At 45.6% G+C, this 144,179-nt stretch overlaps 3 protein-coding genes across 3 annotated transcripts; all 3 read right to left on the reverse strand.

Annotated features, from left to right (window-relative positions):
• Nucleotides 1–16,929: 16,929 nt before the first annotated feature.
• On the reverse strand, nt 16,930–38,520 carry CALHM1 (calcium homeostasis modulator 1). Its single transcript, XM_029610737.1, has 2 exons — nt 37,969–38,520; nt 16,930–17,394 (listed from the first exon to the last, which is right to left on the reverse strand). The coding sequence occupies exons 1-2, from the start codon at nt 38,518–38,520 to the stop codon at nt 16,930–16,932; spliced, it is 1,017 nt and encodes a 338-aa protein (XP_029466597.1).
• A 217-nt stretch (nt 38,521–38,737) lies between these two features.
• On the reverse strand, nt 38,738–109,238 carry CALHM3 (calcium homeostasis modulator 3). The gene is made up of 4 exons (XM_029610738.1): nt 108,952–109,238; nt 98,320–98,575; nt 96,187–96,565; nt 38,738–39,030 (listed from the first exon to the last, which is right to left on the reverse strand). Exons 1-4 carry the CDS (start codon nt 109,236–109,238, stop codon nt 38,738–38,740), a joined length of 1,215 nt encoding a protein of 404 aa, XP_029466598.1.
• Nucleotides 109,239–111,937: 2,699 nt separating this feature from the next.
• LOC115096230 (calcium homeostasis modulator protein 3-like) lies at nt 111,938–118,105 on the reverse strand. The gene is made up of 2 exons (XM_029610739.1): nt 117,854–118,105; nt 111,938–112,420 (listed from the first exon to the last, which is right to left on the reverse strand). The coding sequence occupies exons 1-2, from the start codon at nt 118,103–118,105 to the stop codon at nt 112,040–112,042; spliced, it is 633 nt and encodes a 210-aa protein (XP_029466599.1). The 3' UTR covers nt 111,938–112,039.
• Between the last annotated feature and the right edge of the window lie 26,074 nt (nt 118,106–144,179).

A 144,179-nucleotide genomic window follows, 5' to 3' on the forward strand; every position in this document is an offset into this window, starting at 1 on the left:
GTTGAGAAAACAGATGCTTGATACGAGGATCCATTTTCTCCCACTAACAGCACAATATACACGCACAAGATACACAGCCTGGACCTTGTGCATTTATATTGGGCACCCAGAGTTTTGGTTTGTTTTTTTTTACCCAGGACTTTTTTTTACCGGAATCTGATTTCTGTGATTCTTCCTACTTAGTATCGCGACAATATTAATAGGAGGAATCACAGAAAGCAGGATTTTTTGTTATCGATGAGCCATTGACTGCGGCAGCCCTTTACACTAGTCCCAGGCCGGCATAAAATTTGCCGCATTGCAATAGGCGCATTGGCCGCACAGGAATTTTTTAGCATCGCAGATATTAGCTAATAGCCTCATCTACATGGAATTTACATGCGATGAGCGCTATTAGCTACGCGGCGGTTTGGACATGTGTTTTGGACGTGCTAATCCTCATAATGCATCGGGGGTTATGGACGCCGTACGCTAACCACAGTGCATGTTATTGCATCGGCCCCTTAAATTGTAAGTCCTCTGGGGATAGGGAAAATACTTATAGTGCGCGAATGTAATCTGCTTTGAAGTGCCTGAAAAGCAGAATATAAATAAGTATTTTCTCATTCTGCAAAGTCAAATCAGATTCTGTCTAGATTAGAGGATATTTATCTCTGGCCCATGGAAATTTATGCCTGAATATTTTTTTTTGAACAGAATCAAAGTCAATAAGCAGAAGATGCACAGAGTTTCTGTTTCAATTTGCACGCCATCTCCTAAAGTTAGGCTCACTGCAAAATCAGCATCTGGACACCTGAGAACCCAGTATAAAATCCCTGCCTCTTTAAAGCAGGCTGGAAGGGTATGGCTTGCAATTGTTATATTGGACTAAGAATGAAAAAGAATTCCTTTACCTATCAGTTTTACAAACCAGTCAAAGCCAAGAGCTTCCCTTCCCCCTATTCTTTTAAAACTTTTAATTAAAAATGCTGCAAATAAAACCTACCTTAGTGTGCAGAGCACATAGAGCCGTAGAGCTGCAGAGCTGCACGCTGGGTGATTCTTAGCCTGCAGCAGAAGGGTTGGGTCAGCCTTAGCATGTTTGCATTTTTTTTACATCCATGGATCAATCATTCTTGAGCAGATGGCTTAGGAAGGAATGCAGGTGTGCTTGGAGATCAAAGAATCAATGGGGCAGCTTCATCCGTGAGACTATTGTCTAATAAATATGTGTGTACATGGGTGTTATTGTCAAGGGGCATTCAGTACAGTCCCTTGCCTGTGCATTACTAATGCAGGTTACCTCTGCAGGCTAGTGCACTCCAGCTGATTACTGCAGGAGGCTGATTGTCTCCTCGGGCACTTACAGGCTTAGGCGGGAGGCCTGATATATAGAGAGGGTTGCTGAACTCAAAGCACTTTTGAAGAAGCAGTGGATGATGACGTTAACATTGTAAAATGATATTCTGCGGAAGTTCTTACAAGCAAAGAAAAATTACTGCATAATTAATGCAGGGGTAGGCAATCTCCAGTCTGTTCCTGTGCCCACCAATCCACTCCAGTTTTTAGGATATCCCTAATGAACATGCATGAGATAGATCTGCACGCACACTGCTTGGTGTGCATGCAAATTTGTCTTTTGCATATTCATGAAAGATATCCTGAAAACCTGAGTGGGTTGATGTCTACGCGGACTGGAGGTTGCCTATCCCTGAATTAATGACAACCATACATCTTTTTTTGTTCCATTCAATACATGTTAGTTATAATTTTCTAATAGGAAGTGGAGATGATGAGAGGTTAAACACAAGTGGTATAAACCACAATAGCAAATGGTAGAGCGCTAAAGAAGTTCGCGGAACCTGGTACTGGATTACTCAAAAGATGAAGCGTAGAAAGAAATTAGATTAGATTCAGCATTTCCAAATGGTACCATTTGGTACCATGCTGCAACAAACGGAGGAGTCTCTCACTTCCACAGGGCTGGAATTGTCTTCTGGTCCCACAATGTAATCTGCTTTGCATATTAGAATTTATATATTGCTTTTCCGGTCCCTGAAAAGACTGCCCAATGCACTTTACAACAAAGAAAAATGTAAAAATATGTCCGTTGTATGAATATTCCTTTCCTGCACCATTTAACTCTCATTGTTTTGGAATCAAAGGGAACATAAAAATCTGGAAACAGCTTGGCTGAGATGGCTCTCCAAGCTTTTAACTACTTTCATTTTGAAGGGGTGTTGCGGATTTACTTTCTCTCTCTCTTTTTTTTTATTTAAAACTTTGCTACCACCACCTTTTTTAAACTACAAATCAACTTTACGCCATCAAAATGAAAGTTCTTATTTTACCTTAGATTTTCTTTTCTTTGGTGTTCATATATTCAGACAAAAATGTATTTAATTGGCTAAAGATAACTCATTCCTGCTTGGGGGCTTGTGTGGGGGAGGGGAGATGAAAGGGGGAGATCTGATGCAACAGTTTCTTATTTTCAAAATGAAAGTGTCTGTGAGGCACAGGGCCGGTGCAAGGGGATTAGGTGCCCTAGGCACCTTCTGTGTTGCGCCCCCCCTCCCCCCCCATATCTCGGCCCCGATTGCGCTGGGCCGCGAGCAGCTGAAACTCTACTCCTCCTCCTTGCCGCCGCTCGCAGCCGGCGGCCCCACAAGGCTTGCGCCCCTAATGCTCATCATCCTAGGCACAGGCCTGGTTTGCCTAGTGGTTCCGCCGGCCCTGGTGAGGATGACCGAGCAAATCCTCTGGGCTGGAGCAGAAAACCACACTGACTCCAGCCTTTTCTAATGCAATTTCAAGTTTTATTACTGTACACAGCACTTTAACATAATAGTAGACTGCCCTACCTCAGGACGGTGTACTCATAAACCTTCAGAGAGAGTCAGGAGTTCCTTGCTCCTGGAGACGTGGGGACCTCCTGATACCAGCTAGGCTCACATTCTTATCATCCCGGCAGGGTCCCACCCACAGAGCTCTTCCTGCCCAGCAGGGTCATGCCCATAGAGCTCTCTTCCTCTATGGGATTTAAGGTGGACCCTGCTAAATGCCTGGTCCCACAAAGGTTTTAAGGGGGAAAATAGTGTCACTCCATCACAGTGTGACATCATTGTATGGGGGGGGGGGGGGGGGGAAAGTCAGTAAATACATATAGTGAGAAAATATGATTTAGAGGAAGGTAGGCTTTGCCACACTAGCATCATACCACACTTAGGACAACTTAATCACAGATAGAGACACTTGGAAAGGAAAAAGTGCATGTAAATGTTACATACTATCGTAGCAATTTTCAAAAGCCCATTTACCCAGGTTAAGTGCATTTAATGCGGATAAAATCTATTCAAAATTCAATAGCATATATTGTAGTAATTTTCAAAGGCTTTTCGAAATTGCTACAATATGTGATATTGAAGAAAATTGCTACAAGATTTGAGTGTAATTTTCATGGCATATATGGATGACTTTCAGATGGTCTTCCAGGTTAAAAGGGATGTAGGTGAGGTCTTTTCAATACAAACTGTACTGAAAAAAGTGAAAGACTGGATGCAGCAGAACTGAATGTCTCTAAAACTGAGGTCCTCCACATTTCTCGGAACACTGTTAATAGTTTTAGAGGATCAGGCCCTTCCCATTACATTTAGGATGAAGAATTTGGGAGTATTGGTAGACAATGAGTTCTCTTTTCAAGAACAACTGTAGGCAGTTGTGCTTGCTGGCTTTTATAAACTTCGGAAACTGCGTCGGTTAAAGTATGTTTTAGATGAGAATGATTTTAGGGTGGTGATAAAGCATTTGTTTTTTCGACCTTGGACTATTGCAATGCCCTTTATGCCCTCTCTGTAAACTCATCTTCAGCATGGACCTCGTATTCTACATCTACGCCGACGACGTCCAAATCCTTCTCCCCGTCAAAGAAAGCATATCTAACACCATCGCATTCTGGAACTCCCTCTCCATCCAAATATCAAATCTCCTCACGCAAGATATCCCTCATCCTCAACCACAAAAAAACCGAAATCCTTCACATATCAAACAAAACCACAACCAAAACCAGCAAAGACAGCACTTCCAATCAACCACACCACCGTTCTCACCAAAGAGGTTAGAGACCTCGGCATCCACCCTTGACTCAGACCTCAACATGAAAAAACACATCAACATGACAATCAAAGAAGGCTTTTACAAACTAAAAGTTCTCAAAAAACTCAAACCTCTACTATTCCACCATGATTACCGCACAGTACTCCAATCCCTCATACTATCCAAGCTGGACTACTGTAACTCCCTCCTCCTCGGACTGCCCGCCTCCACCACAAAACCTCTTCAGCTACTGCAAAACGCTGCAGCCAGATCCCTCACAAACACCAATCACTCCTCACACATCACCCCAATTCTAAAAGAACTACACTGGCTTCCCATAACACACAGATCACAATACAAAATTCTCACCATACTTCACAAAACCATCTACAACCAAAAAATCAAATGAACCAAAGACCCTCCCCAACCATACCACAGCCAGAAAAACCTGCGATCCCAAAACACAGGCTTCCTTATCATACCCCATACAAAACTAGTGCACCTTACCTCCACCAGACAATGTACCTTCTCTGTAGCTGGCCCCACCCTCTGGAACAAACTACCTTCCCAACTCAGACTGGAACCCTCCACCCAATCTTTCAAAAAGCAATTGAAAACATGGCTTTTCCAAAAAGCCTACCAACACCCTACCTAACCACTCCCCCCCTTGCTCTACCTCCCCCCCTACCTCCCCTTCCCCTCCCCCCATATCTCCCTCTCCCATATACTCTATCCTCCCATCTAAATCTGGTTCATGTCACCCCGTACATACTCCTTCTGCCGCTTCTACATTATAAATTTTGCATGTTCTGACTCAGGTTATCCCCATCATAACCTTTCCACCTATCCTTTCTACCTACCTTATTCTTGCTTAACTTGCTTAACTTATTTAACTGTTTCTATCACTAAGGTTTTTTGCCAAATGTTATAAAGTTTGTTATAATGTTCCCCTCTTAAAGTTAATGTTACAATGTATAAAATAGTACGACATCCAGTCATACTATTCCTCTGTTGTAATGTGAACCGATGTGATGTACGCCAACAAATGTCGGTATATAAAAGCAAATAAATAAATAAATGTGGGTTTACCATGTTGTCATCTTAGAGCATTGCAATTAGTATTAAATGCTGCCGAATGATTTCTGACGGGGGTTCCCTTAAGAAGCCATATCTCCCCGGGGCTGAAATCTTTGCACTGGCTTCCAATTAATCAGAGAATTAAATTTAAAATGCCATTGTGGTTGATACTTTTGCCTCTCTTTTGGTACCTTGGGATGTTCTTACCATTGTTGATGCTGCTTTGCCCCCATCCCACAGTGACTTGAAGTGTTCATGTGTGCGTTTAGGCTGCTTTACCTCATCACAGTGTCTTGCTTGTATTCGTAAGCCAACGACCAAATTCCTACAGCCTTTCATTCCTTTATGTCCCTCATATGTACAGGATTCAGGCCATTTCATTTCCATTCTGCAGCAGATCAGTTTTCCCTCTGTTCTTTTTTTCCTGGTAACCATGGGTATCTTTATTCAAATGTACCCCAAGAAGAAGCGATTTCCATTGTAATTCCACCTTAAATCAACCATCAAGTGAGCCCCGGGTCCCCACTTGATGTCACTGACCTGTCTCGCCTTCACTAGGAATTTCTTCGGTTTCCAAGACTGTCTTTTCCAACAGGTTAAAGGGACCACAATGGGGGCCACTGTGGCCCCCGACATTGCTTGCCTGAGCATAGCACATTTTGAGTCAGTGGATATACACTCCCCTTTTTACCAATTCATTTACCTTTGGCTACTTACATAGATGATGTCTTTATGATATGGTCAGGTACAGAGAGGCAGTATTTTTTGTTTTATGACTGGTTCAATCAATGCAACCCTAACTTTCAGTTTGATTTTTCTTTACACTACACTCACATTTCTTTTCTAGATGCCTTGATTATTGTTAAAGAAGACCACTTTGAAACATCGCTATTTAGGAAACCTACTGAGCATAACACTTTACTACATTATTATCCGTGCCCTGAGAGACAACATCACCACAGGCCAGTTTTTTAGATTAAGGCCGCCAAGCTCCTCATGGATGGGTTTTATACAAAAGGCTTATCTTTTGTTTTCACGGTTTTTAGCAAGAGGCTATCCCACCTCTGTCGTGAAATGTGCCTTTAAATGTGCATTCTTCGTGAATCGCAACCTCCTGTTTCTGTCACAATCCAAGCGATACATCAGATCACCTGACCTGTGTTCTTCCTTATTCCACAAGGATAAACCATATATACAATATTATAAAACGACATTGGAGCATCCTGTCTCATCCCCCCCTTACTGAACCTATCCTTAACCTCCTCTCCCTATCCCCACAAGTCGCTCTCTGAACAAACCCTCTGTAAATACTGTAATTCAAGCTCACGTTAATCGCCTTAAGCTGTTTATGTGTTCGCATTTATTATCTGTATAAGTTATTTATTTATTTAGGATTTTTATATACCGACCTTCTTAATACAAGTATCAAATCAGGTCGGTTTCCAAAGAACAAACTGTCGCGGTTAAGGCGTTACAATAAACAGAGTTTCTGAACATAGGAACATCAATAAATATTACATAGGCAACAGTAACTCGACAAAGTAACGTGGATAAATATGGGTACTAACTAAATAGGGGTAGTGTAACTTGGGATATACATTTAATAGAATAATGTGTAGATGGGCGCAAACATGAGTAGTGCAAGAGCTCGACGAACTAATGCATCAACAGAAGAGTGTATTCAATACAGGTGGACTGTCCAGATCGTGGGTGGTCAAGGAGCTTGTGGTGGACTATTTTGTTCTTTGACCGGTGTCAGAATGTTCTTGTGATTCTGGATAGGCTTGCCGGAAGAGCCATGTTTTTAGGTTTTTCTTAAAAGTTAGATGGCAAGTCTCTTGGCGTAGATCCGGCGGTAATGAGTTCCAGAGGGTGGGTCCGGCTGTGGAGAGTGCTCGTTTTGTAAGTGAAGTTTTCATCGGGGGAGCATATAAGGAACCTTTGTAGTTGTATCTGATGGGTCTTTGTGATGTATGAGGGCGGAGTTGCGTGTTTAGATTTAGATGGGCGATGCCCATAATATCCTTGTGAATCATTGATAGTGTCTTGAAGGTAATTCTGGCTTTTATAGGAAGCCAGTGAAGGCTGTGAAGAATAGGTGTGATGTGGGCTCTTTTGTTTGTGTTGGTGAGTAGCCTTGCTGCAGCGTTCTGCACCATCTATAAGGGTTTTGTAGATAAGAGCGGGAGACCTAGCAGTAAAGAGTTGCAGTAGTCTAACTTAGACAAAATTATAGATTGGAGTACTAGACGGAAGTCATTAAAGTGGAGGAGTGGTTTCAGATTTTTTAGCACTTGCAATTTGAAATAACATTCTTTAGTTGTGTTGGTAATGAAGGATTTAAGGTTGAATTTGTTGTCGAGACGCACCCCTAGGTCTCTGACGGAGACCTAGGGGTGCGTCTCGACAACATTTTAAAAAACATATAACAACATATAACATATAAAAAGTTATATGTTTATATAACATATAAATAACATATAACATATATATATAACATATATATAACATATATATAACATATATATAACATATAACATATAAAAAGTTACCTGTTATATGACCAGTTCCCTGTAAAGCACTACCATGCCAAGTTCATGTTTCATGTAAACCGATGTGATGCTCAGAGTGTATGTCGGTATATAAAAACTTCCAAATAAATAAATATGGATTTTTAGGACTTTCTCTGCTTTGCCTTTCATCATGGGAGAAACATTTGGGACTCCCTAGTGTCCTCCATGTTGGACTCAGGCCACACACAAAACGCTACTCATACCAGCCGTTCTCCTTGTGGCCAATGCTCAGCCTGTGCGCACTCATTATCCCTTATGTCATCTATGCATACAGTCACACAGAAACAATACAATTTACGGCATTCATCCTCTAGTTTATCTAAGGGAGTGGTTTATGTTATTATCTCCTTACCCATTTCTCTATGCTGGGAAAACTTCCAGATCACTAAAGACCAGAATCTTTGAACATCTATCTAGTGACCGGCCAACTTGGATGGAAGCTCCACTGGTCTCACATTGGCAGGAGCTTTCACACACTCTCACTGACCACACACTGCTGTAGATGTGGTGACACCACCTAAAAGGGTCAGCGATTTCTCACAGGTTTTAATTTGATGTGAACAAAAGTGGATCTACAGACTCCAATCCCTCTCTCCTGGCAGTGTGAACTGTGAAACTGAGTGGTCATCATTCTTTTGCATAGCTTGCTTTCCACTATCTTGGGCTTGGTGCCTGACGCTCACTCCTTCAATTTTTCTGACATTTCACACGCCCACTAACCTCTGTTTGGCTAGTCCATCTTGGCGTGCTTTGACGTATGACACACCCACCACCATCTGATCGGTTGAACCTTTTGGCACGCTGTGCTTCTCTCAGCTGTTCCTTTAAATTTCTGTACTCATCCTGTAAGTGAAGGCTTCCAACTCACAGTTTGTCTCAAAAAAAAAAAAAAAGGTATGTAACTTTTGTTTGGTATGTCTGCAATGCAATTAAACCTTTAACTTATCATTGGGTAAAATCTGCTGCTGGGAGATAACTCTGGTGACACAGAAAGAAATGCCTGTAATGTGTTCTTTGCTGTAACCTTATATTTTGTCCAAACAGAAGGGCATGTTTGCAGTATACATTTTGTTTATGCCATACACATTGAGCCCTTTACCTTTATTTATACAATTAGCTACATTTCAACTGACGCATCTGTGTTCTTCGCTGTAGCACCTTATGCTGTCCTTATGACTGCTATTTGTTTCTTTCTAGGTTTGAGGGGTTTATCATCCTTTCTTGTCCCTCCTGACGCAACGCCTCCAGTGACACACGGACCATGTTGCGGGACTGACTGTTTTATTAGCGATACTATCTTGGGAAGCCTCTAATAATAAACATTTGCTCCTGAATTTATGAAAATTTTGCTTGGCTCTCCCTTCTCCTGATGCCTTCCTGCAGGTTTCACTACAGCTGAGTAGAAATCCCAATTTTAGAACCCAAAATAGGATGCATTGCTTCACCCATTGGCTTGAATGGAAAACGAATGACCAAATGATATGAACAAACAAATAATTGTTTTGGTTCCAAAGGAAAATGAAATGAATCACTGAACCAAATGAATGAACCACACTGAATTCTTTTTACACACACTGAATTCTTTTTACACAATTCTTTTAAAGTTCAGACCTAGTTTTCCAAGTTCATGTCATGCCAGCCTTCTATGAATGAGTCACATCTCATTCAGGGTTGTTGCATTAAATCACCTGAAATGACATTTTGCATGAGACATCAAAACTGAAGGTCAGTATGATGTTGTAGATCCTCTGAAGCTGGAAGATGTTCAGACTTCCTATGGCTGTGCCAATAAAAATCTTACTTGTGCTGAAATCAGCCTCGGCCTGGAGAAGCTCCAGTGTGATGACATACATAGCTTTAGCACACCTGTCTGGGTCTATCGAGGTATTTGCCTATTTACATATAGCTTTCTCAGAAGCATGCCAGTCAGGAGCTATGGGAATCCAAATGATTCTCTAAGATATGGTAAGTTATACAATCTTCAAAGTCTGGAAACATAGGAAGTGTCAGCAGAAAAGGACCACTTGGTTCACCCAGTCTGCCCATTCGTACCTGCCTACCGTGTTGCCGCAGGTCCTACTGGATCTGCGGGTTTCTCCCTTCCTCTGCCACTAATGTCCCTTTGTGTCCGTCCCGTGCATGCTTGAAGTCTGACGCCAGTTTGAGTCATGTTCCAGGTGCGCATTGAAAACGTATTTTCTCACATGATGATCCCTGTTCCTTGTATGCAGAAATATAGATGTTTGGGCTTTGTTCTTAGCAGTGGACTTGCACGGTTCAGACTCCTGAAATTTGCAGATTTGCCTTCCAGGAAACAGCCTTAGTTAGATGGGAGTCAAGTAACAGATTCCCTTCCCCCCAACCGACACTACGACTAACACCACCATTACTACTGCTTATTTCTAAAGCACTACTAGATATAAGCAGCGTTGTACAGTTACCTACAGCTCTTAACCTGGCTGTATTCCCTGAAACCAAATAACACTTGCTGTCTTTTTTTGTTGACGTTTGGGGGCAAGGAAACGCTTTATCCGGGCAGATACTGCAAGTGACATGATCTCTCTCCATCTTAGATGAAGACTGAGATCATTTAGGGGTGTTAATAATCCAGACTGAAAAGGCCACAGAGTATTTTTTAAGGGAAATGCAAACTATTTCTGTGGTACAACCATATTTTGGTAGAAGGACCGCCAGAGGCGCATGAATTCTAGTAATTAGAGCAGATAGATCGTAAACGTGCAGAAGTCAGTATGATTCCCCCTACCAACCACTTCAGCAAGCCTGTTAACCTCCCTGGGTTCAAACTTCAGAGCAGGGACATTGTAATCATGTGAATTATGTACTGCCCTGTGTATGCTGATGGTGGCTGTATGAATACTGCACAACAAATAAATCTCTAGCGCCACGAGCTTTGTAGTAAAAGCAGCAGTCACAGCCAGGTGTGCAAGACTGAAAAGGAAACATGTCCACCATGCGGAGAATTGTTAGCCTCTGAAAGACATTAAAATAAACCCCAGCAAACATATCTTTCAGTGCTTATGAAGGGTGCCAGGTTGCCCCAGCACTGGAAACTAAAGTCCACCACTTATCCACAGAATAGGTCCAACTCATGAATCAGCAATGCAAACGTCCCCACAACTAACTGCTGGCAATATTAAGACACACAAAAATATTTTCTTAAGAATAAACAATTTTTTTTCTAAACATTCATTTCTTGTGGATAAATTCTACTTGTTAATTTTTACATTAGGAAAAAAAAAAAAGAGAATTTCACACTATCAAAATAGCTCTATTCTATATTTCTATAGGACAGTTGTGAGCGCTATCTCTGCAGCACCCTCGGATCCTACAGGCACAAAAAGCAGAGATCTGGTCCAGGAATTGAACCCAAGACCTTTGCAGCACTTGTACTGGCCAGCCCTAAGCTTATAATTTCTATTAATTGGTTTGTCAAAATCCTATCTATTACCAAAAGCATTCTGTCTTGTTTTTATTTTCTTTTTTATAAACCACAAAAAGTGGATTTCAGAATAACATGCCAAGAAAACATAAAAAGGCATTACAAACAAATTCATTTCAGATATATTTTTAAAAACTGCATTCCCGTACACTTTCCCATTCACAGCGTAGTGCAGGAGGAAAGGGAAAAAAAGAATATATCCATGTCAATAAAGGTATATTACTTCTATTACAGTATATGAAAATATAATCTGTTCTATCACAAGCCATTTTCTAGACATTTAAGGCATGCCATAAGTGACAGCCATTATTTCTAACCTCTTAAGGTACTTAAAAAATAACAGCATCAAATATCTCTCACGATATTTCCATCAACGTGCCTCCAGCCATGCAGGGGGATGACCTCCAAGGGCAAGAGAGTTGTATAGTCTCCATGCCTATACAGTAGTCGGCCACTCTGCTGAGGCTGTCGGTTGTTGGTGTCAATTAGAGGCAAATTGTAATACAGAATTTTTTTTTTTTTATTTTTTTTTTGCGATATGGATGCCTGGTCACTGGCAACTGGACTGAAACCACCAACTCGTTCACATGGCTGTCACTACTGACCCAAGCTGGATTTCAACTGGTGATCTAAAGGCGAAAGATTTTGAGACCTTCTGCTAACTGAGTCATCCAACCCCTGACAAAAAAACCCCCCAAAACCCTAAAAAAATGTTTTCACGCTAAAATGTACAGTGACAGTAGGTGACACCTGTTTGATTTCTAGTGCAGACTCCGGCTCTTTGAAGGAGCCCAGCTAAGAAAGCACTGCTGACATCCACAGCATGAGATAGAGAACTGAACATAAGAATTGCCACACTGGGCCACAGCACAGGCTATTTAATCTACTTCTCCCTCTCTCTCTTTCTCTCTCTCTCACAGTGGTAGAGTGACACCTGCTGGCCACCTGTATGTTAGCATCCAGAAACATTAGCAGGGCACTATAGTTCTTATTTTCAGTGCAAAATTGACAAAAAGGCAAAAAACAGATAATCGGAAGTCCACTTTTAAGGTTTCCATTCCTTTTAGATCAGGGCTTCTCAAACTTATAACCAATGTGCTCCCCATTTTAATACCATAAGAAGTTGCCATACTGGGTCAGATGGCGGATCCATCAAGCCCAGCATCTTGCATCTAACAGTGGCCAATCCAGGATACAAATATCTGGTAAGTACCCAAACATTAAATAGATCCCATGCTACTATTGCCAGTAATAAGCAATGGTTATTTCCTGTCAGCTTTACTAACAGCAGTTTATGGACTTCTCCATGAATTTGTCAAAACCTTTTTTTAAACCCAGATAATCTAACTTCCTTAAGCACATTCTCTGGCAATGAATTCCAGAGCCTAATTATGCGTTGGGTGAAAAAAACGTTTTCTTCGATTTGTTTTAAATGTGCTACTTTCTAACTTCACGGCGTGCCCCCTGGTCCCTGTATTAATTATAGGAAAGAGTAAACAACTGATTTACATTAACCCATTCTAGTTCTCATGATTTTATAGACCTCCATCATACCCCCCTTATCTACCTCTTCTCAAAATTCATATGACTCCAGAGGGTGACCAAAACAAATCAGCAGGGGTGTGGTTCACCTCCAACAATCACTCCTCACCCTCCCTGCACTCCTGCTTATTCCCTCATTTAATATCCATTCTCATCAGATGATCTTTTCTCTCAACCTCCATCACCTCCTCCCCTCCAGTGCACTCCCCTCTCCCAACCTCCACTCCTCTCACCTCGCAAGCCCAACCCCTCGCTCACCACCTCCAGCTCTTTTTACATCCCCCCGGCCGATCCTCTCATCCCCAAACCCTTCTTATAACCCCAACCGATCCTCTGTCATTCCCCCTTCACCCTCCGCAGTCAGTCAGGCTCCACCTTCTCCAGCCCCCAAACTCCTCCTCCCTGACATCCCTCCCTTCACATGCCCTTGCCTTCAAGCATCCCCATAGCCAGGGTCAGAGGCAACATTTTTCTTTGGGCCCTGAGCCAAAGGTAGATGACAACTGGTGGGAAGAGAGGGCAGGCCGATGACAGTGGCAGGTTCAGAGGTGGGTGGGGGGAGAGGGGCAGTGGTCATCTCCCTCCCCTTGTGATCTGCAAGTGGCAGCAGCATTACTACTAATGAAAGCTCGTACAGGTTTCTGTGGCCTAGTGGAAGTGCACAAGCCTTGCAGTGGCCTTGATCTGTTCTTGTGCAGGGCTTCCCGTTACCGCAGAAATTCATGCAAGGGTGGTGCCACCGCAAGGCATAGGAACGCCTGCTGCTGGCTCAGAGGCCTCACGCCGACTTCCAATACTAGTGCTGCTAGTGCTGGCGCCTGAAAAGTGCTGCCATCTGAGGGGGACCCCAGCTGAAGGTTCTGTAACCACGTAGGGGCCCAACCCATAGTTTGGGAAGCCCTGTCTTAGATGTAGGAATTTGCCAGATTTGCCTGCTTGCGAGTATTTGCCTATTTGTCACAAAAAAAAAAAAAAAAAGATGCCATGGGGCATATCGAGCTCACAAACGCCATGGAAAGAAAAGGGTTAAACCTCTGTCTTTACCTGAGTCCAGGAAGTGTTCTGCAGCTGCAGACACTGCTGCCCCCCAGGCCCGGTGCAGAAAGGTGCGTTCAGCCCAATGCACAGCTTTGCTCTCACTTGAACGCTCATTTTGTGTGCAAAAGCCTTATCACTGCTGCAGTGAGGAGTTTCACGCTCACAAAATGTGCATTCAAAAATGTGAGTCCTGCTTAGCGTCCCTGCAAGGAAATACCATGCTGTGTGCCCTGGCAATAACCCAGCTTTTCCCTACGCTGGAAGGTTTACTCCCGGTCACAGACGGAGTTAAGTTTCCAACGCCAGTGCACTGGCACTGAAACCCCGTTAAAACACACAAAAGAAATGCGCAAAAAAAAAAAAAAAAAAAGTCAGAATTTATCGGGCTAACCGCTGCCACTTAGTAGGTTAATTCGATCTTTATCTGGTTATGTGTGTGACAGGGACCTCAGTCCCACACCACTAATAAGACCTGGGTGAGCCTTACGTTTAGCTATAGAGAGAGAAGGTTAGAGTAGTGGGAGGTCCCCTTCAAATGCAGCCCCTCTCTCTTGTGGAGCCTGGATTGGCCGTCCTCCTGAGTGATTATTTAGGAGCTCTCCTCAGTGAGCTCGGGAGGCAGTCCCTTTAGGTTTTCAAAGAGTGCAGGGGTGCAGAGAAGTTTCACTTTTGTTGCTTTTGCAGGCCCAGTCAGTAAAAGCAGGCTGGATCCCGGCCAGGGCCGGGAGGGTATTCTCCTTCCGGTACACAACTTATCTGGTGGATTTTTTTTTTCCCCTCTGGGTCTACTTTAAAGGCCTTTTGAGACCTTTGTTAGGAGCCTCTCCAGGACACCTGGGCCTGTCTTGCAGGCGGGGATTGGGGAACCTCGTGTGAGGGCGACCCAGGGATAGAGAAGATACACTCCCGAAGTGGCGGGGGCCTGCTGTGAGGAGGGGACTCCGCTCTTTTGATTCTGTTCCTTTTGGGGATAAGAACACTTTTTGTTAGAAGATCCAGGAGGAAGTTTGGCTGCCCCCCTTCCTACCTGTTTGAAGCAAGAGAAACTTCTTGTTTCCGAGAGAATCCTCATCACCAAGGATCCTGCGGAGAGTACGAAAGAGAGTGTGTATAAACTAAAAGAAGCTACGGAAGATCTCCTATCCATGAGTAACAACCTCGTTGGAAGCACTTGAGCGCTTTTCTAGGCCGTTTCCTGCCAGTGGTGACTCCGCCCAATTCCTGACGTCAGACGCCGCGCCCTTGATAAGCCGGCCGTGAATACTCAGTCTTTGCCTTGCAGCGGGTTTACCTACCTGATCCCTGTTGCTTCGTGCCCCGGAGAGAGCTGCCTTGGAACTCGCTCCGTTCCTGCTTGCCTGCTACAGTATCTGCTTGGTTCCTGCTTGCCTGCTATAGTTCCTGCCTGGTTCCAGTACCTGAGTCCTGCTACAGTTCCTGCCTGGTTCCAGTACCCGAGTCTTGCTACAGTTCCTGCCTGGTTCCTGCCTGCTTGCCACAGTTCCTGCCTGGTTCCAGTACCTGAGTCCTGCTACAGTTCCTGCCTGGTTCCAGTACCTGAGTCCTGCTACAGTTCCTGTCTGGTCCAGTACCCGAGTCTTGCTGTAGTTCCTGCCTGGTTCCAGTACCCGAGCCTTGCTACAGTTCCTGCCTGGTTCCAGTTCCCGAGTCTTGCTACAGTTCCTGTCTGGTTCCAGTACCCGAGCCTTGCTACAGTTCCTGCCTGGTTCCAGTTCCCGAGTCTTGCTACAGTTCCTGCCTGGTTCCAGTTCCCGAGTCTTGCTACAGTTCCTGTCTGGTTCCAGTACCCGAGCCTTGCTATAGTTCCTGCCTGGTTCCAGTACCCGAGCCTTGCTACAGTTCCTTCTACTGTTCTAGTCTGGTTCCAGTTCCCAGTCCTGCTCATCAGCCTGCCTGCTTCAGTTTCAAGATCATCAACCCGCCTAAGTCCCAGCGGCCGGGCCCCTACGGGCTCCTCCCGGGGGGGCTTCGGCTTCCAAGGGTGAAGCCACCTATGTCCCAGCGGTTGGGCTCCTACGGGCTCCTCCCGGGGGAGTACCAGCTTCCAGGGTGAAGACCACCTCTACGTCCTGCCTGAACATCTGCCTCCCGGCCTCTGGTATACTAAAGACTTTTGAATACCTTTCCCAGTCTCCTGCAGGTCGGCCCAAGGGTCCACTAAACTGAGACTCCATAACACTTTGTTTCATAAACTCAGTATTATTACATCTCAGTTAAATAATTCCATCTGTGTATTTCTGCCTTTTCTCTAAGAACCCAATGGATTGAAAATGAGAGAAAATCTATACTCTTATAGAGGTATAAAAGGAAATTATATATTTTGAGCTGATTTACTAATAATATACCCAGTTCAGCTGGCCTGTGTAAAAGGGATGGATATGAGAGATTATAAATCCGTAGTGCCCCTTCTTTCCAGCGGTAGGAGGAGCATGACAACTTGCTGATCAACTATTCCAGTTATTACTTGGGCATGCAAAATGAAGGGCAGCATCATAAAACAGGTTTTTTCCATGTCATGAATTTGGAAAATGAATTGCAAATTGGGATGCCAAAATGTAATTCCAAGCCCCCAAGGTTTTGCAACATTTTTATTTGTAAGTATCCACAATTATGGATCCATTGTCATAGATCGTAGCTTTCCTAATTCTAGAGAAACATTGCTGTCCATAATGTTCCAAAGTTCAAAGTACTTTAATAACAAGTATATCATGGGTTAACGATAAGCAATTATCCCAAGGAGATTATCTGTGAAATAACCACCATCCGTTATTAACAGAGTAAACAGATGAAAGGTCTCTGATAGGAAAGAACTAAGTGTGCACAATTTCAAATACGAACTAGTTTTGCTGGGCTTCTTTGAGGCTTTGGTGTAGCTGAAGGTGCTAAGATGATCTTACAACACTTAGGCTCTTTCACGTACCAGCAAGTCAACACACAGGCGGCCTGGGATATGTCTTTCGGTAAAGGATACCTCTGCACAAAAGTCTTTGTAATACTGCTTGTGTACAATGCCCATTCCCAATCATCTCACTAAATCCTTAACCACCGCCACTCTTTTCCAAGATGGGACAGCATAGGCAAAAGGCAAATGCATCCAAGGGCATTCTCAGTCTTCTGGTTTCCTATGTTCTAGACGATGACAGCAGATCAAACTTTGCTGTAGTAAGTTGCCATCTCCTTCTTGGGCACGTTGAAGTTATTGAGTTCGTGGCTTTCTAGGATGCACCCATTCCCATTCTGGTGCACCTCTTGATTCAGACTGAGAGGCGGCTTGCACCTGTGCCAGTTCTTCAGCAGCTTGTTCATGGTTCCCTGGTCCGTAATCCCCAAAAGCTTTTCCGTCTCTTCGCTTTCCGGTGCTTTCTCTTCCTGGAGGTGGTGAGGTGCCATTTTCATGTCTTTGTTCATGGTCTCAAAGAACTGCTGAATGCAGACTTTGGCGAAGCTCTTGGCATGCTCCGTACAGGTCTCGTCAAAAAGCTTGCGTTCAATATCGATGTAATGGGACCAGTATTTGCTTTTGAGGAACGCTGCTTGGGTGAAACATGGACGGATGGATCTCGCCAAAAAAGCCAGTATGGTCATTAGCAACACAAAAGACCAACCCAGAGCCTGGAGGATTGAAAAGATAAAAACAAAACATTGTGAGACGTAATTCATTATAAAGTCATGAACAGTGGTCAATTAAACTGATCTGCATTTTGCTCTTTCCAAAGTACTTCTGTCACGAGGTCAGGTGCAAATGGCATTTTCCCCACAGACATAGAAACCCCTTAGTGCCCCTGGCCCACAAGGCTCGGGCACCTCTTCTTTGTCTTTCAAACAAATGGATCAAGTTCTTTCTAAAAACGAAAACTTGTCCTCCAAATGCTAGGAAAGCGGGTCAGTCAGTATTTACAGGAGCACCACAAATGTGGCTCTTACTGGCAGACTAATGTGAAAACTTTTCGAGGATCTTGTTATTGGGGAAAGAAATTAGCACGAGCATAAGAAATGTCATGCTGGGTCATGTCAGTGGTCATTGCAAGCCCAGCATCCTTAAACCTCTTTTCCTGGAGAAATATTACCATGTTTTGGAAAGAAACACTAGAAAATTAGCTAAAATGGAAATCTGAAAATCTTTACAGGATGAATCTAGTTATCTCGGTGCTATTTCTTGCCACTTGTATTTCTTATATTTTGACATTTTTAAAAATACATTTTCAATGAGAATATGAACATTTTAGGATCACTGCGTGTCATTCTGCAAAGGCTAAGGTTTGTGTACAGCCATGGTGCAGCATCAAAGATCTAAAAACTGGAAAAAACAAGAGACTCGCAAGAGAAAGCAAAACAGGTTGCATCATACCTCGTCAGAAGTTAGCTCAGGGAACATTTCAAGACGTCCACCTTGGCACAAAGGCAGCACGTAACATTTTACCCATGGGCTTTACGTCAATTTTCAAAGCAACAGTAGGCCATGTGTCCTTTCCCTTCTCTTGAATGCCTCCTCTCATGATGACTAACATGTGGAAGAACGTGAAGACATTTAGCAGAATTGCGGGAAGACAATTTTCAATGGCCGATTAATTTGGGTAAGACACTTGTTACCTGCAGAGATTGCTTTGAAAATTGTCCTCTGTGTGTTTTGGTCTGGAAGGTTTTTTTCTGCTCATGGTCCTTCATCAAAGGTAACAAAACTTGTATATTGATCTGCTATAAAGTCAACTTCATTACTTTACACATAAACCATAATATTCATAACCCTTTCTTGATATGAAAAGTTGCCCTCCTGACATCACCAACATTTGGAATTCAGTAGAGGAAGTGCAATGAGCATGGTCCCACCATAATGGGCAAAAATGAAAATTTCAGACCTATTAGTAAAAATTTGTAACCCGTCATTAAAATCATCCATTGTACCTGAAGACTGGAGGTGGCCAATGTAACCCCTATATTTAAAAAGGGCTCCAGGGGCGATCTGGGAAACTATAGACCAGTGAGCCTGACTTCAGTGCCAGGAAAAATTGTGGAAACTGTTATAAAGAATAAAATCTCAAAACATTTAGATAGACATGGTTTGATGGGATACAGCCAGCATGGATTTACCCAAGGGACGTCTTGCCTCACAAATCGCCTACATGTGGACAAAGGTGAACCAATAGATGTGGTGTATTTGGGTTTTCAGAAGGTGCTTTTTAATATAGTTATAAATGATCTGGAAAGGGGTACAACAAATGAGGTGATCAAATTTGCGGATGACACAAAATTATGCAGAGTAGTTAAATTTCAAGCAGAGTGTGATGAATTGCAGGAGGATCTTGCAAGACTGGAAGACTGGGCTTCCAAATGGCAGATGAAATTTAAAGTGGACAAGTGCAAAGTGATGCATATAGAGAAAAATAACCCTTGCTGTTGTTACACAATCGGGCTGATACAGTAAAATGCGTGGGACAGCCAGCACTCCCAGGTGAGCGCCTGCTCTCCCAATGTGCACCCAGGCCACTCTCCTGGGCGCGTGATTCTCTATGCTAATGAGGGCCCACAGTAAGAAGGAGGCCGTAGGGACACTAGCGCATCCCTAGCGCCTCCTTATTGGCAGAAGCGGTGGCTGTCAGCGGGTTTGACAGCTTAATTTTACAGCTTAATGCTTAATTTTACCGGTGTCTGTTGTCGAACCCGCTGACAGCCATGGGTTCGGAAAACGGACGCTGGCAAAATTGAGCGTCCGTCTTCCAACCCGCGAGCCACGGGCTGATTTTTTTAACGATTTTTTATTTTTTTTTATTTTTGGGGCCTCCGACTTAATATTGCTATGATATTAAGTCGGAGGGTGTACAGAAAAGTTGTTTTTTTTTGCCTTTCTGTACACTTTCCCGGTGCTGGTCGAAATTAACTGCCTTTGGGCAGGCGTTAATTTCTGAGAGTAAAATGTGCTGCTTGGCTGCACATTTTACTCTCTGGATCACGTGGGACTAACTAATAGGCTCATCAGCATGCATTTGCACTAGTTTCAGGGGAGGTTGGCCGCATGTTTTCCACGCGCTATTTTTACCCCTTATTATATAAGGGGTAAAAATAGCGCGTCGAAAATGCACGTCCAAACGGGGGCTAACGGTGCGCTCAGTCGAGCGCACCATACTGCATCGGCCCGAATGTTAGATTCTATCTTAGGAGTTACCAACCCAGGAAAGAGATCGAGGTGTCATAGTGGATAATACATTGAAATTGTTGGCCCAGTGTGCTGTGGTAATCAAAAAAGCAAACAGAATGTTAGGAATTATTAAGAAGGGTATGGAAAATAAAACGGAGGATGTCTTAATGCCTCTGTGTCGCTCCATGGTGAGACCGCACCTTGAATACTGTGTACAATTCTGGTCACTACATCTCAAAAAGGATAGAGCTGTACTGGAGAAAGTGCAGAGAAGGGCGACCAAAATGATAAGGGGCATGGAACAGCTGCCCAATTTATTTTTATTTATTTATTAAAGGCTTTTATATACCGACTTTCTTGATACAGATCAAATCAATTCGGTTTACAATGAACTAAGCAGAATATACAGTTAACCAATCAACAAGAGATACGGAGCATACAGTTACATTATAACAAGGAAGCCTTAACTTGGAGTAGGAAAATAAAGAAGGGGTGAACGGAGCAATAAATATATAAATAAAATGAAATAAAATAGAATAAATACTATATACAGAAGAGGGGGCAAGGGGCCAACCTCTCTTTAATGGATATTATGCATGAAAAATTTGGAGAGTTTTGTTTACAGAGATGTGTGGTGTACAATGAGGAAAGGCTAAAGAAATTAGGGCTGTTCAGTTTGGAGAAGAGATGACTGAGGGGGGATATGATAGAAGTCTACAAAATCATGAAAGGACTCAAACAAGTTAATGTAAATCGGTTATTTATTCTCTCAGGGGGTACTCCATGAAGTTAGCAAGTAGCTCATTTAAAACATTCTTTTTCACTCAGCGCATAGTTAAGCTCTGGAATTCATTGCCAGAGGATGTGGTTACAGCAGTTAGTGTAACTGGGTTTAAAAAAGGTTTGGATACGTTCCTAGAGGAAAAATCCATAAACTGCTATTAATTAATAAGGAACAGTAGCTTGAGATTTATTTAATGTTTGCGTACTTGCCAGGAACTTGTGACTTGGATTGGCCTCTGTTGGAAACAGGGTGCTGGGCTTGATGGACCCTTGGTCTGACACAGTATGGCATGTTCTTATGTTCTTATGTTCTTTGACTACACTTCCATCTCTACTATTTCAATATAGTCAAAAATACTTAGGTACCCCTATTCCATAGGAAGCAATGGAGGAAAAAAGATCATTTAAAATTAGAAATCATTCCTTTCAGATACAAAAAAGTTTATAATTAGAACTAACAAATAATGTTGTACAGGACTTAGGGAAGGCTGACATATATGTACAAGCAACATAGAAAACAAGAGTCTATATTCAAAGGCATTTAGTCGAATGACGTACAAGTTATCCAGCTAAATGCTGAGGGCCAGATCTTAGTAAGTATGAGTGGGTGTAGATTTTATAACACGCACGCGTGCAACCGCGCGCGTGTTATAAAATCCAGGGTCAGTGCGCATGGGGTGCACAATTGTGCACCTTGCGAGCGCCGAGCCTTAGGGGAGCCCCGATGGCTTTCCCCGTTCCCTCTGCCCCCTACCTAACCCACCCCCCAGCCCCATCTAAACCCACCCCCGACCTTTGTTGACAAAGTTGCGCCTGCCGGCCGAATGTCAGCACACAATCACCCGGAACAGCCGCTGTGCCGGAGGCCTGGGTCCCACCTCTGCCCCGCCCACTCCCCGCCCCTTTTTTCAAGCCCCGGGGCTTGTGCGCGTCGCCGGGCCTATGCAAAATAGGCTTGGTGCGCGCAGGAGCGGGTTTTCGGGGTTAAAATCCGCCCCTGAGGTTTTAATATTGCTAACACTTATCTAGCTAACTTGGAACCAGATAAGTCATTAATTATCTGGCTGAAAATTAGCCAAATAAATAATGGGTGTTTGTAAGCATTGGGAAGATAAGTTAGCCAGGAAACTAACTTATACACTGGGCATTAGCCAAACCTCGTTTTTCAGCTAACTCTAGCCGTCCCCAGGAGCAGGTCTAAAGTTATCCGGGAATGTGCAGGAGTAGCTCCTACAGTAATGCTGGTATCTTGCACAACCAGCGCTGCTGTCAAGGCAACCACTGACAAGACTGGGAGCTTGAACTGCCCTCCTGGTGGCATTTGGGAGTACTGACAGCAGAGGTATGAGTGGGGTGGAAGGGGGACTGACAATAGAGGCAGGAGTGGGGTGGGAGGGGGACTGACAGCAGAGGCATGAGTGGGGTGGGAGGGGGACTGACAATAGAGGCAGGAGTGGGGTGGGAGGGAGACTGACAGCAGAGGTATGAGTGGGGTGGGAGGGGGACTGACAATAGAGGCAGGAGTGGGGTGGGAGGGGGACTGACAGCAGAGGTATGAATGGGGTGGGAGGGGGACTGACAGCAGAGGCATGAGTGGGGTGGGAGGGGGACTGACAATAGAGGCAGGAGTGGGGTGGGAGGGGGACTGACAGCAGAGGTATGAATGGGGTGGGAGGGGGACTGACAGCAGAGGCATGAGTGGGGTGGGAGGGGGACTGACAATAGAGGCAGGAGTGGGGTGGGAGGGGGACTGACAGCAGAGGTATGAGTGGGGTGGGAGGGGGACTGACAGCAGAGGCAGGAGTGGGATGGGAGGGACGCCCTCATGTATCATGATTTCTATTGCCAATGGAGGGAGGGAGCAGCTCCACCTCCTCCGGCTTTGCCGGCCACCCCTTGATGTCTTAATTTTGGGGAGGGCACAGGCCCACTGGCATGAATATCAATACCACTTGGGGGTGGGTGGATGGAGACCCTGGGCACCAGCTCAGGCTTTTTTTCTAAATGCCATCGACGCTTAACCAGCTCCATTCATTTGATGTATCTGGTTAAGCCTATTTGGAAACATATAACTGGATAACTAAAGCTAACCGGTGATATTCAAAGAGAGCCGATCAGGTTTAAAGTCATCCGGCTAAGGGTAGCCAAGTAACTTTATTCAGGTATATTCCTCAGGATATTTATCCTGCTAAATGTCCCTGATAACTTATCCAGCTAACCTTAGGTGGATAAATGATCTGTTATATGTTCTTTGGAAAACTGACTTCAAAGGGTTTTCTACACATTGCATATCTTGCTTAGCTCTACATTTCTTAGCTGCAGCTTCGTACACTAAGGATGACCATTTCCAGCGCGTCGGCTGAGGGGGGATATGATAGAGATGTTTAAAATCATGAGAGGTCTAGAACGGGTAGATGTGAATCGGTTATTTACTCTTTCAGATAATAGAAAGACTAGGGGGTACTCCATGAAGTTAGCGTGTGGCACATTTAAAACTAATCAGAGAAAGTTCTTTTTTACTCAACGCACAATTAAACTCTAGAATTTGTTGCCAGAGGATGTGGTTAGTGCAGTTAGTATAGCTGTGTTTAAAAAAGGATTGGATAAGTTGGATAAGTTCTTAGAGGAGAAGTCCATTACCTACTATTAAGTTCACTTAGAGAATAGCCACTGCCATTAGCAATGGTAACATGGAATAGACTTAGTTTTTGGGTACTTGCCAGGTTCTTATGGCCTGGATTGGCCACTGTTGGAAACAGGATGCTGGGCTTGATGGACCCTTGGTCTGACCCAGTATGGCATGTTCTTAAGGCTTTCTTCTGCACTCCTCCACTCCTCCTAGCATGGCAGGTACATTATTGCATAATACCAACTAGCTATCCAAAATAGGGGTTTTGTTGACCAGGGATAATGGATTTTGAACAGTTACCATCTTAGCTTGACAATCATAGAGATTGTCAAGCTAACTTCTCATTGATCAAATCACCTGCCTCATGGAAGCAATGTGACGTCTCTTCTCTTTCATGTACAGCACAGACATACTGGATGGGGGGGAGCAGGAGGAGAGAGAAGAAGCTAAGGGGATGTTGAGACTGTAGGGGTAGAGAAAGAGAAGGAAAGCTGGGGGTATGAAGGGGAATGAGATAGGAAGGGAGAGATAAAGCCTGAATAGGATTTTAAGCCGAAGTGTGTGTGTGTTTAGTGGGGGAAGAGAGAGAAAGCTGGAGAAAATCAGGCCTGTGGAGTGAAAGAGCTGGGAAGGGTCAAGCCTGGATGAGGACAGAGAGAGAGAGCGAGCTGGCGGATTAAGCCTAGCAGGGAAATAAAAGGCAGGTTTGGAATGGGTGTCAGGCCTGGGACGTGGAGTAGCCAGGCCTTCTGATAGAGAAATTCTGCTGAAAAAGATAAACAAATTCTGCTTCTTTCAGTAATAACTTTTTTTCTGTATTACGTTGTAAATTAAATTATTACTCAAAGACAGTGATGAGATTGCGTTATTTGGACAAACAAAGAGCCCTGCTTTCCGAGCGTGTTTCCTATAGACATAGGATGGGGGAAAGATTTTAGTAAAGAAGGCCCGGTGTATGCAGAACTCTGCTGAATTTTAAAATATTGTTTGCAGAATAGAAGGCCCCTGTGCTTCAGGTGAAGGCTGTGCTGCCAATACTGTGGTGAACTACATTGCAAAATAACAGAAAGATTTTATGCAAACTACAACGAGAAGTTAAATTGCACCCTAACTTCCAGGAAGATGTCTTCTTCTCTACTTATTTGAAGAAGAAAATGAAGTGAAAGTCTGAAAGCAGTTGTTTGACTAGGAAATGCAAATCAGGATATAATTGCCACTTGAAAAAGCTCCAGTTAGCCCAGATCAATGTTGTGTACATTTACATTGCAAATAAGAAGAGCAGGCCTGACATCCTATCTGTGTAGGTGTAGACTTGTTCTATTTGATTTGAGAAGCGGAAGGGATTTTCATGGATAGAAACAGGGCCCGGTGTAAGCTGCAGTACCTTGGGTTGGACCAGTGAGAAAATTACCCACAGACGATCAATGTGAGCTTTTGGGACGAGAGCTCAAAGGTCCCTTCTTCAGAGGTCATTGAAGGGGAGATCTGTGGTTGTCACTGTCGGGCTACGAGCCCTATAACTGAATCAAAGAATCTCTCACAAAAACCCTCAAATACTGGGAAAACTGCCTTCAAGAGATCAACGGACTCCTCGCAAACCTAAATCTGATTCTAAACTCGGCCAAAACGGAACTCCTCCTCATCACATCCGAAAACAGCAACTCCCCTCAAATTGCTCCAATTAACACCATTGTTACACAAGCAAGAGACCTAGGGGTAGTAATAGGCAAACATTTGAATCTAAAAACATTTATTAACAATACAACCAAGAACTGCTTCTACAAGCTGCAGGTAATCAAAAGAATGAAACCACTCCTACACTTTCATGACTTCAGAACAGTCCTACAATCAGTAATATTCTCCAAGATAGATTATTGCAACTCTATTTTACTAGGCCTCCCGTCCTCATCCATCAAACCACTTCAGATGCTCCAGAATGCGGCAGCCAGAATCTTGACCAATTCCAGAAGAAGAGACCACATCTCTCCCATTCTAATAAATCTACACTGGCTGCCAATACACTACAGAATCCTACACAAGTCCTTCACCATTATCCATAAATCCATCCACTCCCTAGCCCCCCTCAACCTCCAAATCCCCCTCAGACTTCATTCGTCATCAAGACCCATCAGAGAAGCATATAAAGGATCACTGACTGTTCCCCCAATTAAATCTACACACCATATTACACTCAGAGACCGGGCCTTCCCTACAGCGGGCCCCGCTCTTTGGAATTCCTTACCACTTGATCTCAGACTTGAACCTTGCCTGCTAACTTTCAGAAAAAGGCTTAAGACTTGGCTATTTAAACAAGCCTTTCCCGAATCTAATATCCAAGGAGAAACCCTATGGCAAGCGAGCCCTACAGAATCCACCATCCACTGAGAGACCTTCGGTACTATGTAAATAATTACCACAAAGAGACATTACTGCAAAATGTAAATAATCTACCTCTGTAAAGTATATATTTATTCCTTTCTATTCTTGTCTCCTTCATCTCCCAGTTTCAACGACCTTGTTATATTGTAACTTTTTCCTCTTCTGCACTGGTTAAAAAGAACAAAGTTATTACACACCCCTGTTGTTTGTAAACCGGCATGATATGATTGTATCATGAATGCCGGTATAGAAAAGTCTTAAATAATAAATAATAATAATAATAATAATAATTGGGATGACCACCAAGCTTCCTGTTCAGGTGGACAGGCTGAACCAGTCCTGGTTGCATTGCATTGCCTCCCCCTATATCAACTCGTAACGTGGAAACTCGTGGCAGGGTATTTTCCTTCATAGGGATCACAGTGGTGGAATGCATTGCCTCGTTGTCTGAGATTGATCTGAGATGTTAAAATTTTCCACAGACAATTAAAAGCTTATTAGCTTTTGCTAATTGTTAATTTTATAATTACTTGACATTTAGCTGTTTTATCTGTTTTTAGGTACATGCTAAGGTCTTAAGTTGTTTTTTTAATTTTTATTATTGTTAATTGCTTTATTGATGATCTATGCTATTTTATATACTGCTTAAGCTCTTTTTTAGTTGTTATATGCGTATTAAATGTTTTTTAATCTGCATATAACAGAATTTCATTTCCATGCATGCAGTGACATAAATCCAGGACTGGCTCAGCTTGTCTCCTTGGACACTGAGATATATGGGCAGTCTTTAAGGACACATTTTTAAAACCTGGTCAAGGGAGACTGTCTTGAAGATTGCCTTTGATGTAACTCGTTACATACTTTTGGAAAAAACTTTGTAACCTAATGGGACTCCATATTTTGTTCTTTTTTTTTTTTTTTTTGCTTTTTTGGACTATAAACTTAGTTGTTTCTAATCCAACATGCTTGGGTATTTGGCATCTTCAAAATTTGGCACATTAGGCAGTTGTCTGTGCCTAAATCCAAGTCTACCCTACCCAGTTCAGCCTTCAAACTGGGGCTCCCTATGGAACTGGTACATGTCCTGAGCCTGGCCATTCGGTGTCACTATTGTTCAATGGCTGGGATACCATCTTTCCTTCCCAGAGTGAATGGTGTTCCAAGTGGGGAAGGGCAGGGAGGTGGCCAAGACCTCCAGGTGCTTGGCTGTAGGGGGCGCTGATGGTCGATCAGAAGTGTGCATACCTAGAAAGATCAGGGAGCTAATCCTCCCCCCTCCCCAGCCGCCCTGTGGCTGGCATTTCAGATTGTCCTCTACAGCTGCTGATTGCAGCCAATGACATGGGGCAGGAGGCAGGGCAACGGTGCTGACTGAGCAGGCCTAGAAAGCTACATCTGCACAGTAGCAGGGACTGGGAAAGTTGCATAGGGCAGGTCCGTGCGCATCGTCCCCTAATGTGCCATTGCTGCCTGCCTGCCTACCTGGGAGAAGGAGGAGGCGGCAATCCAAGCCAAGCTCAAGGCACTGAGTTCATGTACAGTGAGAAACAGTAAGTCCACCTCTCGAGCGAGCGCAGCCTCTGCCAGGGAGGAAGAGGAGGAAGGAAGAGACCAGACATTTGCTGCTGCTGCAGAGGCCTGCAGTGTGAGTAATTTTTCTTTTTCAGAGAGCCCAGACAGAAGGGGAGACTGGTGCTGAGCTTGGTGGGGAGAGAGAGGGAGGGGGTCTGGGGGCAGGGGAGACTGGTGCTGAGCTTGGTGGGGAGAGAGAGGGAGGGGGTCTGGGGGCAGGGGAGACTGGTGCTGAGCTTGGGATGTGTGAGAGAGAGAGGGGGGGGGGGGGGGGTTCGGGGGCAGGGGAAACTGGTGCTGAGCTTGGTGGGGAGAGAGAGGGAGGGGGTCTGGGGGCAGGGGAGACTGGTGCTGAGCTTGGGATGTGTGAGAGAGAGAGGGGGGGGGAGGGGTTCGGGGGCAGGGGAAACTGGTGCTAAGCTTGGTGGGGAGAGAGAGGGAGGGGGTCTGGGGGCAGGGGAGACTGGTGCTGAGCTTGGGATGTGTGAGAGAGAGAGGGGGGGAGGGGTTCGGGGGCAGGGGAAACTGGTGCTAGGCTTGAAAGGGAGAGAGAGAGGGAAGGGTTCAGGGCCAGGGGAGACTGGTGCTGGGAGTCTCTACACCAGTAAGGATTAACGAGCCACAAAACCAATGACATTATGTTCAGGTTTTCTTTAGCACAGCACAAACGCAACTTTCCGAGTTTTAATTTCAGAAAACATCTCTTTAACCTGCATATTAGCAAACTGCATGCTGAGTTTCCCCTTGTTACATCAGGCCCTCTGAGAGTAACAAGAAATACATCTACTTTAGGGATCTGCCAGGAATTTGTAACCCAGGCTAGACCCTGTTGAATTGCCCACCCTCGAGCATTCTACCCTGCTCTACCTCACTCTTTTTTCAGCATTTACCTCCCTTCCCATAAATCACTCCCAGCATCCTGGGGTGGTGCTAGATTCATATTTAGTGCGCCTTTATTCACCTAACGTTTGAAGAGTAAAGGGTAGATTTTAAATGCCCTGCGCCGGTGGCCTATTTTGTATAGGCCACCGGCACGTGCAAAGCCCCGGGATGCGCGTAAGTCCCGGGGCTTTGCTTGGGGGGCGTGTCGGGGGCGTGTTGGAGGCAACGCGGCATTCGGGCGGGTCCGGGGGCGGGGTTCCAGCCCAGGGGCATTCCGGGGGGCGTGGCCGAGGCAGGCGTAACTCGCGGAATAAAGGTGGAGGGGTTTAGATAGGGCTGGGGGGGGGGGGTGGGTTAGGTAGGGGAAGGGAGGGAAAGGTGGGGGAGGACAAAAAAAAGTTCCCTCCGAGGCCGTTCCGATTTTGGAGCTGCCTCGGAGGGAACGGAGCCAGGCTGTGTGGCTCGGCGCGCACAGGCTGCCGATTTTGCGCAGCCTTGCACGCGCCAACCCCGGATTTTAACAGATACACGCGGCTACGCGTACTTTTTTAAAATCAGCCTCTAAAGTTTTATTTTGGACACTAACCCAGTGCGTTCTGCATGGTTTTTGGCACATAGCAGGCAGTGAAGAGATAACCCCTCTCCCAGGGAAACTTCAATAAGGAGGAAGTCACCTCTGCACTGGGCCCTGCAAAAAAGATCCACACCCTGGGGAAAGGGGCACAAAGAAGAGCTAGCCAGGGTTCCTGCCCCAAAGAGCTACAAATAAGTTTATGGCCCCACCCATGCAGGGAGAGTCAGGTAACAGAAGGAAGATCAGAAGTCATTTTTTAAAGAAGCTTTGATTCCACCTCATTTGGGGAAGGCAGAGTTTGCGCGTCCCTGCTTGAGGAAGGGAATATCAGGTCTTTCACCTGCCCAAGATTATTTTTGCTTCTGGAGAGGAACAGTGGAGGATTGGGGAATGGACATATTTGGAGACATCTGGAGGCCATGGGCTGCTGGAGGAAAAACAAAGAGGCCACGGGCCACTACCAGAGCCCAGGTTGGCGGTGGCTGCAGAAAGGGAAGAGAGACCACAGGCCACTGGTGGCCAAGGAAGAAAAAAAGAGGGCATGGGCCACAGCTGGAGCCCAGGCAGGTAGCAGTTAAGGAAGGAAAAGAGGCTGTGGGCCTCCACTGGGGCACAGGCTGGGAGTGGCTGAAGAATGAGTAAAGGCCCACTTTGTATGAGTATGTGTCTCTCTCCGAGGCAGCCAGCTTGTGTATATATGATTGTGAGAGAAGCAGCCAGTTTGTTTGTGTGTGTGTGAGAGAGGCAGCCTGCTTGTGTATGTGGTGTGAGAGAAGCAGCCAGTTTGTGTGTGTATGAGAGAAGCAGCCAGTTTGTTTGTGTGTGTGTGAGAGAGGCAGCCTGCTTGTGTATGTGGTGTGAGAGAAGCAGCCAGTTTGTGTGTGTGTGAGAGAAGCAGCCAGTTTGTTTGTGTGTGAGAGAAGCAGCCAGTTTGTTTGTGTGTGTGTGAGAGAGGCAGCCTGCTTGTGTATGTGGTGTGAGAGAAGCAGCCAGTTTGTGTGTGTGTGAGAGAAGCAGCCAGTTTGTTTGTGTGTGTGTGAGAGAGGCAGCCTGCTTGTGTGTATGTGTGAAAGAGAAGGAGCCTGTGTTGTGTGAGTGAGAGTAGAAGAAGGGAGAACATTTGTGTATCCTCTCTCTTCAGCTAATCCACAACTATTTTAGAATGACTGGAAATAAAACGTTCCTAGTTATGGAGAGTAGGAATGTTTTAAATCTGTACTCATTTTTAATATTGGATGTTTTTTGATGTGTCTCCTAAACACCCAAAAAACATTTTAAAACATTAAATTAAAAATAAAATTAATGAGTTTTTATTTATTGCATATTCTATTCATCTGCTATTTTTAAGTATTTGAGTTTTTATTTCGTATGGTTTTACTATTATGTTTTATATTTCTTGGTTTTATAGTTTAATGTATATTTTTGTAAACCGTTATGATGGCTCTACCGAATGACGGTATATAAAACTCAACAAATAAATAAATAAATAAATAATGTTTTATGAAGCATAGTAAAGCTTCTGTTTTTTTGTATATAGTGACTGGCTTATTGTGATTTCTAGTTCAGTTTTGTTTATACATTTCTATTTATACTTGAAGGTATATTTATTCTGTATTTGTCTATATTGTTCTGCCTGTGTCAGACCAAGGGGAGTATTCTGTTAGGGTATACTTTCTATATAAGAATATATATATATATATATATATATATATCAATTTGGCTTGTTGTGTTTTCCTAATAGAAGGTATATTGATGTTGTAGGGCTTGGTGATATATTTTCAGTGTTGCCTTTTCATGAGTAGAGTTGTTACTGTTTGAGTGCTGGCAGTTAATGCTGTTTTGGTATGGGAGGTTTACTATATTGTAATTGAAATTTAGCTTATTCGTAGCTTCTGAGGGCCAAGCCCACACCCGACACATGTTACAATAGGCTTAATACCATATGAGTTCCAATCTTTTTTTTTACTTTCTTGCAGGGTTTGCTGGTTGGCACCGCAGTAGTGCATGTAAAGATAGTATACCTGTGATATATTTACTTCATAAGACTGCACTTTGAATGTCCTTTTTCATGCAAAATCTTATTACAAATGCATAATTTTTAATTGTGTGTGGGGAGGGGGGATGGGGAGGGTAGGACAGGGAGATGCGAGGCTGTGAGGTTTGCCTAGAATACCTGATACCCTTGCACCAGCCCTGGCTCCATGTGGGAAAGCAGAATTCCATCTGAGCTGTGCTGTCATGGGCCAGGCTCTCCCCAGTCTCAGCTGCAGCAGTGGTGCATATAGTCCAGGGCATATGATTGCCATGGATGAGCAGGGGCCGCTCATCCAGGGCAATCATTTTCCTGATGTACCACAATACTACTTCCGATGCTGCCTGCTTCTTGCCAAAGCACAGTGATACTGAATAGCACCCTATTTCTTCTATGGTGGGTTGCTGCTGCAGATGCAAAGCAGGGGGCTGCTGGCCTGTTACCTGACTGGTGAAAGGGGCCTTGGGATCAGCTTGGAGAAGAGTTTTCCCCTTTTCAACTCTTTCTTATGTCTTTTGCTTGAGTGGCAGAGAGGGTGCTAAGGCTCATACTGTCACTCTCCTCTGATGCCAGTGCTAGTGGGTGCTGCTTCTGCAGGTGATGCTGCACACCATCATTTGCCAAATACCCAGTACCTTCTCTTGAGTGCTGGTCTTACTGCTTGAATATATAGAGCAAAACACAGGTCACGATCACTTTAAAATGATTCCAGACCAGAGATATCTTACGCAATCTCTTCTTTACATCCCTGGGGGTTGATGCTGGATTGGAGTTGAGGTTGAGAGTGGACCATAAGGAAAAAAAGCCAGAAGCATCACTCATGTTCTCTAGCTGCACTGCCTGCTCTTCTTGGTGGTTGCTCTCACTACCATCATTATCATCTCTCTCCCCCATCACCTCACTGGAGGCTAAGATGTTATTGACTAGACCTTCCAAATTTTCTTTAGCTACTAGTTCTTCAATAGCTTCTAATTCAGGGAATCCCAGGCAAGATTTTTCCTCGGAATCTGTTGTTGAAAATGCTGCCTCTATTACCTCAGAAGCAGGAATCATGGGTTTGGGTATTGCAGTTCTGCTGCCCCTGTCCTTGCCCCTGCCCTGCTAATACCAGCCTCGAACATCTCTCCTGCCTTTTGTCACTGCTTTAAAACAAGAGAGAGAGAGGAACAGTCAGTGTTGGCATATTCTTTCCCAATTTCAATTTTTTATGGCTTGACCTGATTCCACTCCTGGCCTTCTGCAGCTAAAATGTTTTTTTTAAATTTAGGGATAGGAATCCCTTTTTTATTGCTGCTACTAGTACTACCTGTACTTCTCACTGGCTGTGCTGGTTCCGCAGCAACAACCAATCTTCTACTCCTGCCATTCCCTTCTCTGCCTTTTCCTCACAGTGGCATGATGGAATTTGAAATGCTTACTGAGGATTTTGATATCATAATAGAATTTATTAATGTGTGTAACTGACTCCTTTTGCACACACAAAAAAACCTGTTAGAAACAGAACCAACAAGGCTGGCAAGGCCATGCTTCTTTTCACTTCAGTCTGCAGATAAACTGAGTGTGCTGTGTCAGACAGAGAGACACAAAATTCAGTCATCACTAGCATTGCTTCAGTCTCAACTCCACTCCTACCTTGCTCCCAATGAATACAGAAAGAAGTGCCCCTGCCTCTTTCTTTCTGTCACAGTGAGTGAGAGACCACTAAGTGCAGCAGAGAATATCAGAAAAAGTCCTTTGCCATTGCTTACTTTATTAAGCTTTTCTTTAACTCTCAGAGAGCTTCTGAAAAAGAGATGCTTTTCTGCAAAATCCAACAGAGCAAATGAAGTTTCTTTGCACATGCTCAAATCATTCAGTGGGAGGACGTTAGCATCACTTGATCCAGATAGCAGATATAGGCTAGTTAAAAGAATGCTTCACCATGATTTGTTCTCTGTCCAGTCTCCTTGCCAATTTTCCTGCCTTGGCTCTGATAAGACTGCTATGTAAAACAGGCAAGAGTTAGTTGCTATAGTTGTCAGTCCTTGCCTGCACCTGCTGTTTGCTCACTACAGTCATAGAATTAAATGGGCCATAGACATGAATGGAAAACATAAACAAAAGAAATCAAATTTTGTGTTATATTTGTGGGCACCCTCTGTACATTTTGGGGGTCCATGAATGAAACCAAGATGGTTTCATTCATGGACCAAGATGGTTTCATTTGTTGTATTTTACCCATTTGTTTCAAACAAATGCACATCCTTAGAGGACAGAAGAAAAGAGGAAGATGGAGAAGAGAGCAAAAGGGAGAGAATACAGTTGAGAGAAGAGAGTATATATGAGGAAAATGGAGATAGAGAGAGGAAATGGGGAAGGGGAGAGCTGAAAGCAGAGGAGAGAGGCGGGGAAGGGAGAAATAAGTGGGTGGCCGCATGATCACACACCCTAAAAGCCGGCCCTGAGTATGACTACTAGAAGTCTGAGCACCAAACATGCCCAAGAGCAACAAACAGAGAGAGAAGATCTTCAAGTACCCAATGATGTAGTCAGAGACCAAGAAAATGTGGCAGAAAGATACAGAAATAGTCCCAATCCTGGGTGTAGCGTCCAAAGTGCACAGTGGTGCACAGGCTCCAGCAACTTTGAAATGGGATGTGCTGTGCACCACCAACTGCATGCACAACAGGAGAGCGGCGGCACAAAGAGGAAGAGGCCCAGGAGGCCACCAGCAGACCTCATCTTGCTAGTGATTGAGAAGAGAAAGAGGCCCGTGAGTCCACTGGCAGATCTCATCTTGCCAGTGGCCAAGAAGAGGAAAGGCCTGGGATGCTGCCAGTGAACCCCATTTCACCAGTGGCTGAAGAAAGAAGAAGTCCGGGAGGCCACTGGCAGCCAAGAAGAGTAGCAGGCCGGGAAGCTGCTGGCGGCTGAGAAAAAGAGGAAGCCTGTTCTCTCGTTTCCTGTGTGCTGGCTTTCAAACCTCGTGTGGCCAGTATGTACACTGTGCTGAACTCATACATCGCAAGATCAGCAGAGAGGAAGTGCTAGCCCTATGAGCTTTGAATAGCATGGGGCAGGCACGCGAGGAGCAGAGGGAGAACGGGTACCTTCCTTTTCTCAGCCGCCGGCTGCCTTCCAGGCCTGCTACTCTTCTCAACTACCAGCAGCCTTCTGGGCCAATAGGGAGCCTGCCTGTGAATGGTAAGCTGCTTGGGTGTGGATATATATGTAGTGTGAATGGAAACCTACCTGGGTATATGTGTTTGCAAAAGGGAGCCTACCTGGGTTGCTTGGTGGTGTTTGTGGTGAGGGGGAATGTGAATGGGAGCCTGTCTGAGTGTGTGTGTGTGTGTGAGAGAGAGAGAGAGAGCATGTGGGTATGAGAGCCTGTGTGTGGGTGTGAATGATTGTATGGGTGTGTGGGAGTGGGAGTCTGTGCATGAGAATGAGAGGCTGTGTGTGTGTGTGTGTGTGTGTGTGTGTACATATGCATGGGAGTGGGAGCCTGCATGTGAGAAAGAGCATGTGAGAGCTTGTGTGTTTGTGTGGCAATATGAAGCTCTGTGAGAGAGAATGTATGTGTCTATGGGGGAATGGGAGCTTGCATGTGAGAGATAGCATGTAAGAGTGAGAGCCTGTGTATCTCAGGGGGAATGTGAACCTGTGTGTGTGTTTGTGAGAATAGGAAAATGCGTGTAAGAGCATGTGAGTGTGAGAGCCTGTGTGTAGGTATGTGTGTGTGCGAGTGTGTGTGTGTGGGAATGGGAGCTTGAGTGTGAGACAGAGCATGTGAGAGTGAGAGCGTTCATGTGAGAGAGAGCATATGAGAGTGGGAGTCTGTACGTGAGAGAGAGCAAAACTGAGATTCTGTGTGAGAGCAAGCTTGTGTGTGAGAGCATGCATGTGAGAGAGAGCCTGTGTGTGTGTTTATGGAGGAAGGAAAGAAGACAGGAGGAGAGAGAAGAAACAGAAAGAATAAAAGAGACCCTGAAAAAGGAATAAAAAAAAGTCAGACAAGGGGAAAAAAAGAGACTGGGACCAAAAATAAAATTGGACAACAAAGGTAAAAAAAAAAAGATTTTGTCTTTCAGCAATTGGAATATGCCATCTTTGGGAATGTGCGTTTCTTATATATTTACTTTTTGCTTTTTCTTCAGTATTCCAGAGTTCACAGAGTCTGGTTTTGCCTGCATATTTTTGTTTCTAATTTGTATGTGTGACACAGGTACAGTATTTTGACTAGCGTGTAGTTTCTTTGTAGCAGTCTGGCTTGTTCTGTTTGCCCAGTAGGTGGTGTATTTGTGTTCTAGGGCCTGGTATGTCACACACAGGCTCCCACAGGCATGTGTGGGAGAGAGAACATGTGTGTGTAAGAGAGAGGAAATGTATGTGAGAGCTTTGGCATATATATGAGAGAGGGAATGTGTGAAAGAATTAATGTGTTAGCATGTGTGGGTGAAAGAGAAAGAAAAGAGATAATTTGTGTGGTCCTATCTCCCCAATCTATGATAATCTCAGAGTGAGTGGAAATTCAAAGGTCCCAGGTGTGGAGAGCAGGAAATTTTTAAATCCTTATTATTTTTAATTATTTGGTGTAATTCAATGTTTCTATTGTTTTGAAACATTTTATTGTTTTTTGGGAAATATTAGAACATTTTTTAATTATTGGATGTTTTATTCATCAGATGCTTTGAAATATTTTATTGATGTTTCAGAAATATTAGAACAAATTTATGCAAGTTTTTTAAAATTATTGGCTGTTCATCAGCTGTGTTGACATTTATTATTTTTATTATCATGGTTTTAATATTATGAATGATATATATCTCTTGATTTTATTGCTTGATGTTTTGTAAGGAATAATAATACAGTGGGCTTCTGTTTTTCAGTACAGTTTTTTGCTGGCATATTTTTATTTTGTATTTGGTGAGGGTTTGTATGGATTTTAAAGTTTCAATTCTTGTGTAACTTGAATTTTTGCTGTGAAAATTATGGTACTTATCACTGGCTTTTATGGCATTATTGCCCTTTCTTTCTCATTTTTATTTTAAACAGAAGTTTTCTCTTTATTAATTTCATTTGCATGGAGAAAAATGGTTTTGAATGTTCTTGGAAAAAATATTTTTTTTCATTCACATATTTTATTGTAACTAATGTTAGTAGACTAGGCGATTATTTTAATGGATGGCTTTAGCTAATTTTCCCTCTAACTTTTTGCATTACGGAAAGTAGTACTCATAAGGTAGTGTAGGAAGGTGGATTATGTTCTAGGGCACCTGATAGCAGCAAATTGTATGGTGCACCATGAACATAAGGGAAGGGGCGGGGCTACGTCAGAGGAGGAAAAGGATATTGGATGATTGCATTTTCAGGTAACTGTGCTCGCTTTCCAGTGCCTGCTTTGCGTCTGCTTCCGTGCAGGTGCAACGTGCACAGGTACAGAAGTGCCTGCATCGTATGCTTCCCCCCACATTTTCAAAGGGGGATTCTCTGCAGGGCATTTTTCTTGAAAATGAGGATTAGAGGTACCTTGGGCAGTTTCAAAATCGCCCTTTGCTTAGGATGGTAAGTGACAGCAAAAAAAAAGACCTTCCAAGCACATCTATTCTGTCCGGTTCTCCTGCCCACACTGCTAAGAACTGGAAATAGCTTGTTCCTTGTGACATGGACTTGTTGGCAGATGGTGAAAAGATGTAAATCAATTTACTAATTCTTGTACATCTGAAATAGATTGAGAAATATATTTGTGGGGAGGACAATTGGAAGGGGAAGAGAGGAGTAAAGAGGGTAAGGAGGTTTTGTTTTTTTTAAATGTTGTTTTAATTAGGGAAGTTATTTTCAGTATTTTTGATAGGTGATTTTTCTTGTAACCCGCGTTGGGATTTTCAGATATGTGGCAGGAAATCAAATTTGAATTACAAATAAATCAACGAATCAAGTTTGAATTACAAATAAATCAACGAACAAGGTAAAGCGAGGATTTATGGCCGGAAATCGCCCTCCCTCGACAATAGCTAAAAGTGCCCACGCTGTCGTGCGAGCTCGTACTTCAAGGCGCGTTTAGGCGGAGGCGTTGCCAGGAGACCTGTTTGGGTCGAGGGAGGGAGAAAATGTGCCCAGATCGCATTTTCAGCTCGACGCGTGTTCTTTTCCCCGGGGATTTTGTACCTGCGGCGAGCTTCACGGGGTGAAGATGCTCATACCCGGTTTTTAAAAAAATCGGTGCAAAATTCTAGCTTGGAAACAACGCACGGGGGGGGGGGGGGCCTTTGAAAACGGGAGACCCACGCGTACTTCTCCTCCCCTGACCTGATCCCACCCATCCTCCCTTTTTTTATTGTGGGTTCGCAGTTTTTACCTGTCGAAATGGCTTTGATTGTGGCTTTCCCTGTGATTTAAAAAACATAAAAACAACTTATTGTTCTTGTATGTTCGTCCTCTACTGCTTATTAGGTAACATTATTTGAATTAGTGTGAGACTGATGCAAAGCAAAAAACAAAGCCTTCTGTTACATGAAAACGGATTGGTGACGACGTTTTAAAATGTAAAAAAATGTAAATTTAAATTGGACCCATATATTAGGAATTGGGTTGAAAAGATGTCCCCCATGCCTTATTCTTTGGGTTTTATGTTGTTATAATTGCAATCTCCCATATGACCTTTTTTTTTTCCAAAAAAGTACTTATTCAAGTATTAAATAGACAAGTTGAGGCCAGTGGTGCTCTTAGCCTCCTTCCTTTTCCCCTTTGTGGCTGGAGTAGAAGGCAGAGACTGTGACCAGATACCCTTTTGTTTTAGGAAATTGCCAGTGGTTGAGACCGAATAATTGTAAGCGCAAGTATTGATCGTAAATCGGTTTAACTAATAGCCGTGAACACCGTGCATTGTCCGCTGCTGCCAAAAGACTTCGCTGGAGGTGTCCTTGGCCTGCGGAGTGCAGGCGAACATGGAAGCAGAGACGGTGACGGCAGAGAAGGCCCGGTAGGCCCTTCGTCCCATCTACTGCGACAGTGGACACCTCACTTGCTCTCCATCTTCACCCTCCCCTCCCTGCCACTAAGGGCTCCTCCATGCCTGTCCCATGCTTTCTTGAATTCAGTTACCATTCTCACCCCCGCTCCCTCCACCGGGAGGCAGATCCATGCCTCCAGTGCCGTTTCTGCCAGCGCCGTGCGCGGTGGGGCGCGTGCAGTGTCCACACCCTCCCCCCCCCCCTTACCTGGGAGATACAGCGCAGGTATCTTGTTGCCACTTCCCTAGGAATGATCTCATGCCCTTCGTAGATGTCCTTGCATGGGATCCTGGCCAGCAGCCTCTTCATCTCTTTCTCCGACAGGTCTACCACGTTGGTCATGTTGCCCAGCTTTTCCACTGGCACCGAGGTGCTGAAAGCGCAGATGAAGCACTTGCCGTCCAGTAGCGTCACAGAGATCCAGACGGCCGGCGCGATCAGCGCCCTTTGCGTCATGGAGCAGAACATGTAGCGCAAGACGGCGGGATCCTTCTGCCTCATCCCGGTGGGCCTCTTCCACTCCTCCGCCAGCATGGACACGTTATTGTTCATGACGAACCCCAACAGAAATAACACGATGGGCGGCACGCAGAGGATGCCCATGCCGTAGGGCATATTGTAACTTGGCAGGCAGGGGCAGTTGAAATCAAAGGCCGAATACATATGGGCACTAGCGAGAGCCATGATCCCACAGATGCCATTCATGAAAGATTCCTGGTTAGACTGGAGGAACTGGAAGATCATACGGAACTTATCCATCTTGCTGTGGGTTTTTTTTTTCTCTCTCCTTAAGATTAGCTTGGGTGTCCGAATCTTCCTGCCCCTCTCAGCGCTCTCCCTGAGGATATGGTAGGATCTGAAACTGATGCTGCAGTCCTTTGAGATATCGTCAGGGTTTTTTTTCTTTTAAAATTTCCACAGCATCAAAGACAAACTTATCATTTTCTTAGTCCACAGAATTTTCCTTCTCTCAGTTTCAGCTGTTGGATTGCTCCTTGCTCCTTGCGCACGTCTCATGCTCCGCTCTTCCCTGGGAAACCACTCCTGCTTCCTTTTCCTGTCGCTCTCGGGCACTTTTCGCCCAGGTTTTCCCAACTTTGCTGCTGACTTGGTTTTCACGTACTAGTGATTTCACCGAGGGCAATCTCTGTTCCTCACCGCTCTCTCTCTCAGAAGCAAACCTGTTTGCAAATACCTGGGCGAGTGGATCCTCCTCCCACACCACCTTCAGCAAACAGGAGCATGAGAGCCCCACCTCCTGGGCTTCACCTGCAGCCCAGAAAGCAAAACTGTTATGCAAAAAAAAAAGCCAGGTGAACCCATTTGTTTTTGGTTTATTTTTTAGGGGGTGGGGGAGAGTAATGGTAATAGTAGGTTTAGGAGCTTAAAGTAATGTATCAAATGCACTGGTTCCTTGTGTGTCCTTTGTCATAAACGTCAGTAATTCAGGAAGGTTTAGGAATCGAGCCCCAGCTGCACTGAATGGTATGAGGGAACTTCAGAGCCAGGCAGGGGACGGAACCGATCATTACCTTGCACCTGACTGAGCGACGCACGGTCACTCTTAGCTAAAACTGGTTTTGTAATCCGCCTTCAGGCCACCCGTGGAAAAAGGTGGAATATCAAATGTCTGTCTATAAATAAATCATATTCGGCGTCTCCAGCGAAATCTAATCACCTCTCCTGTATAATGGGAATCTAACAGCCCTCTCTGACCTCACCCATCTTTCAGATCTATTTTGGCATCCTAAAAATTCAGTCATTTTGAAACCTGGTATTCAATTCTTTCTACCTCTCTGTAATTTATTTTTTTGTGGCATGGGGTGGGGCTGGTAGTTTCTTCTTGCTCCTTTGGGCTTCCAGTTCGGTTGGGACCGGTCTTTGCTGGGACTATGGTTCCATGAACCTTCATTCTCAGCTACCTGCGGCTTTTCCTCATTTCTAGCTCTCTCTCTCTCCCCTCCCTCACGCCCAGCCCAGGCCATCCTTGCGCTGGGTCCTCAGCCAGGGACCCATTGGCTGTGCTTTCCATCGCATGTTCTTGGGACCCTCTGAGGTCCATGTGGTGGAAAATAAAAGTGAGAAAACACGGGTCACTGCCATAAGTGCCTTCCCTTGTAATTCCTTTGGGCATTCCTTGCTGATATGTGGGCAGCTTTCATAGGATTTAGTTATTTATTAATTTAAAAAGACTTATCAGCCGCTTCCCCAATCCTTGACTAGCACCATCCAAAATGGTGCACAAAGCATCTAAAGAATACGCCACATCAAAGCAAACAAATAAACACATAATAACAATCAACAAAACCCACATCTCATATCAGATCTGCAAGCCATAGGAGATCTTTCTTTGTCTGTCTTTATGGATTTTAGTTCTTTACATTCTCTATGTGTTCTCTTGGTGCCATTTGGAGTCATATTATTTGGCCTCACAGTAAATAACATAGGCTGCTGTGACTACCCAGCTCCTCCCCCCTTCCGCTCTACAAATGCCCATGCAATAAAGAGTCCAAGAGTTAACATATTGGCATGTCGCTGGGTCCCTGTTTGGGCGATTAGCTACAACCAGGGGTACCATGGGTCTGGGCCAAGTCCAGATGGGGAGAAAGAATTATTTCTGGGACCTCTGGCACAGTCCGTCACATTAGCATTTACAGGCTCACACTCTAGCTGGAAAATCTCCACAAGATGCAGAAAGGTCCAATATAGGAGCAAGGAAGCCAAGATGAGTAAAATGGGTAGAAAACAGGATTCAAACCAGCACCCATCCATTCAGCCAGAGCGCTGCGTATAAAAGGAAAAACATCAAGTGGAGTCCAAGAGTGATGTACTGCAGCTTAAAGAAATGTATCGAAGCCAAAATCACAAAAATTAAAACCAGCATCAAATAAAATTACCACAATGAAAAATACGGTTTCCTTGTCCATTCTAGATCTTCTCATCTCTCTTCCATTGCTTGCACCGTCATCCATAGTAAACATATCCTCACCAATGGGAGTGAGATAACCAGAGTGCAGCTCCAGCATAAACTGGTCAGGTGGAAACGTCCCCAAGCACAAAAAAGGTAAACTGGGTTTCAAACAAGTCCAAAAATCGACAGTACAAATTCTCAAAAGTCTTCAAGTATCTTGAGTTCTCTTCTCAAAAGCCTTAATCCTTCTCTTCACCCATGCTGTTAACTGGTTGCCTGGGCTTAAAGATCTTTGACCCAATCTTTTGATATTCTGAGGGTATGCCCTTCCCTCTGGATTGGCAAACCTTCAGCCAAAAAGTACTATAAAGAATTGCTTGAGATCCTGGGGGAATCTCTAGCTGCTCTCCTAACTCTTCTGTATCTCCACACCCACTCTCCAGTCTCCTTCCCACTACTCTCTCATGAAACCCAGGGATGGTTTCAAGCTCCTCTCTCTTCTATTGCCTTCCCTCCGAATCACTGGGCATGCTCCAGGGGTCTTTCTACTCCTCTAAAGCCTTTTCCCCAAAAAGGTGGGGCTATGGCCAGGGGAGGAATAAAAAAAATGTCAAAAACCCCTCTTACTGCCCACTGCTGGAAAATACATGGGGATAATGTTAGTGACTGGCAAAGCTTTAGTGACTACAGCTTTATTCTTGTAATTCTTAAACATTCCCTTTAGCTATAACAAAACATTTACCATCTGCCCGCTGTGGAATAGTGGTTTGTTCCATAATGCTAGGACATCTGGCTTGCTGTGGTCAAGCTAGATCATATTCCTGGCAGCATCCTTGAGAACCTGGGGATCTTACTGTGTTTAAGATAGGATGCACCTGTCTGGTGAGGCTGAATTCAGTTCACACCTCTGCACCTTACCCAAGGCACTCTGGCTGCTGTGGCAAATTGCACACCCAATGCAACATCACCTCAACCACAAGCCATGTGATCTGGAGCTCCTCAGAGCAAGAAACAGGAGCCCCCTGTAGGGATGTCTCTGTCTATCACTATTCTCCCTTTAATTTATCCCCATAGCTCAGGTACCGTGCCATACCTTGGAACTCCCTGGAATTCACCTGAAAACTCCAGGAATCTGTATCAATTGCTAGGTCTCCAGAGAAGTACTAGAAATCTTTAGGCCTCTCTACTTACTGCTTCAACCCCACCCCTTTAGAAAGCCTACAGGGAACAGGAGGAGAGGGGCTAGAGAAGGGAGCAGAGCAATTGTTTTCTGCTTTGCAGTGTCTGCTCCAACCTCATGGTGCCTGCAGGGAACAGGAGGTGAGAGGTGAGCCTGAAGCACACACTGCAGGCAGTATGTGAGGAGAAACTGGAGAAGGGCAGAAACAGACACAGCTCAGTCTGCAGCTGTGATTCCAGGATTTGGGACTCAGCTGAGGGTTCACAAGTCAGGAGGTGGGAGCAAAATGAGTTCAGGAGTCAGGGAAGGAGGAAGGGACAGAATGCTGAGAGGGAAAGTGGTGGTGGCAGTGGAGTGATTGGGTAAGAGAGAGAGAGTGTGTGGATTAATAGGGGAGGGCTAGAAGAGAGAAAGCTGATACATATTATCCCTCCCTCCTCCCACTGGCTAATCAACAGCAATCTCAGGGTAACCACAACTCTGAAGTCCCAGGTATGACCACACCAAGCTGCTGGCTTGCCCCAGTACCCCACAAATGTTAAACTGTGGCATATCCCATGAAAACTGCCTCGAGTGCTTTCTGAAATGCATTATTAGTCCTGTCCAATGTCCAACAAGTGGACTGCATCTTCCTTGTATTCCTTATATACCTCCAACTTGGTGTCCATGTAAGTAATCATTGCACTATACTGAGACAGCTCTGCCTGGCCAACAATACTCATCATATGCAGGAAAGCCCTCAACCAGTTGAGAGTGAACATGGTACAGACGTGACCTTTCCCTCAATCACTTCATGTTTTCTTTTATTCATGCCTTTCTTTTATTTCCAGCCCTCTAAGATTAGGAAATTATCAATACAGCACCATTTGACTACTTTCCATCTAAGGGTCTTGAGTACACTTTCCCACAATTGGGTCCCATTTGCAAGCACAGCGATAATCTTGGCCATCTGGGGTTCTGAACCCACAGAGGGGTTACAGCTTCTGGAGAACTATTGGAATCAGAGTCAGAGAATGAGCTACCAGAACTGGAATCTGAGAATGGTCTCCGTCTTCTCTTGTAATCTTTTTTTTACATCCCAGAACCAAATTTAAGATAGCCCCAGGAGCAATTACCCACTCAGCATTGGCACCATGCCCACATCATTTAATTCTACATTTTTATTTGATGTACACTCATCAAATGGTGTACTTGGCACAGTGTCTACCACCTAGAACAGGGGTGACCAACGCCAGACCTTGAGAGCCACAAACAAGCCTGGTTTTCGGGATCTCCACAATGAATATGTATGAGATAGATTTCCGTACAATGGAAGCAGTGCATATTCATTGTGGAGATCCTGAAAAACCAGGCCTGTTTGTGGTTCTTGAGGTCCCGGAGTTTCAGAGGTTCTGGTGGCAGGCACGTGGGAGGCAGCTCCAAAGAGATAGATGGCAGAATGTGTGCAATTTAGCCCAATGCTTTCTTGGAGGCCTGATGCAACACCATTGCTGTTTTGGGTTGTAAACACTGCTCTGAGCAGGTTATCCCAGTGCTTCATTACCATTCTTTTGCCACTAGGTATCCTCTGGGTTTGTCCCATACTTTTTAAAATTCTGTTACCGCTTTTGTCTCCACCATTTCATCCAAGAAGGCATTTTTCAGGCATCCACCACCCTTTCCATGAAAAAAATGTTTCGTAGTGGCAAGAGGAAGGTAATGAAGCAGTGGGGTAACCTACGTGGAGCAGTGGTACAGCTCAAAACAGCAGCGGTAAGAGTGTACTGTGCTTCCAAGAAGGTGTAACCCCCATCTCTGGGTGATGACTAAACACCAATGGGGGCCATAAAGGAATTTATACATCTTGGGGCCAACTCCGACTCCAAACTTTCTCAGTCAGTCTTTTTGACCACCAAGGCTGGGTTCTTTTATTGGTGGGGGGAAGGAATTTCTCCTCCAAGATCTTGGGTGGTAGGGGTGAACTAGTTCTCAAACCTGGGAGAGGTTATCAGTCTTTCCTTCTCCTCTGAGGATGCGAGTGCCAATAATCACGCGGGAGACTCTGGGTGAGTATCCAGATTAAATCTTTACTGAACGTGTTCTTTGATGAGAAAATGGCACTGTTCGCTTCTGTTATAGACTCAGCAGATGACATTCACAGTTCACAATCTGTCCTCTTCTCTGTGCAAGGGTTTCTCTCTCTCTTTCTACCAGGGCAAGGGAAACACTTACCCTCCAGGGCTTGGATAAGTAAGGTTCCCAAGTGGGCAGGACTGGTCTTGTTTGGGAAGAAAAACCCCTCTAAACTTGCAAGAAAATGGTAAAACTCAGTCTTTGCATAGAATCCAAAATTCTCTTCCCCAGGGTAAAGACTCCTGATGAGGGTCCTCAGAATATCATCAGATATGGTCTTACTCACAGTTCTCTGGCAGGTCTCTCTCTTTCTCTCTCTCTTTCTCTTGGAATCCCTCACTCTCTCTCTGTCTCTGTCTCTCTCTCTGTCTCTCTCTTTCTCTTGGGATCCCTCACTCTCTCTGTCTCTCTCTTTCTCTTGGGATCCCTCTCACACACACTCTCTCTCTCTCTGTCTCTCTCTCTCTCTTTCTCTTGGGATCTCTCAATAGGAAGAGGATCCAAACAGGAACATCACAGCTCTCTCAATGTTCCTCCTTCAGAGCAGGAAGGGGGCAGCAAAACCTTCCTCCCAGGTCTCCTAACCAAATATTGTCTTTCCCAAAACTGAGTTAGACACCAGAAGCCTCTTGCAGCAGGTCACCACCATTTCTCTGTCCTTGAGGAGGGTGCAAGGGGGCAGGTCTTTCCTATCCTGGCCCCCCAGAGAGAGACTTCCCTATAATCTCTCTCCAGGCCAAAAGCCAGGGGAAACACAAGGCTTCTTACAACTAAGAACTGGAAAAATTCCAAAAAATAACCCGGAAGACAGACCCAACGAGTCAAAAAATGGACTGGAGAAGCAGCTTCCTTAACTTATGCCACAGACTGCAGGCAGATGGTATCTGCATCCAAAGGTAGGCCCAAAATCCAACTGAGGCAAAACTCCCGCACTTCCTCTAAATCCAAAAATCAAGCTGCACTGCCCCACGCTCAAGGGAGAGAGCTGCTTTTATAACCACAAGAGGAATGCCCATCCCAGCACCCTCAAAGGGAGGGGCTGTACCAAATGTGCCTCCCCTAACTTACTAACCTGTCTGTGATAGCTCAAGGAGTTACCAAGGGCTTTACTTGTAACAAACCCAAAGGGTCATTACAGAGACATAGGGTAACCTGCATGGCGTGACAATTACATAACATATTAACATTGTATATGACAGTAGATAAAGACCCAAAGGTCCACCCAGTCTGCCCAGCAAGTGGCTTAGGGTGGTAACTGCTGCTTTCTGCGGGTTGCTCCGTTCCTTCTGGTAAGGGTAGTAACTGCCACTCCATTCAGGTTACCCTCATTCAGAAATGTTTCGTCTAAAGTTAGCAAAAGATTACCCCTTTTCTTCAGTTTCATCCTCTTGTCACTAGAGATCCTCTGTGTTTGTCCCTCGACTTTTTGAATTCCATGACCGTTCTTGTCTTCACCACCTCTTCCGGGAGGGCCTTCCATGCATCCACCAGCTTTTCCATGAAGAAGTATTTCCTGACCTTGTTGCTGAATCTTCCCCCTTTGGAGTTTCAGACACGATCCCTGATTCTACAGCTTCCTTTCAATTGGAAAAGGTTTAATTCATGTGCATCTTCTATACCTGGTGCATCATACCTCCACTGCCTCTCCTCTCCTCCAGAGTATACGTATTTAGGTCCTCCAGTCTCATCCCATAAGACATTAGATGCCGACCCCACAGTCAGTGTGCAGCAGTGATCAAAAAAAGCAATCAGAATGTTAGGAATTACCGGGAAGAGAATGGAGAGTTAAACAGATAATGTCCTAATACTGCTATATCACCGCATGGTGCGATCGCACTTAGAGTACCGTGTGAAAGTCTGGTCGATGCAGCTCAAAAAAGACATAGCAGAAAATTGGAAAAGATTCTGGAAAGTTAGCCTAGTGGTTGGAGAACTGGGTTGCAAACAGGGCAAGCCAGGGTTTAAATCCTGCTGTCACTCCTCGTGCCTTAGGCAAGTCACTTTACCCTCCACTGCCTCAGGTCCAAGTTCAGATTGTGAGCTTTCTAAGAACAGGGAAATTACCTACAGTACCTGTACCTGAATGTAATTTACTCTGAAGCATCTGAAAAGCAGAATGTAAATAAAATAAGAAAGGTAATTAAAATGCTGAAAGGATGGAATGGTTCCCCTGTGATGAAAGGCTAAAGGTTAGAGTTATAAGGAAGGGTTAAAGAGGTGTGGGCTCTTCAGCCTGGAGAAGAGAGAGCTGAGGGGAAATATGATAGAGATCTATAAAATGATGAATGGAGTGGAATAGGTAAATAAAAATCAGTTGTTCTGTCTTTCAGAAAATACAAAGACCGGGGGGCATTCCATGACTTTCCTAAATAGCACAATTAAAACAAATCAGAAAAAATTATTTTTTCACTCAATGCACGGTTAAGCTCTGGAATTCATTGCTGGAGGATGTGGTGAAGGCATTTAGTAAAATTGGGTTTAAAAGAGGACTGGACAAGTTCCTGGAGGAAAAGTCCATAAACAGTTATTAACCAGGTCAACTTGGGCAAAGCCACTACTTATCCCTGGGCGATAGCATCATGGAAATTATCTTTTTGGGATCCTGTCAGGTTACCCGAACTGGCCACTGATGGTAACAGGATACTGGGCTTGATGGAACCTTGATCTGACCTAATATGGCAGTTCTTATGTTCTTAAGGCCTGATTCTGTGTGTAATAGCTGACATCAGATGGGTGACAGTGCTTTCTTTGTGTTAACTCTGTGCCCTGCAGTATTTTTCTATACACTTTTAAAAAACTTATTTTTGCCATTTTTAGCCTGGAAGGGGATGCTGCGCACCTCCACTAATTTTTCCTTCCCTTCCCAGCTCTGTGTTGCCCATCCCACTGAAATCCATAATCCAAACTTGGGTTGTCTGTACCAAGACTGCCCACCCAGCAGACCGCCCCAGGACCTAGGCCTCCTTCAACCCCTTCCCTGCCAGACAGAAGTATTTACCTTCTGCGTCCTTGCCCATCACTGTCAAATGGTGCCAGCAAATCCCTGGTCCACACTTTGGTCCTGCATGTGAACAAAGTGTGAGGTGGTGGGGAGCTGGGGGTCATTTTGACAGTATTGGGCAAGGCAGCAGAATGAAAGCACATCCCCTTCTCCTTGTAGAGAAATATGGGGATCAGGGACTTGGAGAGGGGGGAAGGGGGGGGGGTCGGGTGGGCTTCCAAGAATCCTGGACAGCCCCTGTTATTGTAGGGGGGGGGGGGATCGGCAGGGGTGCTTGCTGGGGTCTATGTGGGCTTGCTGTGCCAGGAAGGCAGGGAAGAAATCAGTTTCTTCCTGGCCGTTCTGTGTCAGAGGGGTTGCCACGGAGCACAGTGACCCTCTGATGTAAGGATGGTAAGCCAGCCTTTTTCCGTATCACTATGCTGGACCAGTGTCATTAATTTGCTCACAACTATATGGCTGTGAGAAAGTTAATTCACATTAGCGCACAGGACTATATAGAAGCCCATTATCCCTCTGATTTGCTTATTTAAATAATTAGGATGCACTTAATTTGTTCTGAAGTCACATGGCAGGAACACATTTTCTGGTGCACCATACCTTAAGCAGTCACCCTATGTCGCTGTGTGCATCTACCCAAAGTGAATGACTCTCAACTTGGCAGACTGGATGATCCATTTTGGTCTGTATCTGCCATCCTTTAGGTCATTATTGTGTATTCTGTTGACCTGGTGTGGAAAGAGGCAGCAGTGCTTTGCAATGCTGACGTAGCAAGGATCACACTGCAGGCACCCGGATATACGGACTAGGCCAATCAGAAACAATTCATATAACCAGAGGTCTGTTTTGAATCAAACAGTTACCAACAAGGGCCCTGAACTTGGTGGTTGGTGAAACAGATAAGAATGGGAAAATAAGTGTGGGAGCTTGCTGGGCAGACTAGATGGGCCGATTGGTCTTTTTCTGCCGTCATTTCTATGTTTCTATGTCTCCTTCAAACATTTCGAGACCCCCAAGTACCGTATTTGATGATAGTCTCTTAAACATTGACCCTCCTCAATTTAATTCCATTTAGCTTACGTCTTCTCTGTCATGGCCTAGCTGTCTTACTCAAAGCCTCTCTATTTGTTTTCATTCTGTTTCCTGTCCTTCTCTCTTGACTGCACTGTAAGCTCCTGTGAGTCCTGTGCATCTCTGCACAGTGCTGCATACAATCAGTATGCACTATATGAATCAGGATAACAATCACAAGAGACTTTATATGCATGCTGATGGGCTGTTGACTATTGAGAACTGGAAATGACATTTCAATATTGTATCAGAGCTCATTTTTGGAATTATTGGGTATTTTTGCTCTCATTTTTTTACTTCCCTCTATAGCCTTCCCCTTGCTGACTAAGAATTAGAGGGGAAGTCTCTTATGAGACTGCTCTGTTTCCATCATCTACGTAGAGGCAACCATTCTGTTTCCCCACTGGGCCCATACACCGGAGATGTGAACACGAGTCTACCCCATCCTAGCATGAGTGTAACAATATAGAAGAGTCATAGGGTTGGGTGCTCATAATTCTTCAGACTAATTAGTGTTCGTTTTTTTTTTCTAGGAAAAATCTCAAGGATTTCCTCCCCATTGCCCCTGTATATACAGGATGGCTAATAAATTCTGTTCTCTGTACTTATCTTACTTATCTTTACCACCTAACACCTAAAGGGTAGTATGCATTCAAAAAAAGGTGTGTGAAATATTTTCAGAAACAAGAAAAGAACCCTTTTGCTCTCAGCAGATGACTCACATTGAAACAAAGACAGAAGCGTGTCAGAAATGTAGGCTTGCAGGTTCCTAATGCCAGAGGAAAGGCTGACAATACCCTTACTCAGGTTTATTTCCACAATACTCATAATATAAATTCAGATTATTCAGTTATAGTGACACCACATGCATTTCCTATTGATGCTATACTTTATAAAAGGGCTGTATGAAGTTTTAGACATGGGAATTTGAATTCTTCACGAGATGTACCAGCACACCAGGCATCAGGGGTAAGCATACAGTAATTACTGTGAAGGCTACCTGGTAAATCAGGTTTATGTTGGAGGCCTTCATTTTATAAATAAAAGACGCATATCAAGAATGCATAGCTTGATGATTTTGTGAGATGTACTCTTGCCATGATAAGAGTAGTCTCATGGACACTCTTGGGGTGCGAGTACCAAAGAATCATAACCAGTTGGATTATTTTTACTATGCAAAGAGATTTGCTCTGGAACCATTAAACCAGCAGGCCATGTTAGATTGCTCTAAATAGCAAAGTGTTGTGTCTGTAGACCCTTGGGCCAAGGTAGGCAGGGAGGAGCGCTGCAGGTTCCCACCATCGGCAAGCGGACCCAGGAGAAGCAGAGACCAGTCAGGACCTTCACCTATACCAGCCCACATTCCCCTGGGGTTGAGCTTTTGGGTGCCGGGGCCAGCAGGACTTAGGTGGGGTCTCTGCTGATGGCAGGTGAGGTGGTCCATAGCTAGGGTCACAGGTAGGTGGCAATCAGGCATATCGGAGGTCCAGGCAATGATCAAAGGCAGACAGCAGTCAAGCATATCTGAGGTCCAGGCAAGGGTCAAAGGCAAGCAGTGGTCAAGCGTACACAGGGGCCCAGGCAATGGTCAAATCAGGTATCTGAGAGAGGAGAAGAGAGATGGATAGGCAGGGCAGAGAGGCAAGGACAGGGCAAGCGAGCAATGTGGAAGGAACAGGCTAGAATGAAGACAGAAGACAAACTGAAGACAGCTGGATGAGGGCTGAAGACAAGCTGGACGAAGACTAAAGACAAGATGGACGAAGGCTGAAGACAGTTTGGATGAGCTTAGAATGCTGGGAAGCAACATGCACTACTTAGCAAGTAGTTGGACCAGGAGCCAGTGGGGACAGCCCGGCCCAGAGGATAAGTGTGGTGGTTGTGGGAGCAGCCCGTGAACCACCAAGTGTAACAGTACCCTCCCTCTTTAACCCCCTCCCTGAGATTCTGGGTTTTTTGGGGTATTGTCGATGGGTCTTTCAAGAGATTGAGGTCCAAGATGTTGGAGGCTGGCTCCCAAGAATTTTTTTCTGGGCCACAGCTCTTCTATGAAATCAGATATTCGTCCTTCTTGCCCTTCCAGCAAGAATCCAGAACCTCTCGGACTTTGTATACCGCATCTTCATCAGCTGCCACATCCTGTGGTTCAGGCAGCAGTCTGTAGGGCCAAGAGACTATTACTAGTTTAAGCAGTGATAACTGATCTTCCACATAGGGGATAACTTTAGTTGATATGTAACAGGGTCCAGATGCCAAAGCACAGAGAAAGACCCAATGAAACGTGGTGCCAGGCGCATAGAGGGGAGTCGTAGGTGTAAGTACCGGGTATTCAGCCAAACCTTCTCTCCTATTTTAAACTGAGGAGCTGGCCTTATATGGGCATCTGTCTCCAGAGGCACTCATCCAGCAGCACTCATCCAGTCTCCAGCAGCACTCATCCATTCCCCAGAGGCACTCATCCAGCAGCACTCATCCAGTCTCCAGTGGCACTCATCCAGTCTCCAGCGGCACGCATCCAGTCTCCTGCGGCACGCATCCAGTCTCCAGCGGCACACATCCAGTCTCCAGAGGCACGCATCCAATCTCTAGCAGCACTCATCCAGGCTACAGAAGCACACATCCAGTCTCTAGCAGCACATCCAAGCTCCAGTAGCACTCATCCAGCACCGATCCAACCTGAACAATAATGTACTACCGACCACGCACCTACAAATCACTCATCCCAATCATGATTTCCCCCACTACACAGTCACTAGGCCTCACCCTATTCACCATAATCCTATTCAACGCCCAATCTCTCACCAACAAAACTCTTATACTCAACGATATACTGCAGGACACAACCCCAGACGTTTGCGCCATAACAGAAACATGGCTCAAATCCACGGACATCACACTCATTAACCAATTACCAACGCAGACTTACGATTTCTTCTCCATCCCAAGACAAAAAAAAAGAGGAGGGGGTATCTTCCTAGCTGCAAAAAAATCCTTAAGGTTCTCACACCACCCCATCAGTACAGTAACTAAACTAGAACTAGGATTGTTCAAATCAGAACAACTCCAAATCCTGCTAGTCTACGCCCCTCCAGGCTTACTAGAGTCAGACTCCTCTCCTATCATCGAAACCATAACTCTGCATCTCAATCTTGACTCCCCTGCTATAATCCTGGGTGACTTCAATTTACATGTTGACAAAGTTCCCCTCTCTACATACTGTGAAGCCCTCCTCACCGCACTGTCAGCGATGGGATTCAGACAACAAATCAATAAACCCACCCACAAAGCAGGCCACACGCTCGATCTACTCTTTACAAACACTGGTATTTCTCTTACAAAACAACCAAATTGCAAAAAAGTCCCATGGTCAGATCATTCTCTAATCTCCACCAGCTTTTCCTTACCTCGATCAGACTCCAAACTCAACTCAAGACCCTCTTTCCTATACAGAAAACCTTGCAACTCGGAACATCTAAGTAAAGCTCTAACCTCGGATCTACCACTCATTGAAGTATCTACCCCTAACGCTGCCCTCCAATCCTGGTCCAAAATAACAAAATCTATAGCAAACACTCTCTGCCCACTGACAACCAAAACAAGGTCTGCTAATACATCCAAACGACATCCCTGGTATAATGATGAACTACGAAAACTCAAACAATTACTTCGGCAAAAAGAAAGAAAATGGCGCAAAGCCCCTTCACCAGCCTCACTCTCTGATTACAAACGATCACTCCATCTTTACAAAAGTACCACGTTGAAAATCAAAAGAGACTACTATGCCCGAAAGGTTCATCATCTCAGCTTTGACTCAAAAGCTCTATTCGCCTTCGTTTCCAGCCTCACTAAACCTATCACTCCAGATATACCACCCGAACAAGCCCAGACTAAAGCAGACGAATTGGCTCTTCATTTTAACAAAAAAATATCGGATCTCCTTAATCAGCTGATTCCAAACACTACGTCTCCAGATAACACATATCTTCCCCAAAATAAAGACATCCAGCTTAATGCCTTTGAACCCATCACAATCACAGAGATACAAAATGTATTAAAAAGAATGAAACCGTCATCACACCCATTTGATCAAATCCCTACCAAAATGCTTCTTCTTATCCCGGACACAATAGCAAAAACCCTAGCAGATATTATAAACTGCTCCTTATCACATGGCATCTACCCAGATGACCTAAAAACTGCCTCAATCAAGCCACTGCTAAAAAAACCAAATCTAAATGCATGTGATCCCAACAACTTCCGCCCTATTTCCAACCTACCATTTATAGCTAAAATCATGGAAAAACTGGTAAACACCCAACTATCCAACTACCTAGAGGACCACAGTATTCTGTCCCCAAACCAATATGGTTTTCGCAAAGCCGCAAGCACCGAAACGCTACTAATTTCACTCATGGACTACCTACTCTCTGGTATTGATAAAGGCCAAGCATATTTACTAATCCTCCTTGACTTCTCGGCGGCCTTTGACACCGTCAACCACGCCCTTCTTCTAAAACAGCTGGCAAACATTGGTTTAACAGGTGCCACACTAAACTGGTTCAAAACATTTCTAGAAAACAGAGGATACAGAGTCAAAATTCATAATAAAGAATCCCAATACCACCCTTCTAATAGAGGAGTGCCGCAAGGATCATCACTTTCACCCACCCTTTTCAATGTCTACCTGCTACCACTCTGCCAACTACTTACAAAATTAAGCCTGAAACATTTCCTTTTTGCAGACGATGTACAGATCGTAATCCCTATAAAAGAATCAATCTCAAAAACAATGGAATACTGGGACAGTTGTCTATTAGAAATTAATAGGGATGTGAATCGTTTTAGGACGATTAAAATTATCGTCCGATAATTTTAATATCGTCTTAAACCGTTATGGAACACAATACAATAGAGATTCTAACGATTTATCGTTATAAATCGTTAGAATCGTGAGCCGGCACACTAAAACCCCCTAAAACCCACCCCCGACCCTTTAAATTAAATCCCCCACCCTCCCGAACCCCCCCCAAATGACTTAAATAACCTGCGGGTCCAGCGGCGGTCCGGAACGGCAGCGGTCCGGAACGGGCTCCTGCTCCTGAATCTTGTTGTCTTCAGCCGGCGCCATTTTCCAAAATGGCGCCGAAAAATGGCGGCGGCCATAAACGAACACGATTGGATGGCAGGAGGTCCTTCCGGACCCCCGCTGGACTTTTGGCAAGTCTCGTGGGGGTCAGGAGGCCCCCCACAAGCTGGCCAAAAGTTCCTGGAGGTCCAGCGGGGGTCAGGGAGCGATTTCCCGCCGCGAATCGTTTTCGTACGGAAAATGGCGCCGGCAGGAGATCGACTGCAGGAGGTTGTTCAGCGAGGCGCCGGAACCCTCGCTGAATGACCTCCTGCAGTCGATCTCCTGCCGGCGCCATTTTCCGTACGAAAACGATTCGCGGCGGGAAATCGCTCCCTGACCCCCGCTGGACCTCCAGGAACTTTTGGCCAGCTTGTGGGGGGCCTCCTGACCCCCACGAGACTTGCCAAAAGTCCAGCGGGGGTCCGGAAGGACCTCCTGCCGTCCAATCGTGTTCGTCTATGGCCGCCGCCATTTTTCGGCGCCATTTTGGAAAATGGCGCCGGCTGAAGACAACAAGATTCAGGAGCAGGAGCCCGTTCCAGACCGCTGCCGTTCCGGACCGCCGCTGGACCCGCAGGTTATTTAAGTCATTTGGGAGGGGTTCGGGAGGGTGGGGGATTTAATTTAAAGGGTCGGGGGTGGGTTTTAGGGGGTTTTAATGTGCCGGTTTTGCGATTTTTCGATTTTTTCGATTTTTTTCACGATTTTTCACGATATTTTACCCCCCCAAACGGCAACAATACGATTCCCTCCCCCTCCCAGCCGAAATCGATCGTTAAGACGATCGAGGACACGATTCACATCCCTAGAAATTAAACTTCTCCTCAACAGTCTAAACCTTGTACTCAATGCTTCGAAAACAGAATTCCTGCTCATATCACCGGAAAACAATAACACACTTCCTAAACCACCCACACTCCTTCAAACAACCCACGTAAGAGACTTAGGAGCCATCCTAGACAATCGTCTCAACCTCAAAACATTCATTAACCTAACCACCAAAGATTGCTTCTACAAATTACATATCCTGAAAAGAATAAAACCGCTGTTTCACACTCAGGACTTCAGAACAATCTTGCAAGCAATAATCTTTTCCAAACTAGATTATTGCAACTCATTACTATTAGGCCTCCCAGCTTCTTACACCAAACCTTTACAAATGGTTCAGAACTCTGCAGCCAGAGTCCTTACAAATTCCAGGAAAATTGACCACATTTCACCTATTCTCAAAAACCTCCATTGGCTTCCGATCCACTATAGAATCATGTACAAAACCATTAACATCATATACAAAACTATCAACCAACACACGCAACTCGACCTACAAATACCACTTAAAAAATTCACCTCCGCCAGGCCTATCAGGGAACACTACAAAGAGTCACTCCAAATTCCAAATTCCAAAGGCCAAAACCTACCAACATAAATCCTTGAGTCTCAGAGCCTTCTCATCAGCAGGTCCAGCTCTCTGGAACTCGATCCCACCTGATTTGAGACAAGAGCCATGCTCTTTAACATTTAGGAAAAGACTAAAAACTTGGCTTTTCAAAAAAGCATTTCCAAGCCTTGAATAAAACCTCCTCTCACTAGCACTAACTCGTATGCAATAATGGAATGTAAACACGAATCAACCAACCTCAAACCCTCTCTCACTAATTCCTGCTGAATATTTATCATACTATTACCATTCACAACTTTCATATTTATTCATTTGATTACCTATGTACCGTTTCATAGTCTTATTTTTCACTTGCTATTCTAATGTATCAATAGGCTGAAATGTAAATATTGTGCTGTTCAATTTCTCCCCTTCCATCCCAAGTTTATTTTCCTTGTTTTTTGTAACTTTCCCTCTCCCTTTTTCTGATTCACTGTATTTAAAGTTCAAGGTTCTTATTGAAAATATTGTTTTTTACGTTACGTTATGTTTTACACTCCTTGTTATTTGTAAACCGGGTTGATGTGATGCCTATCATGAAACTCGGTATAACAAAAAACAATAAATAAATAAATAAATAAATCTGCTGTTTTCTTGGCTTTGGCAGCGGCTTTTTCAGTTTGTACAATTCCTGGGTGGAGAGTTGAGCTGCTGGTGATGGTACTGCTATGGGCAGTGGCATAGGAGGTACAGGCTGTTTCCCATAGACCAGCTGGAAAGAAGAGGGGGAGTACTGTTGATCGTGTGTTATGGGAGAATTTGGCCCAGGGTAAGAGAGTGGCTGTTACAACTGTTGCTGCTCGACGTCTCCACTCCGCCCTCCTTACCTCTTTGGCGACTCCTCCCGCGGTTGATGGATGTCTGGCTGCCGTGGCACCTGCCTGCCATCCTCTCCGGCATCCCCGGTCCGGCTTGGGTGCTGCATCCCGCCATGTTGTTCAGCTGCCATGGGGCGCGCGCACCGCGCGGCCCTGCTTATTCCTTCTTTGGCGTGAACCTCAGGGGCGCCCCCCTGTGATGACGTCACGCATCCCGGATACAAACGCCTACTCTGTTTGCTAGCTAAATAAGTTAGCAGGGGACTCCTTACGGTTGGGATTTGCTCTCCGTACCTAGCTACTCTGCCTCTCCTTATTGGACTTACTCTATCGGGGTACCCGCTCCTCGGGGGCCTCTCTCTTTCCTTTCAGGTCGCTGTCTGGAACCTGTACTCGCTCCTCGAGGGCCCATGTTCCAGTACTCGCTGCCTGAGCTCACTTCTGCTTGGAAGAAACCGCTGCCTACACCATCAGTGAGTTACAATCTAGACTCTCTCAGAGCTGTTCCCTGGAACCAGGTACTCGCTCCTCGTGGGCCTGCCTCTATTCCAGCTTCTGTGTTACCTTCCACTGTACTCTCTATCTCAGTTTCTCTCCACTACTGCACAGCTATTGAGGGATCGCTGTTCCAGTGGCCTGAGGGACTACAAACCCAGCCGGGCTTCATCACTACTCACTACTGCTACTTCTGGTGGCTTCTCAACTCTGTTTAATAAAAGATAATTCTGTGTTGTGTGTCCTAAGGCTGAGCCTGACCTGTGGCCCCTCACGGGACTTCCCCCTGTGGGCGTGGTCATTTGCCACAGTGTCCAAGGGTCCACCCAAAACCTTACAAACAATAACAGTGGTCCAGTTATCTTGGCACTAGTTGACATAGGAGCGAAGGAAGGTCTTGAGGGTATGGTTGGTACGCTCTGCTTGTCAATTGCCCTGCAGATGATAGGCCATATTGTAGTCAAGTATGACCCAAACGTCTTTCAAAGGGAGTGCCTGTACCTGGTGATGAACTGGACTCCTCTGTCTGATAGTATATGTGTTACGCTGAGCTCTGGTCCGGTGTCATGAACACCACCCAGAAGGGTGGCTCCAGGTGGAGAGAGACAGGGAAGGCTGGAAACAGTGTCAAATTCCAGGCTGGGTCAGGGCGGGCGGCAGGCAACAGTGTCAGAGTCCAGGCTGGGTCAGGGCAGGCGGCAGGCAACAGTGTCAGAGTCCAGGCTGGGTCAGGGCAGGCGGCAGGCAACAGTGTCAGAGTCCAGGCTGGGTCAGGGCACCTAGTAGTAAGGCAAAGAGCCCGAAGGCCACACACACATGCACGGCAGAGCAGAGAGCCTGAAGGCCATACACGCACACAGGGCAGAGGGCCCGAAGGCCACACACACACACACACACACGGCAGAGCAGAGGGCCCGTAGGCCACACACGCACACAGTAGGACAGTGGACCTGAAGGCCTCACTCACACGGCAGGGCAGAGGGCCCGAAGGCCACACACATACGGCAGGGCTGGGAGCCCAAAGTCCACACACAGCGCAAAGCAAGGCAAAGCAGGATAGAAGGCCCGAAGGCCACACACAGCGCAAGGCAATGTAAAGCGGGGTAGAAGGCCCGAAGACCACACACAGCGCAAGACAAGGCAAAGCAGGGTAGAAGGCCCGAAGACCACACACAGCGCAAGGCAAGGCAAAGCAGGGTAGAAGGCCCAAAGACCACACACAGCGCAAGGCAAGGCAAGGCAAGGCAAAGCAGGGTAGAAGGCCCGAAGACCACACACAGCGCAAGGCAAGGCAAAGCAGGGTAGAAGGCCCGAAGACCACACACAGCGCAAGGCAAGGCAAAGCAGGGTAGAAGGCCCGAAGGCCACACACAGCGCGAGGCAAGGCAAAGCAGGGTAGAAGGCCCGAAGGCCACACACAGCGCGAGGCAAGGCAAAGCAGGGTAGAAGGCCCAAAGGCCACACACAGCGCGAGGCAAGGCAAGACCAAGCAGGGTCCAAAGACCACAAGCACAGCAAAGCAAGGAAGGCTAGAGCAGGGAGCCCAGGTGAGCTCGATGCCGAAGCACCGAGGGAACTGCCAGGCAGGGTTATAAGGGGAAGTCCAGAACATAGAGAGAGCAAGGAAGATGGACCAGCCCAGTTAGGAGAGCCTGCTCTTGAAGGACCCCTGGTGGTGAGGCGGTTGCACAGCAGCCATAGACATAACAATATGTTTTGGTAGGCCATGCAGGTGAAAGACATGGAGGGTGAAGAGACGAGCTAACTCTGGTGTGGAACGAAGGCCTGGTAATGGGACAAAATGTGCCATCTTCGAAAATCGATCAGTCACCACCCATTTCACGATGTGGCCATTAGAGGTGGGGAAGTCCATAATAAAGTCCATGGACAGGTGGATCCAGGGTTCCCTGAAGGCTGGCAACAGCTGAAACAGCCATGCAGCATTTTTTGCTGTGCAAAAGTGGGGCACGAGTCAACATAGGCGTTGACATCTTGCTTCATTTAGGAGCCACCAGTGTTGTTGGAGCAATTCAGGGGTTCGTGCCCATCCAGGGTGACCTGCGACATGGGAATTATGGGCCCAATTTAACAATTTCTCATGCAATCTAGAAGATATGACCATCTTCCCTGGAGGGACGGTTACTGTAATGACCAGAAGTATCTTACTGGGATTGATTATGTGCCTGGGAGATTCTGGAACATCCTCGGTCTGGAAGGAGTTTGAGAGGGTGTCTGCCTGTTGGTTCTTGAGTGCTGGGTGATACCTCAATTCAGAATCAAAGTGAATGAAGAAAAAAGACCAGTGGGCCTGTCTTACTTAAAGCAGCTGAGTTTGATGGAGATGTTCAAAATTCTTGTGGTCTGTATATATTGTAACACAGTGTTGAGCTCCTTTGAGTAGATGGTGCCATTCCTCGAGAGCTAGTTTGACAGCCAAGAGCTCTTGATCTCCAGTGCTGTAATGGCATTTAGCCAGGGAGAACTTCTTAGAAAAGAAGGAGCATGGACGAAATACCCCTTTTGGAGTGTGTTAGCTGACAATAGCCCCTACCCCAGTGTAGAGGCATCTACCTCCAAGATGAAGGGTTGTATAGAATCCGGGTGACATAGGCAAGGCTTGTCAACAAAGACATTCTTTAACTTTTGGAATGCTTCAATAACTTCAGGTAGCTAATATTTGGTGTTGGTGCCCTTGCAGGTAAGAGCAGTAAGGACAGCTGCAACGGGCGAGAAATTGGGGATAAACATACAGTAATAATTAGCAAACCCCAGAGATATTTGTAGGACCCGGAGCCAAAATGGGAGAGGCCAATCCATGATGGCCTTTATCTTGGCTGGATCCATTTGAAATCCATCTCAAGAGACTATGTATTTATTTTATTTAAAACATTTGTTTCCTGCCCTTCCTACATTCAGGGTGGAGTACAATGAACATACATAATCAGTACAAAAACAAATCAACAAACAAGGTGACATAAAATAATGTACCCAAAGAAAGGGATCTCCTCTTGTTCAAAGAGACATTGTTCCAGTTTGGCATAGAGATTATTCTATTGCAGGACAATGTCAACATGTCTTCGATGGGAACTTTAGGTTTGAGAAACGATCAATATGATGTCCAAATACACAACCACATAGGTATATAGCAGATTGTGAAAAACTTCACTAACCATTTTCTGGAAAATAGCTGGGGTGCTGCAAAGCCTAAAGGGCATAACCAAATACTCGTAATGTGCATCACGAGTGTTAAATGCGGTTTTCCATTCATCACCAGCCTTGATGCTTGGAGAAGATTCGGCTGAGGCAGGATATGATAGAGGTCTACAAAATCATGAAAGGACTTGAATGGGTAAATATGAATCAGTTATTTACTCTTTCGGATAATTCAAGGACTAGGGGGCACTCCATGAAGTTAGCAAGTAGCACATTTAAAACAAACTGGAGAAAATTCTTTTTCACTCAATGCACAATTAAGCTCTTGAATTCATTGCCAGAGAATGTGGTTAAAGCAGCTAGAGAAGCTGGGTTTAAAAAAGGTTTGGATAAGTTCCTGAAGAAGAAGTCCATGAACTGCTATTAATCAATAGGGAATAGCCACTGCTTGTAGCCAGCATTAGTAGCATGGGATCTATTTAACGTTTGGGTACCCTCCAGGTACTTGTGACTTGGACTGGCCACTGTTGAAACAGGATATTAGGCTTGATGGACCCTTGGTCTGACCCAGTATGGCATATCTTATGTTCTTATATGTCTTAATGAGGTTGTATACACCCCTGAGATCCAACTTTGTGAAAATCTTGGCGCCCTATAGGCAGTCAAAGAGTTCTGCTACTGGAGGTAATAGATAATGGTCCTTCTTAGTGATGCCTTTCAGACCACGGAAGTCTATGCATGGCCTGAGAGAACCATCTTTCTTCACAACAAAGAAGAACTCAGCCCCCGCTGGGGATGAAGAAGGGAAGATAAATCCTCGTTCCAGGTTCTTCTTAATGTAGGTGGACATGGCCTGAATCTTGGGAAGAGACAGTGGGTAAACCTGTTTGCATGGAGTGTGGCTCCTAAGATGAGCTAAATACAACAGTCATATGTGCAAATGCGAGGGGGTACTTCAGTACTCTTTTTTGAGAAGACATCCTTGTAATCCGCATACTGAGGTTGAAGTCCAGGATATAAGGAAGCCACAGTCATGGGATGAGGGGGTCCTACCTGTACCAAGCAGGAGTCTGTGCAGCCATGGCCGCAATGAGTGAATTGTAAGGTAGACCAATCGAAATATGGTTGATACTGTTGAAGCCATGGCAACCACAATATGATGGGATGGATGGTTCTGGAAGTCACTTGGAGATTAATGTTTTCTACATGCAGAAGTCTGGTGTGTAAAGCCACAGGCACCATGGTCATGGTAACATGGCCTGGAAGGGGGCCTCCATAGACAAATGAAATAACCAAGGGAGAAATCATTTGGACTGTGGGAATCTGGTGTTGGTTGACTAGTTCTTTTAGGATGAAGTTTACTCAGGAGCTGGAGTCTATGAAGGCCTGTGCAGAGAAATAAATGGAACCCAATTCCAGTGTGACCGGTAGAAGTAGTTGGGGAGCCAGAATGGTGCGGCCTAGGGTTAACTCCCTGAATGACTCTAAGTGTTTAAGTTTCCTGACTTCTGTGCTAGCTACGCCAGGGATGGCCTGCAGTGAGGTCAAGTCTGTCAAGTCCATGGCCTCAGCAATCAGTTGTATATGTGGACCTTTGGGCTGAGGTTGGATTGGCTCTACCTGCAGGGAGGAGTCATGCAGATTCCCACTGTCAGCAGCGGACCCAGGAGAAGCAGAGACCCAGCAGGACCTTCATCTATACCAGCCCACTTTGCCCTTGGGTTGAGCCTTTGGGTGCCAGGACTTAGGTGAGGTCTCTGTTGATGGCAGATGAGGTGGTTCATAGCTAGGGTCATAGGCAGGTGGCAGTCAGGAATATCTGAGGTCCAGGCGATGGTCAGAGGCAGGCAGTGGTCAAGCATATCCAGGATCCAGGCAATGATCAGAGCCAGGCAGCGGTCAAGTGTATCTGGGATCTAGGCAATGGTCAGAGGTAGGCAGCAGTCCTGCTTATATGGGTCCCAGGCAATGGTCAAACCATCCTAGAGAGGAGAAGAGGGACGGATAGTCAGGGCAAACAGGCAAGGACAGGGCAAGCAGGCAACGTGGAAGGAACAGGCTAGAGTGAAGACAGAAGACAAACTGAAGACAGCTGGATGAGGACTGAAGACAGGCTGGACTAGACTGGAATGCTGGGAAGCAAGATGCACTACTTAGCAAGAAGTTGGACTTGTTGCTGAGGTGGTGAGAGAGAGAGGCCTTTTATAGGCCTGAGTGTGTGACATCATCAGATGGTGCCATGAGCTTTTCTCATCGTGGGCACGCGGCATCCTACCATGAGTAAGCCCGGGGTGAATAGCCACATTGGGAGCCGGCAGGAACTGCCCAACCCGGAGGGTAAGTGCAGTGGTTCGTGGGAGCAGCCCGCAGATCGCCAAGCGTAACACAAAGCTTCTTATGGTTTTATCCTCAGGTCTTCTTATATTAGATGATGGCAAATATAGACCAATGGACCCACCCAATCTGCCCAGTTGTCTTCCTTTCTGGGTATCCACCACTTTGGTAGATGAAAAAGGCAGTGGGGGAGGGGGAAGGACTCCTTTCTGGCCTTGCGCTTAGAATGCTGACCTCTTCGGTGGCAGATGCTGCCACAGCTGCCAAAAGCTCACACCAGAGTGGCTAAAGAAGAAACGAGGGAAGGCCTCTTTGGTGTCTGATCTCTGTGCTCTCACCAACCACCACTGATAATTCCTTTCTGACCCTGCCCCATAAAGCAATTAGCCCATCTGAAGTCTCTACTGCTGTCAAAGCCTGCACTACAGGCAGGCCCCTCTGCTGGTGGGCCCAACGCCAAAGAGTTGCAGCAAAGTGTAAGCTCCTTTTGTGTGCCAGATATTTCAAACATACTTCTGCTTGGTGGACAGCAACAATCCCATAGGACCATACCCCACAGCTCAATTATATCTCTGTACTCAGATCTTGGCAAAACCACTAGACCTCTTCTGTTATAGCACCCACCTTGAAGTCGAAAGTGTACTTTGGCCTATGGACCAAGAGACATCTGAGATCCCAGTGGTGTGGCGGACAGGAAACCATGGTTTCCCTGGATCAAAGAGAAGGCAAACAACAAGGACAACCACCTGCTTGTCAACACCAATATGACTACCTCCTTTCCCTATCAAGCTGGTTCTGTACAGTTGTCATATGGGCACACGGGCCTGGCAAATACCAGCCCAGTTAAAAAGAAATCCTTGATGATTCATGACCTCATAAATGAACAATGTTTAGATATCATAAGAGATAATTAAGACATGGCTGGATGAGTCATGGGAAGTCTTACTGAATGAACTGTGCCCAGCAGGCTTCACCATCCTACAGTAACCCAAGTCAGAGTACCTATTAGCCTAGCTAGGACGAGAACTCAATAGGGCCTTTTCTGATCTATTGAATTCCCCAACAACATGTCATCCAAACAAGAGTTCCTTCAGCTTATCACAGAGGTGACTCTGAGATTCCCTAAATTAACGATTATGGAAATACACTGCAATATCCTTCACTGCTGACTTGCTCACTACTATGACAGCACTAGATTTCACACAGAATATTAAATCCCCAACCTATGAGAATGGAAGCATACTAGATCTGGTCTTCCACATAGGGGTTAGAGTACCAGAACACAAGACTGGTGAGATTAAGATTACACCACTGTAATGGACCAAACACTCACTAATTAAGTTTGTGGTTTCAGTGATTTCAAACTTGTGGTCACTACAAGATCTTTGAAAGTGATCCAGAACAAAAAATGTCGAGAACCTGATGAAGGCCTTAGAATACCCTTTCACCACTGACATCTGTAACAGAGCAGGTAGAGATATGGAACAAAAATCTAGCAAAAGCCTTGGACAAAACTGCCCCACATAAAAAGTTCTGTGTCCTTCACATAGTTGCCCTCGCCTGGTACTCCCAAGAACTTTAGGCCCTAAAGCACTTGGGGCAAAGACTAGAATGGGAAGGTGTAAATCTCACCTTGAAGAGGACAGGCTAAAGTGCAAATGGCACATAACAAGTCTAGCACAGAGCCATAAGAGAAACCAAAAAACGATATTTCTCCCAATGTATTGTAAAAGCCCCAAATCCAGTCAAGGAACTATTTGAAATAGTAAATGGCCTTCTAAAACCCCCTCCTCAACAGACACATTCTTCTCAATCTTAATTAACCTCTAATTACTTTTTCCTTTTTTTTTTTTTTAGAACAAAATTGAGGCCCTTCACCAGAACTCTCAGGATGACCCCATGAGCACTCTGCTAGTGAACCAAATGGAGGGAGGGAGGAAGACAGAGAGATCCTCTGAGGTCTAGGTATGTAGAAGGTCAACCGGACTTTCAGGTAGCTAAATCCATTTCCTCTTTTGACTTGAAAATTAGAGTAAGGGTTTTGAGTTTGGCCTCGTAGAGTATTGGTAGCCATTCAAGTTTTTGCAGGCTGGGAGTGTTATAGTCTTGTGGCTTGTATTCCTCTATTATTCGTGCTGCAACATTTTGGATTAGCTGGAGTTGTTGCAGATCCTTCGCTGTCAGGCCCATTATAAAGAACATTGCAGTAATCTAGCCATGAGGTTGTCATGGCATAGACCTCTGTGACAAGGCTCCCTTTCTCAATCAAATGTGTCTGTGAGAAAGAGAGAGCCTATGTGTGTGAGAGAGAGGGAGTGTGTGTGAGAGCTTAGGCATGTATATGAGAGATGGAGTGCGTGAGAGAATGAATATGTGTGCATGTATGTATGTGTGTGTGTGTGTGTGTATGTATGTGTGTGTGTGTGTGTGTGTGTGAAGATAATGTTTGTGCGGCCCTACCTCCCCTAATCCACAACAATCTCAGAGTGACTGGAAATCAAAAGATCCCAGGTATGGAGAGCAGGAGATTTTTTAAATCCTTATTAGTTTTAATTATTGGATGTAATTTGATGTTTCTGCTGTTTTGAAATATTTTATGGTGTTTGTGAAAATTTGGATATTCTATTTGTTAACTGGTTTGAAATATTTATTCTTTTTATGACAATGATTTTACTATTATGATTGATGTTTCATATTTCTTGATTTTATTATTTAATGTTTTATGAAGAATGGTAACATTTCTGTTTTTCCATTGTTGCTCTGCTTATAGAGGCTGATTTATTGTGAGTTCCAGTTCACTTCTTCTCAGCATGTTTCTTTTTATACTTTCTGGTCTCTTTATTCTGTATTTGGCCAGGGTCTGTCTGTGTTCTTCATGTATAACTGAGGTGAGGTATTCTGCTACCATTTAATTTAGTGTATCTGTAAGAATCTATAGCAGTTTGATTTGTTCTGTTTTCCTAATAGGAGGTGTATTGGTATTCTAGGGCCTGGTGTAGTTTGTGCAGTGTTACCTTTTCATAGATACTGTTTGAATGCTGGCAGTTAGGGTTGTTTTGGTAAGGGAGGTTTACTATATTATAATGGTAATTCCGATTATTCGTGTCTTTCCAAGGGCCAAGCTCACACCTAGCATGCATTACAAAAAGTATAATTCCATAGGAGTTCCAAATGTCTTTTTTTGCAGGATTTTCTGGTTTGCACCACAGCAGTGCATGGAAATATAATATGCATGTTGTAAGCGATATTTTTGCCTCAGAAGACTGTACTTTTGAATGTCCTTTTTTCATGTAAAATCTGTTGTAAATGCATAATTGAATTGTGTGTGTGCATCTGCAGAATGTGTGTGTGTGTGTGTACACAAGACTGTAAGGTTTGCCCAGAGTACCAATACTCTTCCCTTGACCATGGGTTTTGTTTGGGGAATGTCAGTTTTTAAAAATATTGATTTCTGGAGGGAGCTGGGCTTTTTTTGATGGGCCCAGGACAGAGGCTAAATTAATCGGGATAGAGATGGGATAGGTGGTGGGTGGGAGGAGAGGTAACACAGTAATTGTTCGCACAGGGCAGCAAAAAAGCTAGCACCAGACCTGGGCAAGGATCCAGTCAGTTTCTTTCTGCCAGCTAATCATTTAGCTGAATTTGCACTGTCTGTTCTATGAGATTCCCCAGGATTGGAATGTTTGACATTGGGTGGTAGTTTTCAGCTTTATCTTGATCAAGGGTGAACGTTTTTAGCAAGGGGTACTCCGCAGTTCTGTTGATAGAAGTTCTTCTGAGAGAGGAGTTGACAATTTTGGCTGCTTATGTTACGAGGCCCCCCTTGCCAGCTTCATTAACTTAGGTGTGCATGGATCGAGGGTGTAGGATGTGAGCTGCAGGGTGGCCAAATTCTTTTTAAGATCCTCTTCTGAAATTGGGTTCAGTGAATCCTAGACATCTCTATCGGATCTCTCCTCTTCCAGTTTTCCTTCCTAAAGCCTCACCTCATATGGCTTATGGTGGAGACTTTCCACTATTTTGGAGGCTTTCCTTTCAATTCTCTCTACTCTGCATCCCTTTACAAATGCAGCCTCCATTTGGCTGCATCCCTTTACAAATGCAGCCAAATGCAGGCTCTGGCCAGCAGATGTCTCTATCCCTGACTTTAGAACATACTTAGTGGGCGCCATCCACGCCCTTCAGTCCCTCCCACCAGGAGGCTGTGGATTGGGTGACTCTGTGCTATTTAGCCCAGCCATTTTTACACTCGGGGGTGGGGGTCCGTTAGAGAGAGCAGTTGCAGAGTGAATATGTAGTTTTTCCACACTCTGGTAGGGTCTCCCAGCCTTGCCTAAAGGAGTTTCTTTCAGAAGAGATTCCTCACCGTGCACTCCCCGCCAGAGGGTCCTTCTTATAATGTAGAGTGAGATGGATTTTTAAGCCAAAGACCTGTGAGCCCACTCTACTCCCTAGGTAGGCGAGCACCGGTGATGGATCCTGCCGCGAGAGGCAGCGAGGGCAGAGAAGCTATCCAGATTAAAGACTTAAAAACATTTTTTTGGAACTACAGAGTAGTGGGGAGGTTTTTTGGATCCCCCTTCCCCACTGGGATTTCAGCGCAAGATTAAGTAATAGCCTGGTCCCCCAGACTTTTCCACCCGAGAAATCACCTGAAGCCACAGCTGAGGAGTAAAGTAACAGCACAACCAAAGGAAGAAAGGAATGAGAAGGAGATCCCATCCGGATTTCCAGCTAAGGAATCAGGACAGGCTGGGGGCCCGTGGGAAAGAAGGATCTCTTTAGATAGGAGTTTTGCAGTTAGAAGGGACCCCTCTCACTAGGACTCTCCGGGACAGCCGCTGGGAGAGTAAGCGCCATTAAAATCACCATGGGCTCTACCCAGAGGTCTGTAACAAGGACACCCACCTCCACAGAGAGAGAAACCCTGTGACTGCAGCCAGATGTGCACTCATCATTTTGGACAATGGACTTTATTTATCTTTATGAATCAGTAAACGTTATTTTAGCACCCAGACCTGGTTCTGTCTATTTATTGCTACAGCCTCCCATCTCACGAGATGCACCTAAAGTACAGCACACACACACTGGTGACCTTCTTTTATTGTCTGGGCCATAAGCGAGAGCCCCCCCTCCAGGGATTAAGAGTCAGCGAGGTAGTGAATGGTTAGTCGGAGCAGCCCCAGAAGGTGTAAATAAGATTGTGTGCCCTTGGGATTTAATACACCCCACTAAGGGATACACTAGTTTAGAGAGGATTACAGGAGCAAGCAGGAGAATGCACTGATGATTAGCATAGAGGTGCAATCCTTTCCTTTTCACCTCTCCCATGTACTCTCACTGTCCACAGGCTGTCCTCATACAGAGGGTATCAAATTATAATCAACCCCAGACCTTTCTGAATGACCAATTAGATCCAGCAGCTGTGAACCAGTTAGTTTGTGACTCTTTTGTTACATTGCGTGCTGCGTGGGGGTTCAAGGCCATTGCAGGGATTTGTCTTAAAATTAAAAAAAAAAAAATAGGGGCTGGCTCAATGGCTTTGAGGTGCATAACTGTGCACTGCCATGCAGAAGACCCGGGAAAAGGTGCTGGGTGGTGACTCCTACTGGCCAGAGCTAGGGTGGGCACGTACCAGGCTCCAGAGAACATCACAGCCTGTGGCGAGTGGGCTGCACTGCGTATTTCCCACAGCCTGCACTAACTTATTCAATGTAGGACTTTTATGCCAGTAACTAAGGCAGTAACCAAATTCCAGGGCAGGCTATGTATGCATATATGTCAGAAGAAGTCATTTTCCTATGTCCAGGGCTGCTTTGCCTAGAAAATGTTTGTTTCCTATCCCCTGATTTCTTTATATTTGAGTTCAGTAAATTAAAGGCAGAGCTCTTTTTGTGCTTGATGCATCCCATTCAGCAGCCGATGCAATATCACGCATGAAAATACGTGCATCCAAACTGGGCGCCCGTTTTTTCAACGCCTGCACATTCACCTTCCCTGGGCGCCCGATGCAATTATCGAATGAACTCCCACGCTAAAAAAGGTCGCGCTAGGGATACATTGTGCGTCCCTAGCGTGTCCTTGTCACTGGGCATGGCTGTGTGCGGCTTATGAGAACAGATGCTCGCATTCCCGTTTTATCCCGCAGCAGCTAATTTACTGGCACAATATACAGGCACAATATACACGGCTGCCTGGAGTGTGAATACTGTGCACCCAGAATTTCTATTTCGTCAAGCCTTTTTATTATTATTATTTTTTTTTGAGCAGCCCTTGATGCATGGTGAAACTTTATGCCTGCTCCGGGACAGACGTAAAATGTGACGTGTTAAAAAGTGCTCATCGGGTGCATGGTGATGCTTTGCATCGTGGGGTAAAAGTCTAATAGAGATGGGCAGCGGTAAGGACATTCGCTTTGGGTTTTGTTTTCGGCCCGCCGCGGGAAACTTTGTTTTTCCCGCGGTCTGGGCTTTTCAGGGGTCCCTTATTTTCGGGTTGGCGCGCACCAATGGAGTCAGTGCTAACTCCCGTTAGCGCGCACTAACCCGAAAAGTGAATTTTTCCGAAATGTCGGAAAAATTACGATGGTTTTTCAGGTCCTCCAAATCAGGACGAATGCACATCCCTAATGACTGGTAGCCTCATCTACATGGCATTTACATGTGATCAGCGCTATTGGCCACGCACTTGTTTGGCCGCACATTTTGGACGCGCTGAACCCCCTTATTGCATCAGGGGTTAGTCTAGCGCGTCCAAAACGCCCGTCCAACTGCTCCTTAACTTGTGTGCTAGGCTGGACGCACTTTATTGCATCAGCCCCTCATAGTTTTAATTTTTGATTCATTCGCGTAGTCTAAATCCAAGGGGCTCCAGTAACATCATCAGAATGAATAAACCAAAAGCCTATTTCACCCATTTTATTTATCGGAAAAAGTACGAAGCATGCATGGTTGAAATTCGCAACTTTATTTATTTAACCTTCTTACGAGCAGTGTAAAAATGGCCGTAATATTTATAATAATTGGGCCAGGTGTACCAAGGTGCACCTTGTTTTTGTGTCCATGGGGAAAATCCCTTGGTTCTGTAAAACTAGCCCTGCCTCTTATTCACTGCAGAATTTAGGTTTACACCAACCCAGGGGGCTGAGAGAAAATAGAAAATGAATGTGATTCCCATGTCTGGGGGATTTCTAGTTTTATTATAATACAGATGGATGGAGAAAAAGTCTGAAATGAAGCTATTTGACTTAACGAATAGAAGTCGGAGGAAAAGCTATGCAGCCAGCCGCAGGGTGTCATGGTCAGGCAGGCTGGAGTCAGGGAGCAGCGCAGGGCCGCAGGACAGGACAGGAGCTGGCCTTCTGCCTAGCCTGCCCCCCTCCCCCTCCCCCGCAGGTTGAACCCTTGGGTTCTGGGGGCCAGTAGGGCTTGTCTTCTGTGGAACATCGCGGTACGGACCGGAGGCGAGGTCAGGCGTAGACTGGACGAGGCACGGCAGACTGGAAGCTGAGGGCAGGCTAAGGCTGAGGACCGGAAGCAGGTACTGGCTGGGGCTGGTTACAGGACCAGGGCAAGGACTTGGAAACCTACATGGCTGAATATACCCAGCTAAATTCAGGCCTGAATTTAGTCAGTTTTTCGTTCATATTTCTTTTTGGAGGCGCATTTTTTTTTATAAAGTTTGCCCATCTTGATTTATTTAGGCTCCCCTCTGGTTGACCTTTTTCAGTGAAAGAAGACAATTTGCCTTAGAGGGTGATGGAACACCTATAGCAGGTAAAAGTTTAGAGATGACATTTACAATGATAAACATCTCTTCTGTTGAACTCTTTGCTTTATTTAGCCGTTGGATGCAATAATCCTCTGGCAGCGGCAATGTTTTCTATATGTTATTTGTTTTTAAATTCTGGCAAATTTGCATATCAGCTGGCCTCAAGCATTTCTTGAACCTCTTCACCTGGGTGTGAGATTTCATAGAAGCATTATAGGCAAGCCGAGGCTCTTGCTAAAAAAAAAAAGAAAAAAAAAAAAGAGATTATCAGAGGGTTATACAAAAGTTTAGGGTGACACTTTAGAAAAGAATAGTAAATGTGAACGTATTGCTTCTGTGTGTGTTGCAGTATATTTGCTGTGTATCTATCTGCCTGTGTCACTTCACTGTTAGAGGGACAGGGTACCACTGAGCTTCCTAAAGGAGGTGGAGGTGTGGGCACTTGCCTGGCCAGATTTGTCTGGTGGGCTGTGCGGGGGGGGGGGGGGGGGGGAGGGCACCTGGGAGGCTCACTGGAGGTGGTAGCCATTAGAGATGTGCTTCGGGTAAAAATTTCGTGTCAGACTTCATTTTGGGACCCCCGTGGGAATTTAGTTTTTCCCGCAGTTCAGGGTTCTTTTTTGGGGGGGCCCCGATTTTCGGGTTAGCGTGCACTAACTCAAAAATGGATTTTTTCCGAAATTTCGGAAAAAATTAAATCGTTTTTCAGTTCTCCCGAACCATTCCGAATTAGGCAATTTTGTTGACATCGCCTAATGTGGGAAAAACGATTGCACATCCCTAGTAGCCATTGGAATCAAACTAACAGCTGGGTGTGTCTGGCAGGCTGCAAAGCGTATAATAACTAGACGTCCTAGTGGAAATGCAGGTCCTCGCGTAGCCAGGTCTGTCGGGCAGGCTATGCAGGGCACTTTGGAGGCCAGATGTTTAAACAGTGGCCATGCTGGCCTTTTTTTTTTTAAAGATATATTTTTGTTAGTAGTTCCATAATAAACAATATACAGTGAACAAAGATCAACATTTGACCAAACCTTATCTACTCCTCCCCATGCAGTTGTTTTTTTTTTTACTGGCCCTTTGTAATGTTGCAAGCTTTGTGCTTAGGCATGGGAGAGGTGGGTTCTGGATAGAACTAAGTGGGGTTCTTATATGCAAGTGGTTCCCAAACCTGCCTTGGAGGACTGCCAGCCATTCAGGTCTTCAGGATATACACAATGCATATGCAGGAGACAGAGTTGCACTTATTGCCTCTATTGCATGCAAATTTATATCATGAATATTCATTAAAGATATCCTGAAAACCTGACTGGCTGGGGGGTGCTCAGAGCAGATTTGGGGAGCACTTTTGTGTGCTATATTACTCAGTATTGTGGAATTCCAAGGGGGGGGGGGGGGAAGACTATCCTGGATAGGGGGAAATCACACTCTGACTGGTAGCTGGGATATATCCTTAGCTGTATGGGCATAATAACTGGGCAGACTGGATATGCCAGATGATCATTTTCTGCTGTCATCTACTATGTTATATAATATGTAATATCTAGTGTTAGAGAAAGATGACCTGCGTATTCAGAGGAACAATACTGCTTGTGCGTTAACATCTTGAATGCCCAGCCTTAGTCTTTTGTCACATGCAAGAGGTGTGTTTGTTCCAATTTTTACTTGTTTTTCTACTTTGCAGACAGTAATTATAGAAATGTAAAAAAAAAGGTTCTTGCTACTGTCATTGTTGTAAAACTTTGCATGATGACAAAATATGACAGTGGTTCAGGTAAATCTTATAATTGCACACTTTGGGCAGAGTCTCAGCAAGACTGTCTGGACTAGCCATGTGTGATATGATGATCATGGTTAGTGCGAAGGGTTCTCATACTGGACACCCTTAGATTTTATTTTGTACAGCGATGGACCCAATGACAGTATTATATAAATAAGAAAAGCAAGTTTGTTTACTGCAAACAGTGTTTTCTGTACATAGCAGGATGAATTAGCCATGATCTATGGGTGGCACCCTCTGGTGGCACTGGATGGAATTGTGGCTCCAAGCTCTCAGTTCCACTAGGCATGCTCGGGAGTTCCCACACAGGCATCGTCTCTGTAGCAACTCAGTCTGTTCCAAAGCATTTAATTTAACATAAGTCTGTTATCCAGGAAGGAGGGTGGACATCTCATAGCTAATTCATCCTGCTAGCTACAGAAAACGGTAGGCAAATTTGCTTTTTTTGTGTCGATAAGCAGGGCTGAATTAGCCATGATCTGTGGGGAATTCCAAGCTAAGAGTTGTATCGCAGAGCTTTAATCAATCAACCCAGATCGTGGAGAGCAGACTACTTGAATGCAATAGGAGTTAGCACAGCCTGTCCCACTGCACTGTCCGAAGGAGAAAGGGCATCCAGGCAGTAGTGTGAAGTGAATGTATTGTGTGCACAAAGGACCAGGTGGCTGCTTTACAGATAACGTCAGGTAGGCTATGGAGGAGGTGGTAGCTCCAACCTAATGGGCCTGTACTGGACCAGTAAGTTCCAGTTCAGCTAATGTGTATCAGTATTGAATGCAACTTGTAATCCAGTGTAGCCAGTTCCCCATTTTGGTGCTTTATCAGAGACTAGGGGTGTTATGGGTCTGAGTTCAGGTCTAGACAGGGAGGAAGATTTCTCTTCTGGGGCCCCTGGTGCTATCCACCAAGATCTCCATGACCACTTCACACTCTATTTTGCTGATTTCCATAAGGTGCTAAATAATGAGAAATAAAAGCAGGAAAGCCAATACCAGTACAACCAGGAGAAACCAGAAATCACAAAATGGTTCATCCATCCATGCCAGTAAGTCCACACTTGGATCAAACTCAACAAAAACACTGGAGTTTGTAGCTGGTGTTCAAATAAAAGATAGCTTTAATGAAACTTAAAGAAGAGGATCCAGGTCAAGATGACAAAAATAAGAATCCAATGCTCAATAAAAAAAACTCAAATGATTTCTCTATCCATCCTTAATCTGCTCACTTCCCTTCTTGCTCTTGCATCTTCATCCTGATTGAAAATATCTTCACAAGTGAGTGGGATAACTAGAGTGTAGTTCTAGTTCAGGCATGATTTGTTCTGGAAAAATCTGCAAGCAAAATATCCAAAAGAGGGTTCCAACAATTCAAAATCTTCAACTGTAAGTCAACTATCAAAAATACAAGTCTCTTGAAGGAGTGGCTGAAAAGTCTACATCTTTCTCTTCACTCAATCTGTTAACTGATTGAATGGGTCAAAAGATCTCTGATTCTAGTCCTTTGAGGTACTGGGGATATGCCCTTCCCTCAGACACTGGTGAATCAGAATCCAAATATTTCTGAAAAATCTCTTCCTCAAAACCTCTTTGCCAAATGCTTGAATTGCCTTCTGTGAATCTCCAGCTCTCCAACCACCTTGTTTTGAGATCTTAGTGAATTCTCTTTCTCTCCAATCCTTTCTCTATTGAAACCCAGGGAAGGTTTCAGATCCTCACTCTTCCTCTCACCAACCTTGCTAGAGAACTGGTGGAATCTCTAGCCTCTTTCCTTCTACTTAACTCCTGACACATTGAAGCACTGGGCATGCTTCAACATTCTATATACCCCTAAAAAGCATATCTCCAAAAAAGGTGGGGTTATAGCAATGGGAGGAATAAAAAATATCAAAACCCTTCTTACTGCCCCTAGATAGAAAAATCACATACGAATAATGTTAGTGATTGGCATAGCCCCGTTACTAGTTAGAGACGGACTACCCAGTCTATTTGGATCGAAGGAAACAAACAATTGCAGGGTTCTCCTGTGAGACTGGGTCCGGTATTTTTAATAGGTGAGCAACCTTTTATAGTCAAGCATGTGCAATTACTTTTCCCTGTCATGCGTGTGAGGTTTTGGGAAGAAAGTAAGCAGCATGAATGACTGATTCAGATGGAAAGCAGAGATCACTTCAGGCAGGAGCTTGGGATGAGGACGGAGGACAACTTTGTCGTGGTAGAACTGCAAGTACAGGGATGGTGAGCCAGTGCTTGGAGTTCACTCACTCTGTGCATAGAAGTGACCGCCATTAAGAAGAGCACCTTCCATGACAAATATTTTAGAGAAGTCAGTTTCAGTGGCTCGAAGGGGGCTCTCATGAGAGAGTTGAGGACCACATTGATATCCCAAGGCATGGGAGGTTTCTTGACTGGTAGTTTAAGGTGTAGGAGGCCCTTCATGAATTTAGACACCAACAGGTGAAGAGAGATTGGATTTCCATTTTCCAGTTTGTGATATGCTGTGATGGCACTCAGGTGTAACCTGACTGAAGCGGTCGCCAGGCCCAACTGAGACTAATAATGCAGGTAGGACAGGAGAAGATGCGTGCTGCAAGTGAATGGGTCCAAGGAGTGCAATGCACACTAAGTGGAGTAATGCTTCTATTTAAAAGAGTTGTTGCGCTGGGTAGATGGTTTTCTGGCAGAGAGGAGAACATCCTGAATCAGCTCAGATAATGAGCTAGAATTGAGTGCTCAACATCCAAACTGTCAGATGAAGCAAAGGAAGCATGGGTTGTAACAAACTGTCCTCGTCCTGGGTTAGAAGGGATGGACTGTCTCCAAGTCTGAGTGGAGGTCTGCTGGAGAAGCATACCAGATACATAAACCACAGTTGTCTGGGCCATGCTGGTGCTATCAAAATCATTCTGGCTCAGTTTTGGATGAATTTCTGAATGGTATGTCCGATAAGTGATATTGGTGGAAAAGCATACACAATGCCTTTGCCCCATGGGAGGATGAATGTATCTGGGGACTCCCATTGCTGGCTGGGTCATATGGAGCAAAAGCAATCAAGTTTCCTGTTGTCCTCCATGATGAAGAGGTCTATCCAGGGTCGACTCCACTTCTGGAAGATCTGGTCAATCGTGGACTGATCTATGGATTACTCATGCGGGCAGAATACTCTGCTGAGTCTGTCTGCCAGTGTGTTGTCTATTCTGGGCAAATAAGTCCCTTGAAGGAAGGCTCCAGTTTGGATTGTCCACTGTCAGATTTGCAGGGCCTCCTGACAAAGGATCCAAGAATCCATGCCTTCTTGTTTTTTGACCTATTGATGTGGATGTTCATAGGCCCTTAGTCACACAAAAAGTCATTATTCCTGTTTTCCTAATTTTTTTATTTTTGATCATAATCAGCCTTTAACAAGTATAATATTGTAACATGACATTTGTGTTGTTTATCTAGAGAGATGGGCACTATAAGCTAAAGATGTTGTAGAACATTTTGATCTGATATGAGGTTAGTTGACATTCCATCTAAAAACAGAGACGAGGTCAGTTTACATTCCATCTAAGATTATAGAAACATATCCAGAACTAGAACAAGGATGAGGCCAATTGACATTCCATCTAAGATTTTAGAAAATATTCTTAGAATAGACACAAGGCTGCTAATGCCGCAAATTCCAAGAAAACAATTACATATGAGACAAGGATTAATTAAATTGGAGAATGAGAGCAGATTACCATATAGCCATTCAGATTATTTGTTTATAATAGAAAGCCAATCATAGAACTTGTGATAATTATGTAACCTAGTTAGGGAAATATACTGTTGCACTGGAGGTGGACCCTTGGCCTGGCACAGGATTGGTACGGCCCTCTGAGGGTTCCCAGAGGGCACCTGCCGCCAGGAAGCAGAGCACACGAGGAGATAGGGGCTAGCTGGAGCTTCACCAATAACAGTCAGGGGGTTTCCGTGGGTTGAGCCCTTGGGTACCCGGACCGCCTGGGCTTAGGTGGGCCTTGGATGATCTCCCGGAGAGGTAGCGGAGAGGTGGGCCCACCAAGAGCAAGGGTGCGCGGCTACTGGAGAACAATTGAGCTAGACCAGAACAGAGGTTACCAGAGACTACTAGAATGGAGCAGGAACTGAAGGTCCTCCGGTCAGGATAGGCAGGGCCTAGTGGTCTAGCTGGTAAAAGACCGCGTATGACGTCAGAGCAGGCAGGCCTGGTGGCCATGGGAGTAGCAAAGAGAGTGTCCGTGTGGAGCGCAAGTGTCAAAGCCAGGGTATCCATCCGAGGGTGGTCAGCCAAAGCAAAGGTCAGTTCCAGGTATCAGTCCGAGCGTTGTCAGTAGCAGGCAGAGGGCAGTTCCAGGCAGCGGTCCAAACGTAGTCAGAGTCAAGCAGAGGTCAGTTCCAGGCAGTGGTCCAAATGTGGTCAAAGGCAAGCAGAGATCAGTTCCAGGTAATGGTTCAAACGTGGTCAGAGGCAAGCAGAGGTCAATAACGTGAGTCATTCCAAGTGCAGTTAGAGGCAAGCCGAGGTCAGTACCGAGTAACAGTCCGAAGGGTACTACCTGGGAAGTGGAACAGGAATGGATGCTGGAGCACAGAAGGATCACAGGAGCACTGGAAGACACAGGAATACAGGAATGCAGGAACACTGGAACAGGAACACAGGAATTCAGGACGGCAACTAGCTTCTCAAGGAATGAGATGACCCATTTGCCAAGGTGAGGTTCTGGGGCAAGAACCTCGCCTTAAGTAGTTAGTTCAGGTGACATCATCAGGCGGCATCTGGCCCGAGGTTCCTGCCCTGGGCCCTTTAAATGTGGGAGCGCGGGCCTCGCGCACGCCTAGGGGAGGGACCAAGAACACCGAGGATGCGGAACCCCAACGGGAGCTCCGCTGTGAGGCTTGCGAGGGAGATGGCGTTCGTGGAATTCGCCGGGGATGCCGCGAGCTGGCCACAGACGTGAGGGAGGAGTGCCCGGAGCTGAAGGAAGGGAGCGCGAGGTGAGCAGGCCCAGTCGCGGCACCAGCATGGCCGGGACGTGCAACATATACAACTGTAAATTCTACATAATACTTTGTTATAAGCAAAATCATTTTAAGAGGGAGTTCCGAAACCTTGTATGGCAATCTGCCTCTTCATAAGGTACCTTATTATTTAATGTCTAAGATTTATATTATTTTATAGCATTTAATAAAAAAAACCATTTCTTTTCAGCTAGTGGCTTTAAGCATTCTTAATTTTCAGAGAACCACAACAATAGAAATCGCAACGTGGTTGTACAAGTGGATCAAGATGTTTTCTCCCCAAAGAACATGACTGAAGGCTCGCAGGGTCAGATGGATTGTTTGGAGCTTCAGCAAGTTGATTTGCATTTGACTTTCCTAAACTGACCAGTGTTCCTGGGTCTGGTAATGTCCTGTGAGAGTCCCCACCCTGCAGTGGAGGCGTCAGTGCCAAGTAGGCATTGATGGAGAGTTGGTTGCTGCAGGGCCTCAGTTTTGTACCACTAGGGCTGTAGCCACCAACGTATCTCATGTGCCATCTCGGTGGTTACTGTTATCCTGATGTTGAGAGACTGGAGACCTACACTGTCTCTGAAGGTTCCACTGACGCATATGTGGTCATGTCAATAGCACTATGTGGACAGCTGCCACTAGATGTCCCAGAAGCTTGAGTAGTTGCAGAGCTGTGGGCCAGACCATGAGTAAAAGTAATTTGGCTACTTTGCAGATGATAGTTATCCTGTCTGGCAGAAGAAACGCTCAGGCTTGCGTCGAGTCTATGATCACCCCAATAAATTAAAGGTGTTGAGTGGGGACCAAGACTGACTTTTTGAAGTTGATGATGAACCCTAGTGACTGGAGAAGGTGAATAGAGATCAGGGTGTCCTTTGATGGTGTCATTACTAGCCATTCATCCAGGTAGGGGAACAGGCAAATTCCTCGGCATCTGAGGTGTGTGGCAACCACCACCAGGCATTTCGTGAAGATCTGCAAGGCGGACAAGAGCCCAAATGGGAGCACTTTGTACTGGAATTGGCAGTTGGCTACCTTGAAGCGGAGTAACCGCCAGCAAGAAGGGTGGATGGGAATGTGAGTATAGGCATCCTTGAGATCCAGAGAGAATATCCAGTCATTTGGCTGGATGAGCAGAAGAATAATTCCCAAGGAGAGCATCCTAAATTTCTCCAGACAAAGGTGTCAGTTGAGTCAGTGAAGATCCAGGTTGGGTCTTAAATCTCCTGTTTAATTAAGGGGTTGGGACCTTGATTTAATTAAGGGGTTGGGACCTCCTGGATGGCATCCTGGAAGAGGAGATGGTGGATCTCGCAATTCAACAGTTCCACCTGTGAGGAGTTAATGGGCAGGACTGCAATGTAGGGAGTTGACGGCCATGTGGAAAAGTTGAGATGATAGCCATGCTCCACAATGCTGGTGATTTGTTCCCAGGTGGACAAAAAGGAATGGATCCTCCCTCCCACTCGAGAAGCTGGTCTTGGGAGGATCAAAAACTGGATGCCCCTTTTGCTGGTTGCTGTTGTTGTGGCTGCTTTTGCTGACACCATTCCCTTGGGTGTCCCCTTGCAGAGAGTCCCTACTGTTGCTGTCTAGCTGGCAGGAGGGACAGAAGACATTTGTGTGAATATGGGCAGTATGGTTTTCTGCCATAATACTGTTGCTTGTAAGAGAAGTACAGATGTCTCGTAGCAGGTTGAGCCTCTGGTGTCGTTGACAAGGTTGCACTGCTACATTCTGCTCTTTGATTTGGGAGACTGTCTCCCTCAGTTTCTCACCAAAGAGATTGTCTCCAAAGCAGGGTAGATCCACTAACTTTTCATGGACATCTTCCCTGATACTGCTGGCCCAAAACCAAACCATCCGGCAGGTGTCTATCCAGGCTGCCGACATAAAAGCAGACATGTCGAACGCTTCGTAGACAGATCAGAGCATGTGGTGCACAAGCTCCTCCAGGACGTATAAGAGGGAGGGCAAGATCTGCTCTCCGTTTTCAAACTAGATGAAGGATTTGAGGTTTTGGATGTATTCATAGATATATTTAACCATGTAGAATTGGTGCTGTGTAATGCATGCTGTAAACATGGAGCCCTGAAATAACTTTTTCCCGAACTTGTCCAGCAGCCTGGTGTCCTTTCCTAAGGGGTGTTCCAATGAAGGCAGAACGTTATTGCCTTTCTCATCACTGACCCCATAACCTCTGCATTGTGGGGAAGCTGTATGACCCCATATCTTGCAGCCTTTTTGATATGGAATTTAAGGTCCAGTTTTAGGGCCATGGTAGACCCCAAAAATAGTGTCGCCTACATCTTCAGAAGCATGGTATCCAATACCGCATGTGTGGGTAATGTGGATGGTTCTGAGGGAATGTCCAGGATTTTTAGTATGTCCAGGACTTCCGATCAGGGATTGGGGTCTATACCAACTTCCACCTTCAGCTCTGAACTGATCTTCCCCACAAAGCAGTAATATATAAGGTCCTCTGGTGGAGAAGTGTGCTCAGTTGGCCTAGGGGGGTTTGGGTCAGATGGGATGTCCATCGAGCTACCTTGGGACTCCCTAGGGGAGAGGGAGTCACACCATATTGGTGAAGGAGATCTGGAGAGGCTACAAGGAGGCAATGGTGGAGGTAAGATGGGTGGAAGCTCCCAAGGTGGTGATCTACATCCCTCAGAAGAAGAGAAAGGTGGAGCTCACAGCATAACTGGTTCCGGTGAGGTAGGCACTATTGGATAGGCTAGTGGAAAAGCTGGCGGTGTGCTGCTGGAAAGAGGGAGGTCAAGAAAGTCTGGACGATATCTGTGATTTGCTCCATGGCCTGTTGGAAGAGTTGACTCAGAGTAAGAAACAGTGCCCTCTTTGAAAACCAGAGTAGGCTCCCCCTCCAGCAATTGATAGGAAGGCAGCAGAAGAATGGAGCAAACAGGTTCCAGTGGCTATAGCCAGAGATCCTTTGATATCAGTTGGGTTACTTGGAGGATGGCAGATGGAGGACAGGGTCAGACCATGATGGTGCCAGGACTGTGTATGGCTGTGCAGATAATGCCGCCTATAAGATTTTATGGGCAGTTCCTTCATTAGGGGGCCAGGAAGCACCACATAGAAGTAGTTACCCTTTTTTGATGATTTTGACGTTTTCAATCCAGGGAGGGGGGAACAGGTCAGGCTTCTTGTTCGAGCTTGTGGAGAAGATGAGCTGAGGCTTCAGTGGAACGACCTGCACCCTTACCCCTTGTTTTGCTGTCAGAATGGTGCTCTTTACCTTGCAATGAATTGATGGTGCCCTGGCCACAGGTGTTGAGTGTGTTGTTCTTTAAGTGTCTGATGCTTTGGGCAACTCAGTTTGTCTGTCAAAAGTTTGTGGTAGGCTTAAACAAGCCGATACTGTAAGAATCGTGGGAGAGCGGGCACTCGTGTTGAGTGACCACTTTCCCAACGCACACCCAGCCACCTCTCCTGGGCGTGCGATTCTTTATTTAAATGAGAGGTCATGCTAATAAGGAAGCACTAGGGACAACAGCATGTCCCTAGCACCTCCTTATTAGCGTAGAGGTGGCTGTCAGCGGGTTCTGACAACCGACGCCCAATTTTACTGGCATTAGTTTCTGAACTTGCTGACAGCCATGGGTTAGGAAAAAGGATGCCGGTAAAATTGAGCATCCGTTTTTCTATCCTGACCAGCTGGCAGATTTTTTTTAATTTTAATTTTTTTTTTTTAATTTTTGGTTTCTCTGACTTAATATCGCTAGGATATTAAGTTGGAGGGTTACAGAAAAGCAGTATTTTCTGCTTTTCTGTACACTTTTCCAGGTAGTTCAGAAATTAGTGCCTGCCCTGTATCGGTCTGAAAGTGTATTGAGGTATGGGATAAGCTGGCAGGCCTCTTGCGTCAGTGCGTTGGTCTTAGCATGCGTCAGGGACCCGTGCGTCAGGGACCCGTGCATCAAATGCATCAGTACCATGTGCCTCAGATGCTTTGACGCTGAATGTGTTGAGTGAGCCAACAATTGGTGCATAAAACACTTTGTGTCTAAGTTTGATTCCAGAGTGATTCCTGTGCCCTGGAATGTAAAGACAAAAGGGGCAGGGTAGTTAATGGTAATAAAGCTGAACAGGAATACGGGCTAATAGAATCTGTTCTAGTTAGAGGGGAGTATGAAGATTTAAAGATCAGAAAAGTGAATGCTGTTCCCCTGAAATTAAAGGCAGGGAATTTTTGATTATCTTTTCTTTTCCATAATTAGATATAATCAGTTCCACCAGTCCGCCATACATCCACATTAGAAAGACTTTTAGCTTGCGGAAGATTCTCAGGGCCAGGGAGGCAGTCTGGAACCATTATCTATTTTTGTTGATAATTTTTTACAGCCATTTATTTCGGTTATTCCATCTTTTGTTCGTGATTCCACACATTCTTTTGCAACGTTTGGATTCTGTATGCATTCCTGCAATGGAATGTTGGTTGGGTAGTATGGACATTAACACTTTTTATTCTAATATACCACAGCAGAAAGCATTGGTAGCTGTCAAACGAACTTTAAATAATCGTGATTTTCCATGTTTGCTCCCTACTCCTTTTTTTAGTAGACTTAGCTACAATTGCTCTCACTGAAGATTTTTTTGTGCTTGATGGAGACATAAATAAATTAAAGGCACTGCTGCAAAATTATACTGAAATCTTTGGAAATTATATAATATTAGCAGCGAATTGATATCAAACGCGAGAGAATATTGCTATATTTAAAATGTCACTCTTTTAGGCAAGTTACTTTTCAAGAGACCTCATTGGGAAATATAAAAAGAACATTATGTAAAATCATGCTAAGAATTTTTAGGTGAATGAGGAATGATGAGCCCGCTGTTTTGGGACAATTAGGTTAAAGAAGATCTTGGAAGCTAATCAGCTGAACTTTACTTTCACGGCTGCTTCCTGCAGGGGGTGAAAGTTTGCTGATTTTAAGGTATCTGATATATATTTTGTATGGGACGAGTATTTTGTGTGAGTATATAGTGTGATTGGTTTATGTGGCGTTGGTTGCGGTGTACATCTCTTGTGGCTGGTGTGATTTTGTAGCCTGGTTATTGTTATGTTATTTAAGGCTTTTGGAAAAATTCTTTGTAAGCTTTTAGAGAGCATTCTATAGATTGTATCTGATAATAAAATTTTAAATATTCTTTGTAAGCAACAATTTTTGTAAACAATATTTTATTTTTATTTGCACCATTTTCCCCTTTGGGAATTATTTTATGTGTTTTTTGTGTTAGGACACCTCATTTGTTTTTTCTATCCTAAATGTATCCCTGCTTCTCCTGCCTACCTCAGGGAGACTTTGCTGGGTGGGTTCTTGACCCCGTTTCTGCGTAGGAGACCCAATAAGGAAGAGGACCTTAAACAGTGTCCCCTCTGAGTTTCCATCTATAGACCTTGCAACACAGAAACATTTAATACCTTGTACCCCCCTAAACTCGGCCACTACAACGGGAGAAGGAATCTGCCGCAGGGAGGCGCTGTTTAGAATTTGCAGGGATTGATCAAGCATTTTGTCAGGACAACAGGCTGAGAAGAGAAGAGAGATAGTGTCCAGTTACACTTCCTTACTGCAGAGGATCTGAGAGCTGGGACAGAGAAATAGACTAACACTTGAATGTCCTGTAGCAGTCACAATAACTAGGAATGGGAACAAGAACTGTGACAAAACATCAAAATCTTTAACCCCGAGACACAGCTCCCCAGAGAGGGCCAAGGTCTCTCTGTCATGCGGACACAAAAGTGCTGGTCTCTCAATTTTACCTCGGGCCATTAAACAGCATAGGTTGGAAAGCAGAAGCTGGCAGCACTTCTGTTGAAGCTAATTTCTTTCCCGCAAATGCAATCAAACCACTGCTACTGGACTGTATGTAATGCCCTAGCCTTTGCCAGCATGGCAGATTATTAGCTGCATTTATACTCTCTGTCAACGCATTACTTAGATCTTACATGTATTCAGACAAAGAAGAAAAACTGTTTTGTAATTGTGTTCGCTTTGATGTGTGCAAGCCTCTGTGCGAGCCTTTGTTAAGTACTGCAGTTGCTCTGACTCTTTCATGAGAAGTCCTCTCCCTCTGCAAAAATAGCAGACTGGTTTTCTGTATTTTCAGAGGATAATAGTTATAAAATTGTATTTTCAGAGGATAATAGTTATAAAATTGCAGTTGGTAAATTGTACATTATGAGGCGTGCATGTTATAAAATCCAGGGTTGGCGCACGCAAGGGGGTGCATACCTGTGCACCTTGCACACGCCAAGCCCTAGGGGAGCCCCGATGGCTTTCCCCGTTCCCTCTGAGCCGCTCCGAACTTTCCTTCCGCTCCCCCCCCCCACCTTCCCCCACCTTCCCCTCCCTTCCCCTATCTAACCCACCCCCCAGCCCTACCTAAATCCCCCCCTTACCTTTATTTCAGGATTGCGCACACCGGCCGGCTGCCGGCGCACCATCCCCTGGCACGGCCGCTGTGCCGGAGGCCTCAGTCCTGCCCCCTTCCCACCCCCGGACCGGCGCCATGCCTACTGCCCCGCCCCCTTCTCGCCCCTTTTTCAAAGCCCCGTAACCCTTTGAAAATCTGCCCCTCAGTGCATATGATAAACTGTTCAAGAATTCAGCTGATGAGTTGTGGTGGTGTCTTATTTTTGTCTTGATACCTCTTTCTGTGATTAGAAAAATCTCACAGGTCACAGAACTATGGCCACCATTAAATGTGCAAATTTCAATGTATAATTTTTATATATATTTTAAATATTTGAATTAAAATTATTTTCAAAATAAGCAGTCCTCTGAAATTGGCAGAAACATGGCCATGTTGGGTTGATTTTGTAGGTATCTTTAATGTTTTAATTTTGAAAACGTTTGTTTAATAAAATTTATATACAATGTAAAATCATTTTGATTATATTTGTTTAGATTATTTATAATTACCTTCATTTTTGTTATTATTTTTAGTTCTGTTGCGGTCCCGGTCGCAGCTCCCGCAACCGGGCTCTTACCTTCTCTGACCGCCCTGGCAAGCAGCCACTCTCCCTGATGCTTCTTTAGGCCTTTCTCCGGCGGCGGGAATTTAAACCCAGTCCCTGCTCCAGAACTTTGCTTTGCAACGAGGTTCACTCTTGAGAGTTTCTAGTTTCGGTTCCAGCTTCCGTTCCTGCTCCAGCTTCCATTCCTGCTCCAGCCTTGTTCCTGATCCATCTTCCGTTCCTGCTCCAGCCCTGGTTCCTGATCCTTTGACCTGTCTTCCTGGTTTCTGATTTGGTACGTCTTCTGGATTCTCCTGTCTGCCTCCAGCTCTAACTCTCGGACCGTCCCTCCGCTCTGCTCTTGTCCACCGCTGTGTCTTCTGGATTTCATCTTGGACTTTGTCTCCAGGAGATCTCGCCTAAGTCCCAGCGGCTCGGGTCCTCATGGGTTCCTCCCGTGGGGACTCGGGCTTCCAGGGGTGAAGCTCCTGACTGGTCTCCCGGCACCTTCCGCCTCCCGGCCACTACATCATCTGTGGAGATCTTCTATCTATCCTTCATCATCCGCTGGCCGGCCCAAGGGTCCACGACTCATAGCAAGTTCTTAGTATTTGTCATTTGCTACTACTCTTCTATGTTTTTTCTAAGCCCTGTCAGGTTGCCCTGAGAAATTTCCTGAGGTTATTGCTTCCCTACAATGTTCAGGAATGATCAACAAAGAAATGTAAAAATTGACACTGAAATTTAATATGATTTACAATCTATCTTCCACCTTTCCAGCCATAAGCTGCTCAAAAGCAGATTACAATAATTAAACAGTAATAGGTTAAGAACTTAAGACATAATAAAATATACAGAAAACAAAAAACATAATAATAATCATATAAAACCAGAAATAAGCAATAAAACATCAATGTATCATAAAATGATAAGTAAAACCATATAAAATCACAGAAGTAAACCAGCTTTCTTTAAGAATCCACACACCATGCCCCTCATGCTAGCCAATCTGTTTACATTGTGATGGCCTGAATGATGCAGTCAGATTCTCTGTCTTTTGAAGGGAATGATCAGGTCCGCTCTGCGGAGAGTCATGAACTGTATGAAAATTACCCTTTAAAAGTGTTTCACATTACTGGCACAATGCCAATTGCTGATAATTTGTTTATAGCTCAACACAGGCCAAGAAGTCATTGGTTCTTACACTGCTCACATCAGGAATTAAAAGGTTAGAAATGAAAAATGATTTGCTGATGTTAGGACAGAGAGGGTCATTTTATAGCAATCCGTGTAAGTTAAGCATTGCTATGCATATAAAGTAGACCAGTTTTCAAAGTGAATTTATGTGCACAAGTTCACTTTGAAACTAATCCCTAAGATTGTGAACAAACTCATCTGCACATCTGCACAGAGTTAATGCCTGCTCTTTTGCAGGGCATAACTTGTGGGTATTAATGCATGCACATACTTTTTAAAATAAAAAAAAACATGTGCATCAACCCCGGCTCTGCCACTTGGAGAGCCTGCTTTCTGTGTGTGTAAAATCGAGTCATGTAGTGCACAAACCCCAGGCATGTAGTGCACAAACCCCAAGCATGTAGTGCACAAACCCCAGGCAATTTTATACCAAGTCGCTTACGCACAGAAACCCATGTTTCTTTGGGCATAAATGGCTTTGAAAATGACTCCCAAAACGCATCAACAGCTAATGCATCTTTGCATCTTTCTGCTATTCTGGAAGAGCTTGCAAGGTGATGCGAGCATGGAAATAAGCATGCAAAGGGAGCTTAGACTGAATCTGTTTATCCGTCGGCCTAAACCACTGGGAGAAAAATATTCCATTGGAATAATGTACAGTGTGGTTACGAGCTGAAGTTGTGAGGTTCCTTGACTCCTTTGTTTTGTTTCCCGCTTCTGTCCCGTTGAGTGGTAGCAGCACCCAGGGCGACCTGAGAAGCCTATTAGTCAGACGGCTTCCACCAGTTTTTGTTTCAAGCACATTTTCTGTGATTTTAAACTGCCATGGGTGGTGCAAGGCTTGAAAGGACCGCTGGTCAATAAGTAGACTCTAGGGTGCATTTAAAATAAGAAGACGAAAGGAGGAAGACAGAGGACACCACTCCAAGGTCTCTTATGAAGAATCTACTTGATCCCTGAGGGAGAGAGAGACAAGAGAAGCTAACACAGCTGAGTCTCGTCTAATCTTTGGAAAGTACTGGGTCACCTTTCAAATCTTTAGTAAGCAGCTGTGTCGGCGCGGATGCCATGGGAGAGCAGGAGGGAATATATTTGGATCTGAGGGCTGCCAGAGGTGAATGAAAGGCGCATAGGTCTTTCTGGGCACGTCTGTGGGCAGAGTGCAAGGACATCAACGGGGAGCGCCTATGGGTCTTCCTCTTGTTCTCCTTCTAGTTTTCTGGTTCCTCAGTTGCATGGAACCAGGGGAAAATAAAACATTTGGGCCTCTCCTTTGCCAAGCAAAAGCTGTTTTTTACCGTTCTTTGTTTTTCTGTCACGTTCGCTGAATCGTCTTGAGCACTTTCTCTATGGAGCGTGGCCATCCTGCAACCGTGGCACTTCACACAGACAAAACCTCAGAGCACTCTTCATGCAGGAATGCTCCTGCCTAGCACTGCTGGCTCTTTAAAAGTTGAGATTATGCTAAAATCATTTTTTTTTTCTGTCTGGCGAAAAAAACCCCAGGAAGTGCATTTCTATTCACTGATTCTTTTTATTATTTTTCTTTGTTAACTGTGTCTCTCTACCTGTGCTGGCTCCGTTGTTATTTAGATTAGCACACAAAAGTTTGTCTGGTCAGAAGGGCTTTGGCAGATAAAATCCCTCCCAATTTACCCAGCACCTACCCACCCCAGTGTCTGCCTCCCTTCCTACTAGTTTCTCTGTTCCCTCCCTTCTCACCTCACTGCTAGTCCTGAGGCTCCCAGCCTGCTCATCATCTCATATCCCTTGCTGGCCATGGCCGCACCTGGTACTGCTGATGTGATTTCAACAAATGCCAGTGGCACACCAGGTTTGCCCACTTAAAGGCACAAGGACTGTTGGGCTGACAGCGATTCCAATGCCAATTCCCTGAAGCTTAGGGCTGATTTTTTTTTACAAGCTCACGGATGTGTATGTGCGTGTGTGTGTGTTTTGTGTGGCTAAATGTACACGCAAAACCCGATTTCACACACATTTTTACCTGCATTCACAAATTTCTTCCTGTGGTGGAATTGGGTGAAGAAAAGATGAATTTGCATACTTTTGATTTTGAAGAACATGCCTATAAATCTACATTACCTAAAGTGACACCTGCTCCAAGCAGGATGTACCTTTCTGCATGTAAATCTATGGGTCTGCTCCCCAAACTTGGACATTTTCAAAGTGGACTCATTCCCTTAATTCCGCTTTGAAATTTGGGATAAAGTCTATGGATAAAAAGTACCTGCAGCCCTTAGCCCTGCACGTGGGGTTATAAAATTATCTCAGGACACAATGCTGCCACTACCGTGGCATTGCCTTGCGTTCTGGCCCATGCAGGCCACCGTTGCCATCACCTGGCTGACCAGCCCACCAGTGGCTGCTTGTTCCCTTGATAGACCAATCTGTCCCTGGATGGAAAAGTGCTTGGTAGGTAAGAGGTAAAAAGAGAGAGAGACTGAGGACTAGAAAATGCGAGAGGAGAAAAGGAAAAGGTGAACTTTATGAGTGGATAGAGAAAACCAATCCCTCCATCCTCCAAACCACCTGTTCAGCTGCCGCTGCTCCCGCCTCCTCCTTCCAGCCTGCAAAGGCCGATGATGCCAGCCTCCTGCCAATCCAGCCTGGCATCCTGAGATCTCTGGTGTTTCTTTTCAGAGACCTGGTATCTGATACAAAATACCGGAGTCCCCAGGTATAGGAACTCCTTGAAAATGATGAAAGGGAACAACTGCGGTTACAGGTAAAGTGCTTTATGCAGGAATGTTATCAGTGATGTGATTATGAAAATGCTAATGTTGCGTGCTTATGCAGAAGAATTCTTGACACCCACAGTAATGTGTGATTTAGACAATAAGACACAGAAGACGCTGAAATTATGCTTGATTTTGAGGTGTGCCTCAGGAATGCACAGTCCTCAGCTATTTTTTTTTTTATTCTGTCACTTCAAAGCACAACAGAACACAAGCATGCGCAATGAAGGATGCATATGTGCACATCTATGCGTGCATTTCAAACCCTGCCCATAACAGCACCATCACTCTGTCACTAGAAATCCTGTCAGGGTAATTTTCAAAGCAATTTCCACACAAAGATCCTGGTTTTCTGCACATAAGTGGCTGTTATAGAATTAGCTGGGGCTCAGTGCGCATGAAAACGTGTGTGTGTGTGTGTGTGTGTGTAACCTGGTTTCCAATGCACTTTCACCAGGCGGCTGGATTGGGGTAGATTCAGCATTTAAATGGGCACTTTCTGATTTTTAAGAAGAGTGATTTTATAACTTCTCGCATAAGAGGATGTTCAAAGTGACCCTATTGACCGCTGTTCAGGGAGTTAGGAAATTACCCTCCCTAAGTGATTGACTCAGTGGATTTCATTTTTCAAGCTGGGTGCTGCCAGGGAAAGACTCCATGCACCTACAAACCTCTTTTGTCATCTCTCTCCATCATCCTGCACCCTCCTGGATGGCTGAGCATGCAAGATCCCCTTTTTAGTTTGCACCTAGCACCCTTGCCCTCCCGTTTCCAGCCACAAGGTCCCAGAATAATCTGAGAGCAGCCACCAACACAAACATCTTTATGTTCCTAAACCCTCAAGAACCTTCCCTACGGTGCCCATCATACCAACCCGCCATACTGGTCCAGTCAACACGAGGCGCATATAGCCTGCCAGACAGCTGTAGTTACGTTAGGGCCTACGTTTCTGCCAGCACTTCTAGTTATTACTGTACCAGCCGCCTGCCAGACGTGCCCGGCTACTAATTAATTCTGCTATTGCTGCCTGCCAGAAGAGCTGGCTGTGTGAGTGCCCGAGTGTTTCTGCTAGGACTGCTAATTCTAGCGATTGCTATAGGTGAAACCCTGTTGCCAGAGCCGGTGCTAGCTTGTTTGCTGCCTTGTGTGAACAATTATTATGGCGCCCTCCCCCCTCTTCACACACACACACACACACACACACACACACACTCACACACACACACTTCATTCACTCTCTGACTCAGACCTGCCAAAAGAAAGCCCAGTTCCTTCCAGCGACCTAAACTTTAAACACTGTCACCCCCTCTGCCCTCCGGGTCTTCACCCCCCTCCCCTGGAACCCATTGCTGGTGCAAGAGTATTGGGTGCCCTAGGCAAATCTTATACCCTCCTGCCTCTCACCACAATTAAAAATTATGCATTTATAATAGATTTTACATGAAAAAGAATATTCAAAGCACAGTCTTCGGAGGTAAAGAAATATCACAAGTATTTGCATGCACTTGTTTGGTGCCAGCTAAAAAAAACCCTACAAAAAAAAAAAGACACATAGAACCCACCCATATGGCATTAGGGCTACTGTAATGCATGTTAAGTGTGGGCTTGACCCTCATAAAGTCATGAGTATATTACAATTAAAATATAATAAACCTACCCCATCAAACCAGCTCTAACTGCCAGCACTTAAAAATGTAACAACCCTCCCCATGAAAAGGCAACACTGCAAATATTACACCAGGCCCTAAAGCACCAATACACCTCATATTAGGAAATAGAACAAACCAAGCTGTTATAAATCCCTACATGCTAGCAGAATCTCTAATCTCAATCATACAGGCAGACCCCTCACCAAATATAGAAAAAAGAAACCATAAAGTATAAATGGAAACTTGCAGGCAAAAACTGAATAGGAAAACCGCAACTAGTCAGTCTCTATGCAGTGTAACAATGGAAAAACAGAAACCATCACCAAACCTCAGATATTAAACAATAAAATCAAGAAATATAATAAATACATTAATCATAATAGTGTAAACATACTAATAAAAATATTTCAAAACAGCTGGTGAACAGAAGATCCATTAATTAAAAACTCATAAACAATTGGTTTTAATCAAAATAGCAGACACAAATAGCATCCAAAAATTAAAACTAATAAGGATACAATAATTCACGCTCGCCATACCTGGAAACATTTGATTTCCAGTCATGCAGATTCTGGTGGATCAGTGAGAGAGGGATGCATAAACTTTCTCCTCTCTCATACACACGCATATATCTGCTCCCTCCCTCTTACATACACATGCTCCCTCTCTCTCAAACACATTCTCACTCACACACATGCTCACACGTGATCCTTTCTACATATGTACACGTGTTCACACACACATGTTCCCTCTTACCTACACATTCACACACAAGATCCCTATTTCTCACATATACATGCTCAGACACACATATACACACTCACAAAGACGGCCCTGCAACTTCCTCATTTGCTGCGCAGCCTTGTGGCTCCTCCTTTTCTTTGCTGCACAGTGGATTGGGAACCGCCGCTCGGCCTGTGCTCTTCATTTTCTTCACCGAACGGTGGATTGGGAACCACTGTGCGGCCCTGTCCTCCTCCTCCTCCTCTTCTTCTTCACCATGAGATGGATTGGGAACCGCCATGTGGCCCTGTGCGCTTCCTCTTTTTCACCATGCGGCGGCCCTATGGCTCCCCCTCATCGCCATGCAGAGGTTTGGGAATCATCGGATAGTAGCACCAGCAGCTCACTTAGCCTCAGGCATCCGCCCTCTCCAGGCCACTGCCCTATGCAAGTGCACGGCTTGCACAGTGGGTTGTGCCGGCCCTGCCTGTTGTCTAAGAGGGTTTATATCATTCTTTAAGGCCCAGAGTGGCAAAATAACAGTACCACATCTTTAGTTTGTAATGACTGGGCTCAGCCAGTAGAGGAAGTACAGAGACCACCTAGAGGTAATTTTTCAGTATTGAGCTGCCCCAGTTTGGTAGCTCTCCCCTGGAAGAAAGGAGATAAGTAATGAGTTAGTACTGGAAGAGGAAGATTCCTAAGTTCAGAGCCCTTCCCATGGAGTAGGGGAAAGAGGTCAAAGATGTAATAGAATCTTTAAGTAACTTTCAAGGCTGGTTGTAAGGCAAATGGCGCCCTGGATGAAAATCATTGATGATGCCCCCACCTCTACCTGATCCCTACCTTGCCACGGATTGGTGAGAGGGAGAAAATGGGGGTGCATTCAAGCTTTCTCTATTCTCCTCCTCCCAACTGTCACGAGTGGCTGGGCTGGGCTCGGGGTACAGAACCTGAGGAGTGGTACAGAATGGCAGGGCTGAACATGGGCCGGTCTTCTGCCTAGCCAGCCCCCTCCCCCACAGGTTGAGCACTTGGGTTCTGGGGCCTAGTAGGCTTGGCTGCGACGGCAGTACATCATTGTGAATCGGATTTAGGCAAGGCTTGGACAAGCTGGACAAGGTGAGTAGGCTGGACCAGGCAAGGCTGCAGATAGGCTAAACCAGGAAAGGCAATGGACAGGCTGGAGCAGGCAAGGCTGTGGTCAAGACTGCATAGAGACAACAACAATTTCAAAATATACATAGGCTGGGACAAGACAAAACATAAGAACATGCCATACTGGGTCAGACCAAGAGTCCATCAAGCCTAGCATCCCGTTTCCAGCAGTGGCCAATCCAGGCCACAAGAACTGGCAAGGACCCAAAAACTAAGTCTATTCCATGTTACTGATACTAGTAATAGCAGTAATAGCAGTATTCTTATGTTCTTATGTTCCAAGTCAACTTAATCAATAGCAGGTAATGGACTTCTCCTCCAAGAACTTATCCAATCCTTTTTTAAACACAGCTATACTAACTGCACTAACCACATCCTCTGGCACCAAATTCCAGAGTTTAATTGTGCCTTGAGTGAAAAAGAACTTTCTCCGATTAGTTTTAAATGTGCCCCATGCTAACTTCATGGAGTGCCCCCTAGTCTTTCTATTATCCGAAAGAGTAAATAACCGATTCACATTTACTTGTTCTAGACCTTTCATGATTTTAAACACCTCTATCATATCCCCCCTCAGCCGTCTCTTCTCCAAGCTGAAAAGTCCTAACCTCTTTAGTCTTTCCTCATAGGGGAGCTGTTCCATTCCCTTTGAGATGCGGCGACCAGAAGTGTACACAGTATTCAAGGTGCAGTCTCACCATGGAGCGAAACAGAGGCATTATGACATTTTCTGTTTTATTCACCATTCCCTTTCTAATAATTCCCAACATTCTGTTTGCGGCAGCACACTGAGCTGACAATTTCAATGCATTATCCACTATGAGGCCTAGATCTTTTTCCTGGGTGGTAACTCCTAATATGGAAGCTACAGCATGGGTTATTTTTCTCTATAGGCAACACCTTGTACTTATCCACATTAAATTGCATCTGCCATTTTAGATGCCCAATCTTCCAGTCTCGCAAGGTCCTCCTGCAATTTATCACAATCCTCTTATGATTTAACTTCTCTGAATAATTTTGTATCATCTGCAAATTTGATATCTCACTCATCATATTCCTTTCCAGATCATTTATAAATATATCGAAAAGCATCGGTCCAAGTACAGATCCTTGAGACACTCCACTGTTTACCCTTTTCCACCGAGAAAATTGACCATTTAATCCTACTCTCTGTTTCCTGTCTTTTAACCAGTTTGTAATCCATGTTTGTAATCCATATCTTTTAACCAGTTAGTAATCATGAAACAGCCTATCCCATGACTTTTTAATTTTCTTAGAAGCCTCTCAAGAGGCACTTTGTCAAATGCCTTCTGAAAATCCAAATACACTACATCTACCTGTTCACCTTTATCCACGTTTATTAATCCCTTCAAAAAAATGAAGCAGATTTGTTAGGCAAGACTTCCCTTGGGTAAATCCATGTTGACTGTGTTCCATTAAACCATGTCTATTTATATGCTTTATGATTTTGATCTTGAGAATAGTTTCCACTATTTTTACCTGCACTGAAATCAGGCTCACTGGTCTATAGTTTCCTGGATCGCCCCTGGAGCCCTTTTTAAATATTGGGGTTACATTAGCCACCCTCCAGTCTTCAGGTACAATGGATGATTTTAATGATAGGTTACAAATTTTTACTAATAGGTCTGAAATTTCATTTTTGAGTTCCTTCAGAACACTGACAAGATAGGGAGTGAATGCCAGGAAAAGGATTGGGCAGGGCACAACAAGAGCTAACAGAGCACAGACTGGATAGAGCAGACCAGGACAGGACCAATCAAGGACAAAGCAAGACAACACAGAACAAGAAACATGGAAGCCCGAAGGCAACAAGGCAGGAAGCCCGTAGGCCACTATGCTATAGACCTAAGGCCTCTAGTTACAGTAAAAACGCGGGAGAGCAGGCGAGCACGTGCACAGGCCACTCTCCTGTGCACGCGGTACAGTATCTTAATTTATTTAAATTAGGCCCGGCGGTAAAAAGAGGCGCTAGGGAATACTGTATCGGCCCGAAAGAGAGCCCTGGATAGGACACAAGGCAGGATAAATGAATGGAGCAGGCCCGGATGTCCCAAGCAAGGAGTAGGCCTAGATTAGGTCACAGAGTAAGGTACTAGGAGCAAGAAGGCCCAGAGGCCACATGACAAGAGTAACAGTGGCCAGGTCAAGGAGCCAAAAGTAATTCCATGAGAAGACAAGGATAGAATGGCAGAGATGGGTTAATTAGGGCTGAAGTTTGGGCATGGTGCAAGCAGAGAGGAGGAGCTGGGCGAGGCTGGAGGGTAAGCTCGCTGAGGACCCATGATGGAGAAGAAGCTGCAAGACAGGATGAGTCAGGTGGATAGCTCAGAATGGAGCTCACTGAAGACCTTTGCTGGTGCGAAGGTGTCATAGTAGGCAGACTCAGGGCAGGGTGAGCCTGTGAAACAGGCAAAATCCTAACACCAAGATTGGAATGGGGTGAGGGGGGACAAACTTTATCTCCTCCTCCATGACTCTCATGCACACTCAGTCTCTGAAACACACACACACTGTGTCTCTGTCTTTCTAATCTCCTCTCCGCCACTGCATTCTCCTGCCTCCAGTCCAACACACCAGCCCGAGGAATGATTCAGCTACACACACACAAACATATTCTCTCTCTTTCTGTTTGCTTTTCCCTCTTCGGCATGTTGTCTATTTCTTCTGCATGGCCTGAGGGACGATGCAGCTCCAGCAGCAGGGCACCAGTCCTTCTGATGGGACTTGCCCGTGTGATGCCTTCTCCCTGCTTGAGTGGATGTGACATAACTTCTCCTCCTCCCATTGCGAGGGCCAACACAATGCGCATTCCTCCTCCTGACCTGCATGGTCAACGCAATGCTGGCTTTCTTCTCCGTGTGTGCCCAGAGAGAAAGTCGTGATGCTGGCATTGATGAGCGGCACTTGCCCCTCCCATGTTAATGACCCGTGTGAGAAGCTTACCAGCAGTGGCAGTGTTGACCTCGTGCCAGCCACACTCTCTTATTTCAAGGCACCCCAGTCAACTGCCCGTCTCGCCTTAACCCAAAAGCTGGCACTAATAACTTTGAGAGTAATTTGGGGTATGCCAGGAGAGAAGGAATTCTGAGACAGAAAATGATGGAAGGAGAATCCTAAAGTTTCTGAGATCAGAAATTTGTATTATTGAAAGGAAATAGAAAGAAAGAAGAAGGGGAACATTTTTCATAGGGACTAAGTTTTACCAGCATCTGGTCCTAGTACCAACCAGTTCTGTGAGTATCTTACATGCTGTTCTAGGTTCAGATTCAGATAACTTTATTGATATAACAATTTTATGTGTGGTCAAAGTAATAGATAAGGAGAGTCCTTGTATAACTGCAGGTGAGGGTGAGTCCATGGGCAATTTTATATACACAAGGGTGGATATTCAAAAGTCATTAAGACGGAAAACTCATCAATGTCACTTGGGGATGTGGGGGAGGGGGACTGACTATTGGGGGGTCATGTCACTTGGAGGGGTAGGGAAAGGGGGGTATTGACTATTGGGGTGGTCAACAGTATCACCTGAGGGGATGTGGGGAGGGGTATTAATGATTGGGGGGCTATCAGTGTCACTTGGTGTGTGTGGGGTGGGGATAGGAAGGAGGGGCTGGAGTCTTTATTTTATTGGAGGATTTGGGGGGTCGCTGCATGGGTGCATTTTTTTTAAATTTACATTTGGCGGGGAGTTGGGGCCACCTCGACTGGTAACCCAGGGTTGAGACTGGGATAAGCATTGACCCCTGCTCAACCTCCCCATTTTTCCGAAATTTTCTTTTTCTGCCACTTTAAATTTGCGGCAGGCGCCTAGGGACCCACACATCTAATGCATTTCAAATAGGTGATGTTATTTTATCGCGGCTTCCCACCTTCTTGGTTGGCTATGATAAAATATTTACATCAGATTGACTATGCATGACCTTCTTTGTATGCATTTACATTATTCATGTATGCAAATTGCAATCAAAGAAGGCCATTGTAATAGGGGAGGAATTCTGGGTGGTGAGATATAAAATATTTCATATATTGCACAATATCGCCATGATAATGCTCTGTCAGGGCGATATCGCTCAATATACATAATATAACGCATTAGAGCACTCATGTGGTTTGATGCATAACTCCATAGCCAGTTAGGTTTTCAAGTTATCCGACTACATGCAGCCAGATAACTTTAAGCAAGTATATTCAGCGGGTCATTTATCCCACTGAATATACAGGACAAGTCATCTGGCTAACGTTAGCCGGCTAACTTGAATGTCCACTAAACAGCCTTCTGAATATTGGCCTCACAGACTTTAGTGAACATTTTCAACATGAACTTATGAATACAGGTTTGCTTTGAAAATGCTCAGATAATTGATTTGGTGCAGGCACAGATTAACTCGCAATGAATTACACCTTTCCAGAGGGCATAACTAGTGCAGGTTGACTCACTCGCATACTTTTTAAAATCATATCGTATGCGCGTATGTTCCAGCTTTGCGCCAACTCCATTCTCCGGAACTCCTCTCTGCAGTTCGTGTAAAAGTGGAGGTGTAACTGGGTTACGTACGATATTACCTAAGTAATGCTGGAAGCAGACGGGATCACATAGCACAGTGATCCCGGCAGGACAAGGGGGTGATTTTCAAGGTAACGGGTGGGTAGGAGGGTGTCTGCCTGGGAGGAGGGCGTGAGTGGATGATTGTCGGGGGCAGAAGGGGTAATATAAAGGTTTTTTAGTGGGGAGGGAGGGCCGGTGGCGATTGACTGTAATATCTTTAAATGCAATTTTTTAGGTGCCAGACTTCTGGGTAAGCGTGGGGAGAGGTGGGGTAGAGATGTGGTGGTAGGGGGCCATTGAGATGGAAGGCCCACAATTTACTGGTTTTATTTTTTATTTTTTTAAGGTTCGCTACTTATCCGGATATCTTTGAAGTTATCTGGGTAAGTAGCTAGTTATCTGGCCACACGAGACTGGATAACAATAGCCCTAGCTGGTCATGCTCAATCAATGGCTGGTTATGGTTAAAGTTCTCCGGCTATGTGAAGCCAGCTAACTTTAAAGAAGACAAGCTATCTGACTAACCTTCGCCAGATAACTTGTCCACTAAATAGCTCATTGAATATAGGCCTCTTTGTATTTTTCACAGCACAGGAGGCAATGCATTTCCATTTCTATTTCTCCAGTGTTGCATTGCATACAGAGTCTGGTTTCTTGAGTTTTTCAGTTCAGTTTTTTTTTTGCCTGGGTATTTCCATTTCTACTTCTGTAATCACTTATTCTGAGTTTCGTGAGGGTCTGTCTGTGTTCTGCATGTGTGATCGAGGTGAGGTATTCTGCTAGCGTTTATTTTCTGTGTAGGCATCTGTAGCAGTCCGGTGCATTCTGTCCTGCAATCTGTACGTCCCAAAGGGATCTTAGTGGTGGGAGAAGGGAGAAAGCGCACCACCAATTGAAAACAACCTGCATAGTAGGCAGGCACAAATGGGAAGACTAAGTGAACCAAGTGGTCTTTATCTATTGACACCGTCTATGTTTCTAAGTAGGAAGGAGGTCTATCAATAAGACTAAAATAAGAAGCAACAGAGCCAGGTAACAGCCAGTGTGACATGTTGTGCATAGCACCACTCTTTCGAAAGACTATACATCAGTTTCTTTTGAGGCTTTTGTGTGCTGTGGATAATGCCACATGTTGCCCTCCCAGGACACCGATCGTCTTGGTCTAGCATGTTGACATTGGATGGCCTGACTGATGTCAAGAGGCGGCCTGCATTGGTACCATGACTTTAGGAGATTGTTCATTTGCTCTTGGTTTGTGATTCCATGCAGGTGGTTCTCCTCCTCCTCCTCCTCCTCCTCCCTGCTTTCTCCTTTTTCCTCTTCTTTCTGTGTATTGAAGCATCTCATCTTTATCTCAACCTGCATGCTTTCAAAAAAGTGAAGGATGCATTTATGGGCAAATTCCCGAGCATGCTCACAGCAGGTTTCATCAAAAATCTTCTGCTCGATGTCAATGTAGTTGCTCCAGTAGCGAGTCTGTAGAAAGGCGGTCTGGTTGAAGCAAGGTCGGAGGGACTTTGCCAGAAATGCCAGCACAATCAGGAACAGAAGAGTACTCCAGCCAAGGGCCTAAATGATAAGACAAGACGAGAACAGATTATGACAATATGAGAGGCAAAGGGCAAAATGAATCCATTTCTTTATAGCTACACGCACTTTGTGTACGCTCCGCTAATCATGTAACATAACATTTTGCATCGGTTTATGGTACTACTTAGTTGCCAGTTGTAGTTTTACTCATAATTATGGAAGGACAAATCTCTGACCTGCTTCCAGTCCAGGTTTGGATCTGCAAACTTTGATTCCACTTTGCTCAGAATAGCCCAGCATCTTTATCCCGAGTCTTGTCTGATTTAATTTTTTTATTTTAAAAAGTTTGAATTTATTTGGATTGGTTCAGATTTATACAAATACATTATTTACTGATTTGAAGTACAGATGCAAATATGCAAACATTTGCATGTGAACTGGGTGAGTAATGGGGCTTGTGCTGAAGCCAGGAACAGTCCACGTTTACAGTGCCTGAGTCGCAGTGCAAATGGCTCAAGCTTATTGAGGTCCACATTCAGAAGTTAGCCGGCTAAATAAAAATAAGATAGTGGCATTCTTGGGGCATAACTGGGAGGAACTGACTTAGCCAGATAATTCTGATATTCAGAGGTAGCTGGATAACTTATCTGACTAATTCTGGTTGGCCCATAGGGCTGACCTGCAGTTAACCAGATATTAAGATAGCTGGATATATTCAGCAGCAATAGGCTATGTTAGCCAGATAAGTTTAAGGGCTAGTAGCCAGATAAGTTTATCAGGCTAACTAGCCAAGCTCCATAGTGGCTGAATATGGACCTCTGCGAAAACCCATTCGCAGCCTGTATCAGTTTAACTCTGTTTATCCCCAGGTTGGATAACCTCACTCACTATCCAAGGGAAATATCACCCCTCACTTCAAATCACACATAGAGAGCAAACTCTTATGAATATATTCACCATGTAACATAATATACATAGTAAGATAGTAATGAAGGCAGAAAAGGACCAAATGGTCCATCCAGTCTTCCCAGCAAGCTTCTTATGGTAGAAGTATCTGACGTGCTGTGCAGGTTACCCACAGGTTTCTCTTAAGGATAGTAATGACCTTCTGAAACTCAAAAACCTAACAAAATATTATTTGCGTCTTTGGATGCTGAAGCTTTTCAGTGCACACTAAAGCATTTTAGCATGTGCTAGTTACAAAATTTGTCAAACCACATGTTGTAAAAATATAAGGTGCACTATAAACCAAGCGCATGAAAAAGAAAGCAATATAGATGGGAAGCGAAAACAAATAAACAAAATGAATGGAAAAGGAGATGAAAAAACAATCTAATCCCCCCCCCCCTCCCCCAGCCCTAGCTGCAGATTATATAACTGGGAACAGAAATGATGTCGCTGAGAAGTGTTCTCCGTGCTCGGAGCCTGGGTCAAACGAGTTGCATTGTAGCTTTGAAAGGAGAATAAAAACAAAATTAAAAAGTCACCCCTCTACCTTCTTACCAAGGGAACACGTCTTTCATAAATACTTAGCTTAGCCTCTAAAATCTCTTACCCAGAAGGTGCAAGGTATAGTACTATGACTGTAAGCTCTTTGGTTCATACAGCTCTGTGGTGGATAACGTGTGTGCTGTGCACTGCATGGCATGCACTGCAACTGCCACTGAAGACAAAAATGCTAATAAGAATTCACGTTTGAAAAGGTGGAATTTAACAGGTCTGGCACTTTGCGAGACTCCAGGTTGTAATCCTATGGCATGCCCAAGGTCGTCGACAGGGCCATAGGTGCTCACCTGCGACCAGCACCTCAGGTACCTGGATACCTCCTTCCTGGAAGTGCTGTTTCTCATGAGATTGTCTTCTTTGCAGGGCACCTTGAAAAGCAGACGCTGGATCTCTTGCGGGGTGCAGTTTGTGAAGGCGGAAAACTTCCCTGGGTCAACCAAGCCGCTGAAGGCGCAGACGAAGCATTTTCCATCGAGGAGGGTGACGATGATCCAGACCACTGGGGCAATCATGGCTTTCTGGATGACGGAGGAGCACATGAACCTGCAATGGGGGGGAGGGGGGAAACAGTTCACAGCGTTATCAGTCTGAAGGGTGGCTCTCTGTGCACTGCCTGCTGGACAAGGTTTTGATCTGCTGTATGCAGGCTTTGCATTTAATGGCCAGATCCTTCTGATTATGAACTGGACTTGGTTTCATTGTTGTTATATTGCCTTTTCTTTAGAGCTGATTCCTGAGTCTTTTCTCTTTATTTGTCTTAGCAATTTGTATTCATTATATTTTAACACTTTTTTTATTTTTTCCAAAATAAAAGGTTTACATATTTTATATTGCTGTGCTGCCTGGTTTTATTTGAAATGATCACCTTTCCCAGGTCCCCTCTTCAGGTTTTTGTGCAATCGCAATGCCTGAATGGCGTTCTGGTAAGGATTGGTGCAGCGGTCCTGCCGTATACCTAAATTCATAACAGTGGAAGTAGCTTTAAAGACAAAAGGGACCATTTGACAGCTCCAGAGGACAAATACCTGGGGGATAATCAGTTTTATTTGCCAAATAGCAACTGTTGTAAAAGGGGCTACTTAAAAGAATATTATATATATCTGAGGAATATGCAGGAGGAGGAGCCATTATAAATGCTCTATTAATATTCTTCATTCCAGCCACAGGTTAATCCTAAGGGATATTCACCTAGATATCCAGACACTTGTGCCATTTTTATTCACCTTATCTACCTTGTCATGATTATTTATTTATTTATTTATTTATTTATATTAATTTGTTGAGTTTTATATACCGTCATTCGGTGCAGCCATCACAATGGTTTACAAGATTCAAACAGAATAAAGTTAATTAAACAATGCTGATCGTTGGAAAAATAACAGTGGAAGGGATGACGGGATGGGGGGGGTGAGAGGGGGGGAAGAAAGGAGGATAGTAAAGGTATTGAGATTTATTCATCTTAGAGGCAGTCTCTTTGTGTTGTTTCTTATAAGTTCATAGTGGTATGGCACTGGTTGATGTTGGTTGCTGCTTCTTTCTTGCGTGGGTTTGGTTGGTGGTACTGATTGTTGTTAGATCGTTGATTTAAATGATTGTCAATGCAGACTTTGTGGAAAAGCAATGTTTTTAGATCTTTCTTGAATGTTTTGATGTTGGTTTGTGTTCTCAAATCAGGTAGTAGGGAGTTCCATATTTTCGGGCAGGCGATTGAGAATGCTCTATCTCTTGTGGTTGATAGGCGAGCATCTCTGATGGGAGGAATTGTTAGACAAAATGTGTTGTTTGATCGCAGGTTCCTATGGGCATTTTGTGGGGTGATTTTTAGACCTGTTTTTTTTGATGATCGGTGTGTACTAATTTATGTATGATGGTCATGGTCTTATGTTCAATTCGGGATTTAATAGGAAGCCAGTGTAGTGAAATTAGTATGGGGGTGATGTGATCGTTCTTTTTTTTCCAGTTAGGATTCTGGCTGCTGAGTTCTGTAGAATCTGAAGAGGTTTGATGTTGTTGTATGGAAGGCCAATCAGTAGGGAATTGCAGTAGAAACATAGAAACATAGAAACATAGAAATGACGGCAGAAGAAGACCAAATGGCCCATCTAGTCTGCCCAGCAAGCTTCACACATTTTTTCTCTCATACTTATCTGTTTCTCTTAGCTCTTGGTTCTATTTCCCTTCCACCCCCTATGGTTGGTTCTATTTCCCTTCCACCCCTCTATGGTTGAGAAAATTAGTAGTTGCAATACAGTTCTGAAGTCGTACGAGTTTAGGAAAGGTTTTATACGTCTTAAGGTTAGAAGTTTGTGATATCCTTCTTTGATTTTGGTTGTTATGTGGTTTTTGTAGGATAGGTTTTTGTCAATGATTACTCCAAGGTTTCTGGTGTGAGTGACAGGGGATATTGGGTTCATTTGATTATTAGCTGTGAGTTGGAGTGGTGGTGTTGGATTGGGTTTTCTGTCCATTATGATTATTTTAGTTTTGTCAATGTTGATTATGAGTTTTAATTTTGTTTGGAGTTGTTTGATTGAGTCAAGTAGAATAGATGTTTCTTTGTATGTTTCGTCAGTGGAGTTTTTGATGGGAATTAGAAGTTGTATGTCATCTGCATAGAGGAAGTGGTTGATTTGATGATCATTTAGTAGCTGGCAAATGGGTAAAAGGTATATGTTGAACAGAGTGGCAGATAATGCTGAGCCTTGTGGAACTCCAGTATTGAGGTTAATTTTCTTAGAGATGTTGTTGTTGATTGATACTTGATAGCTTCTGTTGGAAAGATAGGATGAGAACCATTGTAGGGTAGTGTCAGCTATACCAATTTCTGTCAATCGTTTTAGGAGTATTTGATGGTTTATTGTATCAAATGCTGCGGAGAGGTCGAGGAGTATGAGTAGGTATTGTTTTCTATTGTCGAATCCTCCTAGTATAGTGTCGTTTAATGATAGAAGGAGAGTCTCAGTGCTGAGGTTCTTTCAGAAACCATATTGGGTTGTGGATAGGATGTTTTTTGTTTCAAGGTTTTCATCAAGTTGGGAGTGAACAACTTTTTCGATGATCTTGGCTATGAAGGATAGGTTAGAAATTGGGCAGTAGTTTGTTAGGTTTTTTGGGTCGAGGTTATTCTTTTTTAGTATAGGTTTGATTATTGCTGATTTGAGGCAATTGGGGTAGCTTCCTTCAGTAAGAGATAGGTTGACGATCTTGGTGATTGTTTTTGTTATAGTAAGTTCAATTGCCTTGAGGCTTGTTATGTGGATGCTGTCCAGAGGGTGGTTGGCGGGATTCATTTTTTTGATGATTGATTGGATCTCGATGGTGGAGGTGGTGTCGAAATTTGTCCATTTTGACTTTATGTTTGTGCTCAAACATATGGGCTGATTGTTGTCGATGAAGTTGGATTGTATTAAGTTTGATATTTTATTGTTGAAGAATTCAGCAAAATCGTAGTTTTTGTGTGCAGTGCAAGTAGTTTTCTGGGTTGTCTTTGTGAGGAATTGTACTATTGAGAAGAGCATTCTGAGGTTATGATGAAATTTGTTGATTTTTTTTGAGAAGTATTCTTTCTTTGCGTTGTTGATGGTGTTTTTATATTGTGCTAGGTGGCTTCGATATGATTACTTGTTGTACCACACTTTGAGGTCTCCAGTTGGAAAAGCTTGAAATACGTAAATGATGATCATGATGTTGACTTCCCAGAGCCCTCTGACTTGAATATATTTTCTCTTGCCCAAGATGGGAGTATCTCAGTAAGGCCTCTTGCTGTAGCCGAGCAGCTCCCATTCAAGGCTACGGGAGCGATTATGACACTTATCCTTTCTTTTCCTCTTGTGGCCAGATCAGCAAACCTAGTTGAAACTAGACACGCCATTTTATATTGCCTCATGCCATCAGAGGAACAGGTGACAAAGCAATATTTTGTAGGCGTGTGACTGTGCAGGGATTCCTTTTGGCACACAATTCCCCAGGAGTACTGTACATCACCCTTTCTCGCCTTCCCCACCACCACTGCTTGTATCCACTGATTTCTTTTCCCACAGCTTTTTCCTACCACTTTCCCACCACCAGTTCATCCTGCCATCACTCTCTCCCCCCTTGCTCAACCATACCATTCTCGCTCTCCAGCTTGTCACCCCAATCTCTCCCAGTTCATCCCCACAAACCTCTTCTCCAGCTCGACCTCCTATCGCATGTTCCCCGGCTCCTCCCGTCATTTTCTCCACAGCTCATCCCCACCACTCTCTTCCTCCCAGTTCTTTCCCCATCTCTCTCTCCCACTTCCCCTCCCCAGTTCAGCCTCCTACTCTCTTCGTCTCTCCCTACTCTCATTTTGATCCCACCAGACTCTCTCTCTCACTCTGTATCCTCCCCCTTCAGCTCTCTTGCTGCCTCTTTGCAGGCTGTCCCTGCCTGCTCCACTCTTGCAAGGAAAAATCTTGGGTAGTTGCAAATAATCCAAACAAAAATAGCAACCTGTCCCCCAGTTATATATTTCATTCTGTTAACATAATTTTTCTTTGTTTTTTTGTCTTTTTATATTTTTCTCTATAATTATATTTCTTTGTGGGACCTTCACGAGTACAGTTTGTAATTGACACAAACTGTGTTCTCTACAAGTCCAACTTTATTATTTTTTCAATTTTTATCAATCTTTCACTTCATTTTAATCTCAACTTCATCTTCTATTAAAAACCTTCAGCCGGATCTCTGGATCCTCCACTCATAATGAAGATCCCCTAACAGGAGCCTTATGGTTAGCGTCTTATTCTTATTTCAACAAAGAGAGCAAAAACCCAAACTTAGCTTCGATGTTTCAATTAGTTTGGGTTTTTGCTTTCTTTGTTGAAATAAGAATAAGGGGGGGCGGGGGCAGTGGTTAATTGAAACATCGAAGCTAAGTTTGGGTTTTTGCTCTCTTTGTTGAAATAAGAATAAGACGCTAACCATAAGGCTCCTGTTTCATTACGAGTGGAGGATCAGGAGATCCGGCTGAAGGTTTTTAATAGAAGATGAAGTTGAGATTAAAATGAAGTGAATGATTGATAAAAAAAAATTGAAAAAATAATAAAGTTGGACTTGTAGAGAACACAGTTTGTGTCAATTACAAACTGTACTCGTGAAGGTCCCACAAAGAAATATAATTATAGAGAAAAATATAAAAAGACAAAAAAAAAAGAAAAATTATGTTTAACGGAATGAAATATACAACTGGGGGACAGTTGCTATTTTTGTTGGAATTTTTGCTATGTCCTCAGATTACTGATTTTATTTGGGCTTAAAGTTTATGATCTAGTTGCAAATGATGCCACATAGCACCATTGCCCAATAGAAGCCAGTTTAGAAAGATGTGGAAACCCGAAGGAACAGGGGGAATCAGATGGGCCAAAAAAAAATCTTTAAATGAAGCATGTTGGGTTTACAAATGAAAAGTACACACATTTTTTAGATTGTCACAGAGTCAGGGCCAGTGCAAGAGTATGTGACATAATGTCCTTCGGTCATGACCCCCACCCCCTAGTTGCCTATTGGCAATAGCTCCAGCACGGTATTCCCTCCTATTGGCGGTAGAGGCTATAGCCAGCGCTCGCTTCCTTGACATTAATGGTTCTGGCAAAGCATCCCTCTAAGCCTCTTGCTGGCGGGCTTTGCCGCCCCCCCCCCCAAAATTTGGCACTCTAAGCAACTGCCAGGTTTGCCTAATGGAAGTACCGGCCCTGCACCGAGTTTGTGTATTTCACAGAAATATTTTACTCTCTTGTTAGGCAGTGACTTATTTTGATGTATGAGTTTGTTTTTCATTTTTATTAATGATTATTATGTGTTCTACTTATGAGACCTTTTTGGTTTCCAAAGGAGAGGACATTATGCTATGATCACCCTGCTTCGGTTTTGAAGTTACCCCAAATCTTTCAGTTCCGCAAGAAATCATTGCTGAGCATTTTTTTTTTTTTAATTTAGAATATTATTTAGTCCTTTGTTGCCTCATTGCCAGGGGTTTGCTGTTGCTGGAATTCTTGAGACTAAAGACCAGAATTATGAAGAGGTTTTTTTTTCTTCTTCTGATCTCAACCTGAGACAAAATTCCTTCCAAAATAAGACATTTAGGGTCACATCAGCTAAGTGGTTTTTTGTCCCTAAAGGCAGAAGGAGAGAAATTCCTCAGTTCATCTGAGCCTCAGCCGCTGTAGGCAAAAAGAACTTGCTTTGTATGTCTGCAAAAAGAAGATGTCATATGTAAACCTGACAAGATTAACTTAAACAGCAGTCATCAGTTTATAGGAGGACGCTTTCTAATGATGGAATGTAGCTCGTGCAAAATTGCACCTAAGGCAACCCAAACTGGTGAAAACCTGAGGAACGGGAAGGTACAGATGCTGGGGTAGACAGGTTCTGGGGAGGGCTGTTGGAAGCCATATGGAGTCAGGGCGGGTTAAGTGCTCTTAAAAAAAAGGTATTTAGATGAGGCCGTGTGGGGATCGAAGCATGGGCCAGGGTTTTGCTTTTCTAGCCCATGGTGGGCTAGAAAAGCCTTTGTTTCAAGCCTACTGAGCATGGTGGACACATGCTCAGTGGGCTTTCTCTGCCTAATTCTAGATGTTTGCGGTGGTAGGACAGAGGCTCTGGATGTCTGAAAAGGACCAATGAAGTTCATGCATGTTTCAGTGATACTGATAATGTATTGCATAAATCAGAGTTCAAGTGGTTTAACAACCTTCATTTCAGGAGCCACAGGGGTAGATTTTTAAAAATGGCGCGTTCGAGTACTTTTGTTCGCGCTCCAGGCACAAACAAAAGTACGCTGGATTTTAGTAGATACGCGCGTAGCCGCGCGTATCTGCTAAAATCCAGGATCGGCGCGCGCAAGGCTGCCCTCCGAGGCCGCTCCGAAATCGGAGCAGCCTCGGAGGGAACTCTCTTTCGCCCTCCCCTCACCTTCCCCTCCCTTCCTCTACCTAACCCACCCCCCCCCGGCCCTATCTAAACCCCCCCCTACCTTTGTTCGGGGATTTACGCCTCCTGGAGGGAGAAGTAAAGCCCCGTGCGCCAGCGGGCTGCTGGCGCGCCGAGACACAACCCGGGGGCGCAGCCACGCCCCCGGACCGCCCCGGGCCGAAACCACGCCCCCGGGCCCGCCCCGAAACGCCGCGTCCCGCCCCCAAAACGCTGCGTCGATCGGCCCCCGCCCCCAACAAAAAACCCCGGGACTTACGCAAGTCCCGGGGCTCTGCGTGCGCCGGCAGGCCTATGGAAAATAGGCGTGCCGGCGCGCAAGGCCCTGCTCGCATAAATCCGGGCGGATTTACGGGAGCAGGGCTTTTAAAATCCGCCCCTATGTGTTTTGTTTTTTCCCCCAGAGATATTTAGGGCCTCAGAGATTCACATTTTTAAAACTGATGTGATTATTTTTAATTGGCAAAGTCACTGAAAGGTTTTTTATTCAGCAGACTTTCTGAGCCCTGAATTTGGGTGAATTTAGCACATTAGGGATAGACTTTGAAAGCCTTGCACATGCCAAATCAGGGAGATATGGGTGTCTCTTGGGCCGGTGCGCGGCTGATGTATTTTAAGAAGCGTCCATGGGTGCACGTATCTCCCGGTAAGCGCACAAAAGAGAAAGTCCCAAAAAGGGGGCGGGCCTGGGCATGGTGTGGGCGGGGCATGAGCATTCCGGGAATTTAACTGGAAACCAGCGCCTAAGGGGCGGATTTTAAGAGCCCTGCTCGCCTAAATCTGCCCAAATCCGGGCGGATTTAGGCGAGCAGGGCCCTGCGCGCCGGTGAGCCTATTTTACATAGGCTCACCGGCGCGCGCAGACCCCGGGACTCGATGAGTCCCGGGGTTCTCCGAGGGGGGCGTGTCGGGGGCGGGCCCGGTCGTCGCGGCGTTTAGGGGGCGTGTTGGCAGCGTTTTGGGGCGGGTCTGGGGGCGTGGTTACGACCCAGGGCGGTCCGGGGGCGTGGCCGCGCCCTCCGTACCCGCCCCCAGGTCACGTCCCGGCGCGCTAGCGGCCCGCTGGCGCGCGGGGATTTACGCCTCCCTCTGGGAGGCGTAAATCCCCCGACAAAGGTAAGGATGGGGTTTAGACAGGGCCGGGCGGGTGGGTTAGTTAGGGGAAGGGAGGGGAAGGTGAGGGGAGGGCAAAAGAAAGTTCCCTCCGAGGCCGCTCCGATTTCGGAGCGGCCTCGGAGGGAACGGAGGTAGGCTGCGCGGCTCGGCGCGCGCCGGCTATACAGAATCCATAGCCTTGCGCGCGCCGATCCCGGATTTTAGCGGATACGCACGGCTCCGCGCGTATCTACTAAAATCCAGCGTACTTTTGCTTGCGCCTGATGCGCCAGCAAAAGTAGGCCAAATCGCGCGGTTTGAAAATCTACCCCTTAGTGTTTACTTGCAGAAGCGCGTGCCGGGGGTCCCCTACCGCGTAATATTCCTTCTCCAGTAGATGGCGTGTAAGTTATAAAACAAAAAAAAAAGGCTAGTTGGTGGGGTTTTAAGGGTTGGGGCAGGTAGAGTAAAAGAGAGGCGAGTGAGCTGGGGGGTTAAGAAGTCCTATCCTGTAACTGGGCAAAGTATGGAACAAACTGGTTTAACTGGTAATTATGTCGGCGCGCGTGTATATTAAAAATCCTTCGCACTTACGCTGTAGATGCAGCACATGCACGCATCCATATAAAATGGCACGCACGTTTACGCGCATCCAACTGATTTTATAAGATGCACGCCTATACATGCACGTTATAAAACGTCCGTGTCCATGGGCGTGAGCCGGCATACACGCATTCATGTACGCCTGTGCTGCTGTTTTACAGTTAGGGGTAGATCTTTAAAAAATACGCGAACAAAAGTACGCTGGATTTTATAAGATACGCGTGTATCTTATAAAATCCGGGGTCGGCGCGCGCAAGGGGGTGCACATTTGTGCAACCTGCGCGCGCCGAGCCCAGCGGCGCTGCCTGTTCCCTCCAAGGCCGCTCTGATTTCGGAGCAGCCTCAGAGGAAACTTTCCTTCGCCCTCCCTTCCCCTACCTCACCCACCCCCCCCCCCCCCCCGGCCCTATCTAAACCCTCCCCTAACTTTGCGTGCGCCGGCCAGCAGCCCCGCTCCGTCCTCCGGTCCCGGGGGCTGGTCCGGAGGCCTTGACCACGCCCCCGGGCACGCCCCTGAAACGCCATGGCACGCCCCCGAAACGCCGTGTCGTTTCGGGAACGCCCCTGGACACGCCCCCTCCCGCCCCTTTTCGAAAGCCCTGGGACTTATGCGCGTCCCGGGGCTTTACGCGCGCCGGCGGCCTATGCAAAATAGGTGCGCCAGGGCCCTTCCGGATTTACGCGCGCAGGTCTTTTAAAATCCTCCCCTTACTGTTTTCATTTTCGGGACCACATTCAAAGAAGGGAATTATATGGCCACAAATGTTTGTGATATATAATACTTGATGAGAGTGCTTGCTCAATTATTAATCATTAATTTATATATAAATTTGTATGTTATCGTAAATGACCATGGGAGATGTATTCATCAAACGTTTATTTATTCCAAAAAAAATATATATTATGCAAATTCTCAAAATAAAAAATGTGTACAAAATAGACTAATACATCCAATGTTATATGGCTTAAAACATATATAAAAACCGTTAAAAATCCCTCTCAATCACGCACACATCATACACTTGCATACCACCCTCACTTTTCACATACATTCACAACAACAATTTATGAAACAAGAAAATATGACTATGGAGATCAATGACCTCTCTTAATAATGTTTTTTAACAATATTTTTTAACAGAATGTTTCTAGAAAGCATACACATGATTACATTCAACCAATACTCCTTTCCTATTTTCTTATTCAGAATAGATTTCTTCAATGTGTTACCATGCTCAACGTCAACGGCATCTCCTCTGCAGCACAAGTTTGTATACAACAATTCTGGCCGATTCTTGTGCTGGTCCAATAAAAGTATCCAGAACCAGCAAAGAATCCAGTTTCTCCAGGACAAGATTTAGCAGATCTGCTATACGGGCTGGTAAATCTGTGTGGGCTTGAGTTTTCCAGGTGCAATTTGTGGGAAGGTATATGTCGCAGTTCATCTCTCAGATTAAATTTACTGAGCATCAGTTATAGTCCAGTCAATTGTAATAACATAATTCTTCAGTCTGCCTATAAATTGATTTGCATAGATGCTGAATACTTTCTTAGCTCAAATAAGCCAATGTATATTACTTGCTAAGAGAATTTCAGGGGTGTGCATGAAATCTGTATTATGGTGGATATATGGGGAGATCGCCTTTCTCTAATATTTTTCCCTCTCCAACCAGTTATAGGCAAGTGGTCATTCAGGCTAAATGTGCTCCTTATTTTTGGGTTGCTGCATGCTAAAAGCCGAATAGCATGGATTGATATCCCAGCAAAGTAGAGGAGAGTTTAAGCAGGAGAATCACTGGACAAAGCAGCACCATGGGCAAGGGTTGCTTTTCGTGTTTCTTTTCCCTTCGTGCTTGGGCCACCCTTTTGAGGCACAGACTGTGACTCAAAAGGGTGGCCTGATGCTTCTGCCCCAGCTTGGGGAGTCTGGGGAAGTCGCCCTTTTTGCCAACGGGTCAGATTTTAAGGATGAAACCCATGCCGAGAGCTGTGAAAACATTAAACACATACCAAATGCAGTGTTTGTTCAACACTTAAATCACAGCAATAGTGACCTTCCCCACTGTAACTGAAAAGGACACATGAGATTTTCTTTTTGTTTTGCTTAAAAAAAAAAAAAAGAGATCGTTAATGGTAGGAAGAGCAAAATAAATTCAAGATAAGAAATGAGCAGAAATCAATAACAGGAAGGTAAAGACGCAACCTTGCTATCAACATGGAAGATGAAGAGAAACAGGGATAAGTTAAAAAATTGTAAACAAGCTTCCTACTTGACAATGGCCAGCTCTTTTTTCCTCCTTCCCGTAGGTCTCTTCCACTCTTCCAGCATTATCACTGACTGCCTGTTCACGATTAGACCACAAAGAAACAGGGCGATGGGGGGAATAAACATGATCCCCACCCCGTATGCCATGTTGTAGTGAGGAAGGCACGGGCAGTTAAAATCGAAGGAGGAGTAAATTTTCACACTGGCCAGGGCTAAGATCCCACAGATCCCGTTCATCACTGACTCAGAGTTGGACTGGAAGTACTGGAAGATCATGCGGAATCGCTCCATGGCGCTTGTGGGTTGGCGGCACGTCCTAAATCGGTATCTGCCCGTTGTACTCGATGCTCTTGCACTCCTTCCCCCAGAGTTGGTCCAGTTGGCGAGGGCCCGTTTCTCTCCCTTTTCTTTAAAGGCAGAAAGGCAAGTTTCAGCTGGCGCAGGGCAGAAAAGGCAACGCCTTAAGCAAAGGTTCTCAGAGCTGGAGATCCATTTAATTCTTCATTTTACAAAAGATTCCTCTTCAGGTTTCTGACTTAATATGAAAAGAGAGCAACTCAATACTCCCTTTATTGTCTTGTCAGGTGAAAATAAATATTTGCTTTGTATATCTTTGGAGGTGCATTAACAAAAGCAGTTCTGCTTGCTTATCATTATTAGGTTTATGCTTCGCTCTCCCCACCAGGTGCCGGTCTCCCTGAAACCTCCAGCGTCCAGCTGAACACTCTGGACCAAGTGACTGGTTTGCCTTTCTTAGGGAAGCTGTTTCCAGAATGACAGCGTTATAGAGCCTGTGCTCTAAACTCGTTAGCAGTGCAGCCTTTGAATATGCAAATCATCTATTCAAATACGCTTGTTTGTTTGTGTATGTGCCCTGGCTCCCTCTTTTTGTTCCCAGGACCGACTGCCTCTCCAGAAGCTGAGTGTGTTCTTCTGACCCAGCAGCAGACGGTCATGTTGCAGGCAGGCAGATAACAAAAATACCCATTAAGACAGGGGTGGCCAAGCTCCGCTCCTCAGGAGCCAGAAACAGGTCTGGTTTTTGGGATATCCACAATGAATATGCATGAGACAGGTTTGCATGCACTACCGGTACCTCTACTGTCTGTGAATATATCTCATGAATATTATTGTGGATATTCTAAAAACCAGGCCTGTTTGTGGCTCTTAAGGAACGGAGTTGTCCGTCATTACATTAAGGTCTAACGCTATAGAAATCTTCAGCTGCAAACTACTATAGAAGATCCTCCAGTTCCAATCCACAGACAGGCCTGGTTTTAGGGATGTGCAGAGCAAACGTTTATGTTCATAAGTCCATAAGTCGAAAGGGGGTCTCATTTGCGGTCAATATGGACATATGGAGAATTCCATAAGTTGAGTCTATGTCCATATGTGCAAATAAAAATTTAAACCCCTCACCCTCCTTAATCCCCCCCCCCCAAGACTTACCAAAACTCCCTGGTGGTCCAGCGGGGTCAGGACGCCATTTCTGACCTCCTTTGCAAGGAGCAAGTGACGTCGGCGTCACGTCGGAGTGACGCGGCGTCACGTGATTCCCCGCGGGTTCGCTCCGGGACCCTCGTTCGACCCAAAAGGAACTTTTGGCCAGCTTGGGGGGGCCTCCTGACACCCCCAAGCTGGCCAAAAGTTCCTTTAGGGTCGAACGAGGGTCCCGGAGCGAACCCGCGGGGAATCACGTGACGCCGCGTCACTCCGACGTGGCGCCGACGTCACGTGCTCCTCGCAAAGGAGTTCAGAAATGGCAGAAATGGCGTCCTGACTCCTCGCTGGACCACCAGGGAGTTGTGGTAAGTCTTTGGGGTGGGGGGATTAAGGAAGGTGAGGGGTTTAAATTTTTATTTTGGATCAACAATCGCGATTTCCAACGTATTCAACATAGCTATGTTGAATAAGTTGGAAATCCGATCGTTTTCGCCTCATCACTTTTTTAAGTTAAAAAAAAAAAAAAGTAGCGTTTTACATTTAAGTTCAAAACGAATGCACACCCCTACCTGGTTTTCGGGATATCCACAATGAATGTGCATGAGACAGATGTGTATGCGCTTTCTCCACTATGTGCAAATTATCTCGTGCAGACTGGGCATTTCAAAGATGAGGCTGCCCAGTTTGGAAAACCAATACCTCTGCGCACCTTTGGCATGCCTTGATTGTCACATATAGATTCTTGCCACATTGCATTTCAGTGGATCTATAGCTCCATCCAGCAACGTAAGGATGAGTCCAATGACAGATTATATCTTCTCCCAGTAAAGCTGTCCAGCTGGCCCTATTTCAGGCTTAGTTGTACCACAGCAAATTACCTGCTTGGTAAAAAATAAATAAAAGCACAATCGGTATAAAATTGCTCCGGGCCTAAGTCATGTCATCTTTGATAGAGGTGAGGGTATCTTTGAGTTAGAGCAGGTCATCTGGGGAAAGAGCGCTCTGCCACAGAGACTTAACCCCCTTTCAGAAAATGTACTCAGGCTGAAGTGAGATTAAAAAACTTGTAATCACTTACAGACTTTTATGGTAAGAATTATCTAAAGAGGGAACGATGGCCTGGAGTTTGGATTTGGAAAGGCAAGTAACTGCAGTGAGAAGAGCCCTGCAGAAAATATAACGGCCACAAGCACTTTCACACGTTCCCTTTCTGGCGCCTGGTGCTGGCAAACATCACACATTTCACAACTTTTCTTAAAGAAAAGGAGAGAGAAACAAAAGATCACGGAGACAGTTGTACAAGAAATGAAAACGTCCAATGCTAACCTCTATTTCTTCATTTTTGTGGCTGCAAACTCATGGGTTCTGAGACAGCTAAAGTAGGAATTGCATGCGCTGTAATATAACAGGCAAAAAAAATCAAATAAATGGGACTGCATAATTACTCGTATTTTTATTCATTCTAGGAAGATCATTAAATTATGTAATGCAGGCCATTGTTACTACGGTTCTAGCAGCAAGGCACAGTCCTTCTCTAGAGGTGTCTGTCTGTCCGGTTGTGGCAAAGCTCTTGATCTTCCGCCAGCTTCTGTTTACAGGCGGAAATGGCCTAGCCCGGAGAAGGTTACATGACGCTGGCAGTTCTCCCGTTATGTTTCAGGGGCCCCTAATTGCTGTATATTTGGGACTGGTTTGCACTTATGCCAGGTTTCCAAAACCCTCAGCAGCTGGTCGGGAAATCTCACCCAGTGGGGCTGCTCTGTGCTCCGAGCTGCCTTCGGCGGCTCGTCCGGAGTCCACTGGCTCCGGACCACGTTCCCGGGGGTGCTCTCAAAGAACTGCCTGATGCATTTGTCGGCAAAACTGTGGTTGTGTTTTATGCAGGTCTCCTCGAAGAATTTCTCCTCCATGTCACTGTATTTCGTCCAGTACAGGGTTTGCAGTGAGGTGGGGCTGCTAAAGAAAGGCCCCAGGGTGCGTGCTAGGAAGGCCACCAGAATGAAAAACACCAGAATGCTCCATCCAATTCCCTAAGGAAAAAAAACCAAACAGCAGCAAAATTAGTGACTTCATTTATCCACCACGCTGAACAAGAAATTTCCTTTTTTCATATTTTGACATATGCTCTATTAATACAGCAGTATTTCTTCTATCTCAGAGTTTCCTTTCCTGAAAGAACTGTTTTAGAAAACGTGATTTAAAATAAACTGGTCTGGTGAGTATTTTTTTTCCCTCTGCCTCTCCATGCCAGTTACATCAAATGGTCTACAGCAATAAAAATGCACCCCGCACCATAGGAAGGAGGGGGCTTTTGGAACAATAGAGACCCAACCCATCCCCCATCTTTGGCTGCAGCACCATTTCCTGGGCTGCCTGAAGACTTCCCTTGGCCACCACTGGTCCGTCAGATTGTCCTGGGACAATCTGTCCCAGATCAGCAGACCTCGCAAAATCTTTTACAGTCCTGGGGGTGTAAGATGCTGGAGCACATCCAGGCCCACCAGCTGCAGCCTAAGTGTCTGCTATACCTTCCCTCCCCACACCTGCTCTAGGCTTTTTATAGAAAAATTCACAAAAAAAAAAAAGTCTACTTCTGTGAATTTTTCACCATAAAGTTCAACGGGCAAACCTTTTACAAAACCAGTGAACGATAGTAAAATTCAATCCTTGCAAGCATTCTCCAATCTCCTTAAATGTGAGGGAAACGTGGCTTAGATCCAAGGCTGGCCCAGTAGGAGCTACAACCTATACAGGACTCCTCCTTTGATGCACCAGGTCAGACTGGGTCCATCATATCCTGCCCCAGACTTAGCACTGCACAAGAGTTACTGGTTACTAGGGATGTGAATCGTTTTTTGACGATTTAAAATATCATCCGATATATTTTAAATCGTCAAAAATCGTTAGGGCCACGATACAATACCAATTCCCCCGATTTATCGTTAAAAAATCGTAAATCGGGGGAAGGGCAGGAAAAGCGGCACACTAAAACCCCTAAAACCCACCCCCGACCCTTTAAATTAAATCCCCCACCCTCCCGAACCCCCCCCCCAAATGCTTTAAATTACCTGGGGATCCAGCGGTGGTCCAGAACGGCGGCGGTCCGGAACGGCCCCCTCAATTGAATCCTTTTGTCTTCAGCCGGCGCCATTTTGCAAAATGGCCGCCGCAAAATGGCGGCAGCCATAGACAAAAACGATTCGAAGCAGGAGGTCGTTCCGGACCCCCGCTGGACTTTTGGCAAGTCTTGTGGGGGTCAGGAGGCTCCCCCAAGCTGGCCAAAAGTTTCTGGGAGTCCAGCGGGGTTCAGGAAGCGATTTCTTGCCGCGAATCGTTTTCCATACGGAAATGGCGCCGGCAGGAGATCGACTGCAGGAGGTCGTTCAGCGGGGGTTCCGGACCGCCGCTGAACGACCTCCTGCAGTCGATCTCCTGCCGGCGCCATTTTCCGTACGGAAAACGATTCGCGGCAAGAAATCGCTTCCTGAACCCCGCTGGACTCCCAGAAACTTTTGGCCAGCTTGGGGGGGCCTCCTGACCCCCACAAGACTTGCCAAAAGTCCAGCGGGGGTCCGGAACGACCTCCTGCGTCGAATCGTTTTTGTCTATGGCCGCTGCAATTTTACGGTGGCCATTTTGCAAAATGGCGCCGGCTGAAGACAAAAGGATTCAATTGAGGGGGCCGTTCCGGACCGCCGCCGTTCTGGACCACCGCTGGATCCCCAGGTAATTTAAAGCATTTGGGGGGGGGTTCGGGAGGGTGGGGGATTTAATTTAAAGGGTCGGGGGTGGGTTTTAGGGGGTTGGCTCACGATTTTAACGATTTTTCACGATATTTTTAAAACCCAAACGGCAACAATACGATTCCCTCCCCCTCCCAGCCGAAATCGATCGTTCAGACGATCGAGGACACGATTCACATCTTTACTGGTTACAGAAGTCTATATTCAGCCACTGAGCGGCTAGTTAATGGGCCGATACAGGTTATGCAAATTAGGGCCCACGGTATAAAGGAGGCGCTAGGAACACTAGCGAGTCCCTAGCACCTCCTTTTTGACAGAAGCGGCGGTTGTCAGTGGGTTTGACAGCCGACGCTTAATTTTACCGGCATCGGTTGTCGAACCCGCTGACAGCCACGGGTTCAGAAAACAGACACCGGCAAAATTGAGCATCCGTCTTCCAACCTGCGGGCCACGGGCAGATTTTAAATTTTTTTTTTTTTTAGATTTTACATTTTTTTTTATTTTTGGGGCCTCCAACTTAATATCGCTAAGATATTAAATCAGAGGGTGTACAGAAAACCAATTTTTTCTGCTTTTCTGTACACTTTCCCTGTGCCGGCCGAAATTAACTTCTGCCTTTGGGCAGGCGTTAATTTCTGAAAGTAAAATGTGCGACTTCGCTGCACATTTTACTTTCTGTATTGTGTGGGAATGACTAATAGGGTCATCAACATGCATTTACATGTTGCGGGTGCTATTAGTTTCGGGGGGGTTGGCCGCGCGTTTTCCACGCGCTATTTTTACCCCTTATACTGTAAGCAGTAAGCAGCAAGGCACAATCCTCCTCTAGAGGTGTCTGTTTGCCTTGATGTGACAAAGCTCTTGATCTACCGCGAGCTTCTGTTTACAGGAGGAAATGGCCTAGCCTGGAGAGTAAGGGGTAATAATAGCACGTGGAAAACGCGCAGCCAAACGGGGGCTCAGCGAGCGCACCATACTGAATTGGCCCATAAGTTAGCCGGATATATCTATCCGGCTAACTTAATCAGAGGCGCAGAATAAATTCCACTCTAATGCAATGTGGCTGAATATACCTGGCTATCTTAAAAGTTACACTATATCAAAAGAGGAACAACAGGTTCATTCCCTGTGAGAATCAAGAGACTCAAATACAATAGAAAAACAGATCCTCACAGGGAATGAACCTGTTGTTCCTCTTTTGATATAGTGTATATTATAGACCCTGTGCAAGTGGCTAGATTTTCATCAGATTATCTTAAAAGTTAGCTAACTAGCAGGCTGATAAAGAATTATCCGGCTAGAATTAAGCTGGATAATTTACTGAATATCGCATCTAAGCCATTTAAACGGATAACTTTTCAGTTATCCGTCTAAATGGCTCTTGAATATTTACAATATTACAAAAAAGAGCCTCAATGATTTCCATGTATTCAACTAGTCGATCCAAAAGGAAATCCAAAAAACGAAATAATTTTACAGTTATGCCAAAAACTTTCATTGACAAGATAAGTAGAAAATGGTTTTGATAATAATGTTTTGATTATGGCTTTACATTGTATCCAGGGTTATGAATCAAGAGACTTGAGTGCACATAAGAATATCCGGCGGTAACACTTGTAACACCTATTTGAGAAGATACTACCTATAATTATAATACTATTGTGGCTCCTGATGAAGCTTTATGACGCGAAACTTCGGCCGTTGTCGAGCCAGTAGGAATTCGATGCATATACGTTGATAGGCTAGCGAGCCTGCAGGGACTTTCATAGGTGAACGACAGATCAAGCCAGGAGGAATATATATATAGAGATGCACGATATGTTTTTTACATAAGATCTACAAGATACAAGTGGTTGAAAAAATTGGTTGTTAAATTTTGTTATATTTTGAGAGACTTTATTGTTACTAAAAAAATCCGCAAATGATTGAAAAGTCAGGCAGCCTCAGAAGAAGGTCGAGACACGCTGACAGGCTTGCTGATGCGATATATATATATATATATATATATATATATATATATATATATATATATACACATACATAAAAAATCTAAACTAAACAAAAATTTGAAAATATTAAAATAAAAAGTGATGTTTTTGGCATAACTAAAATTATGTCATGTTTTGGATTTCCTTTTGGATCGACTTTTTGAATATTTACCCCATTATGTATAGTCATGTGACTGTGCAGCTTATTGAAAACAAAGCATTGGACTAAAATGGATAGTCAACAGAACTGGAGTAGAGGTATCAGCCTTCCACTCAGTACCTGAGAACATCACTTACAGAAACACAGAAACTTGACAGCAGAAAAAGACATTATGGCCCATCCAGTCTGCCCGATTAATTTAGAATCACTTCCTTAGAGATCCCCTGAATTAATCCAATGCTTTCTTGAATTCAGATACTGTTTTTGTGTCTGCCATCTCCACTGGGAAGCTGTCCCGTGCATGCACCGCCCTCTCTGTAAAGAAATATTTCCTAAGATTACTCCTGAGTCTACCTCCTTTCATCCTCACCCTCTAGAGCCCCCTTTCTGTTGAAAGAGGCTCATTTCCTGTGCATGGAAACCTTTATGATATTTGAATGCCTCTATCATATCTCCTCATCTTGATTTTCCTCCAGGGTGTACATGTTTAGATCTTTAATTCTATCTACATATGCTTTAGAATGGAGGCCACTGACCATTTCAGTAGCCACCCTCTCGACTGACTCCATCCTGTTTATATTCTTTTGAAGGTGCGGTCTCCAGAATTGTACACAGTATTCCAAATGAGGTCTCACCTATATAGGGACAATATCACCTCCCTTTTTCTGCTGACCATTCCTCTTCCTATGCAGCCAAGCATCTTTCTTGCTTTTACCATCGCTTTATCCACCTGTTTGACCACCTTAAGATCATCAGATACAATCACACCCAGATCCCACTCTTCTGCCATGCTTAGAAGAATTCACCTCCAATACTGTACCTTATAGTTCCCTCTAAGCTGAGCGCATGAGCAATCGCACATACATTTCGGAGCATCACTCACATGTTATACATAGTTGATCACATACATTTTTTTATGCTATATACAGAAATGTAACACTAATACTGGCGTTCAAAAATTGTTGGTTTAAAAAAATTGTTGCTCACATGAAAAAAAGGTTGCACACCCTCGTCATTCCTTGGAGAGAACATTGTGCCTCTCCCTTGGGTTTTTTGCATCCTCTGTTTTGCATGCTGGGACTCCTTCTTTGATGTGCCAAACCAAACTGGGACCATCACATCCTGCCCTAAACTTAGCACTGCTCAGGACCTACCCTGTATAGCCATGTGGCTCTAGAGAACATAAGAAATTGCCATGTTGGGTCAGACCAAGGGTCCATCAAGCCCAGCATCCTGTTTCCAACAGAGGCCAAACCAGGCCACAAGAACCTGGCAAGTACCCAAACACCAAGAAGATCCCATGCTATTGATGCAATTAATAGCAGTGGCTATTCCCTAAGTAAACTTGATTAATAGCAGCTAATTGACTTCTCCTCCAAGAACTTATCCAAATCTTTTTTGAACCCAGCTACACTAAATGCACTAACCACATCCTCTGGCAACAAGTTCCAGAGCCTTTATTGTGCATTGAGTGAAAAAGAATTCTCCGATTAGTCTTGGCCCAGACCTGCACGGAACACGCAAGACACACAAGTCAGGCTAGTCAAGGCAATCCCACATGGAGACCATTACCTGTGAACAGAATTTGAGGTATCTGGTCACGGCTTTCCTGGCGGTGATATTCTGCACCAGCTCGTCATTCTTGCATGGTAGCTTGGCAAGCAGCACTCTCATGTCCACCCCCGTGCGGTTAGCAAAGCTGCCAAACTGATCCGGGTCCACCGTCTCGCTGAAGGCACAGGTAATGCATCTGCCATCCAGGAGGGAGAGGATGATCCACACGGCAGGAGCCGCCACAGCCCGCAGCACCGTGAAGACGAACATGCGCCTGTTTGGCAGAGCAGCAAAGGACGTTAATGAAAACTTGTCAAAGCGATAACGCCTTTTCTGTTTGCACTGCGGTGGGGTCTGACTCTTTTTTCTGTTACTTTAAAAGCAGAGTTAGATGGGAAGTAGAACGGGCTCCAGCCTTTTGTGAGGCTGGATGAGGGCATGCTCTGCGATGGGGACTCTGCTCTCTGGTGGTTTATCCTGGGCTCAGAGGGTTGTGTTGGAAGAGGGACGGGGAGCAGCTTTCAGGGCTGCCCACCCTCTGATTCCTGTTTTTCTTGTGTACATTAACAGAGAAGAGGCTTAATTTCTTATAGCGTTACCCAATTAGATAAATGAGCTTTTTAACCACCTTCCAAGTCTTAACCCTGGCTCTCCCCTTAGTGATCTATGCTTCACTTGAATCGGAAAAATCCTCACCATCAACGATTCACCTGGGATTTCTGCAGACATGCACTTTGTTTTAATCTCCTGATTACTGATCTAATTCTAAATTTTAGATTTCAGAAAAGGAAGTGAAAATGATAAAATTCCTGGCCCTGCCCAGGATTACTAGCCAACTTTTTTTCCCACTTTGTAAGATTCAATAATTCAATTTTGTGCAGCTTTGCTTGGAGTGGTCCCGGTCTCCAATTAAATGCCACCTATTTGATCCACCTATCAGACTTTAAATCTTTTATCTTCTCAAGCACACACACTTGTCTTGCTTGTGGGTCTGTCTGTCTTGATTAAATTGTAAATGCCAAAAAGCAAGGACTGTGTCTAAGGTGTCTCTGGACAATGCTGAATACATCTTGTAGCGTCATGTATAAAGGTTTAGTAGTAATAGTAGTAGGGACATGCAAGGTGAGGCTCTCGGAGAAGTCTCTTTTCTCAAGGTGAGTCAGTTACCTGTACAGGAATGGGCGACTCTGCTTCTCAAGGGTGCCAATCGGGGCTGAATATCTGGCTATCCACAAAGTTAGCAGATTAGCTATGCCATAACTGTGATATCACTACATCGATTTGAATATTGAGTGGTAATTGGTACAATCATCTGGCAGCTACTCAGCAGATATATTTGCATGGGTTTGCTGCAAGAACCTGGCTAATTTTCTTATTTTGATTATCTATCAACCCAAAAATCCACCAATGTAGGTAAAATTCACCAAAATACAACACCAAAAACCTACACCCCGCTCTTAATTTTTTTCTCCTTTCTTATTTTCTCGTCTTTAAATTGTATATCTCTAAACAGAGTAAAACTTCACAAATCCTCTATAAAGACAAAAAATCCATATTCAAAAAAATCCTTATGCCGAAAATGTTTTTTAATGACGGACAGTGGTTGTTTCATAAACCTCAAAGAGTACCATCCAGGTTGACCTCGTTTTTGCTTTTAATCATAAACAAACCACCAACCACCTTAGTTTTCTTTATAATTTATTTGCTCCAAAATTTTTTTTAAATTTATTATGAATTTTTTGTCTAAAAAATAGGAACAGTTCACTGCTTAACTATTTTAGAAAGCAACGATTCTCATTTAATCTTGATGACTTCCCAATTATATGTTCTCCACAGCTCACAAAATCTTAAGCTGCATCAAATGTTGTTTATAATTTTAAAATCATTGACTAAATCCAATGGTGACTATAATTTTCATTGAATTTTAAACTCACAACATTAATTAGCTCAATCCAAGAATGAAAAATACTTAAGCTCAGTCAAGTTATACTTGTAGTACTCAACCAGGTTGCAAGATCTTCAAACCACGCTGTTAACTGAGCCACTGAGAAAATCGTCCATGGTAGCATTTTAGCCTGACACGGCCAGGTTTCGAGACATCTTCTTCAGGGCAAGCTGCTTACCCACACCTCTTCTCAGCTCACCAATATGTTATTCCATCACATTTATTTTCATTTTTCTTTTTGTGAGCATATTGGTGAGCTGAGAAGAGGTGTGGGTAAGCGGTTTGCCCTGAAGAAGATGTCTCGAAACCTGGCCGTGTCGGGAATCGCGCAACTTACTTCAGCCCCAGAGCTAAAGTAAAGTTTTAAAACAAAAGAAAAAAGAAGAAAAATGTAGGGGGGAAAGGGCAGGGGAGGTAGGGGAAATGAAGGGAAGGTGGGATGGGAGGGTAGGAAATGGGGAAAGCAGCGCACGTATTTTATAAAATACGCCCGCACGTAGGTCTGAAAATCTACCCCATAGGGGCGGATTTTAAGAGCCCTGCTCGCGTAAATCTGCCCGTATTTACGCGAGCAGGGCCCTGCGCGCCGGTGCGCCTATGTTCAATAGGCCTACCGGCGCGCGCAGAGCCCCGGGACTCGCGTACGTCCCGGGGTTTTCCGAGAGGGGCGTGTCGGGGGCGTGTCCGAGCGGCGCGCCGTTTTCGGGGGGGGCCGCGGCATTTCGGGGGCGGGCCCGGGGGAGTGGTTTTGGCTCGGGGTGGTCCGGGGGCGTGGCCGCGCCCTCCGGAACCGCCCCTGGGTTGCGTCTAGGCGCGCCAGTGGCCTACTGGCGCGCGGGGATTTACTTCTCCCCCTGGGAGGCGTAAATCCCCCAACAAAGGTAGGGGGGGTTTAGACAGGGCCGGGGGGGTGGGTTAGGTAGAGGAAGGGAGGGGAAGGTGAGGGGAGGGCGTTAGCGAATTCCCTCCGAGGCCGCTCCGATTTCGGAGCGGCCTCGGAGGGAACGGAGGTAGGCTGCGCGGCTCGGCGCACGCCGGCTACACGAAATCGGTAGCCTTGCGCGCGCCGATCCAGGATTTTAGCGGCTACGCGCGGCTACGCGCGTATCTACTAAAATCCCGCGTACTTTTGTTGGCGCCTGGAGCGCCAACAAAAGTACGCCAACGCGCCGTTTTTGAAAATCTACCCCAAAGTGTACTTCCCCTGTTTTTAAATAAATCCAGCATTGTCAAGCCCACTATTAAGCCCAACACGATATCATGTTTTGCTATCGCTGCTTCAGGGGTTGTAGATAGAATTTTGAAAAAGCTTAAACAAGCATAAATTGCATAAGGTTCCCAAAGGGATTTACATTTTTGGCGGCTTGAGAGATTTTCCGGCATCTTAAAAAGTTGCTACGTAAATCCCTTTGGCAACCTTATGCAATTTATGCTTGTTTAAGCTTTTTCAAAATTCTATCTACAACCCCTGAAGCAGCGATAGCGAAACATGATATCGTGTTGGGCTTAATAGTGGGCTTGACAATGCTGGATTTATTTAAAAACAGGGGAAGTACACTTTAGGGCAGATTTTCAAAGGGTTACGCGTGTATATAACGCGCGTAACCTTGAAAACCCGCTCCTGTGCGCGCCAAGCCTATTTTGCACGGAGGCAGGCACAACTTCGCCAACAAAGGTCAGGGGGGGTTTAGATAGGGCTGGGGGGGGGGTTAGGAAAGTTCCCTCAGAGGCTGCTCCGAAATCCATCGGGGGTCCCCTAGGGCTCGGTGCGCGCAAGGTGCACAAGTGTGCACCCCCTTGCGCGCGCCGACCCTGGATTTTAGAACATGCGTGCGGCTACGTGCGCATGTTATAAAATCGGGTGTAGATTTAAAAATCTGGCCCTTTATTATTAAAAGTTTGCACTAAAATTCTAAAAAATTGCATTTTTCCAGAAAATATTTCGTGTATGCTTGGACCGATGATTATATAGGGCCTGTTTGGTTGCTAAGAACATAAAATATTGTTCATAAACCGGGGGTGGTATGATGGTCCATTAATAGTAATTATTCACTATGTCTCATAATATGATTTATTTTGCCTAGCAATATGTATTGATTTTTAGAATTATTTTGTTTGCGGCAACATTGGACTCTTCTTTTTGTGATTAATATTGCTTGTCATATTTGGGCATCTCAGCCCGATGTTCCCTCTAACTTATGTCAGTGTTGTTTGGAGGCTCAGGGGGAACTTGCCTTCGTCTAATTTTACTAAGCCCGGTTCTTCCCAGTCTGATGTGGGACTGGGAAAAGAGCTGCTAGAATGGTCGCCTGCCTTTGGGGGCTCCCCTAAATGGTTCGTCAGCAGGGGAAGGTGGTTCAGTGGGCACAGTACGTGTGACCCCTGATTTTGGCATGAATCCCTCTGCCTTTTCTTGGGTAGAAGTTTTTCAAGGACTGCAGTCTTTCCTTCAGGCACAGTTCTTGATCCCTGCCAATCTTAACAGGTCAGGGCCGCAGGCGGTGAAATCCCGCACGCCTGGTGCTGCGAGTAAGCGTCACAATGTGCCTAGATCGGCTGCTGGTCTTCCCAATAGAGACCCAGATGGCACAGATGATGAAGCAGATCCTTACTCCCTGGAGGATGGGGAAATTCCTCCGGGATTGGAGCCATATAAGAACTATGTTGCTTTTTTTTTTATAGAGCTGAGTTACCGGCTCTGATTTCCCAGACATTGAAGATGCTGAGAGTACCCGTGGCTGAATCCATGTCTGAGCCAAAGAAAGATCCTGTTTTGATTTCTTTGCATAAAGCTTCATGTTTCTTCCCTATTATGGAGGCCATTCAAGAATTAATTGACCTTGAGTGGGGCACCCCAGAAGTTAATTTCAAAGGGGGACAAGTCTTGGAAGAACTGTACCCCTTTGACCCAGCTGCATGAGAGCAACTGCACTTTCCGAAAATGGATGCCCTTGTGTGTGCTCAGATTGATGGTGGCCCTGGAGGTGGTGTCGTGGGCAAGAGCGCATATATGCTCTTCAGTGCTCGCTGCTGTCTCACTGGAACCCGCCATCTCAGGACTATACGGCTTCACCTGTTATGGTCGTGGACCCTTGGGCCGGCTGAGACTGCAGATGTTATACTGTGGGAATCCACAGGGAGTGTCACAGCCGGGAGGCGGCGCTGAAGAGACTCCGGAGAAGACTTCACCACTGGAAGTCCAAGGTCCCCCCCAGGAGGAGCCTATAGGAACCCAGACCTCTTGGGCTTAGGCGGGACCCTATGCGACCAAGGATCCAGACAGCGGCTGAAGAGATGGGCAATGAGGACGGCAGGGCCCAGGAGGCTGGAAGAATCTTCACCCTCGGAAGCCCGCAGCTCCCCTGGGAGGAGCCCGTGAGAGCCCGAGCTGCTGGGACTTTGGAGAATCCTCTGGGCCAGCAAGTACCAGATACCTGAGGTGGTGGAAGAAGCTGAAGTCAGAGTCCAAGAACAAAGCCAGGTCCGAAGCCAGAAGTCAGAGGTCAGAGGTCCAAAGCCAGAGCCAGGGGCGGAAGCTGGAAACAGAGTTGTGGGACGGAGCTGGGTCAGAAGACAGAAGTCTGAAGTCAAAACCAAAACCAGGGGCGGAAGCTGAAGACGTAGTCAAGAGACGAAGACAGATCAGGAGCCAGAAGACAGAAGAGATGATCCAAGATCCAATGCAGCAACTAGCAACTCAGGGGACTGCGTGAACCTTGTTGCAAGGCGAGGTTCAGCTGTGGCTGCCCGGTTTAAATGACCTGGCAGCGTCTGACGTCATCAGGAGGGCTGACTTCGGGTTCCCATGCTGGCCCCTTTAAATGTTGAGCCCCGGCGCGCGTGGACCGTCGGCGGCATCTCCCTCTCAGGGAGAACGCTGCGGTAAGCCGCGTCTTTGGGCCTGGGCAGCCGACGATGATGATGTCCTGCGGCCGGACTGGCTGCTCGGTAAGCGAAGGTCCCGGGGCATGGCCCGGGACCGTAACATCACCTACAGATGGAGGTCTGCTCTCACCTGCAATGATAGTTGCAAGCAGATCATCTAAGAAAGGGGGTTTCCCTAAGTTCACTGGACTGGCTAGTACTCACGACAAATATGAGCCTCCTCGGTTGGGGAGTTCACTGTCAGGAGCTGACAGTGCAAGGGTGCTGGAGTTCCAAAGAGTCTCTCTGGAGCATCAATCAGCTGGAAGCCCGTGCCATCCAGTTGGCATGCTTGCAGTTTGGTGACTGATTGCAAGGTCGAGTAATCTGCATAATGTCGGACAATGCAATGACAGTGGCTTACATCAATCAGCAGGGAGGAACCAAGAGCCAGCAAGTGTAGCAGGAAATAGCCCAACTTATGGAATGTTTGGAAGTGCATCTTCAGGAGACGTCAGCCTCGCACATTGCAGGAAAAGACAATGTAAAAACAGACTCTCTCAGCAGACAGAGTCTGGATCCAGGAGAATGGGAATTGTCAAAAAAAAATTTCAGCTTATAATTGATCGCTGAGGCCTTCCGTTTCTGGACCTGCTAGTGACTTTTCATAATGCGAAGGTTCCTCAATTCTTCAGTCGCAGAAGAAATCTAAAGTCCTTGGGCGCTGATGCCCTCATGCAGGAGTGGCCGGAGGTCAGCTTCTGTATGCTTTTCCCCCATGGCAGAATGATTCGAAAGATCAAGAGTCACAGGGAGAAGGTGCTTCTGGTGGCACCAGATTGATCCAGGAGACCAAGGTATGCAGATCTATAAAGGCTCCTTGTGGGCTCTCCCTCCAGTTTTCAGCACACAGGGATCTTCTGCAGCAGGGACCTGTTCTTCATGAAGATCTGACTCGATTTTGTCTTATGGTATGGCCTTGAGAAGGCTTGGTTGCTGAAGCATGGATCTTCTACTGCGGTGATTGCCACCTTGCTGCGAGAGAGAAAGTTCTCCACTTCCTTAGCCTATGTGCGGGTTTGGCGAGTGTTTGAGGCTTGGTGTGAAGATTGAGGAGTTCTTCCTTGTTTGGTTAAGATCCTGCTCATTTTGGAATTTTTGCAGGATAGATTGAGTAAAGGGTTGGCCCTTAATTCTTTAAAGGTACAGGTGGTGGCTCTTCCCTGTTTCTGAAGTCAAGTGAATGATGGACCCTGGTCGGCTCATCCAGATGTGGCCCGTTTCTTGAAAGGAGTGAAGCATCTTCGTCCTCCCTTGTGGTTACCGGTGCCCTTGTAGAATTTTAATCTAGTTTTGGATTTTTTAGCGGGCCCTACTTTTCAACTGATGTGTAACCTTTTCTTGAGGTTACTGACCTGGAGGCAATTTGTTCGGCGCATAGAGTCTCCGAACTGCAGGCCTTGTCTTCCTGGGAGACATTTCTACAAGTGACTCTAGGGGCAATGCAGCTGTATACTGTTCTTTCCTTTTTGCCAAAGGTGGTCTCAGATTTTCACTTGAATCAGTCCATTTCCCTGCCGTCTCTGGACAGGGAAAGAGATGTGGAGGAATATCGCCTGTTACAGCCCTTGGAATTCAAGAGGCATAGCTTGAGGCATTTGGAGGTTTCTAAACCTCTCAGGAAGATGGATCACCTGTTTGTTCTCCACAGTGGAAGTGAACAGGGTGAACAGGCGTCATAGGCTACAATAGCTTGCTAGATTAAGGAAGACACTTAAGCAATATGGAAAGTTTACTACCTGAAACTGTATTTGAGATGTGGCCTCTGGTACCACTATCCCGGGTACAGCCAGTACAGTGGTTACATGTAGAACTGAGGGCAAAGAGCTAAAATATCAGGTAAAATTTGAAAGTCTATTTATTTTGAATATTGTGTTGCGATATGTTTCAAGGTGTCTGTGTGTGTGTATGTGTTTGTGTATGTATGAGTGCATGCATGCTGCAGACACACACAGCAGCTGCCTCTCCTTAATGAACTCCCACAAACAAAACATCCATTTTTCTACCCATTCGTCCATCTGTCCATGAGCAAGGATGCATACTTTATGCCTGTTTAAAGCCTGTGCCTTGTATGTGTTACGAACGCATCCTGCGGGTCCTGAGGAGGGACGTGGATGCCCGATCGCCTGCTCCTGGGAGAAAGTGAGCCCTTGGCCCACGGGGCGACTCAGGGAGGAGCCCCAAGATTCTCCCAAGGGAGGTGAGCGAGTACAGGCACAGGCAAAGCAGGAACAAGGCTGGACGGGACTAGGCTAGAAACAACAGGAACTAGAACGAGACAGTCAGCCCTCCGCTGGACCAACACGCACCAGTGAGACCCAGCAATGCAATGCTGGTCTCAGGAGTAGCCCTCCAGCCACTCGGTAGCCCTTACGGACCTGCCGCTAAGGAGCAACGAGTGCGTGAGGTCAGACGGAGGCAGAGAGCAGGAAACGAAGAAACAAGGAACTGGAACAGAAGACTCCGGATACTTGGAAGACATGGACAAAGTCAGTATACTTGAAGGATTCGGACTGAGGACTCAGTCAAAGACTTGAAGACTCAGGATACTTGGAAGACATGAAGAAGAGTCAATATATTTAGAGGATTTGGAGTGAGGACTCAGACTCAGACTTGGAAGACACAGGGCATTGAGAAGACCCTGAAGTGGTAAAGGACAGTACTGTAGGAGTACAGAATCATTGGTGCACCCTACACAGCCGCCCATGGCTGGTCACGGACCATGCTGGAAGCGAAGCAGACTCCAGGCGAAGAAGTGGAATTTGAAGCCAGGACATGTCGAAGATTCAGGAGAGGCCTGCACCAAGGCGCGCCCTACACAGCCGCCTGTGGCTGGTCGCGGACCACGCTGGAGCGGAGCAGGTTCTGGCAGAGCCTTTGGCATGGACGGAAGCAGGCAATGTACTCCGAAGGTCGGAACAGGGTCCAAGACACAGGATGCAAGAGATGAAACTCGGAATCAGGAAGGAGCCTTGACATTAAAAACAAGAGTCTTCCAGAGACTTGTGCTGCAGAGATGAAGGTAGGCCTTGTGCCACAAGGCGCCCTACACAGCCCCCATAAGCTGGTCATGGACCATGACGGTGGCATGCCCGGAGAGATGAGGAAGCAAGGAACCTGGAAGGAGGACAAGTAGCAGAAGATGAGGAGGACTCCTGGAACTTGGACGAGACGAGGTCTCTTGGAACTTGAACGGCAATGCCCCTCAGGGCACCCTACACAGCCCAATGTGGACAGGTCACGAACCACCCTTTCCTTCAGTGTGCCCTACACAATATGAAGAGGCTGGTCATGGACCATGCGGAGAGTGGAGAGCGGGACATGCACTGGACGGAGAAGGGATCCGGACAGTGCTTGAAGAAGGATCCAGCCGGAAGAGGACTCTAGTCACCGGAGACGGACACCAGATAGATACAAATTTACTCCCAGGAAGGAGATGAAGTCCGGTGGACGGCAAGGCTGCAACCAGAGCAAGGAACTAGTGGATACAACAGGATCAGGACTGGAACGTAGGACATCAAGCACACAGGAGACTGGTACCTCAGGACACAAGGACATCTGGACATCTAGGACTTCAGAGACATCTGGATACAGACGAGGAACACCAGGGCTTCTAGACAAGGAACCTGAGGACTTGGAACAAACCAAGAGGGAGGTCCAACGAGGGCCGAGACCCGGATATTCAGACGAAGAACATCAGAAACAATAAGAACATGGAACACGAAGCCTTCTGGACAGGAGCAGACCACGGAAGACCTTGACAGAAGAAGAGGAGCCATGGACAACCATGGAATCCAATTCGAAGTCCCTGAGGAACTGAAGCAGGCCCTTTATATAGGAATGAACCAGGAAGTGCTGAGATGACATCATCCGGAGGGGCTGCTGCTGGCCCCTTAAATGGGAAGAAGAGGCACGCGCCCGTGCCTAGAAGGACCCCAGAGGAAGAATGGAGAAGCAGAGGCCTGCGGGGCTTCCTGCCGCATGGAAGACCAGCTAGGGCGGCTTCCTGCCCCGGAGAAAAGGAGAAGAAGATGGCGGCGGCTCCATGCCACTAAGGGAAATCCCAGCGGGGACTTCCCTACTAAGGAAGAGGAGTCAGCAGCGGAGGCTCCAGCGGCCCAAAGGGACATCGGCTGCAGCGGCAGCAGCCAGGCCGCGAGGGAGGTCCTGGGAGCGGCGCCAGGCCGCAGGATGGAGGCACGTCGGAGGTGGCAAGGCCGCAACAAAGGAGACCAGCGGCGGCACAAGGCTGCGAAGATGGCAGTAGATGGAGGGCCTGCTCGTGAGATAGGGTCCGCGAGCAAGAGCATAACAGTATGTCAGTAGATCCTTTACTTGACACCCTCCAGAAACGATGGTGAAAGGACAGGAGACAGGGGAAGTACAGTTAGAGGTCATATTACTGGCACTGGTATTATGGTACTTCTTAATGTGCAAGAGAAGCTCACGTAGTTTTATTTGGGTAAAGGTATTCCTTTGTATACATATATCCTTGGAGTAACTTGTAGCACAAGGTTAATGGAAATGGCTGTAAATTACACTAATAATAATAATAATAATATCTTTGAAAAAGGGCTATCCAATTATAAGTAAAATTACAGATCCAATTCAGTAAGAGGTTTCTTTCATTCTGTTCACTTTGATGACTGGACAAATGCACAGATATACGAGTACAAATAATTAGCAAATAATAATTTGTGCAATTAGGAGGACTTTTAAAAATTTAGGTTTCACATTCTTCTTCTTATTATTTTTTTTTTGAACATTGGTTATAGTACCATATTGCACAGAGCAGTGGTTCCCAGTCCTGTCCTGCAGAATGAATATGCAGGAAATATATTTGCATATATTGTATACCCAGTGCATGCAAATCTATCCTATAGATTTTCATATTGGCTATCCTGAATAGTAGACTGGCTAGGGCTGCTCTACCACCAGGTTGGGACACACTGGCATAGAGGGTTTGGGGATATAATTAAAAGGGTTTTATTTTTTTAAAGTAGACTGAAATCCAAGGCACTACAAAAAAAATGAATCTTTGAACGAAACTTTGATTTTAAACTCTCCTACTTCATGACTGCTCTGTTCTTTTCTCTTCCTCCATTCGGTCTAGCCCACTCTTCTAGCATCATAATGAAATACTTGCTGGCAATCATCCCAATAAAGAAAAATGCTGCAGGCGGGACGAACAGGATACCCAGTCCATAGATCTTGTTGTAGCCCACTATGCACGGGCAGTAAAATTCAAAGGTCATATAGATCTGAATACAGACCAAGGTTATTACTCCGCAAATTCCATTCATTGTTGCCTCTGAGCCCGACTGGAGGTATTTTATAACTCGCTCCATTTTGGGTCTAGAAGATATAAACAAAGAGAAATTATTGTCATCTTTTCTGCTTTCATTTGATTTCAAAAGAACCTGTACATCTGCCCATGCTTTGAACTTTTGGAGTGGAGTGCAGCTTCCAAAGTGAGCCACAAATGTATTAAGTCCTATAAAAGAGTAATTCATAAGGAGGCATTTCAGTGGGTAGACCAGTGTTTTACCTGCAGGAATGGCCTGCTCTATTGGGTAAATTTGCACACATGCGTCGTGTTTGCGTGTAAGTATACTCAGATTGGGCCTGATTTTCAAAAGCATTTACATGTGTAAAACTGGGTTCTACTTGAGTAAATTCACTTTGCTCAAGTGGGTTTTTGAAAATTGCTACAATATATGCCATTGAATTGTCCATAGGATTTGCTCATGTAAGTGCACTTTACATACATAAATGACTTTTGAAAATTGTGCAATAGTAGGTACATTTACACGTGTAAATCCTTTTTAAAATTCACCTGAGTGAGAGTCAGCGTGCTAGGGAGTGGAGTTAGGGAGAGAGTTTTTTGCCCTTATGCACATATTCTTGCGTTTTCAAACGTTATGTCTGTAAAACTGCCCAGAAAATTTCTGTGCACAATTTCGCAGGTGCAATTGTGTGCTGTTTTTTTCCCATGGGATAATTTATAAAAGGGGAAAGTACTCATGCACGCTCCCTTTGAAAACTGGTATAATTGATGCGCGTATGGGCCATCTAATTCATGTGGGCTCTTACAAAATGAATGTGTGCAATGTCTAGTCTAGTGGACTAACGAGGCAACCACGCTACTTTATTCAGAAGCCGTGGCACCCAGGCCCAGAAGGCAAACAGAAGCCAAGCTGATTGGATCAGTGCTTCCATTCAAATAAAGTCAAATTCCCTTGATCGGATGGCAGTGCTGAAAGAAGCCGTCCAATGCGGTATCCTACGTTTATCCAAGTACTGCGATACATTTTTTAATAAAATGCGCAAGGTCTCAAGTTAACCCTGGGTCCAATGAAAATTCGCGGCAGTAACCGGATTGTACCTTTTCTGGGGAACGTTCCAGTTTTGCAGCAGGGCTCGGGGTTAAAAGCTGGCGTGCCGGCCGTACGCAGTCCCTTTCTCGGTTTTCTCTGCCAGGTTTCTAACACCGGTGTCCTTCCGAAGAGAACAAAGCACCCTGTCTGTGCACCTCTGTGCGAACATGAAACACGACTCCGCGCCGAGTGCAAATGACTCGGGACACCGTTCCCACCTAGGAGAGTCTTAGTATAACAGGTTTTGTCACTTGCAAAAAAGTCAAAGGTAAAACTGTTTCAGTAACTCGCAAGAGACAGAGGTGGGTCTGATGTCAGCAGCCGTGCCAAAGAGAAACAGCGAACATGATGGTAAATAGCAAAGCACAGGGCACACCGTTTCCACCCGCTCTTGCTTCCCACTGCAATAATACAGACCCCTGGTTTAAGTTTCTCTTCCCCACCACTAAGAATCTTCTGTGCTTGTTCCACGCTACCTTGGATTTTGTTACTGGGTTGTTTTGGGGGGTTTTTTTTTTGCAGGGAAGAGGCTGTTCCATTCCTGAACCTGTGGTTCTACCTGCTAGGCCCCTTCCTGCAGATATCAGGAGGAGATGATCGTAGAATAAATAATGTGGGGGTTTTTTTTTTAATTTTTTTATTATGAACTTGACAGCCATAAAAAGGAAAGGCCAGATTTATCTTTGCGTCCAAAGGGGCAAGTTGGCAAGTCAGCGGCGCCATATTCTGTGACTTTACTGCACTGACTCAAAATACCAATCGGTAATTGGTGAAATCGTCTCACACTTGGTCAGTCCTGTAAGCTCACGCCACAGGCAAGTTTAAAGAAACTCTTGTAACTTTCACCAGTGTGGCATATCAAGGATGGGGGGGGGGGGGGGGGGGTGAGCAGGGGGGAGCCATGCACCCGGGGCATTCAGGGATGAGGGACAGAAGGGCAAGGGAGAGCAGCAGAAAGAGAGAGAGGCTGGATCAGCCAGCACAGCGCGTATTCTCTTGCCTGTTCAGTCTGCTGCAACCTCAGCCCTTTGGTTTCTGGCAGTGGTGAGGAGAGGGGCTGGAGAAGAAAGGTGAGGGCTGCTCTCTTTTGGGTGACTTTCTTTGTACCAGCCCTGTGTGCCCACGCCTAGCCAGGGGGAGGGCACTAGGATCAGAGGGGGAGAGGTGGCGGGGAAGAGTGTCTGCTTGTACATTCTGTGTGTGTGTGTGTGTGTGAGAAGGAAAGCTGTGGCTCTGTGTGTGTGTGTGTGTGTGTGTGTGTGTGTGTGTGAGACTGTGTGTGTGAGAAGGAAAGCTGTGGCTCTGTGTGTGTGTGTGCCTACAGGACACTGCTCCCCCCGCCCTCTGCGGCCCTCAGCGACACCCGTGAGCTGATGATATTTCTCCGTTGAGCTCTCATCTGCCACTGCGCTCTCCCACCCTCGCTCCTGTCGGGCTGCAGCTCGCCACCTGTAACTTGGAGCCGTGGCATTGTTTCCCCCTCCAGCTGCTGGCCAAAATTAGGACCTCGTGCTCCTGAATGGCTCTCACTATCAGTCCAGCTCTCCCCCCCCCCCCCCCCCCCCCCACACTGCGGCTCTCCCTCTGCACGAGGGGGGTGGGCAGTGCAATGTAATGAGGCCACAATGATATACGAAGGCCTGGGGAAAAAAAATGGAAAAATTCAGAAAAAAAATGTGGGGCTTTTTTTTCCCCCCCTTAGAGGGCAGAAGGAGGACACTCCTAAAGTTCTCTTTTGTATTATTGAAATTTTCAGTGACTTTTAACGATTGCTACGATAAATACGGGGGAGGGGATTGGGAGCACAAATGAAAGCGTTGGCCCATTGAGCACCAGTGACGCACGGGGCACCATTGACTTTCCCAGACCTTGAAGCAGTCCATTACTCCTACCGACAGCAAAATTAGGGGCTGATGCAGTACAGGGCGCCCAGCCTAGCACACAGGTTCTCTCGCTAGGCTAGCACCCAATGCAAGAAGGAGAAGAGCGTGTCCAGAACGCGCGCCCAGGCAAATGCATAGCCGACAGCACTCATCGGAGGCTATCAGCCGTTACCCTCCAATGCAGAAAATCACTGGGCGCCCAACGCATGCTTTTTAATGCAGCAAATTTAACTCCAGCCCCGGAGCTGGCGTTAAGTCAATCCACGAATCAAAGGCTTTTGATAAATTAAAAATTACTGTCCTCTGTGGTTCCTCCAAATTAGGATTGTTGCAACACTATCATTGGTGTTTTAAAATCCATAATATATCGGGCTTGGTAGTGTGTCCGTCAGTGCTTACGCATGATCCCCAGCCCGCCGATAGATGGCGCTATAATATATCGGGCTTGGTAGTGTGTCCGTCAGTGCTCACGCATGATCCCCAGCCCGCCGATAGATGGCGCTATAATATATCGGGCTTGGTAGTGTGTAGGTCAGTGCTCACGCATGATCCCCGGCCCGCCGATAGATGGCGCTATAATATATCGGGCTTGGTAGTGTGTCCGTCAGTGCTCGCGCATGATCCCCAGCCCGCCAATAGATGGCGCTATAATATATCGGGCTTGGTAGTGTGTCCGTCAGTGCTTACGCATGTTCCCCAGCCCGCCGATAGATGGCGCTATAATATATCGGGCTTGGTAGTGTGTCCGTCAGTGCTCGCGCATGATCCCCAGCCCGCCGATAGGTGGCGCTATAATATATCGGGCTTGGTAGTGTGTCCGTCAGTGCTCGCGCATGTTCCCCAGCCCGCCGATAGGTGCGCTATAATATATCGGGCTTGGTAGTGTGTCCGTCAGTGCTCGCGCATGTTCCCCAGCCCGCCGATAGGTGGCGCTATAATATATCGGGCTTGGTAGTGTGTCCGTCAGTGCTCGCACATGTTCCCCAGCCCGCCGATAGATGATGCTATAATATCTCAGGCTTGGTAGTGTGTCCGTCAGTGCTCACGCATGATCCCCAGCCCGCCGATAGGTGGCGCTATAATATATCGGGCTTGGTAGTGTGTCCGTCAGTGCTCGCACATGTTCCCCAGCCCGCCGATAGGTGGCGCTATAATATATCAGGCTTGGTAGTGTGTCCGTCAGTGCTCGCGCATGATCCCCAGCCCGCCGATAGGTGGCGCTATAATATATCAGGCTTGGTAGTGTGTCCGTCAGTGCTCGCGCATGTTCCCCAGCCCGCCGATAGGTGGCGCTATAATATATCGGGCTTGGTAGTGTGTCCGTCAGTGCTCGCGCATGTTCCCCAGCCCGCCGATAGGTGGCGCAATAAACATCGGGCTTGGTAGTGTGTCCGTCAGTGCTCGCGCATGATCCCCAGCCCGCCGATAGATGGCGCTATAATATATCAGGCTTGGTAGTGTGTCCGTCAGTGCTCGCGCATGTTCCCCAGTCCGCCGATAGGTGACGCTATAATATATCGGGCTTGGTAGTGTGTCCGTCAGTGCTCGCGCATGATCCCCAGCCCACCGATAGATGGCGCTATAATATATCGGGCTTGGTAGTGTGTCCGTCAGTGCTCGCGCATGTTCCCCAGCCCGCCGATAGGTGGCGCTATAATATATCGGGCTTGGTAGTGTGTCCGTCAGTGCTCGCGCATGTTCCCCAGCCCGCCGATAGATGGCGCTATAATATATCTTGTTAAACTTTTTATCTTTCCTCTAACTCTAATCCCAGTTAGAATAACCCCTGTTTTATTGTAACTTTTTCTTCCTGCACTTGCTATACTTTTGTAATATATACTCTTATGTTTTAGTTATGTACGTTATAATGTATTGCCCACCCCTTGTTTTATGTAAACCGACATGATACGAATTTCCGTGAATGCCGGTATAGAAAAACACAAATAAATAAAAACATCGGGCTTGGTAGTGTGTCCGTCAGTGCTCGCGCATGATCCCCAGCCCGCCGATAGATGGCGCTATAATATATCGGGCTTGGTAGTGTGTCCGTCAGTGCTCGCGCATGTTCCCCAGCCCGCCGATAGATGGCGCTATAATATATCGGGCTTGGTAGTGTGTCCGTCAGTGCTCGCGCATGATCCCCAGCCTGCCGATAGATGGCGCTATAATATATCTTGTTAAACTTTTTATCTTTCCTCTAACTCTAATCCCAGTTAGAATAACCCCTGTTTTATTGTAACTTTTTCTTCCTGCACTTGCTATACTTTTGTAATATATACTCTTATGTTTTAGTTATGTACGTTATAATGTATTGCCCACCCCTTGTTTTATGTAAACCGACATGATACGAATTTCCGTGAATGCCGGTATAGAAAAACACAAATAAATAAAAACATCGGGCTTGGTAGTGTGTCCGTCAGTGCTCGCGCATGATCCCCAGCCCGCCGATAGATGGCGCTATAATATATCGGGCTTGGTAGTGTGTCCGTCAGTGCTCGCGCATGATCCCCAGCCCGCCGATAGATGGCGCTATAATATATCGGGCTTGGTAGTGTGTCCGTCAGTGCTCGCGCATGATCCCCAGCCCGCCGATAGATGGCGCTATAATATATCTTGTTAAACTTTTTATCTTTCCTCTAACTCTAATCCCAGTTAGAATAACCCCTGTTTTATTGTAACTTTTTCTTCCTGCACTTGCTATACTTTTGTAATATATACTTTTATGTTTTAGTTATGTACGTTATAATGTATTGCCCACCCCTTGTTTTATGTAAACCGACATAATACGAATTTCCGTGAATGCCGGTATAGAAAAACACAAATAAATAAAAATAAATAAATAAATAAACATCGGGCTTGGTAGTGTGTCCGTCAGTGCTCGCGCATGTTCCCCAGGCCCGCCGATAGGTGGCGCTATAATATATCGGGCTTGGTAGTGTGTCCGTCAGTGCTCGCGCATGTTCCCCAGTCCGCCGATAGGTGGCGCTATAATATATCGGGCTTGGTAGTGTGTCCGTCAGTGCTCGCGCATGATCCCCAGCCCACCGATAGATGGCGCTATAATATATCGGGCTTGGTAGTGTGTCCGTCAGTGCTCGCGCATGTTCCCCAGCCCGCCGATAGGTGGCGCTATAATATATCGGGCTTGGTAGTGTGTCCGTCAGTGCTCTCGCATGTTCCCCAGCCCGCCGATAGATGACGCTATAATATATCGGGCTTGGTAGTGTGTCCGTCAGTGCTCGCGCATGTTCCCCAGCCCGCCGATAGGTGGCGCTATAATATATCGGGCTTGGTAGTGTGTCCGTCAGTGCTCGCGCATGTTCCCCAGTCCGCCGATAGGTGGCGCTATAATATATCGGGCTTGGTAGTGTGTCCGTCAGTGCTCGCGCATGATCCCCAGCCCACCGATAGATGGCGCTATAATATATCGGGCTTGGTAGTGTGTCCGTCAGTGCTCGCGCATGTTCCCCAGCCCGCCGATAGGTGGCGCTATAATATATCGGGCTTGGTAGTGTGTCCGTCAGTGCTCTCGCATGTTCCCCAGCCCGCCGATAGATGACGCTATAATATATCGGGCTTGGTAGTGTGTCCGTCAGTGCTCGCGCATGTTCCCCAGCCCGCCGATAGGTGGCGCTATAATATATCGGGCTTGGTAGTGTGTCCGTCAGTGCTCGCGCATGTTCCCCAGCCCGCCGATAGATGGCGCTATAATATATCGGGCTTGGTAGTGTGTCCGTCAGTGCTCGCGCATGTTCCCCAGCCCGCCGATAGGTGGCGCTATAATATATCGGGCTTGGTAGTGTGTCCGTCAGTGCTCACGCATGATCCCCAGCCCACCGATAGATGGCGCTATAATATATCGGGCTTGGTAGTGTGTCCGTCAGTGCTCGCGCATGATCCCCAGCCCGCCGATAGGTGGCGCTATAATATATCGGGCTTGGTAGTGTGTCCGTCAGTGCTCGCGCATGATCCCCAGCCCGCCGATAGATGGCGCTATAATATATCGGGCTTGGTAGTGTGTCCGTCAGTGCTCGCGCATGATCCCCAGCCCGCCGATAGGTGGCGCTATAATATATCGGGCTTGGTAGTGTGTCCGTCAGTGCTCGCGCATGATCCCCAGCCCGCCGATAGATGGCGCTATAATATATCGGGCTTGGTAGTGTGTCCGTCAGTGCTCAGCGCATGATTCCCCAGCCCGCCGATAGGTGGCGCTATAATATATCGGGCTTGGTAGTGTGTCCGTCAGTGCTCACGCATGATCCCCAGCCCACCGATAGATGGCGCTATAATATATCGGGCTTGGTAGTGTGTCCGTCAGTGCTCGCGCATGATCCCCAGCCCGCCGATAGGTGGCGCTATAATATATCGGGCTTGGTAGTGTGTCCGTCAGTGCTCGCGCATGATCCCCAGCCCGCCGATAGGTGGCGCTATAATATATCAGGCTTGGTAGTGTGTCCGTCAGTGCTCGCGCATGATCCCCAGCCCACCGATAGATGGCGCTATAATATATCAGGCTTGGTAGTGTGTCCGTCAGTGCTCACGCATGATCCCCAGCCCACCGATAGATGGCGCTATAATATATCGGGCTTGGTAGTGTGTCCGTCAGTGCTCGCGCATGATCCCCAGCCCGCCGATAGGTGGCGCTATAATATATCGGGCTTGGTAGTGTGTCCGTCAGTGCTCACGCATGATCCCCAGCCCACCGATAGATGGCGCTATAATATATCGGGCTTGGTAGTGTGTCCGTCAGTGCTCGCGCATGATCCCCAGCCCGCCGATAGGTGGCGCTATAATATATCGGGCTTGGTAGTGTGTCCGTCAGTGCTCGCGCATGATCCCCAGCCCGCCGATAGATGGCGCTATAATATATCGGGCTTGGTAGTGTGTCCGTCAGTGCTCACGCATGATCCCCAGCCCGCCGATAGATGGCGCTATAATATATCGGGCTTGGTAGTGTGTCCGTCAGTGCTCGCGCATGATCCCCAGCCCACCGATAGATGGCGCTATAATATATCGGGCTTGGTAGTGTGTCCGTCAGTGCTCGCGCATGATCCCCAGCCCACCGATAGATGGCGCTATAATATATCGGGCTTGGTAGTGTGTCCGTCAGTGCTCACGCATGATCCCCAGCCCGCCGATAGATGGCGCTATAATATATCGGGCTTGGTAGTGTGTCCGTCAGTGCTCGCGCATGATTCCCAGCCCGCCGATAGGTGGCGCTATAATATATCAGGCTTGGTAGTGTGTCCGTCAGTGCTCGCGCATGATCCCCAGCCCACCGATAGGTGGCGCTATAATATATCGGGCTTGGTAGTGTGTCCGTCAGTGCTCACGCATGATCCCCAGCCCACCGATAGGTGGCGCTATAATATATCGGGCTTGGTAGTGTGTCCGTCAGTGCTCGCGCATGTTCCCCAGCCCGCCGATAGGTGGCGCTATAATATATCAGGCTTGGTAGTGTATCCGTCAGTGCTCGCGCATGATCCCCAGCCCGCCGATAGGTGGCGCTATAATATATCAGGCTTGGTAGTGTGTCCGTCAGTGCTCGCGCATGATCCCCAGCCCGCCGATAGATGGCGCTATAATATATCGGGCTTGGTAGTGTGTCCGTCAGTGCTCGCGCATGTTCCCCAGCCCGCCGATAGATGGCGCTATAATATATCGGGCTTGGTAGTGTGTCCGTCAGTGCTCACGCATGATCCCTAGCCCGCCGATAGATGACACAGGCGGCTCCCTGGCCACCTTGGAGGCTCAAACACGTCGTACAGCAGCCATGTCACAACACCAGCTACAAGAGGTACTCCTGGGGGAATTCAGTGCTACTGCGGAATGCAGATTTTGCGCAGAATTCCTCCTTTCCGCAGATTTCCTCTCTCACCTCGCCGATTTCCTCCCTCGCCGGAAGACTATTCAAAACCTGAAGGACAGCGGCCATCGCGAGACAGGCAGAAAATAGCAGAGGAGACCCTGGCATGCCGCGAACGGAGCGCGTCCCGCGGCACACGCTCCATTCGCGGCGAAGATGAAGGCCCGGCATGCCGTTCGCGGCGAAAAGGGAAGGCTCCCGTGTGCTGCAATCGGTGCGCCTGGGCCTTCATCTTCGTCGCGAATGGTGCGTGTGCCGCGGGACGTGCTCCGTTCGCGGCCTGCTGGGGTCTCTGCTGCTATTTTCTGCTCAAGGCAAAAATGGAAGGCCCCCGTGTACTGCGAATGGTGCGTCGGGCCTTCATCTTCGCCGCGAATGGCATGGGTCCCGCGGCATGCCGGTGAGAGAGAATGTGTGTCGGGGAGGGGAGGGTGAGAGAGAGTAGGAGGGTGTGAGAGAGAGCATGAAGGGGATGCTGGTGAGAGAGAACGTGTGTGTGAGAGAGGGGGGGTGACAGAGAGCATGGTTGATCAGAGGGGGTTGGGGAGGTTGTGAGAGAGAGCATGAGAGGTAAGAAAGGGTGGGTGGGGGGATGCTTGAGTGTGGGTTTCAGAGAGAGGGAGCCTATATGAGGGGAGAGGGATGCCGGTGAGAGAGAATATGTGTGTGAGAGAGGAGAGGGGGTGTGGGGGAGTGCGAGAGACAGCTTGGTAAATAAACTTTGCCAGCCCTGGCTTTAGCAAATGTGCCTCCACATCCCTTGCCCTGGGTGAAAACAATTTAGTTTTTCCTATTCAGCTAACGCTTCCATACAAGAGCATATGTGCCAATAAAAAGGCTCGCCGCCCGGGCATAGAACGGGTACAGTTGCTAGTATAAGTATAACATAATGGCTTGATTTAAAATAAATAAATAAATAAATAAATTTCTGGATGCACGGTTTACACGCACATTGTTCACCCACAGTATTCACGCACAACAGCAAGCAGTGAAATCGGTCTGAAGCGGGATGAAACTGACACAGGCCCATTGCAGTTCTGCAGAGGTGGAGGGCACACTCATGCACCCCACTTCCTCTGCCCCTCTTGCCGCTGAGCAGCTGCTGCCTGCCCAACCTGGTCCTGGATCTCCTGTGGGAAGGGCCAGATTTTGCTGGAGCCGTTCCAGTGCCTACCTATGCATAGATTAATTCCCAGTATTTAAAAAAATGTATTCAGTTTGGAATGTAATAGCAAGGCTTATTGGAGCTTGCATGAATTCTAGCTGATTCGCCAGTGCCCAGGCTGCAAATTTCCTTAACGCATGGTGAACTGATTTTCTTGTCAGATATCTTATCTGTGGATTTAGCATCTCCAGGTAATCCTTTTAAATTAGGGCTCTCTTGCGTTCAAAGCTTACCTATCACCAAGATCTCATGACAAAAGCTTACTTGAAATCCCATCTATAAATAAAACTACCACCTAAAACAAACAAAAGCAGAGCTATATCAATTGCAGGCCCTATGCTCTGGAACTCCCTACCAGAAAACCTAAGAATATCCACCGACACCAAGAAATTTAAGCAAGATCTGAAATCCTGGCTCTCCAACAATGCCTTCTCTCTCATTCAATAACTAAAAGTCTTCCACTTAAATCTATAATTTTTCCTTTAATTGTCCTCCTGTTCATCTACCTTCCTTTTAACTTTTCCTTTGTTCAATACTATTTTAACCTAAAACACCTTTGCGATCTAGTGATTCTCACCTGGAATGAGGGTATTTAAAAATCATAAATAAATAAACAAACAAAGCATGCATCTGCAGGCAAATAGTTATTGGACAAGTTCAGTGACATGCTGCAGTTTCTTATTAAGGGATTCTCACTTGAAAATAATCTTAACTCTTGATGAAGTAAGAGCTGCCAGTTGTTCTGAAAGTTTTACATGATTATATATTTATATATAATGAATGTATTATATTTATAAACCGCCCCCTTCTGAAGACTTTAGGTAATGTGTATATATGCAATCCCTGGGCCAGCCTTAATTGCAGGGGCTTAAAATATCCAAACTGCCTATACTGTCCCTTCTAACACTCTTCTCAGCTTTCACCTGCTTTTGGCCAGTCTTCTCAGGATTTACCCTTTCCTCGTGTTCACCCACTCTTTGTCTCCCCTGCTCTTCCTCATTCCTCCTCACCCGGCACTTGTCCCCTTCCTCACCCACTTTTAAAATTCAGCTCATCTCTGTCCCCCACAGAATTCACCACTCGTCTGGTGTTCGGGGGGGGGGGGGGGGGTTTGAGTCCCCTCCTCCTACTCTCTCTGCTGACTCTGCAGCCTCTCCCCTTCCTGTCCCTAAGAACATAAGAAATTGCCATGCTGGGTCAGACCAAGGGTCCATTAAGCCCAGCATCCTGTTTCCAACAGAGGCCAAACCAGGCCACAAGAACCTGGCAAGTACCCAAACACTAAGAAGATCCCATGCTACTGATGCAATTAATAGCAGTAGTTATTCCCTAAGTAAACTTGATTAATAGCCTTTAATGGACTTCTCCTCCAAGAACTTATCCAAACCTTTTTTGAACCCAGCTACACTAACTGCACTAACCACATCCTCTGGCAACTAATTCCAGAGCTTTATTGTGTGTTGAGTGAAAAATAATTTTCTCTAATTAGTCTTAAATGTGTTACTTGCTAACTTCATGGAATGCCCCCAGTTCTATTATTCGAAAGTGTAAATAACCGAGTCACATCTACTCGTTCAAGACCTCTCATGATTTTAAACACCTCTATCATATCCCCCCTCAGCCGTCTCTTCTCCAAGCTGAACAGCCCTAACCTCAGGCATTTCCTCCTCAGGCATTCCCCTTATCATTTTGGTCGCCCTTCTCTGTACCTTCTCCATCGCAACTATATCTTTTTTGAGATGCAGCGACCAGAATTGTACACAGTATTCAAGGTGCGGTCTCACCTTGGAGCGATACAGAGGCATTATGACATTTTCCGTTTTATTCACCATTCCCTTCCTAATAATTCCTAACATTCTGTTTGCTTTTTTGACTGTTGCAGCACACTGAACCGACGATTTCAATGTATTATCCACTCTGATGCCTAGATCTTTTTCCTGGGTGGTAGCTCCTAATGTGGAACCTAACATCGTGTAACTACAGCAAGGGTTATTTTTCCCTATATGCATCACCTTGCCCTGTAGCAATAGGCTGCACTGCAGGGCTGGGGGTGTGAAAACAGGATGGAGGGGAGAACTCAGCAGCTCTTCCTCCCTCCATCTCCAGCCCGGGCTGCTGTGATGTTTTTTTTAACACATAACTGGCAAGGAGAGAGAGAGGGTTTGAACTTGTGCTGGCAGCCGGCCCGGCCAGATAAAAATCAGGCCAGTTGGCAACGCTAATGTTTCATAGCTCTCCTTCTGGTTTCTGGGCACAACCCCCCGAAATTCGTTCTCTCCGGAGGAAATCCGGGCGATTGGCAACGCTGTGCAGTAGCAGTTTCCGTACCGGGCGCCTGCGTGAAGGTGATCGCCGGAGGAGAGGAGCTGATCTGCCTCGCATGCGTGATTGGCGCCCACTAGTGGCGACATCTGGGAAAACAGCTGCAACCAACAGAAAGTTATGTGAGGGCGAGAGGTGCTGGAATCATAAAGCCCATCACTGAGTTAATTCGCTGCAAATGGCAACAGGGTTTTCCCCCCTTTTTTTTTTTTTAATTGTGTTTACTGTAAAATTAAAACTGCTGAGATTTTTAAGCTTTAAACATATAATTCTGCTGCTTAATGAAGCTTATGCTATTTCAGGCTAGGAGTGCTTTCGTTTCTAAATGAGAATTAAAAAAAAAAAAAAACCCCCAAACAAACAAGCATGTAAAAGGTAAATGAGATTAGTAAACTACCTTATTCCAGGCCAGCAGTTTCCACCTGCGCCTTTCGGGCTTCAAATCCGAATAAGGGTAGGGATCTGGCACCATGAGTCTTAATTTGGAACTACCTGGTTTCCCCCCACCCCGTCCCTCCTTCATCCCAGGGCTGGTGCTAGCTTTTTTGCTGCCCTGTGTGAAAAATTACTGTGCTGCCCCCCTCCCCCGATCCATTCAGTGTCTGTCCTGAGCCCATCAAATAAAGCCCAGCTCCGTCCTGCAATCTATATTTTTAAAAACTGACTCACCTTCAAACCCCCCCTCCCCCCCATCCCAGAACCCATGGATAGGGAAGGGTATGAGGTACCCTAGGCAAACCTTACAGCCTTGCACACATGCCACCTCACACACCCCCACATCCTTTACAGACACACACAATTAAATTATGCACTTATAATACATTTTACATGAAAAAGAACATAAAAAAGTGCAGTCTGCTGAGGCAAAAATAACACTTACAACATGCATATTATATATTACATGCACTGCTGTGGTGCCAACCAGAAAACTGCAAAAAAGACCCTTGGAACTCCAATGGAATTAGACTTTTTGTAATGCATATTGGATGTGAGCTTGGCCCTCAGAAAGTCATGAACCAACAGAATTACCATTACAATATAATACACCTCCCATACCAAAACAACCCTAACAACCTTATCTATGAAAAGGCAACACTGCACATATCACACCAGGCCCTAGAACACCAATAAAACTCTTATTAGGAAACCAGGCTGATATAGAGCCCTACACATAAATTACATGCCAGATAAATACCTCACCTCGGTCACATATGCAGAACACAGACAGACCAAACAATCTTAATAGTAAAATCATATTCATAAAAAGAATACATATTTCAAACAGTTAATGGAATGTACAAAATTTCCCAAACACTGATAAAATATTTCAAAACCTCTGATGAATAAAAAATCCAATAATTAAAAAATGTTCTATTCCCCCCAAAATTAAATATTTCAAAAGTGCAGAATTATCAAATTACACCAAAACTAATAAAGATTTTAAAAATCTCCTGTTCTCCATACCTGTGATCTTCTGATTTTCAGTCACCCTGAGATTGTCAAATTTTATCTTCTCTCTCACACACATACACAATAACACATTCATTCTCTCACACACTCTGTCTCTCTTACGTACACTCACACACATGCTCGCCCACTCACTTCTCTCCCTCTTCCACACACACACACACACGCCCATGCACCCTCACACACGTTCATTCACACTTTCACTTCTCTTCCTCCTACACAAACACACACACTCTCACAGACATGTCCTTTCCCCTCCCCTTGATATATGCCCTCCCCCATGCCCACACCCATTCACATATATTCTATGCATCATGTTTACTGTTTATTGATTTCTGATTATTAATCATTGTTCTATGTACACCATATCTATGGTAATTCCCAATCTGGTTATATGTAAACCAAAGCGATATGTACCAGTACATGATCTTTGGTATATAAAAGTCTTTAAATAATAAATAAATAAATAATATGCCAACACACATGCACAAATACTCCCCCTCACTGACTATGTCTCCCCATCCCAAACTCACCAATTCTGGCAACCTCCTCCTGGGGCTGATAGTGTGTTGCTGAGTAGACTGATTACACTGACTCCCTGTTCCTTTCCTTTCTCCTAGCCCTTATGAATTTCTGGAAGAAGGGGGTAGAATCATCATGAACCGATTGCCTCCATAATTCTAGGCACCTTGTTTATCGGAAGGCTGTTTATGTTTTTTTTCTTTTCGCGTATGATCCGCTGCAACGTGGACTCCACACTTTTTTGGGACTGTCCTTTTTGGCCAGAGCAGGGTGCCTTCGGCACATACTCCTTGTAAAATCAACCCCTAAATTATTAAAAGGAATCCAGAAATGCAGTTGATAATAAATGCACCCGAAAGTTCAATAACTAGTTCTAATGCAAAGACGGTTATTTTTTTTTAAACTGTAATTTCAAACTCATGCAGAGATGTTAACGTAAGTCCAAATATTACATCTTCTTTTCAATCCTCATACAAGAGGTTTTCACATTGGTCCAGATGCTGAATCCCACAGGGTTAGTCCCGACAAAGGCCTCTGTTTCACCCTTATGGGCTTCTTCATGGGAATGTTGCAAAGCCAAGACTGCATAAAATGCAAGCAGAGCAACGCAAGCAAACGTCGTCATCATATTAACAGTTTAGACAGTGACACAATGTCAAACATAAGCAGTAAACTTGCCAACAAAAAGCAGTATTACATTCTCTACTAATTTAGCACATGTAGGAAAGTGTTTTTTAAATGTATTACAATTGAACCTCAATGACAAATTGTAGAGGTATATGAAAAGCCCTCATGGCGGTCTTTAGAGCGTAGCACAAATATGCTGTTGCATGTTGATACTAAAAGAGAAAAATTAAAGTATTACTTACTTAT

The sequence above is a fragment of the Rhinatrema bivittatum genome, chromosome 7 (assembly GCF_901001135.1).
Source record: "Rhinatrema bivittatum chromosome 7, aRhiBiv1.1, whole genome shotgun sequence".
Classification (NCBI taxonomy): Eukaryota; Metazoa; Chordata; class Amphibia; order Gymnophiona; family Rhinatrematidae; genus Rhinatrema; species Rhinatrema bivittatum.

Bases quoted from the DNA above. Each gene is read 5' to 3' on its own strand.
- CALHM1 (XM_029610737.1), bottom strand. From the start codon at position 38,520: ATGGATAAGTTCCGTATGATCTTCCAGTTCCTCCAGTCTAACCAGGAA. The intron at 17,395-37,968 runs GTAAGGGGGGGG...TCAATCCTCCAG, and splicing joins ACCTGCGCTGTATCTCCCAG to GCTCTGGGTTGGTCTTTTGT.
- LOC115096230 (XM_029610739.1), bottom strand. From the start codon at position 118,105: ATGTTCGTCTTCACGGTGCTGCGGGCTGTGGCGGCTCCTGCCGTGTGG. The intron at 112,421-117,853 runs GTAATGGTCTCC...TTTTTTCCTTAG, and splicing joins ACCTCAAATTCTGTTCACAG to GGAATTGGATGGAGCATTCT.
- CALHM3 (XM_029610738.1), bottom strand. From the start codon at position 109,238: ATGGAGCGATTCCGCATGATCTTCCAGTACTTCCAGTCCAACTCTGAG. The intron at 98,576-108,951 runs GTAGGAAGCTTG...CCCCCATTGCAG, and splicing joins AAAGAGCTGGCCATTGTCAA to GTTCATGTGCTCCTCCGTCA. The intron at 96,566-98,319 runs GTGAGCACCTAT...CTTATCATTTAG, and splicing joins ACCTGAGGTGCTGGTCGCAG to GCCCTTGGCTGGAGTACTCT.